The following is a 144,179-nucleotide window of genomic DNA, read 5'->3' on the forward strand; positions in this document are numbered from 1 at the left end:
CTGGTATCCTGGTAAATATCTATCTCTCAATCAGCATCACAAAAACAGACTATCTGGTTATTTTCAGTGCTATTTGTGAGAGCTTGCTGTGTGCAAATAGGCTGCCACATTTCCTACATTACAATAATGACTGCACTTTAAAAGTACCTCATTGACTGTAAAGTGCTTTGGGACATCTGGTGCTCTTGAAAAGCACTTTCTTTTTTTTAAAGTAGGCAAAAGTGCAATTTGAAGGCAGGAGGAACTTTACACAGAGGCTGTGGAATTGATGGAAACAGAAGCAATATTAACATCAGAAATGGGAATAAAGGGATATGGGAAAAGGCAAGCACATGGGATTTGCATCACTGACGGCATGGGGGATAAACATTAACAGAACTAGTCGGGCTGAATGGCAAGTTTTCATGTAATTAATATGTCATTCTATTTACTGAAGAGTGATGTGAACGCTTAAGACATCAGGTTTGTTTTCCAGGAATACCTGCCCTCTATGAGTTTTGATTTTTGACATTTTATTCGCAATTATTCCAACCAAAAATATTTTCTCATGATCCAGCTACATTTCAATGTGAAGATAAAGGCAGTGGTGCCAATTTTAATCCAATTTCACATTGGTGGTTAAAATAAAGGGGTTAACTGTGAATTTACCAACAACGGACCCTCGGGGACATTTGGATTGGATGAAATGATGCAGCGGAGAAGAACGGCGCATCGCAGCATCCTCGCAACCTTTCGCTGAAGCCATCTCTGGAAGGCTGGCAGAGGAGCGGCGGAACCTTTTTTGGTGGTTCCATTTACTCCTGCGTGTCGAGGAGGATTGTAGGCGGACAGGGTTTGGATGAGCACTCTCTGGATCCTTGTGGCGATTCAACTGAAAAGAATCGGCAATTATTTGAAAGAAGCCCCGCGCGACAAGTGACGGTTCGTTCGCTCGCTCGCTCGAGTCCGCCCTCGGGAGGCGGGAGAGCAACCGCTGGTGCGCGAGCCGGGCAGAGCCACTCTCCAAACACAGCGCAGAGCCGGCCCCAGACATTCATAATGATTTCAGAATAAAGACAAGAACACGCTTTTAATTTCCCTTGTTACACTTCTTTTAGTTGGCAATACACTTAGTAGTTCCTCTTGTGGAGAAATAGGGAAAGGGCTTTGCAGCTGCTTTCTCGATCTCCTCTCCCAGCTTCCGCCTTCCTCCTTCCGTCTGCGTTTACACTAATAATTCCATCGGAGAGGAAGGGAACAAATGCAGGTAAGAAGTACATTTTTGACAGATGCAGTAAAAGTTCTTGAAAATCGGAGACCCCTATCATTTGAAACGTCCCTTCCTAATTGTAAACTATTTTGGCCGTAGTAACTTAAAAATGTGTCACTTTAAATGTTTTCAGCGGAATGATTTTTGTTCTTAAGCTTTTCAGTTGAGTTTAATATGGAAAAACCACCCCCAGCTGATGTGGGAAAGTTGTTCTTCCCACCTTCTGACTATTCCTGTTCTATACCCTTGGTGAATCTCCCTTCAGTATTGTCAGGAGCGTTAATTTATGTATCAATACTTCCATAGGCAGGCTGCTTAAAATATATATGCCATAATGTACAAATGTGCTTCATTTTTATTCATTTATGGGCTTTTCTGGCAAAGGCAGCATTTATCACCCATCCCTAATTGCTCTTGAAGGTGGTGTGCACTTCTGTGGTAACTGAGAGGCTTGCTGGCCAGTTCAGAGGGCAGTTAAAAGTCAACCACATTGCTGTGCATCCTCCGCCATTTCCGCCAACTCCAGCATGATGCCACCACCAAACACATCTTCCCTTCACCCCACCCCGACGGCATTCCGTAGGGATCATTCCCTCCGGGACACCCTGGTCCACTCCTCCATCACCCCCTACTCCTCAACCCCCACCTATGGCACCTCCCCATGCCCACGCAGAAGATGCAACACCTGCCCCTTCACTTCCTCTCTCCTCACCGTCCAAGGGCCCAAACACTCCTTTCAAGTGAAGCAGCATTTCACTTGCATTTCCCCTAACTTAGTCTACTGCATTCGTTGCTCCCAATGCGGTCTCCTCTACATTGGAGAGACCAAACGCAAACTGGGCGACCGCTTTGCAGGTCTGTCCGCAAGAAAGACCAAAACCTCCCTGTCGCTTGCCATTTTAACACTCCACCCTGTTCTCTTGCCCACATGTCTGTCCTTGGCTTGCTGCATTGTTCCAGTGAAGCCCAACGCAAATTGGAGGAACAGCACCTCATCTTCCGACTAGGCACTTTACAGCCTTCCGGGCTGAATATTGAATTCAACAACTTTAGATCTTAAACTCCCCCTCCCCCCATCCCCACCCCGTTTCTCCCCCCTCCCTTTTTTTTCAATAATTTATATAGATTCTTCTTTTCCCACCTATTTCCATTATTTTTAAATCTAAAACTAAAACTTTGTTAGTCTTTCCACCCCACCCCCACTAGAGCTGTACCTTGCTGTACCTTGAGTGTCCTGTCTTCTATTCTTAATTAGCACTTTTCTTAGACAATATCACCACCTTCAACACCTCTTTGATCCTTTTGTCTGTGACATCTTTTGATTATCTGCTCCTATCACTGCTTGCTTATCTCCACAATCACCACACCCTCAACTTCTCTCTCCCCCCCGCCCCCCCACCTTAAACCAGCTTATATTTCACCTTTCTCCTAACTATGCTTCAGTTCTGCCGAAGGGTCATGAAGACTCGAAACGTTAGCTGATTTCTTCTCCACCGATGCTGCCAGACCTGCTGAGTTTTTCCAGGTAATTCTGTTTTTGTTTTGGATCTCCAGCATCCGCAGTAGCTTTTAGCTTTTTGTTTTTAACATTGCTGTGCGTCTGGAGTAACATGTAGGCAAGACTGGGTAAGCATGGAAGATTTCCTTCTCTAAAACAGTGTTGCCCAATAGGATTTTTATTCTTGACAAACTGGTGGAAATCAGGCTGCCATAGACATAGAAGCAAAAGTGGGCCATTCGGCCCATTGAGTTTGCTCCGCCATTGAATGAGATCATGGCTGATCTGATAATCCTCAACTCCACTTTCCTGCCTTTTCCCCATAACCCTTGATTCCCTTAGTGATTAAAAATCTGTCTGTCTTGGTCTTGAATACACTTAACGACCGAGACTCTACAGCCCTCTGCGGTAAACAATTCCACAGATTCACTACCCCCTGAGAGAAGAAATTCCTCCTCATCTCTGTCTTAAATGGGCAATCCCTTACTCTGAGACTATGCCCTCTGGTCTTAGATCCTTCCACAAGGGGAAACAACCTCTCAGCATCTACCCTGTCAAGCCCCCTAAGAATTTTATATGTTTCAATAAGGTCGCCTCTTATTCTTCTCAACTCCAATGAGTACAGGCCCAACCTACTCAACCTCTCCTCATAAGAAAATCCCTCCACACCAGGGATCAACCTAGTGAATCTTCTCTGGACTGCCTCCAATGCCAGTATATCTTTCCTTAGATAAGGGGACCAAACTGTGCACAGTATTCTAGGTGCAGTCCAACATGTGCCTTGTATTCCCTTTGAAATAAAGGCCAACATTCCATTTGCCTTCCCTATTACCTGCTGAACCTGTATGCTAGTTTTTTGTGATTCGTGCATGAGGACCCCCAAATCCCTCTGTGCTGCAGCTTTCTGCAGTCTTTCTCCGTTTAAATAATAATCAGCTTCTCTATTCTTCCTGCCAAAGTGCATAACCTCACATTTTCCCACATTATCCATCTGCCAAGTTTTTTCCCACTCACTTAACCTATGTCCATGTCCCTCTGACTCTTTGTGTCATCCTCAGCTCTTGCCTTCCCACCTATTGTTGTGTCATCTACAAACTTGGCAATAGTACATTCACTTCCCTCACCCAAGTCATTAATATATGTTGTAAATAATTGTGGCCCCAGCACTGATCCCTGTGGCACTCCACTAGTTACAGGTTGCCATCCCCCTTTTTGCTCATTGATTATTTAGTATTTTTGGAATGCTTTTAGTGTCTTTTACTGTGAAAACTGATGCAAAGTGTTTATTCAACTCCTCTGCCATTTCCTGATTCCCCATTATTATTTCCACAGCCTCATTCTCTAAGGAGCCTATGTTCACTTTGGCTTCTCTCTTCCTTTTTATATATTTAAAGAAGCTCTTGCTGTTCATTTTTATATTACTTGCTAGTGTACCCTCAAAGTTTATTTTCTCCTTTTTTTTGGTAATCTTTTGTTGTTTATTAAAACTTTCCCAATCCTCTGGTTTGCCACTAATCTTTGCCACGTTGTATGTTTTTTCTTTCAATTTGATACTTAACTTCCTCAGTTAACCAGGGTTGGTTTATCCCCTTCTTAGAATCCTTCTTCCTCTCTGGGATATATCTTTGTTGTGAGTCATGAACTATTTTCTTAAACGCCTGCCATTGTTCATCAACTATCTTTCGTGCTAAACTCTTTTCCTAGTCCACTCCAGCCAACTCTGCCCTCATTCCTTTCTCATTACCCTTAATTAAGTTTAGCACAGTTGGTTCCGCCCCAAGTTTCTCACACATGTTTACCACATGATACAAAATGTGTGCAATATTAATAAAACAAGTGTACTCCTTTGGAAATGGATTGAGGTTTTAAACCGTCATCAATTAAAACTGATACATTCACTTAGAACCAGGAGAACATGTTCAAAAGAATTTTGCAATACAAACATACATACAAACATACGAATTAGGAGCTGGAGTAGGCCATTTTGTGCCTCGAGCCTACTTCACCATTCAACAAGATCAGGGCTGATCTGATTGTGGCCTCAACTCCACATTCTGCCTACCGTAGATAAATCTCGACTCCCTTGTCAGTCAAGAATCTATCTACCTCTGCCTTAAAAATTTTCAATGACCCTGCCTCTGCTGCTCTCAGGGAAGAGAGTTCCAAAGACTCATGGCCCTCTGAGAGAAAAAATTTCTTCAGCAATCCAACTGTTCTGCAAAGCAAGCCTGCTGTATACACTTCCCAAAGGATGGTGGCAATTTATTAACTGAAGTGTTCTGTTCCTGACTGTAACAGTTTAATTAAAAAAGAAATTCTTCAAGTGTAAACTGCCTCTATTTTATCAGAATTGATATATTAGGAGACTAGGGGAGGGGAAAAAAAACCAACCAATCTCCACCTACTGGCTTCTGCGCTCTGACTCTTGCCTTGACTACGCTCTGTCATCTGCTATTTCTGAACAGTGTGTCTGAACATTTAATAGACCTTCAGCTCATGGGCCAATCTCCTGTAATCTTTCCTTTCACGCCATCAGTGCTCTATTCCTTTCAATTGCTTATTTCAACAGATCAATTAAGCTGAAGGCTGAACAAATTTGGATGTTGCTGCACCACCCCAGCTTGTCAAAATTGAACCTTTCAACCCTCATTGGCTGCCAGACATATCAACCGTTTTGTGAAAGTTGCTAGCTACCAGCTAAAGCTATTCTTCAGTTATCATTCCCTGTGTCACTAGATTCCCCAAGAAAATTTTGAGCAATCGGACTGCTGTCCTTCTGAAGGCCAGCCCTGCTTTCACAGTTCTTCACGGAGTGGTCAGACAGATCTGAATGTATCATCAGTTAGAGGCAGCCAGAGAGAACAGGAACAGAGAAGGTAACAATCGGCAGACTACTTTTCTTGATTTGTTGAGCAAGAGGCCCTTTAGATTCCAGGTCACTTGAAACCTAACAACTGAACTGTACTTTGATAAACATAGTCACTGGCTGACCAAGATGAGATTCCTATCTAATAGCAATGTGATTGATTCTTCCTTACTCAATTCAGGCAGACTGCTCTAAAAATGACCAGTGTCAATTCACCACATCTTTGTGGCCGATTCGCCACATGTTGCGAGCATATTGAACAAGTAGGGGGACGGGATGGCAAGGAGGTGAATTTGGACTTGTTCCTGGATTGCTATTCCCATTACATAAGTACCCTGCTACCGTTCTCATGTGTAATGATTTATGATCTAAGATTCATGTTTCCCTTCCTTCAGTAGTGACAATCCTGTAATAGTTCACTGTAGCTTAAATATTCTTTCCAGATACAATCCAAATTTGTAAGGATGTAGAAATTTTAATACAATGATAATTGTTTCAGTGAGTATTACAGAGAAATGTCGTGCACAATATTTTAGAGGGAAGTTATTTTACAGGCTACCACCCCCCCACTTCATATTTCTGTATGTAATAGTGTAAGACGGCTTCACGTTTTTGCAACAACCCCTCAAATGGTCTAGTTGTAATAAGTTGCCAAGCAAAATTTTTTTTATTGCCACCTGAGCCCCAAAGTATGTGGCAGTTTTATAATAGGGTGGGGTTGGAGGAGGTGGGGGAGAGTTGTTTGCCTTTTAATGTTTAGTAACAATAAAATTTGATTTGAAATCACTTGGCACAGTATTGTTCACTGCCACTTTCAGTCCCCCCCACCCCCCGCCCCCAATGTGGCTGATATTAGCTGTATTGCTGGAGAAAGAGAGGAAAATTTCGATTGTGCTGCTTGATTGTATTGATATGGATTTCCACACTCAGCTGCTTGTTGTGTTCCTTATTGAAGAAGCTCTGAGGCAAGGCCAAGTCAGAGGGGCAATCACCTTGACAGATATTTTGAATTTCAGGCGTTTGGATTTAAATTTCAAGTGTCATTGTGGGCGTGGCTTCAATGCCACTGCACACAGCTGGAGCTGAAATTGGAAAAAAATGTTTTTTGTGCAAAGTTAAATTTGTTGATGATATTTTACCTATTATTCATTTTGGCATTAGCATGATGATTGAGGAAAGTGGATATAACGTTTAGCACACCACCCAATGCTCAACCCATGACATCAGAACCTGAGATCTCTGGAAGGAGATATTGAATCAGTGACAGGAGTTTGGGATAGCCTGGTGACTATCCCAATGGCAAGCTCTGCCAGTGCAGAGGACTGATTTTTGTTACTGGAAATGAGGCACATTATAGAACCTGTTCTAGAAACCTTCACTGCTGTGGTGAGTGGGTAATGACAATGGAGCATAGTTTCCAAGTGACAACATATGACAATGCCAGTGTATAAAGAAAGATGGGAATGACTGATATTTGGGTAACTTGCCAAATCTCTTGCTGTTTGAAGGAGAACCATGTTAGCAGTGCACACTTTGCCAAGGGAATATTTTTCCAGTTATGAAAAGGTGACCTTATCCTACAAGAAATGCCACAGAAAAAGCATTAGCCTAAGACCTCACTGCCCATGTTGTGTACTCCATGGTAGGAAGCACAGTAGCTTCTTGTACCCTTGTAAATCTCTAATTTACCAAGAAATACCAAATTGCACTGGGATCTTTAGATAAAATATGCAATATTTTTCAAGCACTGTGCGTAGCAGATGTGGATTGCTGTGCATGGGAATATGCTAAGGAATGTCAGTAACGCTGATAAGGAACTGTGAGCTGAAATGTTTTGGCTATGGTGTATTCAGCTTTATAATGTGTGCTTGCCCGTTGCAATATGTTTTTCTCCATTCTTTTGTTTAGTGCCAAACAGCAGAGGCATCACATTTTCCCCCTACATTTGCATCTAGCAGATCATGCTCTGGATTGTTTCTGTTATTTGTTTTCAGGATGTTGTGATGACTGCATTTATTGCCCATCCCTAGTTCCCCTGAGAGCTGCTGCAGACCTTGTGACAATGGTGCTGCCATTGATGATTGTGTTAAATAATGAATTTCAGGATTTTTGCCCCAGTGATGATGAAAGAATAGCAAAATTATGTTTAAGTCAGAATGGCGTATGACTTGGAAGGGAATTTGAGAGTGATGGAGCTGCATTTTCTCTTGAGGGCACAGGTCACGGCGCCATTTCTGTTTGGTTGTTAATTGGCTGACCACGTGCAATCTCGTGGTAGCCAGCCAGTTAAGGACCATGAAGCATGGAGGCTATCCAATTAAGGAGGGAGATGCGCATCAAGTTCCTGGCCCAAAGCTGCAACACTGGCAGTGAGTTTAGTGTCAGCTGACACACTGGCAGGTGCCACATTTAAAGGGCTGCCAGCTCTGCATTCATTGCTGGCTGAATAAAGGACTCTGTCCTGCTCCTGTTGGCTTGAGTGGCTTTGCTCCTGGTTCCCCCTTCACTGAATACTCAAACTAACCAAGGAGCACAGTGGAAGGCCACAGCAACACTGGCAGAAGGAAGACCTGGGATGGCCCCTGAGTGCAACAATGCCTCCCTGCAGCTTCTCCTCCAGGCTGCAAGGCTGGAGGTCCTCTTCATAAGGGATGGGAGGAGGGGAGGGCGTGTTGAAGCAAACCTGAATGAAGATTGCAGAGGAGATGTGGGGATTCATTCTAAACCCTGGGAATGGATAAAATGCTAGTTCAAGGGTAGGATAGAACAAGTATTCATCAGAAAAGTTGTGCCTGTATGAGGGAGTTGGAGGGGCGAAGTACTGAATGGGACATCTAAATGGAAATCTAAACCGCTACGGTTTCTAATTTACGTGAATGAGCTGGATTCAGAAACTCAATAAATGGTTCAAATTAAAGAAGCATACCTTTAATATTAGGAAATTCTTCACAAAATAAAAGTGATCAACATTTGGAATAAATTGCCCAATGGAATAGAGAAGTCAAATACTCAAATCATTTGCAAGAAGTTGAATTGCATGATGTTGGAGGCTCTGGATAGATGAATCAAGCTGAGATGAATGACCTTCCTCATCCATGGTTATTCTTTTTAATTTCACACAGGGAGAGAGAAGTGAATAGAGCCCAACGAAGACCAACAAATGTCCGACGACAAAGTGAGTTTTGTGTTTATTACTGTCAAGAATGGTCTTTTTTTAACAAGCAAATAGCATGTGAAGGTGGGCTAACAAATCTTTTGACCAACCATTTTCTCGAGAACTTAAGGATTTTTCTATGTATGTTCTTTCCTGGATTCATGTCAATGTGGAGATGTGAGTACAGGCAGGTTCAGTATGGAGCATTATGTTGCTCCAGCTGACACGATGCATCAAAATAGCTGACTGAAAAGTTAATTTGAGGTGGGGGGCGGGGTGTGGTGGGAAGGTAAAGTGACTAATTGAGCAGAATTTAAACTTGAGTTATTAGGAGTCCTTAGAAGTCAAAATATACATGTGTACAAAAATAACAAGAAGGGCAATAATTTGCAGATGACCTCATGGATGTTATTTGTGTAGAAGTAAAGAATGCCTGTACAGGTTTTGGAAAAGAGACAAATGCTAAAAAGAAGAAAATAAACTGGAGGAATTACTACCTAAAAAATGAAATGCTTGCAGCAGGAATAACAGGAAAATAAAACAAAATTGAATTTATAGAACTCCAGGAAGCCAAGTTTTTCCCTTCCACGTTAAGTGCTTTGTGACATTTCACAGCATGTGATGAATGCTGTAGAAATGTAAGGTTTTGTTGAGAGGAATTTTGCTACTTCTGTATAAATGCAGGAGGTTTTGAATGCCCACAAAGTAAGTGGCACACTGGTGGTAACTTTTTTGAGTGCAGCAAGACAGAGTGCTTAACTCTGGGAATTTGGTAAGTGAGGGAATTTGGTGCATTCAGGGATGAGGCACTGTTCTGGTCTTATACGAAAAATGATTGGGCCAGAGATGGAGAGATCTGAGAGCTGAAGCCTGGAGACATTAATTAGGTGAGCAGGTAGTTGACTGGTTGGTAAGTTTTAAGATTTTCTGCTCTCTAAACTGGAGCAGTAGTTTTAATGAGTACTGGGGATGTAAATATTGTATTAAATTTGTAGTGTAACTAGTTAATCTCAATATAGCTAAATATAAATAATCATTGAGTAATATTTCTAAACTTGAAATCTAATTCGTGGAATAAAACATAATAAAGATGGCAGGGCAGGTGATATGTTACCGTTGGAGTGTGTGTGAGCTGGTGGACATCTGTGTGATCTGTGGCAACTACATCTTCAGTACACATCTGCAGCTCTAGGAACTTTGGCTCTGCATTGATGAGCTGGAGTCCAAGCTTTGGATATTGCGATGCATCAGGAGGGGAAAGTTACCTGGACACTTTGTTTCAGGAGGCAGTCATCCCTTGTTAGGGACAGGAGGGTGTGACTGTAAGACAGGTATTGGTATCCAGAAGATGACAATGTAGGAGCCTCAGCTCTTGCAATTGTCCAACAGGTTTGATGTTCTTGCAGCTTATTGGGCGAGAGCAGGGACTGCAGGGAAGATGACCAAACTGACCACAGCACCATAGTGCAGGGGGGCACTAATGAACCAATGACTGTGAGGGGAAGGATCCAGTTGTTGTGGCCCCTGTGGGTACCAACCATGTTTGTAGGACTAAGAAAGAGGTTTTGCTGAGGGAGTCTGAGCAGTTGGGGCTAAATTAACAAGCAGAACCATAAAAGTAATAATTTCTGGATTACTACCTGAGCTACAGGCAAATTGATATAAGCTTAATTAAATCCGAGAGTTGAATTCATGGCTCAAAGATTGGTTTGGGAGAAATGGGTTTCAATTCATGGGGCATTGGCACCAGTACTAGGGAAAGAAGGAGCTGTACCTTTGAGATGGTTTTCACCTGAACCATGCTGAGACCAGTGCCCTGGGGAATTTTATAACTAGGGCTTTAGATAGCTAGAGGGCTTTAAATTAAATAGTTGGTGGCGGAGGAGGGGTGAGGGGAGGGTTCACGTGAGAGGAGATTTGGAAAGTTTAAGAGAAAGGACAAGACAATAATGCAGGGTAGCAATGTGGGGAATGACAACCAGAGCATGACTGGAAGGTGTAGAGTGTAAAAACATGAGTGCACCAGCAAATAGGCCCAGAGCAGGGTAAAATGGTAAGAAGACATAATTAAAGACTCTTTATTTGAATGCACACAGCATTTGTAACAAGATGGATGAATTGAAAGCACAAATAGAAATAAATGAGGATGATCTGATAGATGTTACAGAGACACATTTGCAAAGTGACCTAGCTGGCACTTGAATATTCAAGGGTACCTGACATTTTTAAGGACAGGAAGAAAGGAAAAGGAGGTGGGGTAGCTCTGATAATAAAGGATATGATCAGTTCAGTAGTGAGAAATGATTTTAGTTCTTGAGTATTGTTGAAAATAAAAGACATTTTGTCGAAGTTTTTTGTCTTACATTCATCAGGACAATGTATTCTTGTAAAATGTAAGGGAAAACAACAAATTTAAACTATATGAGAAGAGAGTGCTGATTGGTTGGCAAGTAGACCCTGGCAGAGATGTTGCCATGGAAAATGCACCAGTTTATGGTGACTGACAGTTAACTGCCAAGCATTGTTTGAAATTTAAACCAGGCAGCCTGACTCTGGTCAAGGCATTGCCTTGAGGAATGAACCAATGAATGTCATGGATTTTGCTTAGCTGAAACAGGCCCAATATGTATACATGTTCTTTCTGTCTGCAAAGAACAGGGTCCTGTGTATTAATATATGTAGTTTCCAGTACACGCAAATGCGCCACACTGCAAGCCCGACTGACTGTCTTAAATTGGTTGTCAGCATAATTCTTAGCACGCTGAGGATCATTTAGCAAATGTTGCCCATTTGCAGAATCTCATCTTGGATAATGTGTTTTGAGCTTTGCAAGCACGGGCTGGTTTGGTATGGTGTGTGCCTTGCCTGTTGCAAACAATGGAGGGGATGTGCTGTTTAATACAATCCGCCAGTCTTTGGGATGTGTGGTCTACATATGTAGCATCACACATCACACTGGTCTTCTGCAAGCCTATCTTCACTGGTCAATATATGTGTTGGCATTCTTATGGTTCCATGCGCTATAAGATTGGCTTTACAATCAGCCTTGTAAGTAGGACCATGTAAGCTTGATGCTGAAATAAGGTGCATCAAAGACATCCTGCGGGATAATGGCTACTCTGATCAGATCATTTTGCATTGTATAAAGATCCAGGGTTTTTGTATTGTAATGCAGACATTTCAGTTAATGGCCATCTCAAACTTTAAATTGCACACAGGAGCCAGTGTTACAGTCCTATTGGACAAAGAACTGTGGTGAGACACCTCTGGCTTCGATTAACACACAACTCTATGTGCCTGGAGGAATCTGACTTCTGGTCATGGGCATGATTCTGAGACCATCAAGGTTTGGCGGCAAAAAAATCTTTGAGCTGATGTATGTCATCCATAACCAGTTTAGCCCTGAATCGTTTCAAAATGGCAGATGAGGTCAAGACAACCACTGTCGTAAATTATACAGAACTGCAAATTCCTGAGAGCTCAAACAAGAAAGAGTATTCTGACTGAGACATCAGCTTTGAACTGTCTTCTCTCTTTGTAGAGCAGGTTTGTCCATTTTAATTACAGGTGCCGGAAAACCCTCATTGGTCAGACCAGTCAACCACTGAGATGGTTACCATGACGCCTCCAGTGGTGGAGAGACAAAAGAGCAACCAATATCTGGAAGAGCTACAGTCTTCAGCTTCCATGACTGTTTTTGAGGTCAACATTGCGACCACAGAGCAAAAGCTACAACTCCCAGCCAGCATGACTGTGCCATAGATGATGCTGAAGCTAAGTAGCAGACGTACTTTGTTGACAGCACACCACACGCCAAATGCCAAGGTGAACTGAGCTTAGCCCACATCCTCATAACAGGAATGGCCATCTTCCATGACAGAGAACATCACAACTACCCACACGAGGAAGGAAGAAGAAGGAAAAAATGACATGGAGACAAGCACAACGTTCATCATCCAAAAGAAACGGATGAAACAACAACCACCTATCAGCACAACAGCTGAATTGACAAAGAGCAGTTCAATACCAAGGAGTGGAAAACTAAAAAGATACCCACATGCCAGAACAACCTCCAAATCAACTGAGTTTACCTGCAACAACAGAACCTACCACTCCTTCAAAAGTAGTGTGAACGAGATATGGATGGGTCATAAGGCCTCCAGACTGCCTGAACCTATGAACTCATAGACTTGAAGGGGGGAGATGGAGTAGTAATAAATCATTATAAATACAAGGGTTAAGCTAAAATAACTTGAAATACATTTGATAAAGACTTGGGGGGAGGTGTAGTACAAGGGTCTGGCACAAATAGGGTTATCGTGGGACTGAGAACAGTACCGTCCACACAGTGATGTAAAAGAACACATGACCCGCACCTAGGAGTCAGCCTAGTGTTAGACAGAGCCGTGTGGGCAAGCAAGCACAGAGATAGCTTCCAGCTTGAACCCTTTACTGTATATATGTGCATAGTTCTTGTAGCTAATAAATACAGTTAACCAATTTAAGACTGAAGATCTCATTAAGGCCTATCAAATGATATCCAACAGCCTACAACAGAGGTAATTTATAACCTTCTCACAGTAGCTATAGTGTAGGACAGTATACACCAAGAAATAATGGGGGCTTGTAAGAGAAGTACTGCAATAATTGTGGACGATTTTATTTTTTGTGTAGATTGGATGAGTCAAATTGGCAAAGAAAGCCTGATGGATGAGTTCATAGAGTATATTTGGTACAGTTTCTTTGAATAATACATCCTGGATTCAACCAGGCAGCTGGCAAATTTGGACCTGGTAATGTGTAATAAGACAGGATTAATTAATGACCTCTTAGTAACGGATCCTCAAGATAAGAGGTTGAGAAATGTGGTTATGAAACCAGTGTCTTAAACTTAAAGACAATTACTCAGGTATGAAGACTGAGTTGGCTGCTGTGGACTGGAAAAATAGGTTAAAAGGCAAGGTGGTAGAGAAGTAGTAACAGACATTTAAGGAGATTTTTCCTAACTCTCAACAAATGTATATTTCATTGAGGAAGAAAGACTCGACCAGAAGGATGCAATGTCCATGGCTAACTAAAGTTAAGGACGGTATCAAATTGAAGGAAAAGACATGCAATGCTGAGAAGATTAATTGTAGGAAGAAGATTGGGAAAATTCTAGAAATCAGCCAAGGATGACCTAAGAAAAAAGAGGGAGAAATTGGAGTATGAGAGAAAACTAGCAAGAAATATAAAACAGTCAGTAAAAGCTTCTTCATGTATATGAAAAGAAAGAGTAGCTAAAATGAGTTTTGGTTCCTTAGAGGGTGAGACTGATGTATTAGTAATGGAAACAAGGAAATGGCAGGGACTTTGAACAAATATTTTGTATGTCTTCATAGTAGAAGACACAAAATGCATTCCAAGAACAGCAAGAAATCAAAGGGCAAAAGGAAGGGAGGAACAAAACAATCACGATCACTGGCAAAAAAGTACTGGGAAAACTAATGGAACTAAAAGCTGACAAGTCCCATGGACCTGATGGCCTGCCGCCTAAGATCTTAAAAGAAGTGGCTGCAGTGATAGTGGACGCATTGGTTGTAATCTTCCAAAGTTCTCTGGATTCTGGAAAAGTCCCAGTTGAGTGCAAATGCCCTATTCAAGAAAGGAGGGAGACAGAAAGCAAGAAACTATAGGCCACTTAGTCTAACATCTGTCATTGGGAGAATGCTGGAATCCATTCTTAAGGAAGTAGCGGCTCTGCGTTTAGTAAATCATATTAAAATCAGACAGAGTGAACATGATTTTGTGAAAGGTAAGACATGTTTGACATATTCATTAGAGTTCTTTAAGGATGTAACAAGCAAGGTGGATAAAGGGGTACTAGTAGATGTCCTGTATTTGGATTTCCAAAAGGCATTTGGTGCCACGTAAAAGGATACTCCACAAGATAAAAGTTCCTGGTGTTGGGGGTAATATATGAGCATGGATAGAGGATTGGCTAACAGGAAACAATGTCAGGAAAAATGGGTCAGTTTCAGGTTTGCAAACTGTAACTAGTATGGAGTATCTCGTGGATCATTGCTGGATCCTCAACTATTTACGATCTATATTAAAGACTTGGATGAAGGACCAAACTGTACTTCAGCCAAATTTGTTGTTGATAGAAAGATTGGAAAGCAGATTGTGAGAAGGGTACAAAGAACCTGCAAAGAGATAATAATTGGTTAAGTGAGTGAGCATACATTTGGCAGATGGAGTATAATGTGGGAAAATGTGAACATGTCCTCGGAAGAATAGAAAAGCAGAATGTTATTTAAGTGGAAGGAGACTGCAGAATGCTGCAGTACAAAGGAATTTGGGTGTCCTTGCACATGAATCACAAAATGTTAGCATGCAGGTACAGCGAGTAACTTTGAAGGCAAAGGAAATGTTGCCATTTATTGAAAAGGGTGGAATATAAAATTAGGGAAATCCTGCTATAATTACAGGTGCAGTCTCATCAATGCCCTGTAAAGTTCTGTTTTGGTATCCTTGTTTAAGTAGGTATGTCCTTGCATTGCATGCTGTTCAGAGAAGGTTCACTAGGTTGATTCCTGGGATGAAGGGATTGTCTTGATGAGGAGGTTGAGCAGGTTGGGTCTATACTCATTGGGGTTTAGAAGAATGAGATCTTATTGAAACATGTAAAATTCTGAGGGCAGCTTCACAGAGTAGATGCTGAGAATTCTCGATTCCCCGAAGGAGGGAATTCTAAGGGGCACTGTTTAAAGTTAAGGGATTTCCCATTTAAGACAGCGATGAGGAGGTGTTTTTCTTCTCCCAAAGGGTTGGTAGTCTTTGGAATTCTCTTCACCAGAGAGCAGTGGAGGTTGGCTCATTGAATATATTCAAATCTGAGCTCGACAGATTTTTGATTGAAATGGGAGTCAAGGGTTTTAGGGGCAGGCAGGAAAGTGGAGTTAAGGCCAGAATCAGATCACCCATGATGTTATTGAAAGGCAGAACTGGCTCAATGGGCCAAATGGCCTACTCCTACTACTCTTTTTATGATCTTATGATCCCCAGTATGCAATATTAGCCTTTTCTTTTGTGTGTGGCAAGTTAATCTTTCTAACTGATCTGTCTTGCTAGATGAATAGACCAAGGAGTATAAAGGCAGGACCGTAGTTTATAGAGTGTCTGCTCCCAACATTGGAACTATTAAGCTATGAATTGTAAGGGCAAAACACCTAATGTACTTGTAGAAGAACAGCATTGACAGTAATTCTACCTTATGAATATGTATTGGCTTTATTTCATTTTTTAGAAACAATGAAGAACTTGTTTCCTTTGTACCGGTATGTATTTCTGCATTTCTCTCTCTCCACAGAGGCTGCCTGATCTGTTGAGTATCTCCAGCGTTTCTGTTTTTCTTTCAGATTTCTAGCAGCTGCAGTATTTAGCTTTCGTAAGACTGATGGTGGGCCGTCTTGGCATTGATTTGTGAACAAGAACATGTTTCTGTTTTTTAGGTGCACATGGATTTAGTTAATCCTTCTCGAAACCTTGAACAGAAGTCCAGGTAAATACCGGAAATAAATATGATCGATGGTGTAAGGACTGATGTGACTGATCCAAGAGTGGAGATTTTTAAAATTAATACGATTAGATGAATGCATGGCATTACTAAAGTTTAAAAGATAAAAAAAAAACCAAGGATATAATGATTGGACGGTGCCAAATTTAGATTTTCGAGTTGCATTGTTTCAGGTGCTGGAAATAATAAGGTGAATTAGGAAACTGCTAAATAAGCCTAAATTTTGTTATGGACTGGAGGGGAATTAATTTAAACAGCCCTGATTTCTCCTCTCACTACCCATTCATAAACAGAAAGGTACTTTGATTTCTGATTTTCCCCCCTTTATAAGTGGTGGAGTGTTTTCCTCAACCCTTCAGTTTGGAGTGATCCAATCCTCTATTAATAACTGCTCAGTAAACTCGAGATAAGTTAAAATAATAGGATTGGTTTATGTTACACACACGCAATGCAGGAGAGGGGTTTTGCAACGCCTGCCTCTTTTTGCACTCATACAATAAAACAGGGATAAGAGAAAGAAAGGGGATAGGGCAAGACCACGATTAAAAATAAAAGTAATGGTTTCATGTGAGTTCAGAGTCCAGAATCGAAAGTCCAGTTGCGCATTCCTTCAGAGGTTAGCAGGTTGAAACTATGGCAGTTGATCTGACTTTCCAGAAGCGAGAACTTCCATGATGGGAGAAGACATGTAGAGATGAATTAGTCTTCAATGTACAGATACAGAAGTTCCAATGTTCCAGTTGTTCACAGTGGAGATGGGGGCTAGGCATTTCACCTGGACGGAGTTCTTTGTGCTTCTATTGAATTACTTGGATACAGTGTCCAAGAGATGTGGGAGATTTAGTGATTTTTCTATCAGTTGACCATTTGACAAAATTTCCCTTGTTTATTATTATGGGCATGAAGTGGAAATTTGAAATCTTGATGCATAAGTTTTGGCTCATTAAGGTAGATTTACAATTTTCTTTAAATATGCCACATTGCCATTGAAGCAAGCAAAATAAGTTTTGTGTACACCCAAAACTAATTATTGGAAATGACCGTGAGGTGATGTCAACAGACTTTCAAGAATTTTTGTCAAATTACTGAGAGAGTTTGGAGCCTAGAGCCTGCATTTTATTCCTGCCTTTTAGTGTGAGGGAATGGAATAATGCGGATGTGAATATACTTTGTATATGGATAATTTACATGCTTCCTCCCACCCCTGCTGATATTTGATATGCACTGCCCATAATTTTTCAGACTATTCACTTCAAATTATAAAAATTTATGTGCAGTACATAAGATTTGTGATTAATGAGGCTGCTTATCGGTGTCATGGCTTTGGAAAATTTTTCCTAATCTCCAGCAGCAAATCAGAGAAATTGTTAAAATTATCTTGTGTGCTGATTTACTCTAAGCTTTTACATAAGATGCCCCTAAGTAGATAGTTTGGTTTGAATGCTCATGGGGAGGAGAGCACAATCTTCCACACCTTTGTTATTTCTACAATTAGGTGCAGGGTTATTGGAAATCAATTTAAAGCAATGGCATTGATTGTGTTAAGTAGCTTACAAACCTATTTCTTGCCATTTTGAGGTTGCCAGTTAAAATGTACAGGTCAGATGAGATCCAATCATTTAAATTAAGCACGATAGATAACATAGAAATTTAGTGCTAAAAATATGAATTATCAGCCATGGCTCATGCGGTAGCGCTCACAACCCTGAGTCATCCAACACACTCTTGGTCAGCTTCCCATTTTTAACCTTCTGTAAACTTCAGACCATTTCAAACCCCTGCCGCTCATGTCCTAACTCGCACTAAGTCCAGTTCATCCATGACCCATGTGCTTGCTGACCTACATTAATTTCTGCTAAGGCAATGCCTAGATTTTAAAATTCTCATCCCTTTTTCAAATTCCTCCATGGCCTCACCCCACCTCATCTCTGTAACTTCCTCTAGTCCTGCAAGCCTTCCATTCTTGCCTCTTGAGCATCTTAAATTTTAATCACTCCACTATTGGCAGCTTTGCCTTCAGCTGGTCAGGCCCTAAGCTCTGAAATATCTTCCCTAAATTTCTCTGTCACTCTATCTCTCCTTCCTCCTTTAAGATTCTCCTTAAAACCTTTCTCTTTGACCAAGCTTTTGATCACCTGCCCGAATATGTATCTCCTTGGTGGCTTGGTGTCAAGTTTTCTTTGATAATGATCCGGTGAAGCATTAGGATGTTTTACTACTTTAAAGTTGCTAGTTGTGGGTTCAAAACCCATTACAGAGACTTGAGCACATAATCATGGCTGGCACTTCAGTGCAGTACAGGGGGAGTGCTGTAATGTCGGAGGTGCTGTCTTTCAGATGAGATGTTAGACTGAGGCTCCAACCATTCCTTTCAGATGAACACAGATGATCCCATGGCACTATTTTCAGGGGAGTTCCCCCCTAGTGTCTTGACCAGGTATATCTTTCAACCAATATTCCTAAAACAGGTGATTTACTTGTCACATTTCTGCTTGTGGAACCTTCTTTTGTTCGAATAGGCATTCCCTATGTTACAACAGCTCAAAAGCACTTAATTGGCTGTAAAGTGTTTTGGGATGCCCTGAGATCTTGAGAAAACACTGCATATTTCAAGTGATTTTGAAGTAAGAGGACTAAGGATCGATGAACTAACTTGAGTTGAATGCCTTTCTCATCCATAATTATCTTGTGATTTTGATGATAAAGATCTTAAGTTTAATATTGTGGGGGACAGGGAGCTAATATAGGCCATCATTGACAGGAGTGATGGGACAGCAAACAGTGCTGGAATGCCCTTGGATGGTTGAATTTGGACAAGGTTGAACCGACAGGTGGCAAAGCTTAGATAAAAATTCCTGCAACAAAGGGGTAGTGGCAGAGGCAGGTAAAACTCTAGAGATGGAAAAATGTGGCTTTGGTAATGGAGTTTGAACCTCAGTTTTGGTCAGCCTGAGCAGGTGTCTCAAGAAGGGGTCAGAGTTGATGTCAAGAGAATCGTGTTTATAGCAAGGGCTGAAAATTATGACTTTGCCAGATGGCAGGGCAGGGACACAAATCAGTGGCAAAGGAACAGAGTTTATATGGGAGCTGAAAGTGGTGGCTTAAGGTTTTGCAAAGTCAGATCGACAATTGGGCATGAAATAAGTAAGCATTGCCTGAAGGACATGTGCTCAACAAGTTAGTCACATTTTCTGCTTGAGATACAGGCACCCGACAAAAACACTTTGTATTTTTTCTCCTGTTATATAAAACTCAACCACTCATGTTTTGTCATTCAGTCTCAAATCATCCTTACTAGCTTCCATGAGCTCATTGTCCTTTAAGGTATCCAATTGAATATCCTCAACCTGGTCCATAAACTTCTTCATTGCCATGTTCCAATCAATCCTTGTAAATTCCTACATTTCTATCACCCCTCCCAAATGCTTTGCTCCCCTGATTGTGATTTTTTGTTAATTCCTTTTTCCTGTTTGCCCCACCATTTGTAGTCTCTTACTTCTCGACCTCTTTTACAAAAATGTTTTCAAAACCCAACATTTTATCGATCGTTCGCTAAAAAATGAAATCCTGCTGAATATGTTAGAAACATATTAATTTCCTTATTTCTCTGCTCCTGGCTGAGTAATACTTCCAGTCATTATTAATGAAGCATATTTGGATGCTTTCAATGTCTAAGCTACTGCATAATTGTTGCCATGAACACAGCATCTGGATTTATAAAAGTAAAATTGACACTGTGGAATGTGTGTTTTTTCTTGACTTTCAAATTATTACATTGAAGTAGCTTTAAGATATGTCAAGCGTGGTCAAATGACCAGCATTTTTTTGCACCGTGACCCTTATAAACCTTAAACGTTAGTTGCTTCAATTTTCTCAAACAAAATCCAAGTTTCAAGATAATGGTAACACATAAATAAGACCTCCATTTGAAGTGCCTACTGTTAAACATCTAGAAATGAGGATTAATACACCAACATAACATAATTTAATTATGTTCCTCTAATTTAAGGTGACCTTCAGTGTCAAATTAGTAAATATTTAAGCTCTTCAACAAGAAGAAAAAATGAATCCCTGTCGAAAATTAAACTGGATCAATACCAAAGCTATTGATTTCAAAATGTATCGTCTAGACTGGGGTTTCCATCAAGTCTCAAACAAAATTGGAGGCTTATCGATAGATAAACTGGGCAGAATAATGCACAAGAGGTTTCCATTTATAATTTATGCTAACAAAAAACTGAAGCAACAGTCAGATTGTGGTTGTTATTTTCAGCTGATAAAATTTTTAAAGTAATAATGGACCAAATTGTTACAGCACAGCCGATGGTAAATGCTGAGTTGTTCAAATCCCAGAGAGAAATGTGAAACAACTGCCACATCTTGTTTTTCAATTTGCATAAATTTCGAGATGCGTGCCTTGAATTCAGTAGTAGCAAGACCACCAAGTCTTAAGTTTCTACAAAACTAGATGAAACATTTATTAATGAGAGATGATTTTTAAGCACATACGCATGTCTACAAATTACTACTATAATCATTTCTAAATCCCTTACTTAATGTGACTCCCAGTTGCACCATCGTTAAGGCAACAGTAAGGCACATAGATTTTAAAAGACCCAGGCAAAGAAACATGATACCCTGACAATCCAATTCAAAGTGAGTCATCTTAACTTCAGTACTTTGTAGACAGCAGCTTAAGGTGTAGATGTTGAAGACTTTTCACACTTGTTAAATTCTAAAATGCCTAACCCTTACACATAGCCTTCGCTCCTGTATACATATTTTCCCCTTTGAATGCAAATTCCCATTGTTTCGCTATGTCTTTGGACTTTACCTTCCTGATAATAACAATCTCTCAAAGTACTAAGTTTTACCAGTAATCTTTGGAAGAAATAAACACATTGTGTCTGAACTTCACTTGGTTAAGTGACACATTTCACACCTTCTTTTGAAATCAATCTAGCCTGGTTTATTTAAAAATGCAAATGTCCTTTTACACCTTACATTTTAAACTTCCCCCATGTTCACATCAAAGCCTTCAGGCCAGTTGCCTTTATTCCAATTTAGTCACACACACACCACTATTTTACAATAAATTAAATATAATACATTATTTTATTTCCTGACATAAGTAGTTTTATGCAGTGGGTGACAGAATATTTATTTCTGTATATTGAGCTTCAGAGAATGAGGAACACAATGGAAATTGTTTCGAGTTTAACTTTCTTTGTTGCCTACACTCTGAAGGAAATTCCTGAAAAGTCTGACCCGAAAGGAGCCTTGTGAGTTGCTGTTGGTGATTGGAACAGGAGTGAGTGCTGCTGTTGCTCCACATGTACCTGCGCTGTGCTCATGGCGAAGTTGTATCGAAGCGGTAATCAATGCAGCTGAAGATCTGGAGGTGCTTCATCCTTCTGATATTATGGAGTTCCGTCATAAAGTAACAGAAGATCGTGACCTTCTTGTGCTTGCCCATGATCTAATCCGGAAAATGTCACCGGTAAAACTCAATATTGTTTTGAGCTACAAAGTAAAATGTTCCCATGTTTCAGACAAATGCCTGCAAGCTTAGATGTACAACTGATATTTACATATTTGGTGTTTGAGCAAAAGAATAAACCAAAGAGTTGCAATTTGCAGGTGCTTCAAACATTTCGAAAAACAGGTCAGTTTTTTTTTTGGATTTCAGAACTTTTTGAAACTATTTGAGAACAGCTAACCCAAAATTACTAGATGAATTTAAATTTCATTTTGTGTGAATTATGTGTTGATCAAGGGCTGTTGGGGAGCAAAATAGTTCAGATGGTTTTGATATCCTGTGTCAGGATTATACATTTTGGTGTAGTACAGCTTCACATTGTGAGCTTTTGTCATAAAATTAGAACCGCACCTCTTAGCCACTCCATTCATCATACAGTCTCTTTTTTGATGCTCAGTGCTGGTTACTATTCTAGAAATATCCTGGAATGCAAAAATAAGCCTTGACTTTTCTTCCCCCACAACAGACCCTGTTCTTAAACTATCCTTCCCTGCCACCTCCACCCCCACCTCCAGCAACAAGTGTGAGGTGCTCATAGACTACTTTGTCACTAAGATTGAGACCGTCCATTCAGTTGCTGCTGCAACTTCCTTCCTTTCTCTCAGCCAACCAAGCCAGAATTCCCTTAAGGTCCTCTACAACCCAAGCCCAGAACTGACATTTTTGCAGACCTTCCGATATTTCCTCCTACTTAACCTCACAACCGAACATCAAACTATCATTGGGGTCTGTCAATGATCTCATCTGCTCTGTAGATCTCACTTCCATGATCTCTAGCCTCGTCATTCCATAACTTTGAAGAGCCTGTTTCTACCTCCTTCCCAAGATCCACAAACAAGACTGCTCTGGTAGACCTACCGTTTCAGCCTTTTCCCATTCTACTGAACTGCTTGCTTCCTATCCTGACTTTATCTTTTGTCTCCCCTTGTACAATCTCTTCCCGCCTACATCTGTGACTCTTTCAGTGCTCTCTGTTTAGAACCAGCAGTTGCTGGTCAAAGTACACCCGTGACTCTTCCAACCATGGACGTCCAATCTCTCCATCTCCCACCAGGACAATCTGTGGGCTCTATGCTTCTTCCTTGAATGGAAAGCCAACCTGTCTCCATCCACCACCACCTCCCTTCACCTGGCTAAACTTGTTCCCCTATTGAATAACTTCTACTTTAATTCCACTCAGTTCCTCCAAATTAAAGTGTTGCAATGGGTATCCGCATGGGTCCTAGTTAGCCCTGCCTTTTGTAGAATATGTTGGAATTTTTTTGTTCTGGTCCTATTCAGTATCCTCCCTTTTTTTCACGGTACTATATCAGTGCCACTTCCTGTTCTTGTCCTGAACCAGAAAACTTCTTCAACTAGACTTCCAATTTCCACCCTTCTCTCACCCTTAAATGGTCAATGTCCGATTCTTCCCTTCCTTTCCCGGACGTCATCTGTCTCCATTTCTAGGCATAGGCTATCGACCAATATTTATTATAAAGCCCATTGACTCCCACAGCTATCTTGACTCATTTCCTCACATTGTGCTTTCTGTAAGGACTCTTTCATTCTCCCTTTCTCCATCTCTGTCACATCTGTTCTGAAGGTGCAACCTTCCACACCAATGCTTCTGATACATCTTTCTTTTCATCAACTGAGGTTTGCCGTCAACCGCATGCGTCCCATTTCCCGCACTTTTTTGCTCTCACCTTTTCTGCTCCCTCCCAGAAAGATGTTAGGGTTTCCCTTGTCCTCATCTTCTACCCCACCAGCCTCTATATTCCATCACCAAATACGTCTTCTCCCTTCCCTCTCCTTTCAGAATTTTGAATGGACCAGTGTCTCTGTGACATCCTGGTCTAATCTTCATCACCCCAACACCCCTCTTTGCTTCCCAGGGCACTATCCATGCAAGCGTGGGAGTTGTACCAACTGTCCTTTTATCTCCTTTCTCCTCACTATCCAAAGCTCCAAACATTCCTTCTGGGTGAAACAGAAATTTATGTGTACTTCATTCAATTCGGTATATGGAATTTGATGCTCACAGTGTAGCCTGCTCTATAATGGGAGGATGGAACGCAGATTGTGTTACTGCTTTGCAGAGCACCTCCTTTCACTCAGCAGGCATGACCCCAAACTTCCAGCCGTCTGGCATTTTAATTCTGCACTTTGACACTGACCCACTGTTCTTTGTCTCTTGCAACGTTCCAATGAAGCTCAACATAAGTTTAAGGAACAGCAGCTCAAATTTCAATTAGGCATTCTTTAGCCTTCTGGACTCAACATATGAGTTCAACAACTTCAGACTGTAATCTGTGCCCCTATTTTGTTTCCTTTTTCTTTGCAGGTTTTGGTTTTGCTCTCATTTTCTCCTAGTTTTTGCTTTCAGACAGGAGTTGTTCATCATTCTGCCCTTTACACCACCTCTAAAGACATCTTTTATTTCTTTACTTGTCCTATTACCATTCCCTTTGCCCTTGCACTACCAACTCTTTTGACATTTAATGTATCCTGTCTTTCACCCTATCACAGACCTTCCCTTTTGTTTTATTTTCACCCTTCCTCCTTTCACTTGCTTAAGACCTATTACATTTCTGATATTTCCCAGTTCTGATAGAAGGTCATCAGTTCTGACAGAAGGTTGAAATGTTAACTCTGTTTCTCCAAATTTTTTACCTGACTTGCTGTCTATTTCCAGCATTTACTGTTTTTATTTGCATCTTTGCCTAGTTTTTCTCCTATCTCTCCTCTGGGCTTATCTAGTGCATGGCTCTTCCTGTCTGCTCCTTTCACCCTCCTCCCACCAAACTCCTGCCTAGTTTCCTTCCTACCCCCACGTTAGTTGATATTGTTACTCTACTTAGTTACTGTCTATTTTCTCTGATATCTGATAACCCCATCCTCAAAAATCTCTTTCTCTTTGCCCTCCCTCGCACCCTATAATCTTACTGCTCTGGTATGCTCCCTTGGCTTCCCATACCCTCCCTAATCCTGCAGTGCACTGCCCTCTAGGCTCCCCACCTCTTCCACTCTGGCACGTGCTCTTGCCCTTTTTCCCCTGCTCTGACGTGCACTCTTGACTCCCCACCCCCCCCCACTCTGGCGCATGTAGTTGGCCCTAACTCCACTGCTCTGGTGCCCTCCCTTGGCTCTCTACCCCTTTCCCAGTCTGACTCTGTTGATTATTCTCTGCTGTCTCACCGCTGCTCTGTTGTACTCTCATCCCAGCTCCCACTTCTGCCTTGTGTTCTAGGTCTCTTTCCCTGAGAGGATATTGGGGAAAAAGTCTTCAAAGAAGTGTTGCAAAAATTTACGGGAAGTAGGCAAAAAATGCATGCAAATCTAAGATTTTTCCTGAGCTACCGGTCAATGTCCCATGACATTGTGCTTTAGAAAAGTGTAAAATACTTTTTTTTGTATTATATGGACACAATATATAGAACAGATTTTTGTTTCTTCATTAATCTTTATAGCAAAATGTTAAATTAAAACTTCTGGATACCATGTTGAATGATATTCTGAGCATTAGATAAAATATGAAAGGCAGTAATGAGTTGGATGAATGTAGGTGATTGGCAGATACTGTTTAACACTGAAGAAGTGTGGCAATGCACATTGGTGCTAAAAACTATCAATTGTTGATAAATGAGTATTACTGCAGAATGTGGATCAGTGGTGGTGATCCAAGCTGTATGTAGTAGTTAATCAAAAGTTATCTGGATTATCACTATGTATGGCACTGAAACCAATGGCGAGTACTTGGTTTAAAAAAATGTAGATAAGTAAAACAAATTATCACTGAAAGTTTGGAAACACTTCACATGCTATGTTAAAGTTTTGAAAACTGTAGTTCAGAAAAGCTTTCATTATTGGAAAAAAAATGAAAGGTGAGTTGAGTCCTTAAATGTGTAATTGCCTCCCAAATCTGTTCCCATCTTTCCTAGAACTCCATGTTTGAATCGCTCCCATCAGGTTTCTGCTGCTACCACAAATGACATCCTATGTAACTGTGACAAAGATAAACTTTCCATCCTTGTCCTTCTCGACCTGCCTCTGACACAATTGACCACGCCAGCCTCCTCCAATGCCTCTTCACTACTGTCCAGCTAGGGGGGGGACTGTTCTCACCTGGTTCCATTCTTGCTTATCTAATTGGAGCAAGAGAATTAGTTGCAGTGACTTTTCTTCCTGCTCCTGCATTGTTACCTCTAATGTGCCCTGAGGATTTATCCTTGCCGCTGCCCACTCCTATTTCTTATCTATATGCTGCCCCTCAATGACATCAAACAGAACATTAGTTTTCACGTATACTCTGACACCATCCAGCTCTCCCTCACCACTACAACTCACAACTCCTCCACTGTTGCTCAATTATCGGACTGCTTATCCGACATCCTGTTTTGGAAGTGCAGAAATTTCCTCCAATTAAGTAGTGGGAAGACAAACCATTGTTTTCGAGCTCGCTCTCTAAACTCGTCCATAGCTACAACTCCATCTCTCTCCCTGCCAACAGTCTGAAATTAAGCCTGTCTGTTCACAACTTTGGTGTCGTATTTGATCCCAAGATAAGCTTCCAACTACATATTTCCACCTCCATAACATTGCTTGACTTTGTCCCTGTCCCAACTCATCTACTGCTGAAACCCTCATTCATACTTTTGCTATCTGTAGAGTCAACTATTCCAATGCATTCCTGGCTGAACTCCCACATCCTACACCCTGAAAACTTGACGTTATCCAAACTCAGCTGCCCATGTCTTAACTTGTGGCAAGTCTCATTCCTCTATCACCCCTGTGCTTGCTGACCCACGTTGGCTCTTGGTCAAGCAATGTCTCAATTTTAACATTTCAAATCCCTCCATGGCCTCACCCCTCCATATATCTGAAATCTCCTCCAGCCCAATAACCCTTTTGAGATATGTGCACTCTTCCAATCCTGGCCTCTTGTGCAACCCTGCTTTTAATTGCTCTACCTTTTGTGGCCGTGCCTTCAGTTGCCTAGGCCCCTAGACTCTGGAATACCTCTCTACCTCTCTACCTTTCTTTTCTCCTTTAAGATGCTCCTTAAAACTTAGCTCTGACCAAGTTTGTAGTCTGACCTAATTCTCCTTATGTGGCTCAGTATCATACTTTATCTTATAATGCTCCTGTGAAGTGCCTTGGGACATTTCATTACATTAAAGGTGCTATGTAAATATAAATTCCTGTAAAGGTGATTTTTGTTTTTTGAGCCCCTAAGACAAAATTAAGTGTTTTATATCTTATCTCATAAGGGACTGCATGAGGTGTTGGGGATAAGTGATTGATTTTCAGTATCTAAAAAAAAATGAAGTATTTTGATATGTACAAGCTGCAGGAAAAAATATAAGGAAAAGTAGTTAATGATCATGATAAAGAATGCTGCTAATAGGATGCATGGCAAATCAAGGACAGTGAGTAGAGATTTTAGAGGCAATTCGTGTTTGATAAATTTAAGTTGTTTGAAGAGGTGGCTGATGTGGAGAATACATTAGATGTAATATGTATGGATATTGAAAAGATGTACTTTCAGGATATGGCACCACAAAGAAGCTTTTTAGTAAGATTCAAGCACATACTGGAAAAGGAAATGTTATACTTGGATGGAATGTTGTTGACAGACAGAAAATAGAGTAGAGATTCACACTGGCAATGGGTTGGAAGTGCTGCATCCCTCAAATCGGTGCTGGATTTGGTTTTGTTCTTCATATATGTATAGACTATTTGGACTTGAGTATAGGGAACATAATCTTGAAATTTGGTGATGACACAAATTTAACGATCAGACAAAGCAAACAGTTAAATTAATGTTAATTGACTTTTTATACTTACTGGCTCTTTAGTTGCACTACGATGTATTCTGTACATTACTGTATAAAATTAGATGGCCAAGTTCCTGTGAATTTTAAAAGCAAAGACTTGAAGATGATTCTTGGAACTTAGTTCTTACTCTTGTCTGCCCCATACGAAATAAGCAACTATCTGTCATTTGTGAGCATTGATGTGGTGTACTTTGGCTCAGTTTCCTGCAGTGTTAATTTTTTTCTATTTTCTTTATAGCGCACTGGAGATACAAAGCCAAATTTCTTCCAGGATTGTCTGATGGAAGTGTTTGATAATCTTAACTGTCACATTCAGAATCCCATGCTCTTGGATGCTATTCTCCAACTTATGGATCGGGGAACAATGGTTCTCACCACAAACTATGATAACCTGCTTGAGATCTTTGGCCAACAACAAGGCAAACCGATGGAATCTGTAGATTTGAAGTGCAAGGACAAGGTTTGTAAAATGAAAATTATGGGATTGTCTTTACTAGCCACAAAATCACCTCTTTAAATGTATCTTGCAGTGAGAGCTACAGGAAGTGACCAAAAATATACATATATACAAATTAGGAGCAGGAGTAGGCCACTCAGCCCCTTGAGCCTGCTCCACCATTCAATAAGATCATGGCTGATCTGAATATAACCTCAACCCCATATTCCTGCCAACGCCCAATAACCTTTCACCCCCTTGTTAATCAAGAATCTATCTGGCTGTGCCTTGACAATATTCAAAGACTCTACTTCCACTGTTTTTTGAGGAAGAGAATTCCAAAGACTCTCAACCCTCTAAGAGAAAAAAATTCTGCTCATCTCTGCCTTAAATGAACGGCCCCTTATTTTTAAAACAGAGATCCCGAGTTCTATCAGAGAGGAACACAGTTAACGTTTCGAGTCCGTATGAATCTTCAACAGAACTAAGTAAAAATAGAGAGAGGTGAAATATAAGCTGGTTTAAGGGGGGTGGTGGGACAAGTAGAGCTGGATAGAGGGCCAGTGATAGGTGGAGATAACCAAAAGATGTCACAGACAAAAGAACAAAGAGGTGTTGAAGGTGGTGATATTATCTAAGGAATGTGCTAATTAAGGGTAGAAAGCAGGACAAGCAAGGTACAGATAGCCCTAGTGGGGGTGGGGTGAAGGAATCGAAATAGGCTAAAAGGCAGAGATAAAACAATGGATGGAAATACATTTAAAAATAATGGAAATAGGTGGGAAAAGAAAAATCTATATGAATTAGTAGGAAAAAAAAGGGGGGATCGGAAAGTGGGTGGGGATGGAGGATAGAGTTCATGATCTAAAATTGTTGAACTCAATATTCAGTCCGGAAGGCTGTAAAGTGCCTAATTGGAAGATGAGGTGCTGTTCCTCCAGTTTGCGTTGAGCTTCACTGGAACAATGCAGCAGACCAAGGACGGACATGTGGGCATGAGAGCCCCAGTTATGCCTGTCTCTTTATGGGGTATGTGGAACATTCCTTGTTCCAGTCCTACTCCGGCCCCCTCCCACATCTCTTTCTCCGGTACATCAATGATTGCTTTGGTGCTGCTTCATGCTCTCGTCTGGACCTGGAAAAATTTATTAATTTTGCTTCCAATTTCCACCCCTCCATCATTTTCACATGGTCCATCTCTGACACTTCCCTTCCCTTCCTTGAGCTCTCTGTCTCAATTTCTGGTGATAGACTGTCCACCAATATCCATTACAAGCCTACCGACTCCCACAGCTACCTCGACTACAGCTCCTCACACCCCGCTTCCTGTAAGGACTCCATCCCATACTCTCAGTTCCTTCGCCTCCATCGCATCTGTTCTGATGATGCCACTTTCAAAAGCAGTTCCTCTGGCATGTCTTCCTTCTTCCTTAACCGAGGTTTTCCACCCACGGTGGTTGACAGGGCCCTCAACCGTGTCCGGCCCATCTCCCGCGCATCCGCCCTCACACCTTCCCCTCCCTCCCAGAAACGTGATAGGGTCCCCCTTGTCCTCATTTATCACCCCACCAGCCTCCGCATTCAAAGGATCATCCTCCGCCATTTCCGCCAACTCCAGCATGATGCCACCATCAAACACATCTTCCCTTCACCCCGCCTGGCGGCATTCCGCAGGGATCGTTCCCTCCAGGACACCCTGGTCCACTCCTCTATCACCCCCTACTCCTCAACCCCCTCCCACGGCACCTTCCCATGCAACCGCAGAAGGTGCAACACCTGCCCCTTTACTTCCCCTCTACTCACGATCCAAGGGCCCAAACACTGAAAAGCTTGCATTCAATGTCAAGAAGCTTGGAGGAGTCCAGCACCAACTTGGCACAGGCCTTTGTACAGACCTTGGAGTCCATTCTTTCCAACGTGGAAGTGGTGGTTAGTAAGTCTATCAGGCAGTGGTTCTCCCAAGCTTCTCTACAGTGCTGAAGCTTGGATAACTTCTGGATTCCATATCAAGATCCTAGAACAGCAGCATCAACACTGCCTTATAAGGATCTTGCAAATCAAGTGGGAAGACAAAAGAACAAACATGAGCGTCCTCAAGGTTACAGACGTGCCAAGTATAGATGCCTGCTCCATTAACATCAGCTCATTGGAAGTGGATGCCCACTCAAGACCTGAATGGCAACTCACCATCAAAAATGATGTCAAGACCTTCCAATCAACAAGAGCAGCTGCGGAGAGATATTGCCAGCAACCAATATCCTCAATGTGGGAGAACCCGCAGGGCTAAGATAGAGCTCATAAGCCACCTGTGAACCAACAGTCAACACCGATATCTCATTTCCACCCAGCCCCATATGCAAGGAAGAATCATCCTCAACATGATGGATTGCCAAAATGATGACGATGGTGGCCAACTTTCTTTGCACACTGTGGACCCAACTATGAAGCAGTGTCTGATAGCTTCGTTTGCAACTTCCATTGCACAAACAGCAGCCACCCAATGTCTGATTGCTGCGTGGAACCTTAGCTTACTGTCATGCAAGGTCAGCTTGTTGCCAATGAAGCAATGGATTGCAGCATTCATAGAGGTTTGCGGGGTGTCAGTGCAGTCCAGCAATCAGCACTCTAATTACTAGGATGACTGAAATGTTGCCCAGAGAGAGTGGCAGTGGCTTCATGGAATACAAATCTACTGCCCTCCCTCGGGAAGGGAGCTTTGGTCCTCCCACCCTGCCACTGCCCTTGCTGGTGCCTGTCACCAGCCAACTCAAACTGCTGCTGCATAAACTGAGGTGGTGCAGTGTGCAACTGGGCTGCTTGAGGTCGACCTCCAAGGCCATCTGCAGCCTTCCACCAGCCATGAGGGTTACACTGTGTGGAAGCATTAGGATAGGCAAAAGCACACTGAAGATGAGAACAAAGGGAATATGTAAAGGTGATTAGTTTATGTTTCAATGCAGTATGGCACGATTTAATTGATACATTTGGTTTGAAAACTGTGTTTTGGCGTTCTAGCAAGTGGTTGCTGTAATAGCCAATGACAGAGGGAAGTTAATGCTCAGGACTATTGGAGAATGGGGAATTAGGACTGTGGTTACTGGTATCTCACTCAAGTTAGCTCTTCGCAGATAGGCTGGCATTTTGTAGGTTGCCTGCTCCTTTCCTCTTGCTCCTACTCCAGATCCTCAGCTGATTACTGTGTATTTGGTGGCGAGGGCTGCCCCCTCTTGATGGCAAGGTTGTGCTGCATGTTGCAGAAGATCATATATTTTGACACCCACTCTGCCGAGTACTGAAGGAGTGCTCCCGAGCAATCCAGGCTGTGAAGTTGATGTTTCAGCATCTAGTCGCCTGCTCCATCACATTATGTAAGGCAACATGGTTTTCATTGTATGCATGCTGCGCACATGTGTTGGTTGCACACTGGAATTATGAGCCATGTTGTCAGCAGATAGCCCTTATCGCCCAGTAGCCACCCATTGGTTGCCATGGTGGTCAAATGTATATGGCACAATGGACTAACACAGAATGAAGTCGTGACTGCAGTCAGGGCACCAGGCATTGACTTGCATCAGTTGTTCATACACCAGCTGAATGTTGAGGGAGTGGAATTCCTTTTGGTTCTGATGTACAGCACAGTTGATATGTGGCATTTGCAAAGTGACATGCTTGCAATCAATAACAACCCTGCACTTTAGTGAAGCCTGCGGTCCCAGCAAATCCATGTGCTTGCTCTGCCTTAGTGACCTTCCTTATGCAGTAGCAAATGAAGAGATGTTGCAAATATCTCTAATTCCAACCTGTAAGGAAAACTCACAGAAAGGTTCATCACCACAGTCAAATTTGCAGCCATCAGCTTTGCCCTCTTCTGAGGTTGAGGTTGTGGCTGTGGGTGCAGTAGGTGGCAAATTTCAGTGAGAGCATCCTATTGATGTGCAGATGTTTTCCACACTGTTCCTCGCTGAGGTTCCGGGTGGGTAATTGCTTGCTGAGCACCCTTGGGCGTGGCTTCCTGCTGTGAGTCCTTCTGCCCTCCTATTCTTTATTCTTCTAGTGGCTTATCCTGCTTTGTGTGGCCTTTGCTTATTCTTCCAGTCATGCTGTATTCCAAGGGGAGAGGAAGCAGTTGGTTTGGGGAAACCTTGAAGTCAGGAAAAAGTTCTTCAGCAGTTAGGAAAAGGTCCTTCAGTACCTGCCATATCACTCTGTGTAGACTTTTACAACTTTGAACAACTGTGGAAATGAAACATTTATACCATTGTAGCAACAACCAGAAGAAATCAACCAGCAACTGACCTAAGTAGTTGATCCAGCATTAGTGTGGAGTCCTTTCTGCTGCGTAAGGTATGTTCAGCTGTTAAACTTTGTGAGGGCATTAGCTGGAGCGCCGAGCTCCAAAGTGGCACGGTTTGGGTCAAATCAATATCACAAACTACTTGAAATCATGTTTTGCTTGCTCTGCATGCATTCAGCAGACGTTAGCTGCACATGTGCTAATGTCTTCACTAAGACGGTGTCTGGCATGATTTGAGGCAGAAATGTGTGTTGCTATCAGATACCATTTTGCTCCCTCAATGACATGCTTAGTGCTCAAACAGTGGGCATGACTGGTCCCAATTTTGCACTGTGTTTATATAGCACCCTTGTATCCTCAGGATTTTCTCAATAGCTTTACAACTATTAAAATTGTCAGTTATGAAGGAAAATGTAGTCAGTGATCCTGCGTTATTTTCTCACTGATTTAATTTGCAGACTCTTTGTGCTTTTGTAGGTGGTTCAGTGGGCCAGAGGTCTACAAAAATACAGTGTCCTTCATATACATGGACTATTCACAGATCCCTGTGGCCTGGTATTGGACCCATCAGGATACAAGGATGTAATGCATGATCAAGATTTGATGGTAGGCATTGATTTAACTTCTAAATTAACATTTTACTGAAAATGTTTTCAAAGGAATATAAATGAATAATGAAACATTTATAAACAAGTGTTAATAATTATGTGAAAGTAACAGCAAGCAATTGCCAGGCATTCCTCCAGAAATGGGTAAGGAATTCTTGGTGACAGTATGGCAGATAGCCTCAGTATTATTACCTTGATAAATACAAATGGGAAGGGTATATATGCAATGTGTCTCATTCACAATTAACTTATAAATTATCAATTAGTGGTCCTTGTTACATGTTAAATTTTTTCAACATATTTTTGCTGATAGTTTCCTTAATACCAACATCATAACAGAAGCCAATTTAATTTTTTAAAATCCTTTGCCATATTTGGATTAGCAGAGCCCAGAACTAATAACTAACCTGATGGCAGTAATTTATTTGTAGGAATATGTAGGATGCCCAGTCCATCTTCTGTCAACCCGGATGACAGATAATTTCCCATCTTAGACCACTTTTATAGGCTAAACTGATGCTTCAGGAATGATTCACACAATTAAAAATATGGACAAAATACACCTTTTTAGTAGTGTCTTACAATAGCCCATCAGTTCAGACTACTCTTCCTTGGTGCCTAGCTTGGATTCAGCATGTTTTTAATAATATTTGTCCAGGGGATGTGAATGTTTCTGACAAGCATTTATTGTCCCGCCACTAATTGCTCTCTGAAGGTTGTGGTGAGCCGCCTACTTGAACTGCTGTGGTTCATGGGTGTAGGTACACGCATAGTGCTATTAGAGGGGAGTTCCAGAATTTTGATCCAGCAATTGAAGGAACAGTGATATAGTTCCATGTCAGGATGGTGCGTGACCTACAGGAGAACTAAAGGTGGTGGTATTTCCATGAACATGCAGACCTTATTCTTTGAGGTGGTAGGGGTCATGGGTTTGAAAGGTGCTGTTGGATGAGCCTTACTCAGTAGCTGCAGCGTATCCTGTAGATGGTCCATACAGTTGCCACTGTGTGCTTGTGGTGGAAGGAGTGAATGTTGAAGGTGGTGGATGGAGTGCCAAGCAGGCTGCTTTTTCCCAGATGGTGTCAAACTTCCTGAGTGCTGTTGGAGCTATATTCATCCAGGCAAGTGGAGAGTGTTTTATCACATTCCTGACTTGTGTCTTGGAGATGGTGGACAGGTTTCAGGGAGTCAGGAGGTGAGATACTCACTGCAGAATTCCTAACCTTTGACCTCCTCTTGTAGCTAATCCAATTAAGTTTCTGATCAATGGTGATCCCCAAGATACTGATAGTGTGGGATTCAACGATGGTAATGCTGTTAAATGTCAAGGGGAGATGGCTATACCCTCTCTTACTGGAGGTGGTCATTGCCTGGCACTCGTGTGGTGCGAATGCTACTTGCCACTTATCAGCCCAAGCCTGAATGTTGTCCAGGCCTTGCTGCATATGGACACAGACTACTTCAGTACCGGAGGAATTGTGAATGGTATTGAACACTGTGCAATCATCAGCAAACCCCACTTCTGACTTTACATTGGAGGCAAGGTCATTGAAGCAGCTGAGGAACTTCTTCAGTGATGTATTGGGACTGAGATGATTGACCTCCAACAACCACAACCACCTTCCTTTGTGCTCCAACCTGGTATGGCTCCAGCCTGTGGAGAGATTTCCCTGATTTCCATTGCCTTAAATTTTGCTAGGACTCCTTGATGCCACACTTGGTCAAATGCTGTCTTGATTGTCAATCTCATTTCACTTCTAGAATTTAACTCTTTTGTCCATTGGACCAAGACTATGTAGAGGTCAGGAGCTGTGGCCCAGACTGAGCATCGGTGAACAGGTTATTGCTGAGTAAGTGCTGCTTGATAGCACTGTTGTCGACGCCCTCCATCACTTTGCTGATGATCAAGGGTAGACTGGTGGGGCAGAAATTGGCCAGATTGGATTTGTCCTGCTTTTTGTGGGCAGGACATAGCTGGGTAATTTTCCACGTTGTTGGGCACTTGCTAATGTTGTAGCTGTACTAGAACAGCTTGGCCAAGGGCATGGCTTGTTCTGAAACAAGTCTTCAGTACTACAGCCGAGATTTTGTCATGGGCCATCGCTTTTGCTGTATCCAGTGTGCATAGCGTTTCCTGATATCATGTGGAGTGAATTGAATTGGCTGGCGACTGGGATCTGTGATGGTGGAGACCTCGAGAGGAAGCTAAGATGGATCATCCACGCGGCACTTCTGGTTGAAGATCACAGAATCACAGAATTTTAACGGCACAGAAGGAGGCCATTCAACCCATCGTGCCTGCACTGGCTCTCCAAATGAGCATTATGACCTAGTGCCATTGTCTTACCTTTTCCCCATACCCTTGCACATTGTTTCGATTCAAATAATCATCCAATGCCTGCTTGAATGCCTCGATTGAACTTGCCTCCACCACACTTCCAGGCAGTGCATTCCAGACCCGAACCACTCATTGTTTGAATAAGTTTTTTCTCAAGCCACACTTGCTTCTTTTGCAAATCACTTTAAATCTGTGCCCTCTTGTTCTTGATCCTTTTATGAGCGGGAACAGTTCCCCTCTACCTACTCTGTCCAACCCCCTCATAATATTGAACATCTCTATCAAATCTCCTCTTAGCCCTCTTCTCCCCAAGGAGAACAATCCCAACTCTCCAATCTATCCTCACAGCTTAAGTTGCTCACCCCTAGACCCATTCTTGTAAACCTCTTCTGCACTCTCTCAAATGTGTTCACATCCTTCCAATAATATGGTGCCCAGAACTGTACACAGTACTCCAGCTGAGGTCTAACGAGTGTCTTACATAAATTCAGTGTAATCTCCTTGCTCTTGTACCCTATGCCCCATTAATAAAGCCCAGGATACTTTCTGCTTTATTAACTGCTCTTTCCACCTGTCTTGCCACCTTCTGTGATCTATGCACATATACACCCAGGTCTTTCCACTCCTGCACCCCTTTCAAAATTTCATTCCTTATTTTATATTGTCTGCCCATGTTTTTCCTACCAAAATGCATCACCTCACACTTCTCCGCATTGAACTTCATCTACCACCTACCTGCCCACTCCACCTTGTCTATGTCCTTTTGAAGTTCTACACTGTCTTCTCACAGTTTACAACACTCCCAAGCTTTGTATCAGCTGCAAACTTTGAAATTGTCCCCTGAACACCAAGGTCTAGATCATTAATATATATCAGGAAAAGTAAGGGTCCCAAAACCGAGCCCTGGGGAACTCCACTACAAACCTTCCTCCAGCCTGAAAAATATCCATTGACCATTACTCTCTGCTTCCTATTTTTCGGCCAATTTTGTATCCACGTTGCTACTAACCCTTTTATTCCATAAGCAATGACTTTTCTCACAAGTCTATTGTGTGGCACTGTATCAAATGCCTTTTGAAAGTCCATGTACATCACATCAACAGCATTACCCTCATCGACCTTTTCTGTTACCTCTTCAAAAAACTCCAGCAAGTCAGTTAAACACGATTTCCCCTTTAGAAATCCATGCTGGCTCTTCCTTATCAACCCTATTTTTTCCATGTGACTATTAATTCTGTCCCAAATAATTGTTTCAAGAAGCTTCCCCACCACTGAAGTTAAACTGACTGATCTGTCGTTGCTGGGCTTACCCTTACAACCTTTTTTTGAACAAGGCTGTAATGTTTGCAATTCTCCAGTCCTCTGGCACCTCCCCTGAGTCTAGGGAAGGCTGAAAAATTATAGCCAGCGCTCCTGCAATTTCTAATCTCACTTCCTTCAATATCCTTGGATGCATCTCGTCCAGTCCCGGTGCCTTGTTAACTTTAAATACCGACAGGCTATTCAACATTTCCTCCTTATCAATTTTGAACCCTTCTAGTGACAGTGTTTCCTCGTCTGTCACCATGGCCTGTGTAACAGTATAAAAGATAGCTGCAGATGTGTTAGCCCTGTGTTTTGCACTGATGTTCTGGGATCCATCATCGTTGAGACTGGGGATGTTTGTGGAGTTCCTTCCCAGTTAGTGGTTTAGTTGTCCCTTACCATTCATGACTGAATTTGTCAAGACTGCAGAGCTTTGATTTGATCCATTGTTATGGGATCAGAGCTGTATTCATTCACTATGCTGCCTTCACGCAATACAACTTGATCTTAACTGATTCTTGGTTCAAAAGAACAGCCTCTATTTTAAATGCTGTTTTGAATACTTGAAAATATATATCACTAAAGAAGGAATGGGTGTTCTTGTAACTTGCTGTAACTCATCAAACTGCTTTCAGCTGTACCAAGTACCATATTGCTTCTGACTACCTGAGAGAAGATGAACTTGTAGCATTTCCAGATCATATTTATCTGGCTTGATGGGAACAGAGAAACAGTTAATGTTTCAGTTTGATGACCATTCATCAGAAAATCTGACGAGCGGTCATTAACCTGAGATGTTGTCTCTTTTACATTCTCCACAGATGCTTCCTGATCTGCTGAGTACTTCCAGCATTTTCTGTTCATATTTCTGTTTCCAGCATCTGCAGTATTTTGCTTTTGTATTGATTGGGGACAGTGATAATGTTAGACTTTCCAGCAGTATAGCTACTTTAGGATTAAATGAATGCATTAGATGAGGATGATTTTTTCACCTTGGAGATTCTGTGTGATCACTGAGTTGATTGGAACTATTCCGTTCATTGATTTTTTTTGGCTCTGTAACCTGATCAATCTTTGAAAAAACAGATTTTTTCTCTAACCACCTAGGTGGGAATCTGGCATGGTGAATTGCACTTCCTTCATAAAACTGATCTGATTTTCAAAACGCAACAAAAGCTTGCGAGAAGCAACATACAATCATACACAAGGACTGGTTCTCTGCAAACAAAAGGAGTATCTTCAAGTGTTGTGTCTTTTTGAATTATCCGGGAGCTTGGGGAGCCTTTGGTTCCTCGTTGCTTTCTCTACGGCAATACCTCGGTCAATCAAAGTCAACTTGCCAACCTTTCAACACCCTTTTCTCCTGCAGTATAAATTGTTGTGATTTTTTGAAATTTGGCATCCCATGAAATTTGTCTGATGCATGCAAGACATGAAGCTTCGGCAACATGTCTCTCTTTTCAGCAATATTCTATTTCTTTCTATTAAAACTGCTACTTAACATGCAGAGAAATGAGATGGCAAAGTGGTGGTGACCTGCATTGTTTAGCATGTGGATAGGGCAGGCTTTGCACCTTGTTCTTCATTTTTGCTGATGATTGAGTTTCATTTTTCCTGAATAGTTGGGGCCAAAAATTGGATTGCTCAAGACAGATAGCATACAAACCTGGTGCTGCCTTCTCATTTTCCATGGTTGAAGCATTGAATGCTCAACAGGGGCCCAGCAACCTGTATGACTAGAATATGTTTCAAGCAGCCTGCCCCTCTTAAAAGGGAACTGGTGCTCATTATACGGAAGCTGTTGCTGACTGTTCTGTTAGTATCATTATGGGCCTTAGATGAGCTTGTCCATGGCTGGTATTTACAGGTATTGCTGGAGACAAGGCTGTTGATAAACTTCACCTTTCATTAAACATTGTACTAAACACGTACAGTGCAAGGCTTAGCACTAGGCTCTATATAGAACTATCTCTCAGCACTTACATCTTCCCCCCCCCTCCAAAGTTTTGTGTTGATCTCTGATTCACAGAGCTAAGTGTTGTGGTGGTTTCACTAATCTCCCCAAACTTACTCTCAGCCCTCCAGGAGGTCTCATAGGATTCAAGTTCTCTATGTTCTCTGTTGAACTCTGTAGAGTAGTATGTGAATCATCAGAGACTATTGGTTCTCGGTTCAGGCTGTCTTCCTGATCATATGGATGGTTAGTCCATTTCGTAGATGGTCCTCGTTTTGTAGACGTGAGTGAACTTCAATTTCACCTCAGTATTCCATTTTCATTCTCTACAAGGTAAGATCATGGATTTAGTGGTTTTTCCAGTATTTGGCCTTCTTGATTCTGGTCATGAATCCAGATTGATTCACCTGGTTGGAGTTCTAGTAAATCATGCACTTTGTGGCATTGATTATAGTTTTCAGTTTGATTTACATGATACTCATCTTCCTTCTCTCTGATTCGCCCTATGTCTGCTGCTTTGAGACACGCATAATTGTACGTGGTAGAACAGGAAGTTGAATCCGTAGCTGCCTTCCCATCAGAATTCTGACGGAGCCAAACCATTCTGAAGTGGTATGGGATGGTAGCTCAATGGTGCTAAGTTGATATTGTCAGTTTTCTTCAACAAAGCTTTTACCGTTCTTGCTCGTCTTTTGGCCTTTCCATGAGATTATGGGTACCTGGATGAACTAGTCGTGTGGACAAATCCATAGTCTTCTGTGAACTTCTTAAAACATTAATTTGCAAACTGTGGGCTATTGTCTGAAATGACTAGATCTGGAATGTCATGTCTGGCAAAAATTTATTTTAGTGATTTGGTGACTGCTTTTGAGGTCAGACCATGAAGACATTTGCCCTCAATCCATCAGGAGTAATAGTCAACAGCAATGAGGAATGTCTTCCCCTTCAGCTGGGAAAGATCAGTTCCAAGACATTCCCACACACTGTAAGGAAATGAGGACACCATTTGTGGTTTGCTTTGTTCCTGGTTGATGCAGCTCAAAACTATTTTTTCAAATGATTTTGAGATCCCAGGCCACCAAATGTAATTTTGTGCTCCTGCACAATGCTTTGTAATGCCCAGGTGTCCCTGGTGTATTCTCTGAAGGATCTCGAGTCTGAAGACTGTTGGTATGACCAACCTCTCATAAATCAGCAAGTCATCCACAGCACTGAGATGTCTTTGTTGCTCAAAGTATTATTTCAGGGTAAGATTCTTTGGAACATGTTCTGGTCATCCATTTTTGCAATATTCCCTAGTGTTAGCATATTCTTCATCTACTTTTTGTGCCTTTCAGATTTCATTCAACCTCTGTGTTGCTGGTAGGAATTTTGTAGTCAATGAGTTATGTGACTCTACATCCTCTGTGAAATTTGTATCCTCCTGTTCAGGCTTTTCAACAGGAATGTGTGATCATGTGTCTGCTGTTGTTTGTTGTTTTCCTTGGACATATTTGGTTGTTGCATTGAATCTCATGAGTCTCAACTGAAATCTCTGGACTCTTGGTGACATCTTTGCTAGTTCTTTGGCATTTAATAAGGTAACCAATGGCTTGTGGACTGTTTCAATGGTAAACTGTAGGCCTAAGATGCATTCTGCAAACTTCTCACAGACGCATGTGGGTGCCCTCTTTTTCACTTACAGCATATCTTTGTTCCATTTCAGTCAATGGTTGAGATGCATAATATGCTGGTTTGTGTGTTCCATATTTCTGGATTTGAAAGAGTACTGCACCTAGTCCAGTCATTGATACATCCGCAGCGATTATTGAAGGCAGTTCTGGGTCATAATGTGCCAGTATATCTGATGAAATGAGCATCTCTTTACCACCTCAAATAAATATCTGATTTTACTTTCTCACTTCTGCCTGCCTTGTTAACCGCACAACCTTCTATAGGGTCAAATCTTCTCTTGACTGCAGAAATTCCGATAGAGTCTCCTCTAAAAATCCTACAACAATCCCATCCCGAATTAATTTATCTTTCAGGGCTCCATATTCGCAATTCTCAGCTAGTTGATATAAGGGAGTAATGAAGGAATCTACACTCCCGGTCTTTGGGTGCATCTATTGAATTTTGCCCTTTATGTAATGGTGTTCCTCTTGAGGTTAAAATAGGTGTTAAAGGCTTTGATAACCTCATCGTTTGGCGCCGTTTCTTTGTTTATGTCCTGTCTGACTATTACTTCATCTGCTGTACTGCCCATGGCGTAGAGTAAGGTATTAACCTGTTCCTTGCTCATCTTCTCTGCCAGTCCTGAAACCTGCATTGTCAGTTCTGCGGCTTGTTCTATACCTTGCACGTGATCAAAGCATTCTGGTAAAGTTAGGATTCGCTACATGGCTTTTCTTAACTGTAGCGTTTCTTGGAATTATGTTGGCAATTTTCTTGCGCTGGCCTTTTCCCACAGTTGTTTGTCTTGCTGTTGCTTCAAGTCACTGGACTCTTTATTTGGTGCTTTTTTTGTTGTGTTTTCCACTGGCACTTTTTGTTGTCATCGTCGTGGTTCTTGGGTGAGGTTGTCCATGGTTAGGATTTACAGACATTGCTGGAGGCAAGGCTGCTGATAACTTTACCTTTTAGTGAACATTATACAAACTATGTACAGTACGAGGCTTAACACGAGGCTCTTCATAGAATTATCTCTCAGCAAACTCTGTCAAATGATCTTACTTCACTGATGATGTAGACTATCTATTTAGATATTTAACATTAACACTTTACACAACAACTGCTTGTATTGCAAGTGGCTGTAAAAAGGAGGGCGCCAAATGGAGGCATGAGAAAGGAATCGTAGAATCTCTAATGTGGTGCTGGAGGCCTTAGTTCTGGAGGTTGACAGGAGGAGAGAGGCCATTTTCCAGAGAGGACCAGGAGGCCCTCAAAGAATACTCGTGAGGTGAGGTGGCCTGGCTACCAATGAGGTCAATTCCTGGAGTTTGGCCCAGAGGACCTTGCAGCAGTACCACAAGCAGTTCAATGACCACACTCTAATGGTCTAGATCTGTGATCTTTCCACACTCATGCAGTACAAGGAGGTCCATAACCACAGGGATCAGAACTGGAGCAGAGTGTTTGCATCACCTCTGCCTGCTGGAGGAGACTGCCCCACATCATGAGGCAGCTGTGGCAAGGGCTGTTTGATCATGTCAGCAATGGTTACTTCAAAATAACAGATTGCTTTTGATTGATGGCTGTTCCCAAATCCCACTGCTATCTTGCATGAAGTGCAAGCTGCAGATGGTGTGATCATCTTGCTTTCCCTCCAACCCATTCCTCACCCCAACCCTCCCTTTCTGCACGTATGCTTTCAAACACAAAAGAGCTGCTGTTTGGCCAGCCACTGCAGCCTCATGAGGAAGGGTGACAGATGTAACACACCTCTGAGGACAGTCACAACCACCAGTTCAGATGCTGGCACTGCATATTTTTGAGGATAGCATAGAGTTGAGATCAACATGTAGTGAGTCACTGGGCACAAGTGGGCTGCAGCCAAGCGAGGGGTGTAGGGCAGTTTGTTTGCCACTTCCCTAGAGGGTGAGGTCGCAGAAGAGTTTTGCTACAGGGGATTTCAATGAGGACTTTGATGGGGCAACCTACAAGGGAATACTGATGAGCATGCATGCCAAGATGCTAAGTGTATTGGCTAGCCTGTCAGACAGCCTGTTGTCACTGTTAAGGAACATGGTGGACTCTGGCTCCAACTTGGCACATGGCTTCATGCAGACCTTGCCAGTGTAGAAGTGGTGGCCAACTCCATGACAGCACTTAGCAGGGTGACCAACTCTTAGGGGGAAAAAAGTAAGGGACACTTTGGCGATGGGGATGGTAGTGTCCACCAGGAGGAGAGTGCAATGCACAGGAGTGGCAAGGAACTTCAGAAGCCAGGAAGTGGAGAGTCAGGTGCCATACCCGAAGGGATGATTAGAAAATATGGGACCAATAGCGTCCCGGCACCAAACAACTTGGGACCACCACCTCAATCACGGGACAGTCCCGAAAAATCTGGGTTGGTCGCCCAGGCACTTGGGGCCCCACCTATGTTGCAGTGCCTGGTGGCCGAGGGCTCAACCTCCGTTGTAGCACAGGCAAGAAGCCACCCAATGTCTCTTAGTGCTGCAGTGGAAGCTCAGCATGAGGTTATCTCCTGCTGTCTTGCAAGTTCAGACTGCTACCATCATGATTTTGAATCAGTGCTCAAAGGAACATCCAGACTCACCCAGCAGTCTGTCATCCTGACAGATTACTAGGAATGCTGAGACTCTACCCTGGGGGAGTGCCAGAGGCTCCATGGTGCAGAGCAGGATGACTGTATTCATGCTCCTACTGCTGCCACTCCACCAGCCTCCTTGCTGCTGCATCTCTGTCAGCCAGCCCAGACTGATGCCACCCTATGATATGGAGCAGACTCTCCTCCAGCAGATTTAAATGATACAGGTCCTCCGTGGATCTGCCGTGCTCTGCTATGTTCCCTGCAATTATACACTGCCTGATCCTCCAGGAAATGGTGCAAGTCCAAAGCTGGACCTCCAAAGCCCACAGCTGCTTGAGGGCTGCAAGGACATTGCAGTCTTCCCCAGTGAAAGTAAAGAAGCCTCCCACTGGCCATGCTGCAGTCACATGGCCAGCACTGTGTCGGAGTACCAAGCCAGTTAAAGGCACCTAAGGGAATGCAAAGGGATGCATAGTTTATTTTTGTATGTATTATTGGATGTGTTGTTGAATTAAGCTATGTTTTTCTTTGGTGGCTTTTATTGTAGGATTTTGACCAAGAGAATGATGTGATGGACATATCAGATGGCTGGAAAGGTGGAGAATTGTGGAGTAGTGGTGGTGGAAGGATGACATCTTAAGCGAGCCAGAGTCTCTGCAGATGCTCATGGGTCATCCATCCGGAGTGAAAGGGTTCAAGATGCCTTCTCCCTGCTCCTCCTGCTTTTACCTTGCCGCCTCCTTCCCTCCTGAGGTGGTCTTCGTATTGCTGCTGCTTATATTAGTGAGATTGTGGCGGACACAACAGATCACCATGAACTTTGGAGATATGCTTTGGGAGTATTATAGGGCTCCGTCCCAGAGTGGTCCAGGCATTGGAACCATTGTTAGAGATTGCTGATGATCTATTCCACCACATTCCTGATGGCAACATGGCTCCAGTAGCCCGCTGTCCTTGTGTAGTCAGGTGGCAGAGGGGAGCCATATGCATGGTTAGTACCCCTCGTCTCCAAATAGACAGCCTCAGGTTCTTCACGGTGACCCGAGGACAGTGGGAGCAGTCGACTGCCTCAGAATGAAGGTGCCGTGGCTGCTAGCAAATAGCAGGCATTCATCAACATGGTTATAAAAACAAAAAACTGCAGATGCTGGAAATCCAAAACAAAAACAGAATTACCTGGAAAAACTCAGCAGGTCTGGCAGCATCAGCGGAGAAGAATAAAGTTGACGTTTCGAGTCCGCATGACCCTTCAACAGAACTGAGTAAAATTAGGAGAGGGGTGAAATATAAGCTGGTTTAAGGTGGGATGGAGTGGGGGGGAGAGAAATGGGGGTGCGGGGTGGTTGTAGTGACAAGCAAGCAGTGATAGGAGCAGATAATCGCTGCATTGTTCCAGTGAAGCTCAACGCAAACTGGAGGAACAGCACCTCATCTTCCGACTAGGCACTTTACAGCCTTCCAGACTGAATATTAAATTCAACAACTTTAGATCTTGAACTCCCTCCTCCATCCCCACCCCCTTTCCGTTTCTTCCCCCTCCCTTTTGTTTTTTCCAATAATTTATAGAGATTTTTCTTTTCCCACCTATTTCCATTATTTTTAAATTTATACCTTTTATGCCCTGTTAGTCTTATTTCACCCCACCCCCTACTAGAGCTGTACCTTGTGTGACCTGCCATCCATTCTTAATTAGCAAATTCTCTTAGATAATATCTCAACCTTCAACACCTCTTTGTTCTTTTGTCTGTGACATCTTTTGATTATCTGCTCCTATCACTGCTTGCTTGTCCACCCCCCCCAACTTCTCTCTCTTCCTCTCTTCCCCCCCCCACTACCTTAAACCAGCTTATATTTCACCCCTCTCCTAATTTTACTCAGTTCTGTTGAAGGGTCATGAGGACTCGAAACGTCAACTTTATTCTTCTCTGCCGATGCTGCCAGACCTGCTGAGTTTTTCCAGGTAATTCTGTTTTTGTGTTCATCAACATAGACTGGGCATAGTCACACACCATTTGCACATTGATGGAGTGGAATCCCTTGCGTTTCTAGTACATATCCCAATTTACGTATGAGGCACATACAGACACATGCATGCATCCGCTGGCTCTTTGAAAGATTGGGAGTCCTGCTACCCTGGCAAAGCCATGTGCCTGCTCCTCTTGACACTCTTTGGTTAGAGAGAAGACCTTGACAGCCACTGACAGGAGTTTTCTCACCCCGCTGTGAGGCTGCATGTTGAAGGAGATGGCACAGTTTTGTGACCACCTCTTTGGTGAATTGCAGATGCCTTCAGCATTGTTCCTGGCTTAGGCGGAGGTAGGATAACTGCTCCCTGAAGACTTTTGTTGGGTATGGGCTTCCAGAAAGAGCCTCCTCCTCCTTCCTTTACGCATAGCTTCCATGCAGCCTCTGCTCTGTTCCCCTGTTGCGTTGCAGATCTGAAGGGACTGCAACTACAGTTCCCATAAATGTAGCAGCCTTTCTGTGGATGGGTCACTAAACACCTCTAATCTCTTTGTCAGAATGCAGCAGCACTTCATTCCAAATCCAGCAAGTTATAGAAACTCCAAGAACATTCTACAGTACTTCCAAAGATAAAAGGAAGTCAGAAGCACTCATCTGCTGGTTGACTGTTTAAATCGTGCTCGTTGGAGTTGGGGAAGGTGGGATGGGTGCTGGAGACAGTTGTGAGTGATTAGGAGAGGTCTTTAATTGAGCCTGAGCACGTCAGGTTTGCAGAACTCTGGTGAGATCAGTCGGAGAGGCTGTCTGACATGACGATCAGCCCATTCTGTATGCTTCTGGCACATACATGGCATATCCACACTAGCACTCTTCCAAGCATGGGGCCAGACTCCCTGCACCTGCCAGTTTGAGGGCCTCCTGCTTCTGCATTGCCAGCTCCAGTGATGCTATGGAGCTGAATTTTTTTGACCTTAATGTCTTAAGTTTTCCTCTTGACTTCCAGAGTTCTTGTGTGAAAATGAATCTGTTGTTGTAGTGCACAGGTGATTAATATAATACTTACAGAAAATGAAATAATTTAATTTGTTCTTGTTGCTTCTTTGGGAAATAGGATTTGCAAATTGCTTTCTCACTTTTCAATACCTTGATACCTAAACACGAGGTAGAGATCAGCAGGGTGAAGTATAGTTCATGCAATACCTCTTGTGATTAGGGCTTTGTAAAGGGACAGCATCTTCAAAGCAGTCTTCTGAGAGATTTTCTGATAGGGGCAGGCTGGTTGCTAATTTGTGAATGGAGGCTCAACTTCATTTAAGAGAACCACTACTGATGACAAGCCAATTTAGTCAAAATGTTAAAATTTGCTCTGGAGTTTTTTTTCCACAGTTTTTTATTTTTAATGCTATGAAATACAGCATGTGACTTTATTGGATTGGATTTTTGCTTGTGACCTGAGTTGAATTTTTAACTTAGAATAGTATTGTTCAGCTCAGCATGTAAGGTATTAAATGTCACCCAATGTTTTTTGGAGGAATGTCATAGAAGCTTAACCTTAGACATTATGGCAAAATTGCTGCCTACTTACACAAGCTGCTGTAGCTGTGAACAATGAGAACATACGACAAATGAATTAGGAGCAGGAGTAGGCCACTCAGCCCCTCGAGCCTGCTCCGCCATTCAATAAGATCATGGTTGATCTAATTTTAACCTCAACTTCACATTCCTAAGATGCTAGGGATATTTAACTTAAACGGCCATATTGTTTGATAAGCTTCTTGGGTCATTAATGAAGATGTGTCCATTCAGTATTAGTGAAATAGCCAATTGTGTGTTCATAAGATGATGAAAGGTACATTGTCTATGCCGTTGTAAGGGCAGACAGTCTTTCTTTCTCTCCCTCTTTCACAATTTCTAACTCCATCTAACTCTATATGCTCCACCCAGTCACAGTGGCCTCATTTGGATTCAGCAGACAGAAGTAAAAAGCTGTTGGTATTTTAAAATTCTCTAAAGGCTTGGCTTGGACAAATGGTGAGCTTCCATTTAAAGGGAAAAGGTTGCATCCTTGTAAATTTCGGAACCTGAAGAAGTGAAGTAAATATATTCATTCGTGTTTTTTAATGTAAATAAACTAATTGACGGGCTGAAGCTGGGGTTCATCTCAAAGTACTGTTTTTCAGTATACATTCTGTAAAGAGGATAATTACCTGGTGGCACTTGTGAAATTTCAATAGTCTGTGAAATTTTAGTAGTCTACATAAGGATAAGGAAGGGATTTTTGGTCTATTGTTTAACCAGATTGTGAGCAAATTCCAAATCATAAAGGATGGAAGGCCCGTTCGGGAATGACCAGTGACATCACATCTGAGAGAATACCCAGTCTGAAAAGAAAACTTTAAATAGTGATGATGGCTTATACTGAACCTGAATTTGTTCCTATCAGTTCCCCTTCTGGGAAATGGTTACGGGTTAGACTCCATTTATTACAGTAAACTTCTAATCTATACTGCCTGAATTAGCTGCTTGTCCTGAAAACCACAGAATCCTGAGAAGCAAATGTCTTTTGGAGATTCCCAGGGTTCCAGAGTGACTGCCTGGTAGGTCTGAAATAACTTCTCATTAGTGTAGTCATCCAAATGACCTAGGCGAGAGGAAGACAAGATTACGTGCTGGCAATCAAATTGACCATTGTGGGAATCTGATTTTCATAGCTTATTTAATAAAATTGAATAGTTTGAAAGGTACTCCCAAAAAACTTTTTTTCTTACTAATTTTAGAGTTGTGCTAAAACAAGACTCCGTTACTGGAGTTTTTGGGTATCCTGCAACATTCAGTTGGTTTGCCTCCTAAAGTATATTTTTGAAGCAATTTTTTCTGAAGCAAAAGTCATGTCAGCTCATCTCTGGTTGAAAGCCAGGCATTGATAATGATAACTGATAAATTTGCTACAGAATCAAGAAAGCAAAATGGCATAAGAATAATAATGAAAATGGCCTGCGATGCTTCCAATGTAGTTTGAAGGTCAGCATTTTAAAACATCCAAAAATTGACTTTGCCACTACATTTATGCATTGTGTTTATAGTTTTATTCTAGTCTTGAACAATCTGATCACGCGTTACATTATCAAGGATATTTATGTTTTACATACTTAAGGGGAACCATACTCTTAAGCAGGGCCCTGTAGCAATAATTAATATGTTTAGGATTTTTTTTCCTGATAGGAAGAATTTCAGGACCTGTACCGTACCAAGTCGTTTGTATTTTTGGGCTGTGGAGAAACTCTGCGTGATCAGATCTTCCAGGCACTATTTCTGTATTCTGTTCAGGACAAAGTGGACCTGGAACACTTCATGCTGGTGCGAAAGGATAGCCATGATCAATTCTTTAAGTTGCAGGCAGAGATGCTGCTGCATGGGATTAAAATTGTATCCTATGGAGACCGATTTGAATGTATGCCTCAGTATTTCCATGATTTGGTGGCACAAATTTGCAGGCACAGAAGCCCAGGTAAGTCATCTGTTACTTGTATTGGGTTCCCATATAGTGGGAATTCTGTTTCATATTGAGTATTGCTTTAAGCTGTAAATCTTTTGAGGCTCTAAATGGCTGCTACAATTTTTGTGGAACATGATTTTTCAAGTCTGCTGAAATCAATCTTAAGGTATAGGAAGACAGTGAAATAGGCAGATATAATTCAATGGAACATCTGTTATTTGGTTCATGTCTTGGGCAGTGACACAGACACAAGAATGATGGGTTTTGAGAGCAAATTCTACAGCACTTCTAACGCCCAAATATGGATGAGCTCTTGTAAGTCTGAAAAGTGTGTCTTGACGATTTACCAATGGCACGCATACTGTAAAATCACTTTATTGTTTTCTTAATCTTATGTATAAACTTTGGAGAACAGAGATCTTGAAATTGTTTGCATTAATACCAAAAATCCCACATCTAATGTTTGTAGGCTAGATAAGAGAGTAGGGAGAAATCTCAAGAATACAGATGATTGGCCTCCAAAGGTTTGAGATCTGATTCTTTCAAGAGTTGCCACTTTCACCATTCCGTAAAACAATGACATTCACTGAAAGAAGAGACAGATTGTGGACTCGAGACAAACTTGAACTGTGATATTTGGAACAGAAGGAAGAAACTACTCTCCTAGATTATATGTCAAAGTTCCAAAAAAGGCTGTCAAAAACTTCCGCGGTGGCTGGAGACCATCTTGAGGCTTCTGAGCAGGTGATAATAGCACAAATGGACAGCATAGCTAAGACACATAGTTTTGAACCAGGAAATAATATTATGATCCCAGTAGAGACCAATAATGCTTTTTTTGGAAAATCCAAAAAATCCAGGTATTTACTAAAAAAAAAGAGCATTTACTAAAGGTTCAAGGTTTAAAGCAAAATAATTTTACTACACAGAAATCAAAGAACATGAACACTGACAGCTACACTCTATCTTCAATCGTCAGTCACATTAAAAATGTTAAAAGAATGAGCACAGTTACTTATAGTCTAAATCAAACTTCTTAACACAACTTTGCTTCACCCATTTGACTTACACTCCCAATAAACTCAAGTCGGATAATAATCAGAAACTGAAAGATTAATCTCTTGGTCTGAGTACTGTTTCAAAGATTCGTAGAAGGGCTGAGATTTCTTGGGCCATCTGCTTGCTTCCCTCACTCCTCGCCCGCCCCCTCTCACCGTGCCCGCTCCCGCACCCCCAGTTGTTAGCTTGGCTATCTCCAAAGTTCAACTCACTGAAAGGACTCCTTCAGTTAACCAGAGATTTAAACTCTTTTAGCCAGCATGCAGAATTTCACCTGAATTCTGCTTGAACAAAATGTTTCCTACAGCAAGCTTGTTCTAAAATCTGAAAACTAAAACCCTGCTTGAGACTAGAGCCACAAACACACCTATAGTTAACTTCTTGGCCTTTTTTTCTATTGTTTATCTCCCAGGCACCTTGGTCACATGGACCATTACAAGAAGGTGTCATCTGTGTTGCCTTTGCCTGGTGGACCATTGAAAGCCAAGTTTAGTGGACCCTCTTATTCCAAAAGGAAGCTCAGTGAGGCGAACTATGTGGTTAGTATCCCAGACAGAAGGAAGAGTCAATTAATGTATGTCATGTGAATATGCTGAAGAGGTGCTATGTCTATGAGCATAGTCAGCCAACAGGTGGTAGAGAATGTAGATGTACATGCTGAATCAGATGATGAGTCCGAGATTGCGGTTTCTCAGATTGAGGAATCTGTTGTGAAACTGTCAAACGCAGAGATGTTGGAGGGTTTGTATGAGTTGCTGCACCATCTACCTGAGCAACAAGAGTAAGACATAGCTGGTCTATTGAGGGATTATAAGCCTGAATGCGTGGATAGGCCAGGTCTTCCCTCTCTGGCTGTTCATGAAGTTGATGTAGGGGAAGCTAAACCAATTAAACAAAACCTGTATAGACTTGATCCCAACAAATTGGCTGAAGTCAGGGAGAAGGTTCAGTTAGAGTAAGAAAATTATATAATTGAACCCAGTCAAAGTAGTTGAGTTTCTCCTGTCGTACTGACATCAAAACTAAAAGTCAGAAACTGAACTGGGCTAGCCACATTAATACTGTGGCTACAAAAGCAGGTCATAGACTAGGAATCCTGCGACGAGTAACTCACCTCCTGACGCCCCAGAGCCTGTCCACCATCTACAAGGCACAAGTCAGGAGTGTGATGGAATATTTCCCACTTGCCTGGATGAGTGCAGCTCCCACAACACTCAAGAAGCTTGACACCATCCAGGACAAAGCAGCCCGCTTGATTGGCATCCCATCCACAAACATTCACTCCCTCTACCACCGACGCATGGTAGCAGCGGTGTGTACCATCTATGAGATGCACTGCAGGAATTCACCAAGATTCTTCCAACAGCACCTTCCAAACCCATGACCACAACCATCTAGAAGGACAAGGGCAGTAGATAGATGGGAACACCGCCCCCTGGAAGTTCCCCTCCAAGTCACTCACCACTCTGACTTGGAAATATATTGCCGTTCCTTCACTGTTGCTGGGTCAAAATCCTGGAACTCCCTTCTTAACAGCACATGGGTGTACCTACACCACATGGACCGCAGCGGTTCAAGAAGGCAACTCACCACTACCTTCTCAAGGGCAACTAGGGATGGGCAATAAATGCTGGCCCAGCCAGCAAAGCCAACACCCCGTGAATGAATAAACATAAATAGATGGTTGTCCAAGAGTTTGCATTTATTACTGAAAGGTTAATGTGATAACTGAGACCAATTCATATCCGATTCCAAAACATGAGGATTGTATTGATAGATAGGGGAACCTGGCCTTAGTTAGTAAGACTGATTTGCTTAAAGGATATTGGCAAGCCAAATAAATTTCTGCCTTCTATGACCCCAGATGGCTTGTTCCAATGTGAAGACATGCCTTTTGGTATGAAAAAGGTACTGGCTATATTTTCAAAGATTAGCTAATCAGCTGATTGCCAGGTTAAGTAATTGCCTTGTCTCGGGTTTGAGATCCTGGCCCTCAAATGCTCTTTTCCTCAGTTAGCTGAATGCTGAGCTGGCCCATTGGAGACGATGATGAGCTTCGTAATCTAAGTCTGCCTTTGTCAACAAGAGGATCCCATGGTATGGAAATTGGCCCACGTTTTCCAGAATTTCACTGTTGACCTTAATCGATGAGGGGAACTGTTGTATGTTGGGAGCTGGTTGGAAGAGAATCTTAGTTTTCCATGTATTTATTGAAAGGCCCAATTTCTCATATGGTTTGGAGAAGGAGTTGACAATGACCTGCAACTCTGTTTCTGAGTGAGCGCACACACAAGCATCATCTGCAAACTGGAGCTCAATGACTGAAGTTGGACTGAATTTGGTTTTGGATTGAAAATGGTGTAGGTTGAACAGCTTAGTGCCTGTAAATTATCTCCATAGTTGTGGGTAATTTTCTGGAGATGATGGGCAGTAATGCAGCGAGGAAGATGGAGAACGGGACTGGTGCGATGCCACAGCCTTGTTTTACTCTCTTCACTGAGATGAGGTTGATGGTGGTTCTCTTGGTGAGGCTTGTATGTCACTGTATAGTAGGTGGAGTGTGGTGACAAATTTCTAATGGCAGCTAAGACTAAGGTCATGGTTTACTGCTCCTATATGCTACAGAGACTTGGACAGGCACCTCCAAAGCACTGGAGAAGGACCACCAATGGTGCCATCGCAAGATCCTCCTCATCTGGTGGCAAGAAAGTGGTCCAACAGCAGCATCCTCTTCCAAGCCAACTTATCCAGCATCGAGTGAGCTGCTAAGCACTTAATACCAACTCTGGTGGTAGGACATGTCATTCCAAAGTGACTACTCTACTTTGAACTCTGTTATGCCAGGAGACTCCCAGTTGGATAACAGAAATGCTTGAAGGATGTTCTCAGAGGTCGAACACCCTTGCCAGCTTAAAGGAGTCCTTGACTTGTGATCAGTCAAAATGGGGAAGGTTCATTCGGCAAAGCACCAAACACATTGATTAACTTAGTTGGGAACAGGGAGAGGTGAAGTCAAGGTGTCATAGGGAGTGCAAAGTCTTCCCAACAACTCATCTACCTGACCCTCCATGCACCACCTGCCCCCACATGTGCAGCCTCCAGTTTGCGCATTGGACTTATCAGCCATTTCAGAACCCATTGAAACAGAGTGGAGGCATGTCTTCCTCGATCACATGAGATGGCCTAAGAAAAGACTTGTGTCATGTACATTGATGACCTTTAGGTGTACAGTGATACTTTGGAGTTATGATGTCAGGCACTTGAGAGCTCTGTTTGACAGGCTGACCAAAGCTAACCTTGTCATAAACCAGGCAAAGAATGAGCTTGTCAAGGTCACTTATCTAGGACATATAGTGGGGTCATGGTCAGGTGTTGCTGTGAGAGGATCAAGTTCAGGTAATAATGGACTTTCCGGTACCCAAGACAAAGAAGTGCTCTAATTTCTGGGTGTGGGTTCTACAAGAAATTTGTCTAATTTCAGTGCAGTAGTCACCCCATTGACAAATATTTTGAAGCGAAACATGAAGTTAGAATGGTCAGGGGCATGCTAGACAGCTTTTGAAAAGTTAAAGGCTGTCTTGATAAATGAGAGAGTTCTTGCAGCCCCAGATTTTAGTAAGCCATTCAGGTAGCTATTGGCTATCGTGATGTAGGGATAGGAGCAGTGCTGCTCCAAGATGATAATGCTAAAATGACCAGTTAGCTGCTTCTCTAGGAAGCTCAATAAGCATCAAAGAAAGTACTTGAAATTTGCGAAAGGCTTTAAATCTTGTCCTGGCTTATCAACACTTTGAGGTGCATACAACCAACAGTCAGGGGGAAGTACTAGTCTGTGCAGCACACAACTCAATTGTGTTCCTGGAAAAGTTGAGAATAAAGAACCACAAGCTGTTTTGTGGGAGTGTGATGTTATAACTATTTACATGCACATGCACAGTGTAATTGCTGATGCTCAATCAAGAGTTTAAAGGAGGATTGTAGGAGAGAAGGAAGGCCCTTGAGTTGTAATAATTCTATGATGTGTGAATCCTGCTAACCTTAATCGGCACATTTACTTGGTTTTGTTATTGGTAAAGTGCTTATGATTCTATAAATTGGATATATATAATTGTAGAATATGACAAAAAAAGTTACCTGGACAGTATGTAAAAAGCTTTTTGTTAAAATGTCTATGATGTTAGTAACTTGCTGTATTTTGAAACTATTGCAAAACAAACTTTAATATGGTAAAGCTTTCTTTTTCCAAAGTGGGATGGAGAGTAAGTGTGGTTTCAAAGCTTGTTTTTCTTTTGCATGTAAAAGAAAGATAAATTTTTCCTAATATTACTGTGGGATACTTTAAAGCAGGCTTGTGGGGGCTGTGTTGTGTGTGTATGTATGTTTGTGTGTGCATGTGTCTCGTTTAATTAAACTGCAGACAGTCAGACTGCAGTGTTGGAATCATGTAAAGGGGTTAGGTATAAAATAGGCATTTGAAATGGAGATGGGTAAGCTAGGATTAAGTTGCAGCAGATACAGTGTGAATGGAATTTTCACTTTTAGATAAGTTTGATTTGCAAAGGGACACTATAAGATGATTACAACTGGCAAGATAAATAAGGAAAAGTTATTAAGTTTATTTTTCCTGAAAGTTGGCCATAATGACAACATGAAATATTTTTATTTTCTTAGAAAAGTAACTTCCAAAGCAAGTTGGAAACAATGGGATTTACAGATCAAAAGGGAGAAAATATGTTTAAAGAAAGATGGAAAGCTGTTATGAGGAGTGGCCATGTGAAATCTTGAAAGGTGCACTGTATAAAACAGACCTGTGGGGAAAAAGCCTCCAGCTACCCTGGAGAAGTTTGCTGTTCCAGTAACCAAGGTTTTGTTAAAAACCTTTGCAGTTCCCTTGTCGAGTGAGAGGGAGAAAGAAGCTGTGAAATACCTCCTTTATAGCAACAGTGGGTGCTTGTGGTAATATTGCTGGATGTTTTATAGATTAAGAATCTACTTGGACTGTTGTCTGAAAGGGGTGTGTAGTTGGGAGTCTATTAAGTAGAAATATTTTGGAAGCTGTTATAAGACTAAATAACTGTGTAACTGTAATCTTGTGTATGTTTAATGTTTTCTTTTTCCGAAACCTCAGTGACAATCCTGTTCCTGTAACCAAAGTTTTGTTAAGAACCTTTGCAGTTCCCTTGGCAAGTGAGAGGGAGAAAGAAGCTGTGAAATACCTCCCTTAAAGCAACAGTGGGTGCTTGTGGTAATATTGCTGGATGTTTTATAGACTAAGAATCTATTTGGACTGTTGTCTGAAAAAGGTGTGTTTAAAATCTCTAAAGGAGGTAGTGAACTTGTTACTTTGGACTTCAGTGCACAAACCTTCTCGTAGTAAATACAAATTGCAAAAGTGTTGTGATCGCGTGGCCAAGTTTCCCTCTGGGATTTGGTCAGCATGACAGATACACTTGCCATATCATAACATGAGTCATACCCTGACTGAAGGTGAAATTCAATCTTCAGATTTCTAGGGAAACTGGAACTGGTTGAAACCAGATAAAAGACAGCTATCCTAACTCAGATTCCCCAATAGTGCAGTATAGGCAAGCCGAAGAAGACAAAAAGGCTGAATCTAGGAGCTGGCAATAGATAAGTCCCTGGGTTGCTGCAGCTATTTCTGTTACTTAAAGTCATTGGCTGCCCAGATATGGCTGTACAGTGCATAGGGTTGTCACTAAGGGTTCGGAAAAAGATAGTGTTGGTGAATCCATGCTATCAAGACTATCTTGTGCAGAGCTAAGGAGGTTCTGGGAAGTGTATCATTTTGGTGAAGGCCATGCCCATGGAAATCTGGTTTATTAGAAGCTGCTGTCAGATGAGAATCGGTGTTTACATTTTTGAATAAAAAGGCCTGGAATTCTTTCTGAGGAAGTTCAGAGCTTTGAAGGACTTTGGGTGCCATACATGCTGAGCGGGCATACTGTCCAGTAAATCTGTAAAATCTATCTTTGTTGTATCTGCTACTTACTGTGTAAATTGTAATATATATTGGCTGTGATTTGTCTCTTAATTCATGTTTACTTTATGTTGATTTTTGATAGATAATGTGAAAGTGATAACAAGTGAAATCTTGTCTATTTGTTTTTTCTTTGGGGCCATTCAATAAATTTGGTTCTTTTGGTTTGTTGGTATCCCTGGGGATCACAGTAACTATTAAGTGGTCCTACAGATACTGTCATGGATAGATGTACCTGCAACAGGTAGATGGGTGAGGATAAGGTCAAGTAGGTTGTTGCCTCATGTTGGTGTTCTCACCATTTGCTGCAAGCCCAGTCTGGCAATATGTCCTTCAAAATTCGGTCAGCTTGATCAGTGGTGGTGCTACTGAGCCACTCTTGAATAACAGATATTGAAGCCTCCTTCCCAGAATACATCCTCAATGACTCTTTCAAGTGGTGTTCAAGATAGAGGGGTACTGACTCAGCTGAAGGAGAACAGTTGGTAGTAATTGCCATGCGGTTTCTTTGCCCATGTTTGGCCTGATGCCACACACTGCTGACTCTATACCCACCATAATTGGCAGCATAGTGGGACAGGACAGAACTCCATCATGGTGATGATGGAGTTTGGACATTAGCTGAAAGGTGTAATCCTGTGACATTGATCATGTTGGGCTGTTACTTGCCTAATCTGTGGGACAGTTCTCTCAATGTTGGCACATGTTCTAAAATGTTAGTGAGGACTCTGCAGGATCGACTGTGCTGGGTGTGCTTTTGTGGATTCCGGTGCCGAGATTGGTGCTGGGTGGTCCGTCAGGTTTCACTCTTATTGGGCTTATTTGTAAGGCTTCTACACAGGCTTGTTGGGCCATTTCAGAGGGCAGGTAAGAGTCAACTGCATTGGTGTGGGTCTGGAGTCACATGTAGACTAGATCAAGCAACGATGGCAGATTTCCAGCTCTAAAGGATATTAGTGAACTTGATGGGTTTTTAGGACAATCTAGCTGTTTGTTGGTTTTAAAGTTGTTTAAGCTCAATGGCTGGATTTTATGTACTGGCTGCCCAATTAATGACTCTATAATGGGCAGTTTGCAAGAGAAAATCAAGCCTATTGTATTTAAACAACCCTTAACCACTTTTTATTCATTCGTTCATGGGACGCAAGCGTTGCTGGCAAGGCCAGCATTGACTGCCTATCCTTAATTGCTCTCGAAGGTGACAGTGAGCTGCCTTCTTGAAAACAAGTAAATGGCTTGCTTGGCAATTTCAGAGGGAAGTTTAGAGGACAGCAGGTTCACTTCCCTAAAGAAATTAATGAGCTAGGTGTGTTTTTATAACAAGCTGATATTAGTAATGGTGACCATGAAACTATTTTGACTCCAGATTCATTTAATTGATTCAGCTACAATGTGGGATTTTGACTCTCATCTCTGGGCCATTCATCAAGGCCACTTTAGGAACACAACCACTATCCTACTACACCCCTTAGTGGAAAAGCCAGGTGTTTTCCAAGTATTCATGTTGACCTGATGCTAAAAGTATTGGAATTATGCAGCAGCCTTCTCATATTACATTTTATGTTGTTACTTGAGATTCAGTAAAATGTGCATCTTGCATTAAACAAATGCTTTGCTCTCAAGAGCTGTCTTAAAGGGTGGAACAAATTTGTAGTTTTGGATCTGGTCAAACACAAGAACCCAAGCATTGGTAGCTGTATGGTTAAGAGAACTGAATCATTATGATCGGAGAATGTGTATCTATATAGTTATCATTCAAGAAGAACTGTTTCCCAAATTGGAAGAAGGACCCATCCTGCAGCATTGATCAACCTGTTCTCCAGATTGACCTGTGCATTTCCAGGAATTTTCTATTTGTATTGTATGTTTCCAGCATTTACTTAATTTCAAAGTTGGAATGTTAGCTTGCCTACTTAATGTGATTACGGGTGCAATTCATCAATAAATAGAAGTATCATTTTTTGACAAACTAGTTTATCTTCAAATTTGAAAATTTTGTTTTTGGTCTTTCAGAAATTTCTTAATGAAAAATTGTGAAAGGAAAATATGCAGTTTATTCTTGCTTTGTGATGCCATGAAAACTGACCAAAGAAAAATTTGTGACATTAAGAATTAACTTAACCAATACTGACTGACTGATTAAGGATGTAGAATTGAGTATCTGCTCTCTTCCAATGCATGTGGTAAATCAATCTTCTAAGTGAATGATCTGATGCACTGTTCCCATAGTTACAATAAAACATAATATTTCCTCTGCCCTGCAGTTAGTTGAATGTTGTACGGAATGCTTGATATGCCTGCATCAAAAACTGGTTTATTTATTCATTAACACTGCTTTATTTTTTAGATGGCTCTTCTGCAGATAGTACAAGTCTATTACTAGGTAAGATAATATGTAATAGGACGACTGCACTTGTCTCTGCCACCCTTGTAATCTTAAGATAACCGTCTTTGATATACTGAGGTAATTGGATATCTTCATAAAACTACGAACATAGGAATTAGGAGCAGGAGTAGGCTACTCAGCCCCTTGAACCTGCTCCCCCCTTCAGTAAGATCATGGCTGATCTGATTGTAACCTCAACCCCACATTCCTGCCTACCCCCGATAACCTTTCACCCCCTTGTTAATCAAGAATCTATCTAGCTCTAAAAATATTCAAAGACTCTGCTTCCACTGCCTTTTGAGGAAGAGAGTTCCAAAGACACCCAACCCTCAGCGAAAAAAATTCTCCTCATCTCTGTCTTAAATATGATGAACTCCAAAGTTATTAAAATAATACTAGATTTACAGGTCAGCTATGCATTTAAAATGGAATTGAGGGACGACAGGTCCTCTCAGTGAAATGTGGAACTTGGTGTGGAGGAGATTATAAATGGAAAATATTTAATTATTCCAAGATGAATATAATTTGTATTCATATATATAAAAGCAAAAAACTGCGGATGCTGGAAATCCAAAACAAAAACAAAAATACCTGGAAAAACTCAGCAGGTCTGGCAGCATCTGTGGAGAGGAACACAGTTAATGTTTCGAGTCCGAATGACCCTTCTGTCTTAGTTCTGTTGAAGGGTCATTCGGACTCGAAATGTTAACTGTGTTCCTCTCCGCAGATGCTGCCAGACCTGCTGAGTTTTTTCAGGTATTTTTATAATTTGTATTCATTCTTGTTGAACACACACTGCGTGCAGTGAAAGTTGAAAACTTTTCATTACAATTGTTATTTGCCATGTGTTTGTTTCCTCCTTGTCAAAGTAAGGAAGAAATTTTAACATAGTTTTATCATAAACCAGTACTGTTGCTGTTCCCACAACACAGGACGTGGCCAATGCTGAAAAAAATAGATCGAAAAGTAATGATGGGATTGTTTGTTGTTTTATCATTTGTGTTCTAAATCATTGAAGATAGAAAAAAGAAGTGTGGAGTTTTCTTTATTGAGGTTCTGGTAAAGTGTGAGTTTAATAGCAGATTATGCGAGATAAATTCCCAACGCTGGGTTTGTAGTGGGGGGTGGGCAGACAGGATCTATGTGGAAATATATTTGCATTTGGAAGGAACGAGAGACAAGTTCAGAGGAGCCCCCTGTAGCAATATTGATCAAATAAAGACAAATGTTATTTTGTATGCAGTGCAAGACTTTGGATTGAAAGTGGGGGAACACAAAAGGTGGTGGGATTGCTGAAAATGGATAGGAAATTGAGATGCAAGATGTCATCTGAAATGACTAATTTTCCATATAACCCAGTTGATTATTTACATTTGGATGTCCCATACACATGTAACAAAATCAGGAAATTCCTATATTTTCAGTCATGAAACAGCTAGTTAAAATTGAAGCTGGCTTTTCTTAAATAACTTAAAATGAAGAACCAGAAATAAGTTGCTTTTGGGACCAAATGCAGATTTGTTTGATCTGGCAATTTATTTTAAATCTGACTAAATAATTAGAGAGTGCATTGGTCTATAATATTTTTGCGGGGGGTCGCAGAGAGAAAAAGTCAGGAAAACGTTACGGGCATTCAATGTGATTTCCAGTGAATGATATCCTACTCTTAGGGAGGTAATTATTGTTGCTTGCATTTTTTGCATTCTATAGTGGTTGCATGATAAAATCCTTATTGTATCAACACAGCAAACTTTAGGTAGGAATTAAGAGTACTCACCTTGGGGGAAGGGAGTGAGGAGGAAAGAAATTGTCCTCTTAAGTTTAGTGTTATTCTTTTTAAATGCATGCTATTTATTTAAGTCACTGACTTTCGAGCCTTTTTTCCTGTGATTTTTGCCATAGCCTTTGGATTAATTATAGATGTGCGTGTAATGCATGGGATCATATGGAGAGAGGAGAAACTTCAGCTTTATTCTCGCATTTTTAAAATTTCAGCATAGTCATCAATAGCCTAGAACTCATATATTGTAACTTTTCCTTGGAGATAATTGTGCAATAGTTGCTTAGCGTTTATACCTTGATTTGTTGCAGGAACTTCTTGTTCAGATTGTGCAAAGCGGAAACAAGAAGAAAATGGTGATGTAACTCAAAAAAGGATCCGAAAAGCAAATGGTACATTTATAACAAAGATACCTTAGAACCTTTTCGTTATTTGAGCCCCGCTATCCTTTGGACCCAACTGCTGCAGGCTATATTTGAAACTAGACACAGAGCAAAACCTGCTCTAAACAAGTGTTCCAAGAGACATGGAAGAATGGCACAGTATATTTTTTTCCTTGTTTAAAAAAATGATCTCTATTTGCTTCCCCACTGTCAGCCCCCCCAACCCCCACCTCCACCAACTTCTGTCCGTCTGACTGATGGAGAAGGGCAGGTTGGAATTAATATCTGAGCTGCGCTTGAAATGGAGAACTCAGCAGCACTGAAAATCATGGAAATAAATTTCCCTTACTACTTTTGTGGTAGAGATGCTTGTTAATGCTTCACTGATCATCGTTAAATTGATACATCCCACATCAAAGTAAAACAAATTTTTCACCTCTGATATTGTATTATATGCCCCTATATATTGCATCAAATTTACAGCCAGAATTTATGCAGTTGGAACAAATGTTTTGTTTACTTCTCTAACAGCCAGCTTGAAGGAGGAAACTAAGATGTCATGACTAACAGGCACTTTGGAAACCCATTTCAATTATTTGCTTGTCCCCGTTAAATTTGTCTATATTTTTAGTTCACTTAATTTTTGAATTTTTTTTTAATCAATGTTGTGAATAAGGAAAATTTAAATTTCCAACAAGACTGAAGCAAGGGCAAATTTTGATTTATTTGACCAAATGCACAGCGATCATTCAGGGTTAACATGGTGAAGCCAGGTCCAGAAACAACAGCATACAACAACAACAAATTGAAATTAAATACACCTTTAAATGTATTAATAAGTCTCGAAACACTTCACAGGTGTGTTGCAAAACAAAAAAATTAACATAGCCATTTAGATATTTGGGTAGATAACCAAACATTTGATCAAGGAGTTAAGTTTTAAGGAGCATTTTAAAGTTGGATAGAGAGGCAAGGAGCTTTAGGAAAGGAATCACAGAGTTTAGGCAGTTGAAAGCTTGGCCACCAGTGGTGGAACAATTACAATTGGGGATGCTCAAGAGGCCAGGGTTAGAATGGCATAGTTATTTCTGAGAGCTGTGAGACTGGAACAGACTACAGAGATAGGGAGGGCCATGGAGAGAGTTGCAAACAAAGATGAAAATTTTAAAGTTGTACGTTGCTCAACCCAGAACCAGTGCAGATCATGAACATGGGTTGATGGGTGAATGGGACTTGGTGTGAGTTCGGACATTGGCAGCAGAGTTTTGGATGACCTTGTTTATGGAGAGTAGAATGTGGGAGGCCAGTCAGGATTGCATTGGAATAGCCAAGTTTAGGAATAACAGAAGCATGGATGAGGATTACAGCAGCAGATGAGCTGAGATAGGGTGGTGTTTGGCAATGTTACGTTGGTGGAAGCGGGCAATCTTGCTGATGCTGTGGATGTGTGGTCAGAAGCTCATCACGGGGGAAAATATGACACGAAGGTTGCGAAAAGTCTGGTTCAGTCTTGGACAGTTTCCAGGAAGAATGTCAGTTGCTAGGGATTAGAATTTGTCACAAGGACTGGAAATAATGACTTTAGTCTTCATGATATTTAATTGGAGGCAAATTCTGCTCATTCAGTACTGGGTTTCGGACAAGCAGCCTACAAATGAGAGAAAATGGAGGGGTTGAAAGAGGTGGTGGTGAGCTAGAGCTGGATGCTGTCAGTGTATGTGGTGCTGTGGGCCATCAACAGCAGAAGAATTGCATTTCACCACAATTTGTAACCAAGCGGCCTACATATCCCTCAATTGACCTTTATCATCAAGTCAGGGGATCAACCCTGGTTCAATGAGGAGTGCAGGGCACATTCCAGGAGCAGCACCAAGTATACTTGAAAATGAGATGTTAACCTGCTAACGCTGTAACACAGGACTACATGCATGCTAAACAGTGGAAGCAGCAAGTTATATACAAAGCAAAGCTATCCCATGATCAGTGGATCAGATCAAAGCTCAGCAGTCCTGTGACATTTGGTTGTGAATAGTGGTGGACAATTGAACAAATAATGGGAAGCGAAGGCTGCACAATCATCCCCACCTCAGTGAAAGGCTGAAGCATTTGTAGCTATCTTCAGCCAGAAGTGCCGAGTGGATGATCTAACTGGGCTTACCCTGAGATCTCCAGCATCACTAAAGCCAATTTGATTCACTCCATGTGATAAACCAAATTTGCAATAATGCTGTGGCGGATGAATTCCTGGAGTGTGTATGAGATGGTTTTTTTTTTAGGCCAGTACTTCGAGGAACCAACTAGGGAACAGGCTATCCTAGATTTCGTTTTGTGCAATGAAAAGGGATTAATTAATAATCTTGTTCTGCGGGGCCCATTAGGGAACAGTGACCAGAACATGATAGAATTCATCCTTAGCTTGGAAAGTGAAGCAGTCCAATCTGAAACTAGAGTCCTAAATCTACACAAAGGAAACTACGAAGGTATGAGGCGTGAGTTGGCTAAGATAGATTGAGAAACTTCATTAAAAGGCATGATGGTGGATAGGCAATGGCTAATATTTAAAGAACGAATGTATCCATTGCAACAATTACATATTCCTTTCTGGCGCAAAAACACAATTGGAAAAGTGGCCCAACCATGACTAACAAAAACAATTGAAGATAGTATTAGATCCAAAGAGGAGTCATGTAAAGTTGCTGGAAAAAGTAGCAAGCCTGAGGATTGGGAGCAATTTAGAATTCAGCAAAGGAGAACCAAGAAATTAACTAAGAGGGGAAAAATAGAGTATAAGAGTAAATTTGCAAGCAATAAAAGCAGACTTTAAAAGCTTCTATGAGTATATAAGAAGAAAAAGATTTGTGAATACAAATGTATGTCTATTACAGTCCGAGATGGAAGAATTTATAATAGAGAACAAGGAAATGGCAGAGCAGTTCAACAACTACTTTAGTTTTGTCTTCACATAGGACACAAATAGTTTCCCAAAAATACTAGGGAATTGAGGGTCTAGTGAGAGGAGGAATTGAAGGAAATTAGTAATACTAAAAAAACAGTGCTGGAGAAATTAATGGGACTTAAAGCCGATAAACTCCCAGGGCCTGATAACCTACATCCGAGGGTACTAAAGGAGATAGCCATGGAAATAGTGGATGCATTGGTTGTCATCTTTCAAAAGTCTGTAGATTCTGGAACAGTCCCGGCAGATTGGAGGGTGGCAAATGTTACCCCATTATTTAAAAAAGGAGGGAAAAAACAGCGAATTACGGACTGGTTAGCCTAATCTCATTCGTAGGGAAAATGCTAGCGTCGATTGTGAAGGATGTGATAACAGTACACTTAGAAAATATCAATGGGATTAGACAAAGTCAACATGGATGTATGAAAGGGAAATCATGTTTGACAAACCTACTGGAGTTTTTTCAGGATGTAACTAGCAGAATAGATAAAGGCGAACCAGTGGGAGTAGTGTATTTGGATTTTCAGAAAGTTTTTGATAAAGTCCCGCATAAGAGATTAGTATGTAAAATTAAAGCAAATGGGATTGGGGGTAACATTGGCATGGATTAAGAATTGGTTAGCAGACAGGAAACAAGAGAGTAGGAATAAATGGGTCTTTTCTGGAATGGCAGGTGGTGACTGGTGGGGTACTGCAGGGATCAGTGCTTGGGCCCCAAGATTCACAATATATATATCAATGATTTGGGTGAGGGGACCAAATGTAATATTTCCAAGTTTGCCGATGACACAAAACGAAGTGGGAATGTGAGTGGTGAGGAGGATGTTAAGAGGCTTTAAGGCGATTTAGACAAGTTGAGTGAGTGGGCAAAAATGTGACATGCAGTATAATGTGGATAAGTGTGAAGCTATCCACTTTGGTAGGAGAAATAGAATGGCAGAGTATTATTTTAATGGTGATAAATTGGGAAATGTTGATGTGCAAAGGGACCTAGGTGTCCTTGTACGCCAATCACTGAAAGCAGGCATGCAGGTGCAGCAGCCAGTTAAGAAGGCAAATGGTATGTTGGCCTTCATTGCAAGAGGACTTGAGTACAGGAGCAAGGATGTCTTACTGAAGCTATACAGGACCTTGGTGAGACTACACCTGGAAAACTGTGCGCAGTTTTCGTCTCCTTACCTAAGAAAGGATATGCTTGCCATAGAGGGAGTACAGCAAAGGTTCACCAGACTGATTCCTGGGATGGCAGGATTGTCATTTGAGGAGAGATTGGGCCGACTAGGCCTGTATTCACTGGAGTTTAGAAGAATGAGAGGCAATCTCATTGAAATGTATAACATTCTGACAGGGCTGGACAAGATTGGATGCAGGGATGATGTTTCTTCTGGCTGGGGGTCCAGAACCAGGGGTCACAATCTCAGGATACGGGGTAGGCCATTTAGGACTGAGAAGAGGAGAAACTTCTTCACTCAGAGGATGGTGAACCTGTGGAATTCCCTACCACAGAGGGCTGTGGAGGCCAAGTTACTGAATATATTTGAGAAGGAAATTTAGATTTCTAAACTCTAAAGGCATCAAGGGGTACAGGGAGAGAGCGGGAGAATGGCGTTGAGATAGAGGATCAGCCATGATCATATATAATGGCTGAGGAGGCTCTAAGGGCTCAATGATCTACCCCTGCTTCTATTTTCTATGTTTCTATATCAAAGAGATAGCTGACCACATAGGATATAGCAAGGGTTATGAGTCCTGAAAACATTCCAGCTTGTAGTACTGAAGACTTGTGTACTAGAGCTGGCCATGCACTTTAGCCAAGTTGTTCCAGTACAGCTACAACACTGGCATCTACCCAACAAAGTGGAACATTACCCAGGTTTTGTCTTGTGCACAAAAGACAAAACTAGTCTAATCTGGCCAATTATCACCATATCAGTCTTACGAGGTAAGAATGATCGTAACATGATAGAACTTCACATTCAGTTTGAGGATGAGAACTGTGGGTCTAAAGTTAGTGTCTTAAACTTAAATAAAGGCAATTACATGGATATGAAGACAAAGTTGGCTAAAATGGATTGGGGAAATGGGTTAAAAGACAATGCGGTAGAGAAACAGTGGAGGACATTTAAGGAGATAATTTGTAACTCCCAATAAAGATATATTCCATTAAGAAAGAGCAAGAGAATAACTAAGGAAAAGGTAGGGCCTATCAGAGATGTACATGGTAACTTGTGGGTTGATGCAGAAGATGCAGGGTTCTCAATAAATACTTTGTCTCTGTCTTCACTAAGGAGGGGTATGATGCAGACATTCTAGTTGAAGAGGAGGAGTGTGAAATATTAGCTACAATAAGCATAGTGAGAGAAGTAGTACTGGAGGGACTGCCATCTTTAAAGGTGGATAAATCACCAGGGCCAGATGGATTGTACCTCAGGCTGTTGAAGGAAGCCGGGGAGGAAATAGCAGATACTCTGAGGATCATTTTCCAGTCCTCACTTGATACAGGCGAGGCCCCAGAGGATTGGAGGTCTGTGAACGTTGTACCATTATTTAAATTGGGTGCGAGGGCTAGGCCAGAAAATTATAGGCAAGTCAGTCTGACTTCGGTGGTGGGCAAATTATTGGAAACAATTCTGAGTGATAGGGTAAACTGTCACTTAGAAAGGCATGGATTAATCAGGGGGATATTCAGCATGGTCTTGCTGGAATTTTGTGTACAGCTTTGGTCACCATATTACATATTTGCTCTGGAGAGAGTGCAGAGGAGATTTATGGGAATATTGCCAGGGCTTGAAAATTGCAGCTATGAGGAGAGATGGGATAGGCCTGGGTTGTTTTCCTTAGGAGGAGGCTAAGGGGTGACCTAATTGTGGTTTACAAAATTATGAGGGGCCTAGATAGGGTAGACAGGAAAGACTTGTTTCCCCTAGCTGAGGGGTGAATTACCGGGGGCATAGATTTAAGATAATTGGTAGAAGGATTGGCGGGGACATGAGGAAAATCCTTTTTTCACCCAGAGGGTGCCGGGCATCTGGAATTCACTGCCTAAGTTGGCCTTTGAGGCTGAAAAACTCAACTCATTTAAAAGGCACCTGGATCTACATCTGAAGTGCTGTAACCTGCAAGGCTATGGACAAGCTGCTAGAAAGTGAGATTACAATGAGTGGCTAGTTTCTTTTTTTTCTTTTTAACTGGTGCAGACATGATGGGCTGAATGGCCTCTTTCTGCACTAACTTTCCTATGGTTCTAAAGACTTTATGAGAAGGATGCATCATCTGTGGCCAACTAAAGAAGTTAAGGGCAGTGTGAAATTGAAAGAAAAGATATACCACGCTGCAAAGATTAGTGGTAACCCAGAAGGTTGGGAAAATTTTAGAAACCAGCAAAGGAGGACTAAAAAAAATAATCAAGAGGGAGAAACTGGAGTATGAACAAACACTCGCAACAAATATAAAAACAGACAGTAAAAGCTTCTCCAAGGGGGATGCAGTATTAAAGTAGGTAAGCCTTGCTATAACTATCAGGCATTGGTAAGACCACACCGACAGTATTGTGTACAGTTTTGGTCTCCTTATTTAAGGAGGGATATGTTTGCACTGGAAGCATTCAGAGAATGTTGTTTCCTGGAATGAAGTGGTTGTCTTATAAGGAAAGGTTGAGCAGGTTGGGCCTATACTCATTGGAGTTTGGAAGAATGAGAGGTGATCTTATTGAAACGTAAGATCCTGACAGGACTTGACAAGGTGGATGCTGAGAGGGTGATTCCTTTTGTAGGGGAATCTAGAACTAGGGGACGCAGTTTCAGATTTAGGGTCTCCCATTTAAGACTGAGATGTGGAGAAATTTCTTCAAGGGTTGTTTGTCTCTTGAATTTCCTTCCCTAGAGAGCAGTGGAGGCTAGCTCATTGAATATATTCAAGGCTGAGTTAGACAGATTTTCGATCAACAATTGTCAAGGGTTATAGGGGAGAAAGCAGGAAAATGGAGTTAAGGCCACTATCAGATCGGCCATGATCATATTGAATGACTGAGAGTTCTAGGATTTTTACCCCGTGTCAGTGAAGCAAAAGCGTTAGAGCTCTAAGTCAGGATGGTATGTGGCTTGGAGTTGAACTTACAGTGGTGATGTCCCCACATCCCTGTTGTCCTGTTCTTCTAAATGATAGAGGTCACAGGTTTGGTAGATGCTGTCAAAGGGGCTTGGCGCATTGCTGCAGTGCATCTTGTACACACTGTTGCCACTGTGTTCCGGTGATGGAGGGAGAGAACATTTTAAGGTGGTGCATGGGGTGCCGATCAAGAGGGCTTATTTGTGCTGCATTGTGTCAACCTTCTTGAGTGTTGCCAGAGCTGCGTTCATCCAGGCAAGTGTAGAGAATTCCATTGCACTGTTGACACGTGCTTTGTCGACAGAGTCAAGAGGTGAGTTACTTGCTGCAGAATTCCCAGCCTCTGACCTGCTTTTGTAGGCACAGCGTTTGTATGGCTGGTCCAGTTCAGTTTCTGGTCAATGGAAGCCCCCAGGATGTTGACAGAGGGGGATTCAGCGACTATAACGTTGAATGTCAAAAGGAGGTGGTTGGATTCTTCTCTGTTTGGGGATAGTCATTGTCTGGCACTTGTATGGTGTGAATGTTATTTGCCACTCATCTGTGGAGTCAGGAATGGTGCTGAACATTGTGCAATCATCAGTGAACATCCCTACTTCTGACGTTATGATGGAAGGAAAGTCATTGATGAAGCATCTGAAAATGGTTGAGCCTAGGGCACAATCATGAGGTGCTCTTGCAGCAATGTCATGGGACTGATATGATTGGCCTGCAACAACCACAATCATATTCCTATGTGTTAGGTATGACTCCAACCAGTGGAGAGTTTTCCATCTGATTCCCATTAACTTCAGTTTTGCTGGGGCTCCTTGATACCACACTTGGTCAAATTCTGCCTTGATATCAAGGGCAGTCATTCTCAGCTCACCTTTTGAATTCAGTTCTTTTGTCCCTGTTTCGGGCTGTAAAAGGTCTGGAACTGTGTGGCAGTGATGGAACCCAAACTGAGTATTGGTGAGGAGATTATTGCTGAGTAAGCATCGATGCATGTTAGCACATGATGATCATGAAATTATAGGATTGTCGTTACTGAACCAGATGGGCTTCAGGGAAGCAAATCTGCTGTACTGGTCTGGCCTCCATGTGACTCCAGATCCAGAGCAATGTGGTTGACTCTTAACAACTATCTGAAATGGCCTAGAAAGCCACTCAGTTACACCCAAATCATTACTGAAATGTTGAATAAGACTAAAACCAGACTGACAACCTGGCATCGACCTAGGCACCAGAAATGACAAAAGCAGACTCTGCCCAGTTGACTCTGCAAAGTCCTCCTCACCACCATCTGGGGACTTATGCCAAAATAGGGAGAGCTGTCCCACAGACTAGTCAAGTGCCGCAGCCAGACAACCTTTCTCACTGGATCATGCCTTTCAGCCAACCTCCCAGATTTCTCCATCACAATCCCACCAGAGCTGGTGGCACAGTGGTATACTCAGCATTAACTCCAGATCCCATGAAGTCTCAGCATCAGAACAGACATGGGCAAGGAAACCTACCACAGGTGACCACTGCTGCCCTCCTACAGCTTTTGGAAGAAGCACCATGGGTAGCAAGGGTACAGAATGTATTCTGGGCAGGGGATTTCAATATCCTTCACCGCACTAACATACATATGAACATGCAAATTAGAAGCAGGAGTAGGCCACTCAGCCCCTCGAGCCTGCTCCACCATTCAATAAGATCATGGCAGATCTGATTGCAACCTCAATTCCACATTCCCATCTGCCCCGATAACCTTTCACCTTGCTTATGAGAATCTATTTAGCTCGCCCTTAAAAATGTTCAAAGACTCTGCTTCCACTGCCTTTTGAGGAAAAGTTCCAAAGACTCACCACCCCCAGAAAAGATTTCTCCTCATCTCTGTCCTAAGTAGATAATGCCTTATTTTTAAAAGTGACCCCTAGTTCTAGATTCTCCCACAAGAGGAAACATCCTTTCCACATCTACCCCGTCAAGACCCCTCAGGATTTTATGTTTCAATTAAGTCGCCTAGTACTCTTCTAAACTCCAGTGGATACAAGCCTAGCTTGTCCAACATTTCCTCATAAGACAACCCTCCCATTCTAAGTGTTAGCCTAGTAAACCTTCTCTGAACTGCTTCCAATGCATTTATATCCTTCCTTAAATAAGGAGACCAATATTGTACACAGTACTCCAGATGTGGTCTCACAAATGCCCTGTATAACTGAAACTCTTTCAAGTTATCAACAGTCACAGATTGCAACTCTTTCAAGTACAATCACAGTTCTTGGTTTCCAGGAGTGGGACATGAACCCACAACCCTCTGATTCAAAGGCAAGGGTGCTATGAACTGAGCCACAGCTGACACCTCTCCTGTGTAACTGAAGCATAACCACTCTACTTTGTACTTAATTCCCCTCTTAACAAGCGTTAACATTCTATTAGCTTTCCTAATTACTTGCTGTGCCTGGAAGGTGGTCTCCTCAATGTTGGTGCTTGCTCTCATCCTGGCAGACAATCTTGTGAAAATTCTTTCCCTATCTATGGCTTTAACTATCCCAATGTTGAAACAAATTTCAAATGTGACTTATAATTACAAGAGCAAACTTGGCTTAGTTAAATCATTTAGTGTGATAGCTGGGATGACTGTCACTAGTCACAGAATCACAGAATTGTTACAGCGCAGAAGGTGGCCATTGAGCTGGGTTGTTTCTGTGGCCAATGTGGGCTGCACCACAACTGCTCCATCTCCCTCTCTTTCCAAGTCTGACTGTAGCTGTACCTCTAGATCTTCTGGTGCGACATGATAGTCGTGTTCCTTGCCCACGGGAGGCTTCTGTTTGCATTTTCCCCAGCTGCAATTAAACAGCAGCAGAGGCAGCACCATAAGTAACAGCCAGTAAACACTCCGCAGAAAATGAACAAAACCTTTGCCCACCAGCTAGGATGGACGATGTATGCATTTACATTGTTACATTTAAATACCAGGAGCACCACTATTAGTCAAACTGGTCAAATCCTGAAGGACATATCTGCCAAACTGGGCCTGCAGCAGGTGGTGAGAGAACCAACGCAAGCCTACTTGACCTAGCCCTCACTAATCTACCTGTCGCAGATGCATCTGTCTACGACAGTATTTTTAGGAGTGAACATAGCACAGTTCTTCTGGCGACAAAGTTCAGTCTTCACACTGAGGACAACTTCCAATATGTTTAGTGGCACTATCACTATGCTACATCGGATGGATTCAGAAGAGATCTAGCAGATTAAAATTGGGTATCCAGGAGACACAGCTATCAGTAGCAGAATTGTATTCAGCCACATTTTGTCACCTCATAGCCTGGCATATCATTATCATCAAGCCAAGGAACTACACCTGGTTCAATAAGTGCAGGAGAGCACCTGACATACCAAAAATTGGTATAACAAACTTCTAGCCCAGTAACATTACCTCTATGCTGCTGTTCCTGTTTTACCTTTCAGGCTTGATGGAAGAAAGTTTTATGATATTTGTCGTGCCAACCATTGGTTGGTTTATCTGCAAAGTCTGTGGAGGTGATTTTCTGGGATTCGGTGTAAACCCTTCTGATTTTCTAGAATTCTATGATATGTGCATTGCACTACAGCTTCAAGTGGCGGAAATGAGGTTTCTCCGCAGGGTTTCTGGGTGTACTCTCCAGGACAGGGTGACGAATTCGGCAACCTGGGAGAGCCTTGGAGTAGAACGCTGCTCCACTGGATCGAGAGGGGCTAGTTGAGGTGGTTCGGACATATGATAATGATGCCCTCTGGTAGGCTCTTGCTGGAGCTGTACCAGACATGGCCTACTGAATAGATACCTCAAGGCCGACCCAGGACAAGTTGGAGGGATTACACCTCTCGGCTGGCCTGGGAACGCCTGGGAATTCCCCATGAGGAGCTAGAATCTGTGGCTAAGGACAGGGAAGTCTGGTCGGCCCTGCTCAGCTTTCTGCCAGAAGAAGCAGTGTGAAAATGGATGGACTACAGATTCCCAGAATTCAAGAGTATGATTTGGGAAATAACTGCATACATTTGATCATCAGGAACATAGGCCCAGATCTTGCAGTCTCCAGATAGTCAGAGACCATATATACCCCCCAAGATGTGCTGTGGGACCCCTCTGAGGTCCCAGTGCAGTGACTCCATGGGAATTGCCTGAGAGGTTTGAACTTTTGACGGGCGATTACCCTGCTACCTAAGACCCTCTGATTAAGTTTCCAACTCTGAGTCAGAGTTGGAGACTTTGGATAGTTCCGACTTACTTAACTGGGTAACTACCCAGGAAACGTTAGACAGATTAAAACCTAGTCTGATATCTGGATAAGTAAAGAACTGAACCCCCCCTCCCCCACCCCTCCACAATGACACGCTGATCCCCTCTGACTCCCCGCCTACCCCCTGCCTGCACCCCCTCCCACTGATCCTCCAACTCACACTGACTCCCTGGACTCTCCAACCCCTGCCGGACCCTTCAACCACTCCCCCTTGACCCCCCCAACTCCCTCTGACATGACAAGTCGCCACCATCTGACACCGAACTACAGCCCCCCCGCTGGACTCGACCTGACTAGCCCCCAACACCCAATGCCTGGCCCCACCACTGACTCCCGACCTGACCTCGCCAGTATTATGAGTCATTCCTGGAACATGGACACATACCCTAACAAAGGCGATTCGTCCCTCTGTCCTAAAAACTTTTCTTCGATTAATTTCAGAGGGCTTCCTAGCTCATGTCCATAAATTAATTCAAAAGGCCTAAAACCAGGAGATTCAGTTGGTGAATCTCGGGTAGCAAATAAAAGAAAATCCAGTCTTTTGTCCCAATCATGGAGATATTCATGACAACGTGCTTTAATTGTTGTTTTGAGAGTTTAATGGGTACCTCTCTAAAGTGCCCTGTGTTGTGGATGATATCCTGTGGGTTTTAACTGTTTTATACCCAAACTATTCACTATGTTTTGAAAAATTGTAAATATAAAATTGGAACTTTGACCTGACTGGATCGCCACTTGTAATTCATATCGAGTAAAAAATTGGGTTAACTTCTGTACCACTACTTGAGCTATATTTGTTCTTAAAGGGATGGCCTCTGGAAATTGAGTTGTCATATCCATAACATTAAGGATATACTGGTGTCCTGCTTTCATTGCCCACACAGTCTACTAACACCAAACTAAATGTTGCCTCAAAAACTGGTATAGGAATTAAGGGTGCTGGTTTGATTGCATTTTATGCTACAACTTGATCTGTGTATTTTCTGTCAGGGCTCTTTCTGCTGAATCACCCTTATGTATCCCAATAAGTCCCATGGATTTCCTATGGAACTTCCAGCAATCTGCACAAATGTGTCCCACCTTGTTACAGTGGAAACACTTGGTCCTTCAAATGTCACTTACACCTTCAACACCTTCTTTTCTGGTATGAGAAAGAGTTTCTGACGAATTCCAAGCTATCCCTTTTCTTCTCTGGCTACTTGCCTTCTTTTCACTTTTCTATCTTCTATCTTTCTTGGGTTTATAGGGGTAACGGAAGAAGGGTTTAGATTTATGGACCAGTTCATAATCGTCAGCCATCTCCGCTGCCTCTGGTCATCAACATGGGTTCTAACTACATGAGGGAGTGAATTTTTAAATTATCCCTGGAGAATTATTTCCCCAAGAGCTTCATACGTTGTCTTTACCTTTAGCACCTGCTATCCAACAGTCAAAATTACTTTGCTTTACCCAATCATTCAATATAGGTCTGGCCAGGCTCTTTCCTTATGTTTTGGAATTTCTGCCTGCATACCTAGGGGACCAACTCATGCGCACCAACAATAGCCATATTTACTGCATCATAATCCATAGAAACCTCTTCTGAAAGTGAAGCATAAACCTGATGAGCTGCATCCACCAACCTACTCTGTAGAAGCAATGTCCAGATTTCTTTTGGCCACTTCATTTGCTTAGCTACCTTCTCAAATGAAATAAAGAATGTCTCTACATCCCTTTCTTTGGAAGGGCTTGCACAAATTTAAACATCTCCCCACTGGGGGTTAGGTTGGGGCTAGTTTTTTCGAAATCATAACTTTCCTCATCATCTGAGGCCTCTTCTTTTAATGTCACCCTTTTAAGCTCTCATTCCCTTTCTCTCTCCTTTGCCTCTCTTTCTTTATCCCTCTTCCTTGCCTGAGATTCCAGTTCCAGCTTCTTAAACGCTCTTTATTTATCTTTTTCCTCTCTCTCAAGCCTTTTCAATTCCAATTCTGTTTCCTGTTCAAGATGCTTAATTCGCTACTGGGTCCTAGCTAACTCAACTGACTCACTCCCTGGAGAATGTGGTCTCTCTGGTATCCCTTCCAATTTCAAATGCTGCGCTATTACCACAATTATGTCTGCTTTCTACGGTTAATTCTAACTTCAACTTTTCCGCCAATTCCATTAGCTGAGCCTTGGTTTCTTTTTGTAAACCAGTCAGGGATAAATCTTCCATCTTTAGAAAAGTCTTAGCAAATTCCAAAGCCATTTTGGTTTACCTTTTACCTGTCCTTTTATTCTTTACCAATGATTAGTATTCAGTGTCCAATCATCTCTCTGCGTTTCAAGTCCCACAAGAGCCCTCAGTCTATGTTACAACTGGGATGGGAGGAGTGCACAGTTTGACTAGCCCCACTCCTCTACAGCGTGCACTGTTAGTTTAAAAGTTTGATTCACTCAGCAAACTGTTTACCTTTGTTACTGTTACCCAGGATGAAAGAGACTTTAACCAGGTTTCTTTCAATCAACAACAAACTTATTGATTTATTATAACACCAGTCTTGTCAAATAGAAAGACAAAGCCTATCAACATACAGTATGAAATATGAGAGAGTACTGAATACTCTTTTGCGATACCAAAAGTCTCTCTCTCTCCCTCTCACACGCATGCATGCATGCATGCACACACACATATGCACACACACACAAAAAAAATAAAAATAGAGGAATTCTCCAAAGATTCATGTCAGTGGTTCAGGGGAAAAGCAAAGACGATGGAGTCCTTGAAATAGCATTTAGGTTATACAGTCGTTCTTTCAGCGCTGATCTGCAAAACAATTGATGACTCTTGCGCTGTTTTTCAGGCAGGCTCAAGGAACACTTGCAGGTACTCAACCCCAGCATGTAGAGCAACTTAGGAGCAGTTTATATTCACTTCTGGCTCTGGACTGCAGAAAAAGCTGCTGTCTCCTTTTCACAAGCAGCTGCTCCTTCTCCTTATCGCAAAACCAAAACCAACTTTTAACCACAGTTTTCCAGGCATGTTTTTTTTTCAGAGCCATAAACTACCAAAACTACCAAACTACCTTTGTACCCAATTCACCAGGGTCAAGAGGTTTCCAGCTTCTTTAAAACTGCTTAATTACCTTTTCAAGTAAAAGGATGTCTTTCCAGGAATAGCAATGAGTCCTGCATTAGCCCTTTTAAGGAACAATGTATTTTAAAAACACAAATTCTTCCAGAATGTTTTCAGTCCATGAAGATTAACCATTTTCTGTGACTAAAGTGTTCATGACACTAGCCCCAACCACCCGACTCTTCTCTCCTGTCCCTCCCCCCTCCAACTCTCTGACTACTCTTCCTGAATGGACCTGATTAGCCCCCACTGCTTGGCTATTCCCCCCGACCGACTGCACCACTCTACCCCTTTACCCACATGCCTCACCTTACCCACTCTATACCTTTAACCACTTACCTCACCCACCCGATCCACTCACCCATCCTACCCTCCCTTACACACTTACCTTCTCGCCGTAGTTTTTCAAGGAAACTTTGGGACATTTAAACCCTTAGCAGAGTGTGGCAGCTAGTGCCATAAAAAGGGCGTGTGGCTTCTGCGCAGATTCCCTCTGCTGCTCTTTCGAAGTTTCCTGCACTGACTGAGCTCTGCAGGATCCTCCATCAGAAAATTGCCCTGAAAAATCAGAAGAAGGTAAGTGTGTATTTTGTCTGATCGAGGTCAGAAATAGGGGTTCTGACCCTGAACACAAGGTTTGGGCCATTACCTCAATAACACTTTGACACCATGGATTAATATGAGCCTTATTGGTATCCACAGTTTATTAGCAAGCCAGTTGATGAATTTACCTACTGAGATCTTGAGGAAGCTTGAAAAAAGATGCTATAACTAAAAAAAAAACAGTAAAATGGCAATGACAAATGAAAGGGAACTGAACTGCAGGAACAATAAAATGTAGAAATGAGAATCTTGAATGAAAAGGAGAAAAAGATATGAAAGAACAGGAAGACTCAACAAAAATTTCAGAATGAAGAAATAAATGTTCGAAATTAAATTTCATTACAGATACAGATTTTGGAGGACCATAAATTGTCCAAGTAAAGCACCTTCACCAAAGTGCCATATCCCACTTCATGATGTTGGATGCATCGAAAAGGGACTGAAAACTTTTATTCGTATCAGCACAAGTTGATTTGGTAACTCCGTAGAACTGTACATTGTAACTGTTGAGCAGTTGTTACACCATTAAATGCAAATCAGTGGTTCTCCTGCCTTCATGGACTTAACTATTTATTGTGATGCTTCAGGAAACAAAGTCTGGACATTGCTGCTCTTTTACCAAGAGGGACTTGGTGAGAAAACATTCAGATACAGCACATGTTCGTTTTGATTTTCATGTTTTTACTAAAATAACAATTTTAGATGTATAAATGTTGGCTGCTTTGTTCTTCACTGAAAATCATTTGTTTAACGTAATATGGAATAATTGAGGGAAGCTTGGCATTTCCATGTTAGAGCTATGGTTACAATCATTAGGTGAGAGGGAGGCAGCTTGCCCTATTTGAATTGTATATTCTGGTTGAAAGCAGAAAGGAGCGAATGTGAAGAAATCTGGCATACTATTCTGTTCTGCTCATCAGAGTTTAAAGTGTAAACTTGTAAAATGGGAAGCAGCTTGTAAATTGTGCATAAAAGTTTGAAAAATACCTGGCCTTTAATATGGTCTTGCTTATTCTTTGAATGCAGAACTTTTTTTTAAGTGCACATAAATGTAATTCATGTATATATTTTTTAGGGAGAGGAAATCAGACTATTGCTTTTCTTTACTGTATGTACCCAGTTCAAGTCCCACTCCAGGGCTTGAGTACAAAAATCAAAGCTGACACGCCAGTGCAGTACTGAGGGAGTGCTGCATTGTCGGCAGTGCTGTCTTTAGGATGAGATGTTAAACCAAGGTCCCATTTTGGCTCAGGTGGATGTAAAGGATCTGATGGGACTATTTTGAAGAAGACAAAGCAAACTGCTTGTTTGGCACCCCTTCCACAAACATCCTCTCCCTCCACCACTGACGAACAGTGGGAGCAGCGTGCGTGCCATCTACAAAATGCACTGCAGAAACTCACCAAGGCTTCTTAGGCAGCACCTTCCAAACCCACAACCACCACCATCTAGAAGGACAAGGGCAGCAGATACATGGGAACAACACCACTTGGAAGTTACCCTCCAAGCTATTGACCATCCTGACTTGGAACTATATCGCTGTTCCATCACTGTCACTGGGTCAAAATCCTGGAACTCCCTTCCTTACAGCATTGTGGGTGCATTATGGACTGCAGCGGTTCAAGAAGGCAGCTCACCACCACCTTTTCAAAGGCAATTAGGGATGGACAATAAATGCTGGCCTAGCCAGTGATGCCCAAATCCCATGAATGAATAAAAAGAAATTGACTTTTGGGTAGGATAGTGGAGGCAAAAGCTTCAGAATAATTTAACAAACAGTTAACAGAGGTTAATGTGATGGGAGACAGTATGTTCTTTCTGCGTGAGGGAGATAAATTAACCTTTTTCATCCACCTTGATCATTTTAACTATAGTGAAGAATCATGTTGGGTGAAGTGGAGAGGGTCAGACAATTTTTTGGTATTGACGTGCTGAGGATAAACTGACCAAAGGTGTGTCTCATCATTTAAATTTTAGTTCCACAGTGTGCTGGGAGGATAAAACTGGAAGGTGAGAATTTGAGTTAATCACATTGTTTTGATATATTTGTCAAAAGAGATTTACTTTGGCACTTCAGAGGTATTATCTGCATATCCTCCATTCTCCTGAAACTTACTATCAAGAAGTGTATGTAATACAGTATTTTGGTGTTTATATGTACTTGCTTTGAGTAGGACATGTCTTCAAGAGACCAGCAATATTGATGAAACTGTCACCTGCTAAAAGATAAAGGCTCAGATTTTGTGGTCAGCTGTGAAGCAACAGCGCTCTCTGCTGACCTTGAAGAAGCTTCCCCCAAATATTTAGTGACCTCTGTGGCGCAGACTTTCCTGATGGTTGTTTAAATCTGACATCAAGTTAAGGAGATTTCCAGGCATGCAGATTTGTGATATCAGCGAGCAGGGTAAGTAATTGAAGTATTCTTACAGGCAGCAAACCAGAAAAATTAAAAACACTTTTTCTTCCTTTTTAATTTAAATTTTAAGATTGTAAAATAAATTATGATTGGTACTTTAGCTTCTAACTAAATCCAATGTAAATGTTCTCAAAAAGTCACATTATTTAAAAGAAGAGTGGATTTTTTAATCATAGTGGAGAAATTTGACATTCTGTAGGTATAAAATTAGCTATTTAGAGCCAGTGAGAGTGTTTAGCAGGAATTATGAAGTTAATATGTTTTTAAAAATGTAGTTGCACCTCATTCAGCAAGCTCAAGTCTTTCAATGTTTTTTTACAATAAGACTGAGTGTAAGGGCGGAAGTTCTTGTAAATTCATAGATATTCCATTGATTGCAGTCAACTGCACATCCCCTCTGGGGAAGCCTAGAATCACTGACAGCAAATTCTGTGTTTCTACATTATTTTCTGTGTGCTGACTCTTAAAGTTGCTGTAGGTTTCAGTGGTGTAATGACAGCAAGCACTGACAAGTTTGCCTCCATAATCTCCACAAAATATGACCTATTATAAACAGAAGATTGTGTTAGATGATGATCTGCCTTTAGCAAGTTAGAAATTGATGGTCTGCACTGGTGAAATAGTGTACATGCATGATGCCTATTGATTGCTGTTGTTAAGTTAAAACCTTTCAGAAGCAGGTGTTTCTTGTTTGAAACTTAAGAACCTTTAAAGTCAGTTTTTATTGGTGTTTTTTGAAGTTTTTATTTTTAACATCAAACCAGGAAGAAAATGGAACTCGAAAAACTGTGTATATATATTTTATGAGTTTTTATTTTGAACATCTCTAGAGCTCAAGCAAATGAGCAGAGTCAACGGGCTAACTTCACATAATTAAGCTAAATGACTACCCACAATTATTTGCACAATTAATGCCTGTAAAAGAGTCAGTTGAATCTGGATTTATGTGCAATGGAAATACTTCAAGAATGCATTCATCTGGACAATTGTATATGGAAACCTGAATAGCAAGAAACAAGTCATAGAATTTACTAATTCCCTGCACATTATAGGTTCAAAACCAGAAAAATCAGCAACACACTTCTTGTCCTGCAAGTCCATTCAAAGCTGATGGTAGCATGAGGTTTTCAGTCCCTTTTTTTGTTATCAGGATATGGATGATGCTGGCAAGGCCAAGTTTATTACCAGTTACAATGTGTTAGTGGGTACTCCCCTTGAACCACTACAGTCCTTGTAGAATGGTGCCCCTACAATAGTGCCAAGTGGGAAATTTCATGATTTTAACTGAGTGATTATGAAGCAATGGTGATACACGTGTGACGTGAAGGGAAATTGAGGTAGTCTGATGACATAATTGCTTTTGCTCATCCCTGAAGTAGAGGTTACCAGGCTGGGAGAGATGGCTGTTGAAGTAAGCTTGAAGAGTTGCTGTAGTGTATTCTACATATAGTACTTAGTGCAGTCATTTTGTACCTGTGGCGGAGGGGTGAATATTGTTTCCTTATAGAGTTACAACAAATAGGTGAAAATTGCTCATCCTTCCTACTGCTATTTTGCAGCTACTGAACATGATTGTAGAAATCAACAGAGTTAATTAGCAGCTGCTGAACTTAAAAAGAGATCCAAAGTTGCAGGTGGAGACATGATTCTTGTCATGACTCCAGTATTTCCCCTCAGAATATTCTGCAAAGTTGCAGAGAGGAGATAAAAATTCCACCTTAAAGAAGGAATTGCCTTTGCCAACTAATGTAATACTGAACTGTGTCCTTCTGCTTTTAATTGGGAACAATATTTGAGTTTGTCACAGCAACTTGATAAACAGTGGCTTACTGCCATGAGAACTGTTGATAAATGAATTGTTAATCTTGCATGATACCAAAGCCAATGTAGATATTTCAGCAATGTTCCTCAGATGCCTGCACCTGGACAAGATTTTGTAGTCAGTGGTGAAGTAATGGCGTTCTCCCATGACCTTGAAGCAAGCTGCCCACAAAGATATAGCAATCTCTGGTTTGGATTTCACCTTTTCCAGAATTACTTTGATTCTAGCACCAAGTCAAGGGGATCCCCAAGCACACTGTAGCAAATATGAAGTGATCAAACAGAGTAAGCAGGAAATCACATTGAAGAATTTTCACAGCTAACCAAGAAGTAAAATGCAGTGATTATCCTTCACTTCCATAAATTTTACGGAGTGAAATAAAGATTGGGATGTACACATTGGAAGCTGAAATATCATAAACTTAAAAAAAAATGTACTAAACTACAACACTTTTATAAGAGAAGAAAATTGACATCACACAAAAATAAAATTAGTGCCTAGGGTCAGTACATCATTAAAAAAACCCAGTTACATTTCATTAACAAGGCCTAACTTGTTTTGAGGTTTTTTTTAAACACTGGTATCACAGCCTAAAGGGGAAGTTCTCATCAGTTCAGTGATTTCTAATTGATTTCCATCTGTGCACCCTTTGGACGAGCAGGGAATCAGTTACTGCAGTTTCTAGATTTCCATGTTTAACTGCATATGTGCAGATGCCAGAAATTGCTGTCAGTTTCACCGTCCTAATGATGGTGAATACTGACACTTTCGCTGTCATTGGTTCAGATTTTGCAGTAATACTGTATTTTGGATGCTTGACTGCTTGAAACAATGAATGATTGTGCAAGGCAAAAGGATTTTAGCTTGTAAAGGTCTGCTACTGGATGCTAAACAACCCTGAAGGATCTACTTTCCTCAAAACCTGACATTTCATCCTGTGTAAATATCTGTAGAAGTGATCTGTGTCATACTTGTATTTTGCAGATAGGTTGAATGGTGGTTAAAATCATTTGCTATATTATGACTAGTTAGCTTTGTGGAATGCTTTCTATTTTAATATTACACAAATAATGTTTCATAACCACTGAAAATAGTGTTTGATTGGCTATTTTCAGATTCCTCCAAATTTGCTGCTGCCTTTTGAGCTGATCCACATCTTTACTTAAGATGCATTTTAAAAGAACATGATATACATGTTTGATTTGATAGGAAAACATTTCAAACATGGAAAATGATCTGTAACAGCACAAATAATTCTAAACATAGATTCCTTTTTTTTTGCTTTCATTGTTAACCCTGCCTGAATCACTTTTTATAATCTAAATTCCTTTACTAGGCTTAGAACTTATACAAAAAAGGATCCTGTCAATTCCTCTTCTATTTCCTTTTTAAAATTATTTTAATGGATTTACAATTTATCTTAATCACAAGTTAGCCTTTGCAAGTATAACATCATCCTAGAACTGCACAAGTGTTTGGAGGATCAAATGACCATTTTAGAATGACATTTATGGATGAAATTTCAGTTTCAGCGCTTGATTTCAGTAAAGCATAATGCTGGATGTTATGACTTTTTTTCATAATAGATCTGTATAAGCAGTAGGGAGAAAAAGCAGTCACCTGTCCAATTAGATTTATAAATTTTGCCCATGGCTTGGTCTGGAGAGTGTATTTTGAGCCTAGTTCGGATGGTGATGGCAGTGAGCGTAATTTGACCTGATGAATTAATGTGGTTTGTTTGTTGTTGTTTTTCCTCAGTGAGTAGTTAGCAAGAGGCTAAACAAATTTTTGTAATAATATCGACAATTCAAAATTATTCAATTTAGTGAGCTGTTACAAAATCTACTGTTCAGTTCCAGATCTGTTCTGAGAAAGCATTTGATGTCACCTGCAAAACTGAATCCCAGTCTTCATGTTTAAGTTACCCAAACCTGCTTAGGACTGATTGCTTTCTTCAATTTCCTTTTGGGAAGTTGCCCACTGGGACAAAACTCGATTTCTTTTGGGCTGCAAGCAAGTGACGGTCACCTTGTGCCATCGCAAAACCACTTGAGTTTGTTATAGATTAATTTAATGGTCAATACTGTACAACTGCTTCTGGAAGAGTGTTGACTGCATTGCATGCTGCAGTGGAAATTGCCCTGTTGACAGTGAGAATGCACAGAACTCGGCTCACCATGACTAAAAACAAGCCCCAAATTTTGATATTCTTTTTACCTTGGAGGTTCAGCAACCTCTTCAATGTTATGTACCATGTTGATACAAATTCTTTTAATGCCAAGTATGGAGCAAAAAATAACCAAAATCCCTACTTGTTGCTGTGCCAGTAACTTTGTAAAGTAATTGTTAATGTATAATTAAAACAGTATTAGAATTCACAGCTCAAGAATGAAGTCAAGGTTCTTGTTGCATGTTTACTAACTTATCTTCCACTCTGACCCCTTTCAAAAGCTGAAAACAGTTAGGATAAATGGACTTAAAAAATGGAATGCTACTTGTCTTAAAATTATGCATTTTGTGTTTCAATATATCTATTATAAATCATATTAATGGCATTTTGTATAGTATACCGATATTTGACCATGATTTCTGAAGGGAATTGCATATTTTTCACCCGAGATGTGCTGCTTCATGTCTGTTTAAAAATATATATTTTTTTATAAAATGGCTTTTTGTGTTTGCTTTGTAGAGTTAGCAATATTGTCAAAATTACCAGGTGTGGTACTATGACTAAAGATCAGTGTTTTTCACTAAACAGAAGTTTAGACTTTGCAGTAATTTTATGTGAGGTAATGAGTATTAGTTTAATTATATTCAAGATCATCTAGAAGGACAAGGGCAGTAGACAAAAGCCAACCACCACCAGCAGGATGTTCCCCTCCAAGCCTCTCACCATCCTGACTTGGAAATATATCGCCATTCCTTCACTGTCACTGGGTCAAAATCCTGGAACTCCCTCCCTAACAGCACTGTGGGTGTACCTACACCACATGGACTGCAACGGTTCAAGAAGGCAGCTCACTACCACCTTCTCAAGGGCAATTAGGGATGGGCAATAAATGCTGGCCTAGTCAGTGACACCCAATCCTATGAATGAATTTTAAAAATGTTAAATGGGTGTGGGGTTAGGATTAAAAGTACTTGAAATAATTTGCCTGATTTTTCTACAAGCTTTTAAATTAACCGTAAGTGATCTTGCATTTATTTAAATGAAGAATTATTATTTTGAGAGAATTAAAACATGGAAAGATATTGCCTGATTCAAGGTTTGGGTGCAGTGACATGAAAGGGTGATCTCATGTCATATATCCTGAGGAAGAATACTGTGAAGATGAATGCAGTTGAAATGTGAAGCCATTGACTTTAGGCCAGAATTTATGCCTTTAAATCTATCTAACCAATTCTGTATCTTTATAATTGTGGACATAGTTCCATGGAATGTTTTGTTTATAATGATGCAGTCAGGTCAACTACACTGCAGGGAGAACAAATGGACACAAGAAATAGGAGCAGGAGTAGGTCATTGGACCCCTTGAACCTGCTCTGCCGTTTAATAAGATTATGGCTGATCTGATGGTGGGCTTAACTCCACTTTCCTGCCTAACCCCCATAACTCTTGACTTGTGAGGTAAGAGTTGGAAAATCCACTGAACATAGATGGTGATGTTCTCAAAGAAAACAAGTATACAGCAAGTGATAACTAGACACTTAGAAAATAATATGATATGACTGGGCACAGTCAGCATGGATTTATGAAAGGGAAATCATGTTTGACAAACCTGTTGGAGTTTTTTGAGGAAGTTACTTGAAGCGTAAATAAAGGAGAACCAGTATATGTTGTGTATTTGGATTTTCAGAAGGCTTTTGATTAGGTCCACACAGGAGGCTAGGAAATAAAATTAGAGCACATGGGATTGGGGGTAATATACTGCTCTGGATTAGGAATTGGTTAACAGACAGAAAACAGAGTAGAAACAAATGGGTCATCCTCACGATGGCAGACTGTTACTACTGGGTCTGTATTCTCTAGAGTTTTGAAGAATGAGAGGTGATCTCTTTGAAACTTACAAAATTCTTATAGGATGTGACAGGGCAGGTGTAGATAGGATGTTTCCCCTGGCTGGCGAGTCTAGAGGAATAAGGGGCAGGCCATTTAAGACTGGGATGAGGAGGAATTTCTTCACTCAGAGGTGAATCCTTGAAATTCTCTACCCCAAAGGACTGTGGAAGCTCAATAATTCAGCATGTTCAAGACAGAAATTGATAGATTTTTGGATACTAATTGAATGGTGGAGCAGGCTTTGCTGAATGTCCTGTTTTTATGTTCCTAAGTGGTTTAGCAGTAACATGAAATCAAATAGAAGCTACGTTAGTGGGCCAAAATGTCACGTACTACACCAAATCACAGATTTTATTTTATAAATGTGATACTATTACTGTGTTTTTGCTTTTTCCCATTTGTATAAATGAAGTAACTAAAAGAAGTATTAAGTTTCAATTTTTATTTTGAGAAAAGTAAAATATCAAGTACAAAAGATTAAGAAAAATTACATTCAATATGCTCATAACTTTATATGATCTCAGACGATGAAACATTGCATTAGTAAAACCAACTCTATCCCACAGCTGCTTAATCACGATTTAAACTCAAATGTTAACACTTCTTGCAATCATTTTTTATTAGCATATTTTTATTATATCACACTTTTACCTGCCACCTTCCGCTATGAATGGTGCTAATGTTTTGCTGCCTTGACTACTTTAGTGTTCCCAATTCATACTTCTGCCTGCTACCTCTTTCCACTTTTTATTGTTGTCCTTGCTGTGTTTTTAACTGCTTTTCTTGCCCAATTGGTGCTGTCACCCTTTTGCATAACAACCTGCTTCACTTGCCCGCCTTTATCAGTCCCTTAGTGTCCTAACAACGATTTTATTAGCACCCTCTAATATTCATTTCTCTTTGCTGGTTTCTACAGCCTCCACAGCCCATTTCTCTTTTATGCTTCTCGCAGGCTCTTCCCTAGTCTATATCTCAGCTGCTTCTCATCTATTCACTGAAATAGCTTGCTGGCCTTCTGCTCACTCTTGTTCATTGTGCTTCCCTCCCCCACGCTTTCTTCTAACATCTTCAACCTCTGTCACACCCTCTACTGATTTCCACCCAATCTTCTGGTCCCTGGTTTATCTGTATTGTTGGGTACTACCCCTGCCAACCATCCCGCCCCCCCCACCGCCTGTACAATGTGATAAACAAAATGAAGCCTATACTTTTCAGCTAGTTTTCTTTTACTCCTACCATATTTCAAAATTTTTAGAAAAACAACAAAAAATCAATTAGCTTTAACAAATAAGTAATTTGTAACAATTAAATGATCAACAGTTGGGCAAACAATTAGCCTTCTGCAAGTATTTAATTTGCAATCCAAATAAAAACAAACATTCAGTTATGAAAGCTTTAAGAAACAAAGAGAAAAACACTTGGGAAAATTCAAAATAAAGAAAGACAACGGAAACTGCTTTCTTTAGTTCAACCTCTTCTGCAAAATGTGTGCAATCAATGCCACAGATGATGCATGTGTTGACTTGTGTTGATCTGTCAATTTGGACCTGCTTTTGTACCATGCCATTGTTCTGATGACAACTTTTAATACCTTGGGACTCCATTGGGACATCTGGATGTTGACTGAGATGCCTAATATTGTAAAATATTGGTAGTTGGATTGTGATGTGTACTTGGCAGGTATTGCATCTGAACATTGTACAGATTTGTAAGAGCTTGTATCCCAGTTAACTAAGCGGTTTCCTAGTGCACGGAGAATACACAAATGGCAATCTTTTAAAAGGAATGAAAATCCACAGGAAAACTAGGTAGGAATGTGTTTTTTTACACTTAAGTAAATCTGTCCTCCATGCATCTTTTATCTTTATCCGTTATCTTGAACTACATTATTAAGTACTTAACATTTTATATATCTTGAAAACCTTTATTATAGTCCCCATTATGTTTTTAGTTGCACTAAATTCAATTACACCAACTTAAATTTTCAAAGACAAATGTGATTGCTGAGCATCCAGTATGATGCACAATTTTGCTACCTACGCAATGTCGTAGTGTGACTGAGTCAGCCAGCAGTGTAACAAGAATTTTATGTGTTCTCAAAGCAATTGCAAATGATGTCATTTTGTGTAAATAACCCCCAAGAAGGTGCATCTAATAAAGATTTGAATATGAGTCTGCTCTGAAAATGGCTGACCATTTGCAGTTTCCTTACAGTTTTATGATTTTATATACTCAATTAAAACAGTGGGGGAAAAAGGAGCTTTAATAAGTAGCAACTGTGGGCTTGATGAAAAGGTGTAATTGATAAATGGCACCTTGTTTCTTGTATTCCTACTTAAAATGTGTTTGACCAACCAAAACATAGTGTGACTTTATGAATGAGAGTACAACAATTAATTTTATATTCAACAAAATGGAAACTGTTTTTAGAATACACGTTAGATTTGCTAACAAAGAAACAACTACAGTGCTCCTAGATAACAGGCAAAACAAAACTGGTTAGCTTAACAATTCAGACAACATATGTGATTTGAAATGTTTACACTGAACCAAATTGAATGTTAGTTTTCCTGCTGTGGCTGCAGTGTCTCTTCCCTTCTGGTATTTTCTGGGTAACTGGTAAGATCGAAGGTCAATAGTTGACTGGACATGCATTCTCCTTGCTATAACAAAAACGAAAATCGTTAAGCAAATATGAAAGTTGAAAAATGTTGACATTTATTTTGTATCTTCACTGCTTTGCCACATGAGAAAAGACTGCTACTGAGGAAAGTCTAATTTAAACTTCTGAATACTTACATTGAAGCTGTCCAACAGCAATATATTGTATTTTTAGGTATTGATATGAATAGTGGATAGCAATCCCCATTAGACCATTTTCCATGAACCATTTCATGTTTCACAACCTTAGTAGAAAACTTAACCAGATGAAGGGATATTTTGTTTTCTAATTGCACCACCAAAAAGTTCATGGGACATAGATGCAAGCACAATTTGTGCAAATGCAGATTAAATTTACTTTTCACCAATTTTATGGCACAAATAACAATATACTCTTTCCATCTGAATCCTCTGAAATAAGACAGGTAACCAAAAGGTTGGAACTATTCAGGTTGGAGATAGCTGATATTTAAGGCAATGCCTGTAGACAGTCAGAGCTTGTGAACACAACACAAGCCTGATTTGACAAGCCATGCAGGGACCCCTTTTCTACAAACTTACATCAAGTCAGATACAACTCTGGTATAAATGTGAGAATAAGTTTTGTCTTCAACCTGTCGTTTGAGTGCATGCACCACTTGGGAATGGTTTGTCTTCTGCCAGAACACCAGTTTTGCTGAAATTTAATGCATATTTTAGAAGCAGCCTAGGCATTCTGACTTAACATGTTTCATCCCTCAAATAAGCACTTTGGGCCAGGAAAAATAATCAGACTCCTTTTGTTCTAAACAAAATACTGGTCATCAATGGAAGGAAAGGCCCAAACTGTCAACCTTTCCTCAATACAGAGAATGGAAAGTTATCTCCAATTCATAATCCTACAAAGATAGGTGACACATATCATCTATGCACAAAACTCACAATCTCCCAATGCACAAAAAGGGAAACTGTGAGACCCCCAACCCTGAAACTTTGTTTGCTCTCCTTTCTTTCTTATTCTTTTCACTGAACTTGTGCATCTATCTGTTCTCTTGTTCTCCCTTTGTACTATTGTAACTGTCTCCATTTAGACCTCAATATCTCCCTGCCCTTCTGCTACTTTTCTCAATGCCCTTTTGCTCTCTTGTTTTTCTCTCCTCTGGAGGGTTTCTTTTTCTCCTTCTGCTTCTGTCCCTCCTTTGTTAGTGAAGATGTATTCTTATCTAATGTGTTGTGGCATTTTTCTTTCGTTTTTGGTCCATTTTGTAGAGAGGAAAGTTCAAGCTAATTTTGGACTTTAAACATTCGTGGGCTGATATGAAATCGCATTCCTGATCGGCAGCCTATCCTGTTAAGAATGGATTTTTGAGAAATTGAAGGGCGGACAGAGTACCACAATTTTTCTAAACTGCAGTGCAGGTAGACAAAGCTCTGTGCCAGACATGTTGTAAAATTAGCCATCAGGTTTCGAGTGGGATATGACTGCTATCACCCAAGCTTCTTCTGTTAAGTAGATTTACGTGGATCTGTGATTCTTCGCTCCTCTGGTAATTTTTGCTTCAAATTTGAATTTATTCTCTCCTCAGCCTTGCCATAATTCAATGTTTCCTTTTTAAACCCATCGCAGGGTCTCATATTGTTCCTTCATCTTGCTAACTCTTGTCCAGGCAGCCTTGAAACCCCACCTCTAATTTTAAGAACTCTACCAGGCATCAAATATTAATAATGTATCATATCCGTGCAAGAGAGGTAGGTTGGGATTGCACAACACAAGTTGGAAAGAAGTCTTGCCATAACCACAATCAAATCTTCCATACCCATACGTAGTGAGGTTAGATTCTAACCATCAGGCAGCTGACTGATGCAATGTGCTGTCTGGCACCTAGCTTTGTTACCATTGCTGTTGGCAGTCTGTGGGTGCCACACACAAGCAATATCGGGCTGCCTGGGGGCCCTATGTTGTCTCGGAGGGCCCTCAGGTCAGTTGTCTCTTAAAATGGCAATAGGATCCTAATTTGTATACTAAAATATTACTACCACCTGAAACATGCCTTCCAGTAGTAGGCCATTTTTCAAGATGGTACTGGCTGGATTGCGTGACTAGATGTTTGCCCATAAGATTTTTGAAGCACAGTTGCCCCAGTTTTGCCTAGCGAAACCCATGAAAATCTCTGCCTGCAGTTGCAACCCCCAAGTACAAGCTGATAAATCATTTAAGCTCAGAAAATTGGCAGCTTTAAATTAGAACACAAAAAAATACACTGCAAAGTCATCGTTGGAAAGTCAAAACTGTAATGTAATTGGGTAGAACAGTACCTCTGGATATACTCCAATTAGTGCATCGGCTTTTGAATAGAATTCTTCTTTCAGTGAGATTACAATCACTTGGAAGTTCTTCCTAGATTGATCTCTGATGTAATTTGTAACCTGAGCACAAGAATATATGAACATTTAAAAGAAAAAGCTAGGTGAGACTGTCAGGCCCAAAAATGGTCAGTGTATAAGAGTGTGCAATAGCCCAACTGCTAGTAATGTTAATTTTTTTTAAATGTCAAAGGCCAGTGACCATTTTAAAGGAAATTACTACAAAATTCTTCTGGACTTTATAAGCGAATCGAACAAGCATCAGGCAGCCATGAATTTCATATCCTCACTGCTCTTATACCCTAGGCCTTGGCCAATAAAGAAAAGTGACCTGTCTGCCTTCATACTGATCTTATCTACATGTTCTGGTACCTTCAGGCATCTGTAGAGACATACACTCCTTGGTCCCTCTGTTCCACTAAGATTGAAGTAATGCAGTTGGAGAGGGCCAACAAGGCTGGGAGTACAAGTAGCAGGAAGATACCATTCATGGTCCCTTTAAATAGTGTTGGCAGGAGCGTCTCATTATGCCATTTAATATTGTGCTCTGCTGTGTGAAATTAAGAGAGGATGTAGGCTGCAGTGTGGAGCTCAAATAGCAGTGCTGGAGTCAAATCAACACTGATTTGGCACCAGCACTGCTATATGAGCTCCACACTGCTGGCATGCCCCAGTCACATTGGTTTTCCACATGCATGATTGTCCCCCCAGCACCCCCATCTCTGCCCCACACAGAATCACTGGCCGCCATTTACTTATATGATACCAGAACTGAGAGATTATACCTATCAGGAAAGATTGACCATGATGATGCTGCTTTCTCTATAGAGGAGGAGCTAGATAAAAATAGGAGGGAGAACATGATGGAAAAATTGTTGATGGGGTGCAATGAAGAAGGATGGGAATAGGTCCCTGTGGAGCATAAATACTATACAGACCTGGGTGGAATGGCCTGCTTTTGAGCTATAATACTTTATAATCCCACTGCGCCCCCCCCCCCCCCCCCCCCCCCCACCAACCACCCACCCAAACCCATCTCTCTCTAACCCTGTGATCACCCAACCCTCCAAACCATGCAGCACCGACCCACAACAGTAGGAAATGTTACTCGGTTGCAGCCTTTACTGGGACGTTTGCCACCTGGCAGGAAAACAAGCCTGTCAGTCTTAGCTGGTTTCCGGGTGAAATGGTATTCTACTACTTGTACTCCCTTGTCTTGTTGGCCTCCAACTGCAATTTTAGAGGAACAGAGTTGTATGTCTCTACAGGTGCCTGAAGGCACCAGTATATGTATATAAGATAGGTATGAAGGCAGACGGGACACTTTCTTTTATTGGCTGAGGCCTAGAGTATGAGCAGTGAGGTTATGCTAGAACTGAAACACTAGCTAGGCTGCAGCTAGAGCACTGTGTACACTTTTGGTCACAGCATTAAAGGAAGGATGTGATCACAATAGAAAGAGTACCGAAGAGATTTACAAGGATGTTGCCAAGATTGGAGAACTTCAGCTATGAGGAATGATTAGATAGAGTGGGTTTCTGAAGAGCAGGGATGAGAAATTTCCACCTTTCGGTACATTTTCAACTTTTGGATCTCAGAATTCCATTTAATTTCTTTCCCCCGACTTCCATCTGGCCCAGGACAGCCATCACTCTTTAATCCAATGCAAATCTGACCGGGTTTTAACTCATTTTGTGTGATTGGGAGATGCGGGGACCATGCTCATTATAACTGCTGATCCCATGTACAATCTGCAGAGAGCCTTCCTGAGCTGGGCCAGGACTATTTTGTCTGGCTATTGTTGTAATTCCATAGTGACAGAAATCTGTCAACTGTTGGAACAATAAGTCCAACCTCAGCAGGGCAAGGACTGCATTGACTTGTGGCTGTCAAGGTGATTGTGGCTCTGAACTTTTATGGGTCTGGCCCCTTCCAGGCTGCTGCTGGAGATACAAGCAACATCTTGCAATTTGCAGTACACTGCTGTACTGAGACTCTCCATGAAGAGAGAGTGCTTCATCTCATTTCCTTTCGTCAGATACGAGCAGGTGGAGTTTGCTCAGAGTACAGCCTTCTCCTTGGCGCAGGGTGCCATTTGCTGCATAGACACACTGCTTTGTATGCACTTTGTACCAATGCTGCCATGTAGCAGAACCCAAAAGGTTTCAACCCTTTCTGTGTGTAACTTGTGTGTGAAACACAAGCAGTGCATCATCCAGGTCAATGCTCATTACCCTGGCAATAGTCACAATTTGTTTATTCTGCAGCAGTTCTCTTTGCAAACTCTGACATACTGGCAAATCTCTGACAACTCAAAGGGCAGCCAATGGGGAGAATTCACTCATGGTTTATGTTTCCAGTCAGGAACGCACTCACATCTGCACAGTAGGCATACAATGAGATTCAAAAGGAATATTATACAGCATACTATAAGTGTCCTCAAGCAAAGTTTCTACTATGTGGACCATTCTGAAAGAGCCTTACAGTACTCAGTGGAGTGGGTCTCAAGATTTGTGGTAGTATGCTCCTAGTTGCTCAACCTTACCATCTATTAGGTGGGAAGCTGTGGATCAGGGGCCTGAGGTGGTGGAAGAGGGAAAGCTGGAACACAGACTGAATTCTTTGTGATCAAATAATTCATGAGCGACACCAGTATTAACTTGGAGGATATGGCAGTGTTGTGGTTAGTCACTAGACTAATGATACAGACACATTCAAATTCTAGCACAGCAGTTGAGAAATTTAAATTCATTATTTCATTAGACAAATTTGTAATAAAAAGTTAGCATCAGTAATTATGATCATGCAACTACCAGCATATTGTTAAAAGCCCATCTAATTCACTACTGTCTTTTAGGAAGGGAAATCTGCCAACATTACCCAGCCATGCGACTTCAAACCACAGGAATGTGTGTGGCCCAGCAAGCCACTCAAATGTATTAAAACCATTACAATAAAGACAGATGGGCCACTTGGCATCGACCTCTACACCGGGTTTGAACACAACAAAGGTACACCCTGTGCGTTTGGCCCTGCAGAGTCCTCCTCACAAACATCTGGAGACTTGTGCCAAAATTGGAACAGCTGTCTCACAGACTACACAAGCAACCGTCCGACAGAGTCAAACTCTCAGAATCATATCTTTCTTCTATCGTCTCAGACTCCTCCATCACCATCCCTGAGATGTTTCCTGTCCCACCAGCAGGATAGACCCAACAAACATTTGGGTGCAGAACCTTCCTCTATTCTATGCTCTAAAATGTGCACAGTATTAGGATCTTTTTTAATTCATTCGTGGCATGTGGGCATTGCTGGCTAGGCCAGCATTTATCGCCCATCCTTAATTGCCCTTGAGAAGGTAGTGGTGAGCTGCTGCCTTGAACTGCTGCAGTCCATGTGGCGTAGGTACACCCACAGTGCTGTTAGGGAGGGAATTCCAGGATTTTGACCCAGCGACAGTGATATTTCGACAGCCATATTTCTAAGTCAGGATGGTGAATGGCTTGGAGGGGAATGTCCAGGTGGTGGTGTCCTCATGTATCTACTGCCCTTCTCCTTCTAGATGGTAATGCTCGTGGGTTTGTAAGGTGCATGTCACCCTTGGTGAGTTCCTGAAGTGCATCTTGCGGATGGTGCACGCTGCTATTGTGCGTCGGTAGTGGAGGGAGTGAATGTTTGTGGATGGGTTGCCAATCAGGCGGGCTGCTTTGTCTTGGGTGGTATCAAGCTTATTGAGTGGAGTTGCACTCATCCAGGGAAGTGGAGAGTATTCCATTACACTTCTGACTTGTGCCTTGTAGATGGTTAACAGGCTTTGGGGTGTCAGGAGGTGAGTTACTCGCCACAGGATTCCTAGCCTCTGACCTGCTTGTGTAGCCACAGTATTTATATGGCTAGTCCAGTTCAGGATCTAGTCATTTGTAACCCCCAGGAAGTTGATAGCTGGGGATTCAGTGATGGTAAAGCCATTGAATGTCAAGAGACAATGGTTAGATTCTCTCTTGTTGGAGATGGTCATTACCTGGCATTTGTGTGGCGTGAATGTTACTTGCCACTTGTCAGCCCAAGCCTGGATATTGTCCAGGCCTTGCTGCACATGGGTACAAACAGCTTTAGTATCTGAAGAGTTATGAATGGTGCTGAACATTGTGCAATCATCAGCGAACATCCCCTTCTGACGTGATGGAAGGAAAGTCATTTGTGAGGCAGCTGAAGATAGTCAGGCCTAGGACACTATCTTGAGGAACTCCTGCAGTGATGTCCTGGAACTGAGATGACTGACCTCCAACATACACAACATATTCCTTTGTGCTAGGTATCACTCCAACCAGCGGAGAGTTCTACCCCTGATTCTCATTGATTCCAGTTTTACTAGGGCTCCTTGATGCCACACTCGGTCAAATGTTGCCTTAATGTCAAGTGCAGTCATTCTCACCTCACCTCTGGAGTTCAGCTCTTCTGTCCATGTTTGAACCAAGGGTGTAATGAGGTCAGGAGCTGAGTGGCCCTGGCAGGACCCAAACTGAGTGTCAGTGAGCAGGTTATTGCTAAGCAAGTGTCGCTTAATAGCACTGTTGATGACTCCTTCCATTAATTTACTGATGATGGAGAGTAGACTGATGGGGCGGTAATTGGCCGGGTTGGATTTGTCCTGCTTTTTGTGTACAGGACATACCTGGGCAATTTTCCACATAGCTGGGTAGATACCAGTGTTGTAACTGCACTGTAACAGCTTGGCTAGGGGTGCGGCAAGTTCTGGAGCACAAATCTTCAGTCCAATGCCGGAATATTGTCAGGGTCTGTAGCCTTTTGCAGTATCCAGTGTCTTAAGCCACTTCTTGATATCGAGTGGAGCGAATTGAATTGGCTGAAGACTGGCATTTGTGATGCTGGCGATCTCTGGAGGGGGCTGAGATGGATCATCCACTTGGCACTTCTGGCTGAAGATTGTTGCAAATGCTTCAGCCTTATATTTTGCACTGATGTGCAGGGCTCCCCCATCATTGAGGATGGGAATATTTATGGAGCCTCCTCCTCCAGTGAGTTGTTTAATTGTCCACTACCACCGTGACTGGATGTGGCAGGACTGAAGAGCTTAGATCTGATCTCTTAGGTCGCTTAGCCCTGTCTATTACTTAGTGCTTATGCTGTTTGGCACGCAAGTGGTCCTGTGTTATAGCATCACCAGGTTGACACCTCATTTTTACTATGCCTGGTGCTGCCCCTGGTATACCCTCCTGCACTCTACATTGAACCAGGGTCGAACCCCTGGCTTGATCGTAATGGTGGAGTGGGGGATATGCCAGGCCATGAGTTTACAGATTGTGTTTGAGTACAATGCTGCTGCTGATGGCCTACAGTGCCTCATGGATGCCCAGTCTGAGTTGCTAGATCTGTTCGAAATCTATCCCATTTAGCACAGTGGCAGTGCCACACAACACGTATCCTCAATGTGAAGGCAGGACTTTGCCTCCACAACAACTGTGTGGTGGTCACTCCTATAGATACTGTCATGGACATCTGCGGCAGATAGGTTGGTGAAATGAGGTCAAGTATGTTTTTCCCTCTTGTTGGATCCCTCACCACCTGCCGCAGACCCAGTCTAGCAGCTATGTCCTTTAGGACCTGGCCAGCTCGGTCAGTAGAGGTACTACTGAGCTACTCTTGGTGGTGGACATTGAAGTCCCCCATCCAGAGTACGTTCCGCACCCTTGCCACCCTCAGTGCTTCCTCCAAGTGGTGTTTAACATTCATCAGCTGAGGGAGGGCGGTATGTGGTAATCAGCAGGAGGTTTCCTTACCCATGTTTGACCTGATGCCATAAGACTTCATGGGGGCTGGAGTCAATGTTGAGGACTCCCAGGACAACTACTTCCCGACTGCATACAACTGTGCCTCCACCTCTGCTAGGTTTGTCCTGCCGGTTGGACAGGACATACTCAGAGATGGTGATGGTAGTGTCTGGGACATTATCTGTGAGGTATGATTCCGTGAGGATGACTATGTCAGGCTGTTGCTTGACTAGTCTGTGAGACAGCTCTCCCAATTTAGGCACTCACCCCCAGATGTTAGTAAAGGGGACTTTGCAGGGTCGACAGGGCTGAGAGTGCTGTTGTCATTTCTAGTGCCTAGGTCGATGTCGGGTGGTCCGTCCGGTTTCATTCCTTTTTTGTGACTTTGTCGTGGTTTGTTACAACTGAGTGACTTGCTCGGCCATTTCAGAGGGCGTTTAAGAGCCAACCACATTGCTGCGGATCTGGAGCCACATGGACGATAGATTTCCTTCCCGAAAGGATATTAGTGAACCAGATGGGTTTTTACAGCAATCGACAATAGTTCCATGGGCATCATTAGATTCATAATTCTAGATTTTTATTGAATTCGAATTCCATCTGCCGGGGCAGGATTTGAACCCGGCTCCCTCACCATTACCCTGGGTCTCTGGATTATTACCACTACAGTAATATCACTACGCCATAGCCTCTCCCAGACATCTCTGACATCATCTATCAGATTTTTATCAGATTTGAAGTAGAATTAAAATTCAATTGTTAAAAGTTTAAATATGACACTGCTCTGCAATCCCTTGCCCAATAACTTACTGGAACTGAACAATGCTTCAACTGGTACAAAGGCTACATTTTTAAATAGGAATATACACCACAGTGATAGGCCATTCAGCCCAACCAGTTCAGTTTTGCTCCACTCAAGCCTCCCCCCGTCGTTCCTCATCTAACCTTCTATTTCCTCGTCCATAATGCTTATCTAGCCTCCACTTGAATACATCTATATAATTCACCTCAACCACTCCCTGTGGTTGCAAGTTCCACATTCACACCATTCTCTGTGCAAAGATGTTTCTTCCAAATTTCCTGTTTGATTTCTTGATGACTACTTTTACATTAATGGCCTCTAGTTTTGCTCTTCCCAGCAAGTGGAAACACACACTTTTGTCTACTCTATTAAAACCTCTCATTTTAAAACCTTTAATAATTTACCCTATAGCTTTCTCTTTTCAAGAGAAAAGAGACCAGATCGTTCACCATGACCTGTTAGGTATATCTTCCAATTTCTGGTATTACCCATTTTTTGAACCCTCTTTCACACCAAGAACTTTTCAATTCTATACCTCTAGAAATAAACTTTGTTTGATTAGAAAGCTTGGAATTTTTTGACAAATTGATATCAGTAATTGGTGGGGCATGCACACTGACCACACAATACTTACTTTTCCAACAAATACAACAATTGCTAGAAAAACTCAGCAGGCCTGAGAGCATCTGTGGAGTGAAAGACAGAGTTAACGTTTTGAGTCTGTATGGCTGCTCTTCAGAACTAAAGAGGAGAAATGTGGTGAAATATATACTGTTTTAGGCAGGTGGGACAGGTGAAGCTGGATGGAAGGCCAGTGATAGGTGGAGGCAAAGGAGAGATTGCAAGATGTCATAAAAAGGTGTTCAGCAAAGCGGTCACCCAGTCTGCATTTGGTTCCTCCAATGTAGAGGAGACCGCATTGAGAGCAGCGAATGCAGTCGACCAAATTCAGTGAAGTGCTCCCCGCTCCTCACTGTTTTAGGGCCCAAACATTCTTTTCAAGTGAAGCAGCGCTTCCCTTGTATTTCCCTCAATTTGGTCTACTGCACCGCTCCCAACGCGGTCTCCTCTGGGTAACCGCTTTGCTAAATATCTTCAGTCTGTCGGCAAGCATGACCCAGATCTTCCTGTCGCTTGCCATTTCAACACACCACCCTGCTCTCATGCCCACATGTCCGTCCTTGGCTTGATGCAATGTTCCAGTGAAGATCAACGCAAACCATATCTTCCGATTATGCACTTTACAGCCTTCTGGACTTAACATTAACAACTGCAGATCATGAACTCTCTCCTCCATCCTCACCCCTTTTTTAAATATTTATTATATATATGTATATATATATATATACCTATTTCTATTATTATTTTTTTCCATTCATTGTTTTATCTCCACCTTTTGGCCTATTTCGATCTTTTTTCCCACACCGTCCCCATCCCCCACCCCAACCCCCACTGAGGCCATCTGTCACTTGCTCATCCTGCTTTCTACTCTTAATGTCACCATTAGCACCTCCTTTAGCCAGTATCACTGCCATCAACACCCCTTCAACCTTTTGTTTATGACATCTTTTGCAATCTCTCCTTTGCCTCCACCTATCACTGGCCCTCTATCCAGCTTCGCCTGTCCCACCCATCTTAAACAGTATATATTTCACCACATTTCTACTTCTCTTTAGTTTTGAAGAGTCATACGGTCTCGAATTCTGTCTTTCTCTCCACAGATGCTGTCAGACCTGCTGAGTTTTTCCAGCAATTTTTGTTTTTGTTTCAGATTCCCAGCATCCGCAGTATTTTGTTTTTAACTTACTTTTCCAATATTTGTGTTATCCAAAGCAGCATCAACTTCATCTAGTACAAAGAAAGGGGCAGGCCGGTAGCTAAAATAAACAAACATTTTTTAAAAATACTGTATTCTTGAAAATTACTGATTTATCTTCTTTGGTGAACATGAAACATATTTCTGTTGTAACATTAGAAACTGGCAAAGTAATCGAGAGTTTCACTCTCAGAATGGAGTTGTGAAATTAAGTGAACTATCTAAACTGACTTTTCAGAATGGAGTGAGGGAAAGTACAAGGATGGAACTTCACTGTAAAAATACTTGCTTCATGGAAATAATAAAGAACAAAAAATGTAAACTGCATTTCTATAAAGCAATTTCCTCATTAACCATTATTTTTCTTTATGCAATGATCTGTTTAACTGTATTAAAATCAATCTGGCAAGGCAGCAGCCATTTTTGTTAGTTGCTGAGCCAAAATGTATATTTAGCGATCGAGTTGTGGACAGAGAAGTTAAACAGTGCTCTAGTGTATAATCTTGCATGTGAACCATGAATGTTGTTAATAATGCAGTTTTGTCATTTGTTCCTTTAATTTTTATTTTGAAAATACAAATCCTACAATTATTTTTTTCATTTGTTTTGATTAAAAGTGGTAGTGCATCAACAACAGCAAACACCAATGGATCAGATCTAAGCTCTGCAGTCCTGCCACATCCAGTGTGTGGTGGTGGACAATTAGACAACTAACAGGAGGAGTCGTCTCCACAAATATCCCCCTCCTCAACAATGGGGGAACTCAGCATGGCAGTGCAAAAAACAAGGCTGAAGCATTTGCAACAATCTTCAGCCATAAGTGCCGAGTAGATGATCCATCTCAGCCTCATTCTGAAGTCCCCAGCATGCCAGTCTTCAACCAATTTGATTCACTCCACGTGATATCTAGAAACAGCTGAAAGCAGTGGATACTGCAAAGGCTATGGCCCCTGACAACATTCCAGCAATAGTAATGAAGACTTGTGTCCTTCAGCTACAACACTGGCACCTACCTGGCAATGTGGAAAAATGCCCATGCATGTCCTGTCCACAAAAGCAGGATAAATCCAACTCTGCCATTTATCGCCCCATCAGTCTACTCTTGATCATCAGCAAAGTGATGGAAAGTGTTGTCGACAATACTATCAAGTGGCACTTACTCAGCAATAACCTGCTCACTGATGTTCAGTTTAGGTTCCGCCACTGCCACTCAGCTCCTGACCTCATTACAACCTTAGTCCAAACGTGGACCAAAAGAGCTGAACTCCAGAGGTGAGGTGAGAGTGGCTGTCCTTGACATCATCATGGCAGCATTTCACCGAGTGCAGCATCAAGGAGCAAAACTGGAGTCTGTGGGAATCAAGGGTAGAAGTCTCCACTAGTTGCACTCATACCTCGTACAAGGAAGATGGTTGTGGTTGTTGGAGGTCAATCATCTCAGTCCCAGGACATCACTGCAGGAGTTCCTCAGGGTAGTGTACTAGGCACAACCATCTTCAGCTGTTACATCCATGACCTTCCCTCCATCATGTCAGAAGTGGGGATGTAATTGGGGATGTTCGCTGATGATTGCACAATGTTCAGCACCATTCGTGACTCCTCAAATGCTGAAGCTGTCCGTGCCCAAATGAAGCAAGTCCTGGACAACATTCAGGCTTGGGCTGATAAGTGGCAAGGAACATTCGTGCCACACAACTGCCAAGCAATGACCATTCCCAACAAGAGAGAATCCAACCATGTCCGTTTGACACTCAATGGCATTACCATCGCTGAATCCCCCACTATCAACATCTTGGCAGTTACCAGTGACTAGAAACTGAACTGAATGAGCCATATAATTACTGTGGCTACAAGAGCAGGTCAGAGGCTGGGAATTCTGCAGAGTAACTTACCTCCTGACTTTCCAAAGTCTGTCCACCATCAACAAGGCACAAGTCAGGATCGAATGCTCTCCACTTACCTGGATGAATGCAGCTCCAACAACACTCAAGAAGCTCGACACCATCCAGGACAAAGCAGCCCACTTTACTGGCATCCCACCCACCATCCACTCCCTCCACCACCAATGCACAGTGGCAGCAGTGTGTACTATCAACAAGATGCATTGCACCAACTCCCAAGGCTCCTTCAACAGCACCTTCCAAACTCTCAAGCTCTACCACCTAAAAGGACAAGGGCAGCAGATGCATGGCAACACCGCCATCTGCAAATTCCCCTCCATGCCACACACCATCCTGATTTGGAATTATATCACTGTTCCTTCACTGTTGATGGGTCAAAATCCTGGAACTCCCTCCCTAACAGCACTGTGGGTGTACCTATACCACATGGACTGCAGCATTTCAAGAAGGCAGCTTGCCACCACCTTCTCAAGGGCAACTGGGGATGGGCAATAAATGCTGGTCTAGCCAGCGATGCCCACATACTGCGAAAGAATGAAAAAAATGTCATTCAATGCTATCCACTTGGACATATGCAAGTGATTTTAAAGTGAGTGTCCACTATATCAAATTGGTGATTTTGATGAGGGACCTAATTTCAGGGCGCTCTGTTACCATTATTCATGCTTCCAATAGTTAGTTTTCCCTTTGGGGGACAGAAAATCTGGCTGAGCTGTTGTTATTTAAAAACAATTTATGCCTCTTAAAGGGTTGGTGCACATTTGTACCGTGAACATTAGAGTCATTATTTAAAATTATGTGGAAAGATAAAGACCAGGGCCTCCAGATTTGTGGATGGTGCAAAAAGGAAAAATGAAAGATGCTGAATACCTAGGCAAAAAACAGAATAGCAGTGAAAAGAGGTGGCTGACCATAATGATACCAAAATCACTGTTCCCCAGACCTGGCATTTGCTACTGCTTACCTTTGCTGCTGCACTGCTAATCGTTCACATCCTTTCCTTTTGCAAGGTCTATCAGAAGCACCAGGCCAAGCATCAGCGGATGCTGAGAAGCACCCCTAAAAAATGCTTTAAAAAATACTTTCGAGTAAGAGTCAGCTGCTATCTCCACTCCAACCAACTCCTCATGAAAGCTGCTGCAACACTAGCAACAGCCAGATCTTCATTCCTGGAGACTTACATCTCCAAGGTGCTCATTGCTCTTGGTAGCCCAATGTAAATAAGGCTTGAAGCCTAGTATTGGAGGATGGGTTGTGCCTCAGTCTGCAGACGCAGGGATTGAACCTTCTCTTACTCACCCAAATATGGTCGCAACCGAATTTCTAGGCTAACGGTAGACTTGGAAAAATATAGCAGATTCAACATTAAGGTCAGCACATGTGGAGTCAGGGAATAAGTAGCAGAATGGATAGCAAGGTCATAGAAAACTTAAATCAGAAAGTAGGGATTGAAGGTAGTGACTGAGATCAATTGTTGCGAAGTGTGTTCCACGAGGACCGGTGCTAAGACTGTTGTGCACCACATATATTAATGGTTTGGACTTTTAAAAAAATTATTCATAGAATGTGGGTGTCACTGGCAAGAGAGGCATTAGCTGCCCTTGAGGTGGTGGTGGTGAGTCATCTTCTTGAACCGCTGCAATCTATAGAGTGCTCACAGTGCTGTATAGGAGAGAGATCCAGGACTTTGACCCAGTGATGAAGAAGAAACAGCGATATATTTCCAAGTCAGGATATTGTGTGACTTTGATGGGAATTTGCAGTTTGTGTTGTTCCGACATGCCTTCTGCCCTTGTTCTTCTAGGTAGTGGAGTCAAAAATTTGGAAAGTGCTTTCGAAGCAGCCTTGGTGAGTTGCTTCACTGCATTTTGTAGGTAGTACATACTTAATGCCACAGTGCACTGGTGGTGAAGGGAGCCGATGTTTTCGGGAGGTGCCAATTAAGTGGGCTGCTTTGGCCTGGATTGTGTTGGGTTTCTTGAATGCTGTTGGAGCTGCACTTCAGGCAAGTGAGAAGTATTCCATATGACTCCTGACTTGTGCCTTGTAGAGGGTGGACAGGCTTTGGGGAGTTCCTCTCCAAAGAATAGCCTGCCTCTCTGACTTGCTCTTGTAGCCATAGTATTTATGTAGCTAGGCTAGTTAAATTTTTGGTCTATGGTGAATTTTAGGATATTGATGGTGGGAGTTCAGTGATGGCATTGCCAATGACTGTCAAGGGGAGGTGGTTAGATTATCCCTTGTTGGAGATGGTCATTGCCTGGCACTGTATGACCAAATGTTACTTGCCACTTATTAGCCCAAGCCTATATGTTTCCCAAGTCTTGCTACATGCAGACATGGATTGCTTCACTAGCTCAGGAATTGCATAAGGAACTCAACATGCAATCATCAGCAAACATGCTCAGCTTTAACCTTATGATGGATGGAAGGTCATTGATGAAGCAGTTGAAGATAGTTGGGCCTAGAACACTGCTCTGAGTCACTCCTTCAAGAATGTCCTGGACCTGAGATGATTGGCTCCAATAACCATAACCATCTTCCTTTGTGCTAGGTATGACTCCAGCCAGTGGAGAGTCTTCTCCCAATTCCCACTCATTTTAATTTTACTGCAGCTCCTCAATACGACATTTGGTCAAATGCTACCTTGATGTTGAGAGCGGTCACTCTCACGTCACCTCTGGAATTCAACTTTTTTGTCCATGTTTGGACCAAGGCTACAATGAAGTCTGGAGCTCAGTGGGCCTGGTGGAACTCGGTGAGTAAGAGTGAGCAGATTATGGTAAGTCCCAATTGCTAGCACTATCAACAACCTGTTCATCACTTAACTGATGAATGAGAGTAGACTAATGGTGTGGTAGTTGGCTGGATTGGATTTGTCCTGCTTTTTGTTGTCAAGACATACCTGGGCAATTTTATACTTTGCTGGGTGGATGCCAATGTTGTAGCTATACAGGAATAGCTTGGCTCAGCAGGGCAGCTAGCTCTGGAGCACAAGTCTTCAACACTATAGCGATATGTTATTATGGCTCAATGCCTTTGCTGCATCTAGTGCATTCATTTCTTGATATCATATGCAGTGAATCAAATTGGTTGAAGACAGGCATCTGTATTGGAGACCTCAGGAGGAGGTCACAATAGAACATCCAGACAACATTTCAGGTTGCAGGTGGTTGCAAATGCTTCAGCCTTGTCTTTTATACTGAGCTGGGCTCTGGACTCAGAAATCAGATGTACAATTTACAAAATTTGCAGATGATGCCAAATCAGGCATTACAGTTGACACAAAGGAGGACTGCACTAAATGCAGGAAAACTTTTATAAAGATGCAGAAAGGTGTGCAATTAGCAAATGAACTTCAATATAGATAAATGGGAGGCAGTACGTTTTGGCAGGAGGAATAAGAAGGCCACATGCTCCTTTGAAAATAAGTGTCTAAATGGGTCAGAGGAACAGAGCGACTTGGAGGTACAGACGTTCTGATACACATAATAAAAGTAGTGATGCAGTTTAGTAGATAGAGGGTAGAAGTTAAAAAGCAGGGAAGCTATGTTAAGCTTGTATAGAACCTGAGTTAACAGAACCTTAGATCACAGTTTGAATACTGTGAACAATTCTGGTCTCCAAATTATGAAACAGATATAGAGATACGATTTTTTACAGGAATGATACCAGCACTGAGAGGCTCTTTTCTCCAGAAAAAACTAAAGGATTACCTGATGGAGGTCTTCCAGTTTACAAACAAGGGTTTGTTAGGTTAGACATAAAGAACATGGACAGAATCTTGTTGAGGCATCAGGGGCCTCTCCTGCTGGCTGGAGTGCCGGCACGAGACTTGTACTGCCTCTTTTCGGAAGGCCCGCCAAACCACAAGCCAATTGGGCAGTGGTGAGGCCAGCAGTGGGTATTCCCCTGAAATCAAGACATTGGGGCGGAACTCTCACCTACCAAGAGCTGCTGGCAGATCAGAGGTCAACAGCTCGTGCTCAGCATTGCCACAGGGGAGCCATGGCTGCTGCTGGAACGACAGGCAGTGGAGTCCCAGGATCCTAAGTGACCCAGGCCACAGTTAAGTAACGTTGTGGGGGGGAGCGGGGGAACGGATGTGTGGGGTGTGGGGGGGTGGTTAGTGGAATGGGATTTGAGGAGAGGGTTGCATGGGGATTGGCAGCAAGTGCAGGGGGGTGGCTCTCAGCAGGCCCCCTCGCCTCTCCGATGTCCAGTCCCTTGATCAGGCACTAAGTGCCTTTGATCAAGGGACCCTCAGAGGTGACAAGCTGGCCACACAGTTTTAGCTGCCATGCATGCCGCATGGCGACAGGCCCACCTGCAGCTGTGTATCAGCAGGATGAGGCCCTCAAATTGTTAATAATTGGCCACGTAAGGGCCTCAATTGGTGTCAGGGTGGCCATGTTTGGCCAAAGTTGACCATGGACCTTCCACCCAGAACTTAATTCTGGTAGAGACGGGAAGGCGACAGGGTTCAGGTATGCCACCATCCCACCTAATTAAATGACCTTCCCGCCACCAGAGAACACAGGAGATTCCGCCCCGTTTCTTCTTGCAAGTGAGACCAGAGCCAGGGGCCATAAATATCATCAATAAATCCAATTGGGAATTCAGGAGAACCTCTTTACCCAGAATGTGGAATTTGCCACAAAAGGGAATAGTTGAATGAATAGCAAAGATACATTCAAGGGGAAGTTAGATAACCACATGAGGAAGAAAAGAATAGAAGGTTAATGCTCATGGGGTTAGATGGAAAGCGATGTGTGCAGCAAAACATCGGTAGGAACCTTTGGGTCAAAAGGTTTATTTCTGTGCTGAGTATACTTTGTAAATTCATTGACCTAACTACAAATGATGACGAGACCATGTTTTAAATTATAAATAAATTAGAGAATTATCACTCTACCTGTGAATAGCAAAAAGCAATGCCAATGCTGCCACTGACTTTTCTCCTCCTGACAAGTTATCCATAGGCATGAATCGTTTCCCTGGAGCCACACAGTTGTAACCAATACCATCCAAGTAAGGCTCTTCTGAGTTCTCTGGACTGAGGAATGCCTAGTAAGTAAAATAATTTCTTTTTAACAGTTTTCTGCAATTAAGCGCTTAAAGGAAAACTTCTGAATTGAAAGTAAAAATAATGAACACCCAAGATTGTTGGCAAATGGTTGTATGGCACTGACAGCAAAACTTGTGATTCAGATGTAGGAACATAGGAGCAGTAGGCCTCAAGCCTGCTCCATCATTCAACTGGATCATGGCTGATCGTCAACCTCATTGCCATTTTCGTGTGCTATCCCCATATCCCTTGATATCATTAGTATCTAGAAATCTGTCGATCTCTGTCTTGAACATACCCAATGACTGAGCTTCCACAGCCCTCTGGGGAAGAGAATTCCAAAGATTCACTACCATTTAAGTGAAAAGATTCCTCCTCATCCTAGTCCTAAATGGTTTACCACTCATTCTGAGACTCTGTCTCCTGGTTCTAGACAACCCAGCCAGGGAAAACATCCTTTCTGGATCTACCCTGTCTAGCCCCTTAAGAATTTTGTAAGTTTCAATGAGATCACCTCTCATTCTTCTAAGCTCTAAAGAATGTTGGTGAAACTAGATGAAGACAGAGCATTGGCTTTGAAATTACTCCCAATTATTTTTTATTTAAAAAAAATATTTTCTTCAAGAAGAAAGTTTCAATTTTTGTTGTGTATTTGGTGTTCAATTAGCATATTTTAGTAAATATGGAAAACAGAATTGTACTTAACATCAGGCAATATGATTCACTGACTTTCTCCTGGTCCTATTTAGCAGTTTTGACATTTTTCTTCTCTATTTCTTTGGATTATTTACAATGATTAATTTTCTTTTATTAAAATGTAGGACCTCAAAGGTAGTCATCTCTGGATTACTCCCACTGCTGTGGGCTAGCAGGAGCTAGAAGATAGGGAGAATCAGTGTGGCTTGAAACATGGTACAGGAAGGAGGGTTTCAAATTCTTGGGGCATTGGGACCAATTCTGGGGCAGGAAGCACCTATTCAAAAACAGTTGGGTTGCACCTCAACAAGATTGGGATCAATATTCTCAGGGGGTGTTTCACTGGTGTGGTTGGGGACAGTTTAAATTAGCAGGGGTATAGTCACCAGAATATTTAAGTAGAAAAGAGAAAAAGAGAATCAAATGAGTGTTGGACAGTAGTACCATGTTAGCTACAAGTGTATAAAGAAGGATTATGAGGAATATAAAGACAGGTTTACAACGTATGCATGTAAATGCCCGAAGTGTGGTGAATAAGGTTGATGAGCTATGAGCACAAATAGCCATATAGGAATATGATGTCGTGGCAATAACAAGAACATGGCTTAAAAATGGTGAGGACTGGGCACTTATGGTAATAGCCAAGGATATAAAGTGGTCAGAAAAGATAGGGGAAATAAAAAGGAAGTAGGGTGGCAGTACTGATTGGTGAAGACATTGTGTCGAGAGGATGGCCTGGAAGGAGGCAAGGATAGAATCCAGTTGCTTAAAGTTGAGAAGCAAAAAGGGATCATGCTACTGGGGATATTCTATAGGCCTCCAAATAGTGAAAGAGATATAGGGGAGCAAATCTGCAGGGAAATCACAGTTGTGCAACAACTATACAGTGGTGATATTGGGGACTTTAATTCCCAAATATCAATTGGAATAATGTTAGAGTAAAGATTAAGGGGGAGGGGGGGTGGTTGGGGGGGAATTTCAGAAATTTGTTCAGGAGAACTTCCTTGACCAGAATGTTCCCTTGACCAGAATGTTTGCAGACCAATTAGAAAGGAGGCACTGCTGGATCTGGAGCTGAGAAACGAGATGGGCCAAGTGTCTTTGGGGGAACATTTGGGTAAGAGTGATCATCATATCATAAGGTTTAGACTCGTCGTAATCACAGAATTGTTACAGTGCAGAAGGAGGCCATTCGGCAAAAAAGCAAGGAACAATCCAAAGTAGAACATATAAATTGGAAGAGGGTTAACTTCAGTGGGACGAAAAGGGATGTAGTCACGGTAAAATAGAACCAAAGACTGATAGGGAAAACGATAACAGAACAATGAGTAACCTTTAAGGATGAGATGTTTAAGGTACATTCTAACAAGGGCGAAAGCTAGGGGAACCAAAGCTCCTAGGATGACAAGGAAGATAGAGAATATAGTGAAACAAAAGAGAGAGTGTTGATGTATGTCAGATGAATTCTTCAGGTGAGAACCAGGTCAAATACGACAAATTGAGGGGAACTGAAGAGAAAAATAAGACTAGTACAGAGGATAAAACTGCAGTCAACATAGAAAGGAACCAAAAAAATCATCATCTAGCATGTAAATAGAAATCAGGCAGGAAGAAGTGGAGTGGGTCCTATTGGGGACAAAGAGGGTAACATACACTTAAAGGTGTGAGGCAAGGCTGGAATATTCAATAAGTATTTTGAATTGGTGTTTACGAAGGAAAAAGATGCTGACAAAATATCGGCACAAGTACAGATGGTAGAGGTAATGGATGCAGTGAAAATTGAGAGGTAGACAGTACTGGAAATGGTTATGCTTAGAGTGGATAAGTCACCTGGTCTGGATGGTCTGTATTCCAATTTGCTAAAGAGGCAGGAGATAGTAGAAAGGCTTGCCATATTCTTCTAATCTTCTGCAAATATGGAGGCCGGGGGGGGGGGGGGGATAGCGGTGCTAGAGGATTGGAGAAATGTGACACCCAAATTCAAGAAAAGGATGTCAGGACAGTCTTTGTACTATAGGCCAGTTAGTTTAACATTAGTTTTAGAAACAATAATCAGGGAAAGAATCAATAGGCACAAGGAGAAGTTTGAGTTAATTAAGGATAGTCAGCATGGATTTATAAAAGACAGGTTATGCTTGACTAATTTAATTACATTTTTTGATGAAGGAACAGAGAAGGGTTATGAAAACAGAAAATGCTGGAAAAATTCAGGTCCGGCAGCATCTGTGACGAGAGAAACAGAGTTAATGTTTTGAGTCCGTATGACTTCTTCAGAGCTAAACAGAGGTAGAAGTGTGATGGATTTTATACTGTTTAAGAGGGGTTGGAGTGGACCAGGGTGCCACAGAGGGAATTACCTGGAAAAACTCAGCAGGTCTGGCAGCATCGGTGGAGAAGAAAAGAGTCGACGTTTCGGGTTCACACGACCCTTCAACAGAACTGAAGTATAGTTAGGAGAGGGGTGAAATATAAGCTGGTTTAAGGTGGGGGGCGGGGGGCAGAGAAGTTCAGGGTGGGGTGGTTGTAGGGACAAGCAAGCAGTGATAGGAGCAGATAATCAAAAGATGTCACAGACAAAAGGATCAAAGAGGTGTTGAAGGTCGTGATATTATCTAAGAAAAGTGCTAATTAAGAATGGATGGGAGGACACTCAAGGTACAGCTCTAGTGGGGGTGGGGTGGAAAGATTGACAAGGTATTAGTTGTAGATTTAAAAATAATGGAAATAGGTGGGAAAGAAAAATCTATATAAATTATTGAAAACAAAAAAAAAACAAAAGGGAGGGGGAGGAAACGGGGTGGGGATGGGGAGTTTAAGATCTAAAGTTGTTGAATTCAATATTCAGCCCGGAAGGCTGTAAAGTGCCTAGTCGGAAGATGAGGTGCTGTTCCTCCAGTTTGCGTTGGGCTTCACTGGAACAATGCAGCAAGCCAAGGACAGACATGTGGGCAAGAGAGCAGGGTGGAGTGTTAAAATGGCAAGCGACAGGGAAGTTTGGGTCTTTCTTGCAGACAGACCGCAGGTGTTCTGCAAAGCGGTCGCCCAGTTTGCATTTGGTCTCTCCAATGTAGAGGAGACCACATTGGGAGCAACGAATGCAGTAGACTTAAGTTAGGGGAAGTGCAAGTGAAATGCTGCTTCACTTGAAAGGAGTGTTTGGGCCCTTGGACGGTGAGGAGAGAGGAAGTGAAGGGGCAGGTGTTGCATCTTCTGCGTGGGCATGGGGAGGTGCCATAGGTGGGGGTTGAGGAGTAGGGGGTGATGGAGGAGTGGACCAGGGTGTCCCGGAGGGAACGATCCCTAAGGAATGCCGCCGGGGCGGTGAAGGGAAGGTGTGTTTGGTGGTGGCATCATGCTGGAGTTGGCGGAAATGGCGGAGGATGATCCTTTGAATGCGGAGGCTGGTGGGGTGATAAGTGAGGACAAGGGGGACCCTATCATGTTTCTGGGAGGGAGGAGAAGGCGTGAGGGCGGATGCGCGGGAGATGGGCCGGACACGGTTGAGGGCCCTGTCAACGACCGTGGGTGGAAAACCTCAGTTAAGGAAGAAGGAAGACATATCAGAGGAACTGTTTTTGAAGGTAGCATCATCAGAACAGATGCGACGGAGGCGAAGGAACGGAGAGAATGGGATGGAGTCCTTACAGGAAGTGGGGTGTGAGGAGCTGTAGTCGAGGTAGCTGTGGGAGTCGGTAGGCTTGTAATGGATATTGGTAGACAGTCTATCATCAGAAATTGAGACAGAGAGGTCAAGGAAGGGAAGTGTCAGAGACGGACCATGTGAAAATGATGGAGGGGTGGAGATTGGGAGCAAAATTAATAAATTTTTCCAGGTCCAGACGAGAGCATGAAGCAGCACCGAAGTAATCATCGATGTACCGGAGAAAGAGTTGTGGGAGGGGGCCGGAGTAGGACTGGAACAAGGAATGTTCCACATACCCCATAAAGAGACAGGCATAGCTGGGGCCCATGCGGGTACCCATAGCCACATCTTTTATTTGGAGGAAGTGAGAGGAGTTAAAGGAGAAATTGTTCAGTGTGAGAACAAGTTCAGCCAGACGGAGGAGAGTAGTGGTGGATGGGGATTGTTGGGGCCTCTGTTCAAGGAAGAAGCTAAGGGCCCTCAGACCATCCTGGTGGGGGATGGAGGTGTAGAGGGATTGGACATCCATGGTGAAGAGGAAGCGGTTGGGGCCAGGGAACTGGAAATTGTTGATGTGACGTAAGGTGTCAGAGGAATCACGGATGTAGGTGGGAAGGGACTGGACAAGGGGAGAGAGAAGGGAGTCAAGATAACGAGAAATGAGTTCCGTGGGGCAGGAACAGGCTGACACGATCGGTCTGCCAGGACAGTTCCGTTTGTGGATTTTGGGTAGGAGGTAGAAGCGGGCCGTCCGAGGTTGGGCGACTATCAGGTTGGAAGCTGTGGGAAAATCCTTTTCCCCCACACCTCCACCCCCCCAACAGGGCCATCTGTCACTTGTTTTTACATTTTGCTTTTACAGAGTACTGACCCTTGTCCTGAAATTAACACCTTCTGCTATCTTACCTTTACGCCGCTATCAGCACTTCTTTACTCTTTACCATTAACACTCCCTTTGTCTTGTGTCCATGACATCTTTGTCAATCCCTGCTTAGCTGTCACTTATCCCTGACCTTTTATCTTGTTCCACCTGCTCCACCCACTGCGTCCAGTTCTGACCGCCATACTTTAGGGAAGATATGTCTCTTAATGGGGTATGTGGAACATTCCTTGTTCCAGTCCTACTCCGGCCCCCTCCCACAACTCTTTCTCCGGTACATCGATGATTACTTTGGTGCTGCTTCATGCTCTTGTCGGGACCTGGAAAAATTTGTTAATTTTGCTTCCAATCTCCACCCCTCCATCATTTTCACATGGTCCATCTCTGACACTTCCCTTCCCTTCCTTGACCTCTCTGTCTCAATTTCTGGTGATAGACTGTTCACCAATATCCATTACAAGCCTACCGACTCCCACAGCTACCTCGACTATAGCTCCTCACACCCCGCTTCCTGTAAGGACTCCATCCCATTCTCTCCGTTCCTTCGCCTCCGTTGCATCTGTTCTGATGATGCTACCTTCAAAAACAGTTCCTCTGACATGTCCTCCTTCTTCCTTAACTGAGGTTTTCCACCCACGTTCGTTGACAGGGCCCTCAACCGTGTCCGGCCCATCTCCCGCGCATCCGCCCTCTCGCCTTCTCCTCCCTCCCAGAAACATGATAGGGTCCCCCTTGTCCTCACTTATCACCCCACCAGCCTCCGCATTCAAAGGATCATCCTCCGCCATTTCCAACATGATGCCACCACCAAACACATCTTCCCTTCACCCCCCACTGGCGGCATTCCGTAGGGATCGTTCCCTCCGGGACACCCTGGTCCACTCCTCCATCACCCCCTACTCCTCAACCCCCACCTATGGCACCTCCCCATGCCCACGCAAAAGATGCAACACCTGCCCCTTCACTTCCTCTCTCCTCACCGTCCAAGGGCCCAAACACTCCTTTCAAGTGAAGCAGCATTTCACTTGCATTTCCCCTAACTTAGTCTACTGCATTCGTTGCTCCCAATGCAGTCTCCTCTACATTGGAGAGACCAAACGCAAACTGGGCGACCGCTTTGCAGAACACCTGCGGTCTGTCTGCAAGAAAGACCCAAACCTCCCTGTCGGTTGACATTTTAACACTCCACCCTGCTCTCTTGCCCACATGTCTGTCCTTGGCTTGCTGCATTGTTCCAGTGAAGCCCAACGCAAACTGGAGGAACAGCACCTCATCTTCCGACTAGGCACTTTACAGCCTTCCGGACTGAATATTGAATTCAACAACTTTAGATCTTGAACTCCCTCCTCCATCCCCACCCACTTTCCGTTTCTTCCCCCTTCCATTTATTTTTTCCAATAATTTATATAGATTTTTCTTTTCCCACCTATTTCCATTATTTTTAAATCTATACCTTTTATGCCCTGTCAGTTTTTCCCCCCCACCCCCCACTAGAGCTGTACCTTGAGTGTCCTGCCATCCATTCTTAATTAGCACATTCGTTTAGATAATCTCACCATCTTCAACACCTCTTTGTTCCTTTTGACTGTGACATCTTTTGATTATCTGCTCCTATCACTGCTTGCTTGTCCCTACAACCACACCACCCCGCCCCCCCCACTTCTCTCCCCCCAACGCCCCCCCCCCCACCTTAAACCAGCTTATATTTCACCCCTCTCATAATATTACTCAGTTCTGTTGAAGTGTCATGAGGACTCGAAACGTCAACTCTTTTCTTCTTCGCCGATGCTGCCAGACTGAGTTTTTCCAGGTAATTCTGTTTTTGTTTTGGATTTCCAGCATCCGCAGTTTTTTGTTTTTAAGACATGAAGGTCCTTGAGAGGGTGCAGAGGAGATTAATCAGAATGGTTCCAGGGATGGAGGAGTTTAGCTACGAGGTTAGGTCGGAGAGGCTGGGGCCGTTGTCCTTGGAGCAAAGGAGATTGAGGGGAGATTTGAAAGAGGTGTACAAGATTATGACAGGCTTGGATAAAGTAGAAAAAAAAGCTGTTTCCATTTGCTGATGGTACAAAGGTTATGTCACACAAATTTAAGGTCCTGGGCAAGGGATGCAGGGGGGAAGTGAGGAAGAACTTCTTTTATGCACCGAGTGGCAATAATTTGGAACTCGCTTCCTCATGAGAGTGGTGGAAGCAAAGATGACAATTGATTTCAAAAGAAGATTGATGGGCACTTGTATGAGGGAAACAAACTTGCAGGGCTACAGTGATAGAAAAGGAAAATGGGACTGACTGGAATCTATGGACAGCCAGCATAGACTCATTGGGCCATGGCCTCCTTGTGTGCTGCAAATGACTCTGTGACTTTAAATGCCTTTTCTTTTTATTTTATTCCACCGGTAGAAAGTTCAGCAAAATCCAACAAGGCAATTGTTACACTGGTGATTCTTATCTGAGGTACTGCAAGTCAGATATGAACTATGTAGGTTGCATGGTTTGATCAAAATCCTGGATTTTTTCTCAATTACGTTTTGGGGAAAAAAACTGCATAGTCTTCTCTCTGGGGACTAAGTCAATGAGCAGAATTTACAAGAGGACTAAATGGATAGGTTTGGTCGGCTGAATGGCTTTTTCCTTGCGTTCTGCAACCTCTTACTTGAATTGTAAAATTTCAAAATGTTATGTTCTTATTGAGAAATGGCTTGCATCAAGTGACTGAAACCACAAAGTACATGGCAAAGCACTGTCAATGAAATTGAATTTCTCCCTTTAACATGAACACGATCTGTAATTCTTTGAGAAACTTAATACAACTGTCATTTGCGTGAGCTTAGTGCAAATGGATGCTAATGCTCCAACCAAACTTATCTAGTCATTTCCTACCTGCTAATATGTATTGGTTGATGTTTTATGCTCATCTTGACACATTGATCCTATCCCATTGTTAATTGCACAAAAGTAAAACAACGGGGTTGCTCACTGTTCAGATGAAAAATTCTCATCTATTATTTCACAAGTGTACTGCTGTGTTCCCATATGAATAGCTAGATAACTCTTCTCTTATATCTCAGTTCCCCTAAATATACAAATTAAGCCTTTTCTTTGTTGTTCAGGTAGATTTATACTCTTATTTATGTTGCATTTGTGAGCTTCCATGAACCTAGAAGAACATGACACACTCATTCTGATTTTAGAGATGCATGGATTTCAATACTGTAATTTGCTTCTTTGCTCCAAAAAATTTATGGGTAATAAGTTGTCCTGGGGATCTGATATGTAACCTAATGTGGAAACACCCTACTACTTGTGCTTGCAGTTTCAGGCTGCCCTACTTCAAGCTTTTTGTATTTTACTTTATTTACTTGTGGTGAAAATAATTATTAACAGTTCAAACACATTGGATCTTCATTATTACAAAAACTACATTTAAGGAGTCAGGTTCTGTTTCTGATAACAAAACAGCAGCAATGTTATAATTAATATGCTACTTTGTCATATTCCATTTGCTTTTCACAAAAAATGAAATTTCTGACATTTCCACTCACTAGACCTAATCTATGATTAGGCCATGATCTAATTGACTGGTGGAATAGGCTTGAGCAGCTGAATCTATTATACAATTGCTGATGAGAAAGCCTGGTACACCCCCATTGGATTTGAATGTCTAGAACATCAAATTGGCTAGCATGATGCAAACTGCTCCAGCAGATCCTTCTATAATGCTGAAGCAGGTGCCCATCATTAACTGACATAACTCTTAAGACTTGAGTGACAGTTCCAGAGGGTGTCACCTGGTTGCCAGGTATTAGAATCTCACATTCTTAATTGTTGGTCCAGCATGACTTAATTACAGAAAAGTAAGTGATAATTTTGAAGATCCAACTAGTGAGAAACAGTTCAATGGGATATGGTGTATGTACGTGCTCTGACAATGGTGCTGCCTACCCTGATTTCTAAGGAGCTCCTGCTGATTGCTGTCCACACAGCAATGGATCAAATCCGCATTTTCTGATGGTATAATGACTATTCATCATTCAGGGAAGAAGTGGAGGAAGTGAGATCTCTTTGAGGTTGAGGTCGCTCCAAGGCACACACTTGCCAATTGTTGCGAATATCAAGTTGATAATTCATATGTTTTAGACTATAACTTTTAGTTTCAGGAAATGTAAATAAAAGGGGGCATCTGATTGAGAAACTGTTAAGCAACCTTGAAGTAAATGTAATTCAAACATGCTGGAGTTAACTATAGTTAAAAGCTATCTTTTGTTAATCTTACAAGGTCAGAGGTAGAAGTGTAAAACTTGAACAATGAATGATCCATCTCTAAGCTTGTAATGGAACCAAGGAGTCTGGAGAGAGGGCAACTGCAAGTATTAGAAAAAAAATATTCATCAGTTACCGAATCGAAGAGTTTTGTTGAAGCTAGTCCCTTTGTTTAGAACATATAAATTCAGACATTCTCAGTGCGACTGGCACTGAGTGTGCGACCTCAACTGAGTGTCAGACTTTGGTGAGCTGAGGGAGTTCGGTGAGGAGGGGAGGGAGGTGCTCCTTTGCTTCTTTTAACTTTTTCACCCTGTAGGAACTGGTTCTTGCTCTACTACAGGGGAAGAAGCCAGAGAATTGGGTGAGTATCTGGTAAGTGGTCAAGGTCTATTCTATTCCTAAAGTTTAAAATACTGCAGGAATTTGTGATAAAATTACTCAATAAATAAAAGAAAATAAATGACTGAATAAAATAATTAAAGCACATAATCAAGGCAGGACAGGTGATGTGTCAAGGCTGCAACATGTGGGAGCTCTTGGGTACCAGTATTATTCTGGGGAAGCACGTCTGCTGTAAGCGTCTAGGGCTTGAGGAGCTTCGGCTCTGAGTCACTGAGCCTGAGGCTAAGCTGCGGACACTGCGACACATCAGGGAGGGGATAAGTTACCTGGATGCTTTGTACCAGGAGGCGGTCACACCTGTTAAGAGAGGATCTTCTGTTCTGGAAGGTAGTCAGGAACAGGAGGGTGTGACTGTCGTTGAGGCAGGTAAGGGGACCCAGAGGACAGGAGTGCAAGAGTGTCAGCCTCTGCAATTGTCCAACGGGTTTGAGATGCTCTCAGCTTGCTTGGATGAAGGTGGGAGCTGCAGGGTGGATGAGCTGACTGACCAAAGCACTGAGGTATAGGAAGCCATTCAAGTCGGGGGAGCACAAAGGAAGGTAGTGGTAGTAGGGGACAGTATAGTTAGGGGGATTGACACTGTTCTCGATAGCAAGGAGCGAGAGTTCAGACGGCTATGTTGCCTGCCTGGCAACAGGGTTCTGGACATTTGCTCAGTGCTGGAGAGAACTTGCAGTGGGAGGGGAAGGATCCAGTGGTCATGGTCCATGCAGGTATCAACGACATAGGCACGAAGAGGAAGGAGGTTCTGCATAGTCAGTATGAGGAGCCAGGCACCAAATTAAGAAGCAAAACCTCAAAGGTAGTAATTTCTGGTTTATTATCTGAGCCATGTGCAAATTGGCATAGGACAAATAAGATTAGAGAAATTAATGCATAGCTCAAGTTCGTGGGGCACTGGTCTACACCTGAACGCTGCTGGGGCTGGTGTCCTAGTGAGCCACATAACCAGCGAAGTAGAAAGGATTTTAAACTGAACAGTGGGGCATGGAATCAAATTTAGGAAGATGTGGTAAACCAAAGAGCAGAGACAAGGCAAGACAGAAAGGTACTAATACGGGAAATGATAAACAGACTGTGACAGGAAGGGACAGAGAGTATAAATCTAAGAGTAAATCAGCAGGTAAGGCTAGATGCTACAAAAATAATAAAACGACAAAATTAAAGGCTCTGTATCGAAACGCACATAGCATTCGAAACAAAACAGCTGAACTGATAGCGCAAAAAGAAATAAATAAGTATGATGTGATAACAGTTACAGAGACATGGCTGCAGGATGACATAGATTGGGACCTGAATATTGAAGGGCACATGACATTTAGGAAGGACAGGAAGTTAGGATAAGGTGGAGGGATAGTTCTGTTAATTGGTGAGGCTGTTAGCACATTAGAGAGGGGTGAACTAAGTTCAGGAAGCCAGGGATAAAAGCAGTTTGGGTTGAGATGAGAAATGATAAAGGTGAGAAGTCGCTTGTGGGAATGGTGTACAGGCCTGCTAATTGTAACTACATGGTAGGACAGAGCATAAAAGAAGAGATAATGGGAGCTTGTCAGAAAGGTACAGCAATAATCCTGGGGGATTTTAATCTACGTATAGACTGGAAAAATCAGATAGGCATAGGTAGCGCAGATAGAGTTCATAGAATATTTTCGAGAGTGTTTCTGAGAACATGTAGACCTGGTACTGAGCAGAGAGATGGGATTAATTGATAACCTCGTAGTGAAGGCATCCCTAGGTAGCAGCGATCATAATATTATTGAATTTTACATTCATTTTGAGGGGGAAATAAATGTGTCCAAGACTAGTATTTTAAACTTAAATAAGAGCAATTATGAGGGCATGAAAGCGAAGCTAGCTAAAGTGAACTGGCAAATGAGGTTAAGGGATAGGTCAATAGAGGTTCAGTGGCAGACATTTAAAGGTATATTTTAGAATACACGGGGTAGATAAATTCTAATGAGAAAGAAAAATTTCAAGGGGAGGGCCCACCATCTATGGTTAACTAAAAAAGTTAAAGGCAATATCAAACTTAAAGAAAAAGCATATAATTGAGCAAAGATGGGTGGCAGATCAAAAGATTGGAAAGAATATAAAGAACAGCAAAGAATGACAAAAAGATTAACAAGGAGGGAAAAATTAGAGTACGAGAGAAAACTAGCTATCGATATAAAACAGATAGTAAGAGTTTCTATCGATATTTAAATAAGAGATAACAAAGTAAGCATGGGTCCTGTAGAAGGTGCATCTGGGGAATTGATAATAGAAAGTAGGGAGACAGCGAATGAATTAAACAGGTATTTTGCTTCGGTCTTCACTACAGAGGACACAAGTAACATCCCAGAAATAGCTGTAATTCAGGAAATGGAAGGGAGGAAGGAACACAGGAAAATTACATTCATAAGGGAAGTGATATTGAGCAAATTGTTGGGGCTGCAGACTGACAAATCCCCAGGTCCGGATGGACTTCACCCTAAGGCCATGAAAGAGGTGACTAGTGAGATAGTTGATGCATTGGTTTGAATTTTCAAAATTTCTCTAGATTCAGGGAAGGTTCCATTATAATGGAAAAAAGCAAATGTAACTCCTTTATTCAAAAAGTGGGGGGAGATAGAAAACAGGAAACTAGTTTGCCTAACATCTGTTATAGGGAAAATGTTAGAAGCTATTATTAAAGATGCTATAGCAGGGCACTTAGAAAAATTTAAGGCAATCAGGCAGAGTCAAAATGGTTTTGTAAAAGGGAAATCATATTTAACCAATTTATTGGAATTCTTTCAAGGAGTCACATGTGCTATGGATAAAGGGGAGCCAGTGGATGTACTGTACTTAGATTTCCAGAAGGCATTTGATAAAGTGCCACAACAAAAGTTACTGCAGAAAATAAAAGCTCTTGGTGTAGGGAGTAACATATTGGCATGCATAGAAGATTGGCTAGTTAACAGGATGCAGAGAGTTGGCATAAATGTATCTTTTTCTGGTTGGCAGGATGTGACGAGCTGTGTGTCACAGGGATCAGTGCTGGGCCTCAACTTTTTACAATTTATATAAATGACTTGGATGAAGGGACTGAAGGAATGGTTGCTAAATTTACTGACGACACAAAGATAGGTAGGAAAGTAAATTGTGAAGAGGACATAAGGAGGCTACAAAGGGACATAGGTTAAGTGAGTTGGCAAAGATCTGGCAAATGGAGTATAATGTGGACAAATATGAAATTGTTCATTTTGGCAGGAAGAATAAAAATAAAAAGCTTATTACCTAAATGGTGAGAGATTGCAGAGCTCTGAGAATCAGAGGGATCTGGGTGTCCTAGTGCATGAATTACAAAAGGCTAGTGTGCGTACAGCAGGTAATTAGGAAAGCTAATAGAATGTCATCATTTATTGTGAGGGGAATTGATTACAAAAGTAGGGAGGTTATGCTTCAGTTGTACAGGGCACTGGTGAGACCACATTTGTGTGCTGGAATTAACAGTCTGATGATGACCATGAAACTGCTACTGATTGGTGAACCAGATGGGTTTTTATGACAATGTCCTTCAGGGAAGGAAATCTGCCGTCCTTACCTGGTTTGGCCTATATGTGACTCCAGATCCACAGCAATGTGGTTGACCCTTGCCCTTGTTCAGAGGGCACATAAATATAGATGGGCACTAAATGTTGGCCTGGTCAGTGATGCCCACATCTCATGAACGAATAAAAAAAAAGCATTGGCCTCCTTATTTAAGGAAAGATGTAAATGCATTGGAAACAATTCAGAGAAGGCTTGCTAGACTAATACCAGGAATGGGTAGGTTGTCTTATGAGGAAAGGTTGGACAGATTAGGCTTGAATCCACTGAAGTTTAGAAGAGTAAGAGGCAACTTGATTGAAAGCTCAAAGGTCCTGAGGAGTCTTAACAGGGTGGATGTGGAGAGGATGTTTTTTCTTGCAGGAGAATCTAGAACTCGGGGTCATTTTTAAAAAGTAAGTAGCTGCTCATTTAAGAAAGAAGTGAGGAGAAATATTTTCTCTGAGGGTCATGAGTCTTTGGAACTTTCTTCCTCAAAAGGTGGTGGAAGCAGAGTCTTTGAATATTTTTAAGGCCGAGCTAAATAGATTGCTGATTAACAAGGGGATGAAAGGGTTTCAGAGGTAGGCAGGAGTGTGGGGTTGAAGTCAGCCATGATCTTATTGAATGGCAGAGCAGACACGAGGGGCCGAGTGGCCTACTCCTGTTCCTAATTCGTACGTTATCTGTGTGTGTTTGCTGACAGAAGCCAGCAGTTTGGTTTGGGAACAGACAGAGGCAGTTGCAGATTTGGTCTTGTGTAGGTTGAAACTCATTGAGTGGGATGAGCCAAAGGAAATGAATATTAATAGGCCTGCATTTAAGCAGCGAAAGTATTGACTTTGTTGTTCACCATGCAGGTGGGGGCTCGAGCTCAGTTTGGAACTCGTGGGAGAAAGAAGCTGGAAGATTTGCCTAGTTTGAAGCTAGAGGAAGAAATCTACAGTGGTCCTCACGGAGCCTAGTGGCAGAAAGCAGTTAGCTTGGAAAGAGTCATACGGACTCGAAACGTTAATTCTATTTCTCTCTCCAAAGATGCTGCCAGACCTGCTGAGTTTTTCCCGTATTTTCTGTTTTTATTGCGTGTTAACCAATGCTGTATAATTTTAGCTGGTTAAACTCCCAACAGTGCCCCTGATTAGACTGTTGGGTCTCAAAACCCTCACTCAGCCTACTTTAATGGGGTAAAAATGGCAACATTCATATAGGGAGACAATGTTCATGTTGTTTTCAGCAAACAAATTTTATCTGAGTGGATTTGTCAGCCACTCTAATGGGCAACTCAAACACAGTGAAATGTTTACAAATATTTCAGGGACCCAGTTAATGCCTCACCCCAAAAATAAATCAGCATGCACTGTTTACACACAAAAAAATGAACTGAAATGAAAGAAAAGAGTAACATTTTTGGACCAATTTGAATTTTTTTGGACAAGGATCAAGGTATTCAGACTCCATTTTAAAAATAATGTTTACCTGAGCACTGGTATTTTGACACATCATCTTGTAGATCTGATCAATTTTCACTGAGACGTGCTCAAAGCATTGGTTAAATAAATCATATCTTCTTCTTTTGACATATTCAAAATCCTGTCTGCATATCCTAGCTTTCTTTCTGCTTGATTCAAATGCTAGGAAAAAAAGATACTTTTAAGTGGAAAAAAAAATCAGACTACAGTGCAGTGGAAAAAAATGCAAACTACCTGATTTCTAATATGCTTATTCACAGCTATTTCAAGGCTGAAAAGTGCGTGACACACTGGCTTCGCTTGTTGACAATGATTTCGCTGCAGATCAAATATTTCTAGCCCTATGAAATCCAGTGTCAAGTTGTCTTACAGGGGTGATTTCGTTCCCTTGGTTGGGGCTCTGCAAATGTTTCAGCTTGTGTCATTAGTGCTTTCAGACCTCAGAATTCCCATCTCAACATTAATCACCATTCACTATTACAATATTGCAGGGTTAAATTCACACTTTCTCCCACCCTACAGCCCTTATTCAATGGTTTGATATTCCCGGGCCTTTATTGCAATACTTTTAAACTCCAAGTCTGCTAAACAAAGGCATCACAATTAAGCACCAGGAACTGCCTAGTCATAAATCCAGAATACTAAAAACGACAAGAAAAATACCATTCCAGAACTCATGTAATAAAAAATGCAATTTCATTTATTCAATCACTGTAGGTCAGTGGCTTTGTTACAAAATATGCCTTTCAAGTTACCAATAAGGCAAAATTTCATTCATGCTGAAAAAAATTTAGCAATGCACCAAACTCTGAACTTACCATACACCGACTCTTGAAACTTATCCCACACGTTTTGCAGTTTTTCAATAGCTCTCAAATTTGGTGCAGCAGTTTTATGTAAAATTGTCTCCTTTTCTTCCAATAGCTTATTCAATCTATTCTCCTGTGTCTCAATCTCCTTAAGGGATGTGAGGCCCTGGAAAAAAATTCATGGAAGTTATGTAGCATTGCTTAATTGTATAATTATTGCAACATGGTTGACATCCAATCACAAGAATCATAAAGCAATTGAGAGTGTTGGAAAACCTTTGATTAGCATGTTATTTATGTATGCAATTCATGAATTATTGATTACAAGTATCAGTTCAAATGTTTAACAAGTACATGTTTCTAAGAGTGTACCTGTATAGTAACAGAAAAAGCTGTAGATATTCAGCAGATCGGACAGCATTTGCGGAGAGAGAGAAACAGAGTTAAAAATAACTCTGGTTCTCTCTACACACGTGCTGCCAGGCCTGATGAACATTTCCAGCTTTTTCTGTTTTTAATTCAGATTTCCAGTATCTGCAGTATTTTGCTTTTGTATACATGTATAGAAGTTGACAATGGCACATTTACATGGTTTCTATTGAAACAATACAAATTAATACCAATCCCCAAGTCTGCACAACCAACAGATTATCCCACTGTAAGATACCTAGTTTTTTTGTAATCATGAATGTCCCATTTGATAGAGTGGTGTAAATAAGAATCTGAGAATGGATTATTCTTTGCTTCCAGCTGGAAGTGAGATTTGTGCTGGTTTTCTCATCGTGCTCCAGTGAGCAGACATAGCAAGCACTGCATTGGGTCCTCCAGATTCTGGCCATGACCCTTATTGTCTAGTGAAATACTGGCCAAAATTGCTAAATATGAGATGATCAGAACGTGCAGAATGATCTCATTCTGGCCAAAGCTTCTGCCATTATCTGGTATGGAGGGAACGTTTATGGAACTTGTTGAGCTTGAGTTACATTTTGTTGCAGGTGCTAGTGTTAAGGGTCTGTTTCCATAACCCTTGCTCTTGCTGTTCCCAGCCCCCCATCCTTAACAGATGACTTAATTTTGTTCTTGGGATTCTTTCAAGTTTTCAATTCTATATTTGGTCATAAAGATGAGCACAATGCAATGGAAATTAGAAGGCAAGTTCCAGGATTAAGGGCTGTTTGCACTGCTGTTCTGAATCCAGCATTCCATCTGGAAATAGCAGTATTGGCATGTCGTCAGGAGTTCTATAGTAGGAAAGTGTGAGGTCTTTGATCTTAGCAATTCAACAGCAGAACTGTGCAATTTAGGAGGGGAACAGTGCACAGAAAGGAAATGTGAATCATCAGGGAAGGCAGGATTGCTGCACTATTATGAAGGGAAGGCAGTCATAGAATCATAGAAGTCTACAGCACAGAAAAAGGCCCTTTGGGCCATTGAGTCTGCACCAGTTAAACAAGTACCTAACTATTCTAATCCCATTTTCCAGCACTAGGCCCATAGCCTTGTATGCCATGGCATTGCAAGTGCACATCCAAATACTTCTTAAATGTTATGAGGGTTTCTGCCTCTACCACCCTTTCAGGCAGTGAGTTCCAGATTCCCACCACCCTCTGGGTGAAAAAATTCTTCCTCACATCCCCTCTAAATTTCCTGCCCCTTACCTTAAATCTATGCCCCCTGGTTATTGATCCCTCCACCAAGGGGAAAAGTTCCTTCCTGTCTACCCTATCTATGTCCTTCATAATTTTATACACCTCAATCATGTCCCCCCTCAATCTCCTCTGCTCCAGGGAAAATAACCCCAGTCTATCCAATCCCTCCTCATAACTAAAACTCTCCAGCCCAGGCAACATCCTGGTAAATCTCCTCTGCACTCTCTCTAGTGCAATCACATCCTTCCTATAATGCGGATTCCAGAACTGCAAGCAATACTCTAGCTGTGGCCTAACCAGCATTTTATACAGTTCCAGCATAACCTCCCTGCTCTTATATTCTATGCCTCGGCTAATAAAGGTAAGTATCCCATATGCCTTCTTAACCACCTTTTCTACTTGTTCCACTACCTTAAGGGACCAGTGGACATGTACACCAAGGTCCCTCTGATCCTCGGTACTTCCCAGGGTCTTACCATTCATCGTGTATTCCCATGCCTTGTTTGTCCTGCCCAAGTGCATCACCTCACACTTATCCAGATTAAATTCCATTTGCCACTGATCAGCCCATCTGACCAGCCTGTCTATATCCTCCGGTAACCTAAGGCTATCATCCTCACTATTTACCACCTCACCAATTTTTGTGTCATTCGCGAACTTACTGAACAACCCTCCTACATTCAAATCTAAATCGTTCATATATACCACAAACAGCAAGGGACCCAACACCGATCCCTGTGGAACCCCACTGGACACAGGCATCCAGTCACAAAAACACCCATCGACCATCACCCTCTGCTTCCTGCCACTCAGCCAATTCTGGATCCAATTTGCCAAATTGCCTTGGATCCCATGGGCTCTTACCCTCGTTATCAGTCTCCCATGCGAGACCTTATCAAAAGCTTCGCTGAAGTCCAAGTAGACTATGTCAAAGGCATCGCCCTCATCTACACACCTGGTCACCTCTTCGAAAAATTCATTCAAATTGGTCAGACATGACCTCCCCTTAACAAAACCATGCTGACTGTCCTTGATTAATCCCTGCCTCTCCAAGTGTAGATTAATTCTGTCCCTCAGAATTGCTTCCAATCGTTTCCCCACCATTGAGGTTAGACTGACTGGCCTGTAGTTCCCTGGTTTATCCCTTCCTCCCTTCTTGAATAATGGTACCACATTGGCTGTCCTCCAGTCCTCTGGCACCTCTCTTGTGGCCAGAGAGGTATTGAAAATTATTGCCAGCGCCTCTGCTATCTCCTCCTTTGCCTCACTCAACAGCCCGGGATACATTTAATCCGGGCCTGGAGATTTATCTATTTTTAAGCCTGCCAGACCACTTAGAACCTCCTCCCTTTCTATGCTAATTTCTTTAATTATATCACAGTCCTTCTGCCTGATTTCCATACCCATGTTGTCCCTCTCACTTGTGAACACCGACACAAAGTATTCATTTAGAACCCTACCTATGTCTTCTGGCTCCACACACAAATTACCACGATGGTCCTTAATGGGCCCTACTCTTTCCCTAGTTATCCACTTACTCTTAGTGTACTTGTAAAATAACTTTGGATTTTCCTTTATTTTACCTGCCAATGTTTTTTCATGTCCCCTTTTCGCTCTCCTAATTTCCTTTTTATGTTCCCCCGACACATTATATACTCCTCTAGGGTTTCTGCTGTTTAGAGCCCTCGGTATCTGCCATAAGCCTCCCTTTTTCTCTTTATCCAATCCTGTATATCCCTTGACATTCAGAGTTCCCTGGATTTGTTGGTCCCACCCATTGTCTTTACTGGAATATGTTGGCCCTGTACTCTCCATATTTCCTTCTTGTATGAGTCCCACTGCTCTGATGCAGATTTACCTAAAAGTACTCAGTCCACTCTGGCCAAATCATATCTGACCTTATTAAAATCGGCCTTCCCCCAATTTAGAACTGATTTCTGCCCCATCCTTTTCTTTTCCGTAACAACCTTGAATCTAACGGAGTTATGATCACTATCTGCAAAATGCCCCCCGACTGATACCTTTACCACTTGCCCGTCTTCATTCCCTAAAATTAAGCCCAGGACCGCCCCCTCTCTTGAAGGACCTTCTACGTACTGGCTTAAAAAACTCTCCTGGATGCATTTTAAGAATTCCGCTCCCTCTAAACCTATCACACTATGACTAACCCAGTTAATGTTGGGGAAGTTGAAGTCCCCCACTATTACTACCCTATTATTTTTACACTTCTCTATAATTTGCCTACATATCTGTTCTTCTATTTCTCTCTGACTGTTTGGGGGCCTATAGTACACTCCCAGCAATGTGATTGCTCCTTTTTTGTTTTTAAGTTCTACCTATATGGATTCATTTGAGGAGCCTTCTAAGATGTCATCCCTCCTTAGTGCTGTAATTGATTCCTTGATCAATATTGCAATACCCACTCTTCTTTTACCTCCTTCTCTGTCTCGCCCTGAAGACACCCTATATCCTGGAATATTAAGCTGCCAATCCTGTCTGTCTCTCGATCATGGCTCTGTGACAGCAATGACATCATGCTTCCATGTGTTAATTTGTGCCCTCAACTCATCTGCCTTTGTCAGACTCCTTGCAATAAAATAAATACCATCCAACCTTGCCAAACTCCCTTGTACCTTAACTGGCAGTGATTAGCTAGGGTGAGCTATCAGCAATATTTGAGCTCGCCGTTGGCTTTAGCACACTGTGTGACTCAGAGTAGGCAGGATTGCTCTAGGATGTAGTCTATATGAAGTATGTGTTGTGTGTTCAAGTAGAAGTGAATTCCTTCTCTGAGCTACAAGGCCAGTCTAATATTGACCAAGCTCAAGATCGAGTTTTGCCTTGAACGACTTTCCTTTTAAACAAACTAGAGAACAAATTTTCATTTTTTTTGTTCGTCAGGGAATATTTACACTATCTCGATCTCTCACCAGGCAGTTTGCAGGCCCTCCAACCTTCCTCAAACAGCACTGTGGATGTACATACACCACATGGACTGCAGCGGTTCAAGAAGACAGCTCACCACCATCTGGAAGGTGATTAGGGATGGGCAATAAATGCTGGCCTAGCCAGTGAAGCCCACGTCTCTTGAATGAATATAAAGAAACACCAGCCCATGCAACTAACTCCATCATTATTTGCCACCTCTGCTAACTGAACACATTGTCAAATTGCATAGTTTCCCATTGTTCTCCACTCACTATCTAGATAAAGGTAATGTTTTCAGAACTGCATAGCTGTGCTTGTCTTTTTGTGGGACACGTTGAACTCTGTTTGCTTCAGTCCTACTCAAATTTTTCTTTGTTACATTGCCCTGTCAGTGCTATGGCCAGTGACATTTATTACAAGCCCATTAACTCCCACAACTATCTGGATTATACATCTTCCCACCCCAATCCTTATAAGGGCTCAGTTCACTTCTCCCTGCCACCGTTGCATCTACTCTGATGATGCCACCTTCCACAACAATTTTCAAAATTATTTCATTTCCCATAGCAAATAATTCCCCTCCACAGTGGTGGACAAAAGCCTTGAATAAGTTTATCCTACTTCATGTGCTTCTGCCTTGACACCTCCATTCCCTCAGGACTCATAGGTTCCTGTTGTCCTCCTTATCCACCAGCCTCTACATTCAACAGCTCATGTTCTGCCGATTCTACCACCTCCGCACATGTAAATATCTTCTCAGTCAGAAGGAGGTTTTGGAAAGTGGTATGGGAGGTGTTGCATGAAAAGATGCCTGGTGAAGAAGAACATCACTAGTAAGGATGGAGGAAGAGGGAGTCACCCCTTTGGAAAGCAGAGAGGAGGGAAGAACAGTGGTAGAAATGTCAAATGAAGTAAATTATTTTTGGTTAAACTTGTGTGAAGTGTTTTGCTGCTGGGGAATACAGCAGCTCTACCATTCTATCAGCCATAATCACTGCCAGCAGTATCTGCTCCTAAACTTTCATCACTGCTGTTCTGAAACAAGTTATGGGACATAATGCCGAAATGGAATTAAAAAAGCGACTTATGAATTTTCTGTGTCTGCGGAGAAGAGACTTGCTTCCACTCAAATTTTGCAAAACAATGCAACTGAAACCACGAACTCAGAAGAACTACACCAACACCACAACAATCTTTGCCACTACATGTTAGTTATTTTGTGTGCTGTTCACGGCCTTTCCCAAAAATTGGTCAAATCCTTTATGATTCAAAATTTCATCATCGCGAGTGTTATTTTTATTTCCAAAACATCCAAACTACTTAATCATAACACTGTAGAATATCCTAAATGAATATTTCCTTAGTTCCCTTGCTGAGTAAGTCACCTCTCAATTTGTGATACAGACGTTTTAAATTTTCTTTCCATTCATTAAGGGGGGCAGAAGGATAAGATGTGGATGTTGGGCGAAGTCACCCAGTGTTAAGATTAAGCACTCCTACATCAGACTTTGGAAAACTAAATGTGGAAGCCCAAGACTTATTACGGAAGTATATGAAAAGAAGAGTAGCTAAAGTGAGCATTGGTCCCTTAGAGGGTGAGACTGGGGAATTAATGGGAAACAAGGAAATGGCAGAGACTCTGAACAAGTATTTTTAAAAATCTGTCTTCACAGTAGAAGACAAAAAGCATCCCAAGAATAGTAGAAAATAAAGGGGAAAAAGGGAGGGAGGAACTTAAAACAATCACGATCACTGGAGAAAAAGTACTGGGAAAACAAATTGGACTGAAGACTCTCAAGTCCCCTGGACCTGATGGCCTGCATCTTAGGGTCTTAGAGACAGTGGAATAATTAGTTGTAATCTTTCAAAATTCCCTAGATTCTGGAAAGTGATGTTCTTCTTGTGGATTGGAAAACCCCAAATGTAATACCTCTACTAAAGAAAGCAGGAAACTATTTAGTTAGTTAATCGAACATCTGTCATTGGGAAAATGCTAGAACCCATTATTAAGGAAGTAGTAGCAAACTGTTTAGAAAATCGTAATACAATCAGGCAGAGTCAATTTGGTTTCATGAAAGAGAAATCACGTTTGACAAATTTAGTAGGGTTCTTTGAGGATGTAGCAAGTATGGTGGATAAAGAGGAACCAGTGGATGTAATGTAAAGATTTCCAAAAGGCATTCAATAAGGTATCACCTGAAGGTTTACTGCACAAAATAAAAAATCATGATGTTGGGGGTAATATATTAGCATGGATAGAGCATTGGCTAACTAACAGGAAACAGAGTCAGGATAATAGATCATTTTCAGATTGGCAAAGTGTAACTAGTGGAGTGCCACAAGTGCTGGGGCCTCAACTATTTATGGTCCATATTAATAACTTGGATGAAGGTATTGTAGCTAAATTTGCTGATGATACAAAGATAGGCAGGAAATAAAGTTATGAGGAGGACATAAGGAGTCTCAAAACAATAATAGGCTGGGCAAAACATTGGCAGAGTATAATGTAGGAAAATGTGAGCATGTCCACTTTGGCAGGAAGAACAGAAAAGCAGAGTATTATTTAAATGGCCTTTGAAACAGCCCTGCAAATTTTAATTCTTTTATTTGTGATTGACAAATCCATACTGTAGAATGCTGCAGTACAGAGGGATCTGGCTGTCCTTGTACATGAATTACAAAAAGTTAGCATGTCATTAGGAAGGCAAATGGAATGTTGGCCTTTATTGCAAAGGATTGGAGTATGTAATGAAGGAGATCTTGCTATAACTGTACAGGACAGTTGGTGAGACTGCACCTAGAGCACTGTGTACAGTTTTGGTCTCCTTACTTAAGGGGTATATACTTGCATTGGAAGCAGTTCAGAGAACACAAGAACTTGAAGTAGGCCATTTGGCCCCTTGAACCTGCTCCACCATTCATTGAGTTCATGGCTGATCTAATTGTGGCCTTAACTCCACTTTCCTGCCTGCTCCCCCAAAACCCTTGACTCCTGAGTCAAACAAAAGATCTTCTAACTGAGCCTTGAATATATTCAATGACCCAGCCTTCACTGTTCTCTGTAGAGGAGAATTCCAAACTCTAATGATCCTCCAAGAGAAGAAATACCCCTTCAACTCTGTCTTAAATGCGAGACCTCTTATTTTGAAACAGAAGCAGGATTAGTCTGTAATTAAACATAAAATGTAATATAAATGAATTATAATTATCCAGATCAGTTGTGATATATAATAAACATATTCACTCGTGCTTGTGAAAAGTTGGTTGTAACTTTAGCCCTTACAAGTTATCCAGTCAACTTCACTTGTGAACATATTTTTCATCTTTCACCTTAACAGAGTGGAAGTTCTATATAACTACAGGATGTTTCTAAAATAAGAACCAAAACAGTTGAATATTGAAATTCCTTACTTTGAGATCCGTTGGTAAACTGCTGTAGTCTATTTCAAAAGCAGCTTCTAGTTCAAACACACCTGTTGTGTCTTGGGTACTTTCAACTTCCGTTAAAACCTGTAATAAGACTCTGATTTACTTCCTAAACATTATTAATGTCTCTGAAAAGAAACAGTTTTCTCAATTTTTTCCTATCTTCTAGTAATTTTCACTGATTCCATGGCAATAGCCTTTTCTTTTAAATAACCCTTGTACAGAATGCATTGATCATGGCTTCTGTAAGAAACTACTCAACACATTCTACCATACACCTATTAATATAACACTATTTTTTGTACACTTTCCTTATCAGGCCTATGTTGAGCGTGATGTACGTCTTCAAGAGAAACCAACCATTGTAGAAAGCACAACATGGGTATGTCAAGTTCTGATGTTTTGATCACTTTCTTCAGAGAAAGGATTTTAGGATGGCTTCAAACAAAGCAACTTCACACAGATTTTCCTTTATTAAAAAAAGACAGCAGACATTGTGCTTTGGGGTATCCAAAGGCTGCAGAATGTGCTATTTAAATACAAGTTCTTTCTTTACGGCCAAGATTTTCCAGTTGTCGGGCGGGCTTGGCGGGAGCGGTGAAGGAGCTGACCACTGCCTGCGATCGGCTCCGCACCGTGATTTCACACAGGCAGGCCAATTAAGGCCCGCTCTGCGTGGATCACGAGTGGCAAGCATTACCTATGTATGAGGGAGGAGGGAGAGCGGGCCTGGTATGCAGTTCGCGCATGTCACATGAGATGGGACGTGTTTTTAATTTCAAAAGAAAGTTTTTATTTGATTTGTAATAACTTTAGGAAACCTCATCCTGCTCGTGGTTTAAGTTTCCTAAAAAATGTAAAGCCGCTTGACCTTTTTGCCTGCCCGCCAACCGTAAGGCTGGACGAGCAGTATAAAATTCAGATTAATTAGATCCTTAATGGCCTTACAATTATCGGCGGACGTGCAGCCGAACTAAATATTGCGACAGTGCGTGGTGGCGTCGGGATGCACGCCCGACATCATTGTGCACCATTTTACGTTCCGGCGTGTCAGGCATGCGCCGGCATGCTGAATGTAAAACTCTGGCCTATATTTATAATAGATGGAAAGGTCAGCCTGTGAAATCGCATAGATACAAACAAGTGCCATGAGAGGGTCATTTGTCTCATTTCCATCTAATTAGCCAGGATGACCTCATTCATTTTTAAAACAAATGGCAATGTTTTCTTAAAGCCCACACACCAAGTTGGGGAAAGGAGGGGTGAGGGTATCTGGTTTTATTGATAGGCCTATTCTGAAATCACTGTCTGGCAGGAGGTTAATGACACAACACTCCCCATGGCTAGAACACAGAGAGGACAATGGGACTTGGATAGTTGGGTTTTAAACACAAGACTGCGGATTTGGGCCTGGAGTTGGAAGCTAAAATGCAGGAGTCAGTCTTTGCAGTTTGAAGATTTCACAATTATGACAGAAAAGGACAGAGTTGATCCAATCATGATGTTCATTATGATGGAGTTTAAATGTTAGGGGTCATGAGCTAATTGGTTCTAGACTAACAAAGGAACACAAATGGAATTATTTTTCATCTAAATTATAATAGAGATTGAAATAAACAACCAAAGGAGATTATTAAACAGTATAAATGAAGTCAAGAAACAACTAGGAGCATTTGTAGTGCATTAGGAGACTTGGACATGGTCAAAGGCTGGAAAATGGGCTCAGTTTATGAAAAAAGCATGTTGAACTCTGTAGTCAGGCATGTCATCTTGGGACCATATTAACCCCGATGAACTTCCAATTACCTCTACAAAGGAGGATTGTTACAAGTTTGTCATTAGATAATTGACATGTGTGAAGTGTGGTAACCAACTGGTTATGTTAGAGACCTTTAGTTCAACTACCATCACGGTAAGCTAAGAAACTGAATTCACTAAATAACCATGAAAGGTAGCCTAGATGTGACGCCATCCAACAACAACGTGTTTATATAGCACCATTAATGTAGTAAAACATTCCAAGGCACTTTGCAGGAGCATTATCAAACAGAATTTGACACTATGTCACATAGGCCAGATTACCAAAGGCTTGGTCATGGAGGCAGATTTTAGAGCACCCGAAGCAGAAAAGCTGGTAGCATGAAGTCCAGCTCAATGGAGTACTGCCTCAAAAGAATATTTATTTAACTTGGGGTATTTGGTGAATAAAGGAATTCGGCACAGTGAGGAAGATGTGCTGTCCTGGTCTTTTACAAAACAAGGAATGATCCAAAAAAGAGAGTGGGTGACAGTGAGACATGGGAGCTGAAGTCCAGAGGCATTAATTAGGTAAGCAGGTATGTGATTGGTTGGTGAATTTTAAGGTTTTATTTTCTCTAAACTGGGGCAATAGTTTAAACTAAGGCCAAGAAAGTATAGCATTGTATTAAATTTACAGCTTATTTGTTTAATCTACTTGATATGACTATAAATGATCATTGAATAAAGACTTTAATTAATTAAATAAATAAAATAATGCAGGTCAAAGATTTGACAGAACATGCTGTGTGTCTGCACTGCAGAATGTGGGAGTTTGTGTACAGCGAGACTGTCTTGAGCAAACATGTCTGCAGTTGTCTCCATCTTGAATCTCTCTGACTTTCAGTCATTGAGATGGGAGTGCAAGGAGGAGAGAATCCAGCACATAAGGGAGGGGAAGGAGATTATGGAAAGTTTTATCCAGAATATAGCCTCATTCCAAGGGAAATCACAATTTCAGGAAAGGGTGTGACTGACGGGAAGCTGGGTAGTGCTGATTTAGAAGGGGTTCAGAAGGAGGTCCCACAGACACTGGTCCTGTCCAACAGGTACAATGTACTCGCTGCCTGTGCGAACAAGGAGAAACACTGCAGGGAGGATAGTCACAATGCAGTTCAAGGCACGTTGGTTCGGAAGGATGTCCAGGAGGTTGAGGGGGCAGGGGGGGTAATGGAATAGAAATGTGGTAGCAATAGAGGATTCTATAAGTAGGGCGATAGATGGCATACCCTGCAGCCAAGAACGAGAATTCCGAAGGCTGTGTTGCCTAACCAGTACCAGAGTAAGGGATATCTCACAGTGCCTGGAGAGGAACTTAAAAATGGAGGGGGATAAATCCAGTTGTTGCAGTCCATGTTGGAACAAATGAAACAAGTAGGAACAAGGACGAGATCCTGCTGAAAGAGTGTTAGGAGTTAGACTCTAAATTAAAAAAGTAATACCTTAAAGATAATAACCTATGGATTATTGTCCAAACCATGTGCGAATTAACACAGGAGCAGACAGGTCAAGTGATGTGGAAAAAAAGGGATTCCTTTTCATGGGACACTGCATCAGTTCTGGGACAGGAAGGGCTGTTCCGATGGGACCCATGTCCGAAGAAAAAGGGTAAATAGGGAAGTGGCAAAGGTTTTAAAGAAGAGGGAGGGTGGGACCCCTTCCTTCCCCTGTACTCCCTTCCCCCTCTCTCAACCTCCCCGTCCGACACACATATTACCCCCCTCCCGAGTACGGGGGCTGGTGGGGCAGGGGATACAAGGGTTGGGGGGCGTGTGAGTACAGGGGCTGGAGTACAGAGGGGGATGGAATGTGCAAGGGAGGGGGTCTGTGGAATCAATGTGAGCCTCCTGGGGAGTGAACAGGGTGGGCATGGTAGGATGGAATGGTGAGTGAGAGAGGGGACAGAGGGAGCCGGTAGGGTGGGATGGTGAGGGTGCATCGGTACCGGATACCTTCATTGACCCCCTCACCAACCTCACCCCATCTTGACACCTCTTCCTCTCCCATCTCCCGGTACATCTTCCTCTCCACCCCCTTGAGCATCATCCGTTCTGAGCAGACCCTCAATGGTGACTTTCCAACTTCTGTGGACTGCTTTGCAACAGAGTCATGTCCATGAGAATCCACCCACCATGCCATGGGCATTCCTCCAGTGTGCCGTTGGTGTCTGGCTCTGGCATCTTCTGTTCCTGGGATGTCTGCGATGTGAGCAAGGCCCTGGCGGTAAGTCCTGACTTCTGCACGTCACACTTGTCAAGAAGTGTTCTGCACTGGTGTGCAATCATGCCGACATAAACAGACGATCCAGCAGGGAGGGTAGGTGAATCTGGCAGGCTGGCCTTATAATGATATGCAGATGTATTACAATGACGTCTGATGGCGGGGAATGCAGTCCGCCATCGATGGGCTGAGTGGACGATTGCAAACTGGTTTCATGACGTCGTGAAACCAATATTTGACCTTGCCATATTGTCCGCTAACGCCGCTGAGCATACCCATGCCAGCGAGTGATTCCGCCCAAGGGCTTCACAGTGCAGGATACAGAGGCTGACCTGGATGTCAGGATTCTGTTCCTTGACCTTGCTCAAGAATCCTTTGATTTTCCCCATCATGGAAGCTGCTCTGTCAGTGCAGATGCTATTGCACTTTGTCCAGTTAAGATGGTTTTCCTCTGAGCAATTCTTTGCAAAAGAAACTCTTTTTGATAGAATACCTGACAGTGGCTAAGAGCTGGCAGTGTCCATTAATATCTGTGGAATCATCAATTTGCAGGGCAAAGTTGATTTATTTGGCGGAATCAGCTCCCAACATTACTCTCTTAATACTTTTGCATGCCAGCAAAATTAGGTTTTCAGCAATGGTGTGTGGCTTCTTTGATTTCACTATGAGCTTTGTCTTCTTCCCTTACTTGGAAATTCCTTTTAGGACCCCTCCCTGTCTCTTCTCCCCTATTTGGGACCTCTCACTGTTCACCTCCCTTATCCCTCTCTCTGGGACACTTCCTGGCAATGGCGCTCTACACCCAGTCACCAGACCCGGGTTTTCACACCCTTCTTCACATTTTCTGCACAGGCACACAGGGCCTAGGCTGGGCCTGACGAATATTAAGAATCTAAGCTGCGCATGTGCAGCCAGTTCCCAGCTGGTGTATGCGCAGCCTGTTCCCAGTCGGTGCATGTGCAGGGCACCCGAGGTTCATTGCAGTTCTCGACAGCACACTTTGGTCAACCTTCATGGCACACTGCTGCTGTAAAATTTTTTAAATAATTTAATTTGTCTGTTGCATTTCTTTTATATTTAGTGATGAATTTTATTTTGCAAGTTATTTCAGCTAGGAATGCACAGTGCTGCACATATATGGTACAGTATTTCAACTTGTACATTGTTTCCTTCTGGGCAAGAAATGTCCAAAGGAACGCAACTCCAGCTTTAACACTGATTCCTATCGAAAAGTATAACTCACTCTTTTCTTTCATGGGGTGGGGGCATCGCTGGTCAACCAGCATTTGTTGCCCATCCCTAACTGTCCTTGAACAGATCTTGCTAGGTCATTTCAGAGGGCAGTTAAGAGTCAACCACAATGCTGTGGGTGTGGAGTTATGTCAGTCAGACCAGGTAAGAATGGCAGATTTCCATTCCTAAAGGGCATTAGAAAACCAGATGGGTTTTTACAACAATCAATGATAGTTTAATGGTCACCATTCCAGAGACTAACTTTATACTCCAGATTTATTTATTGAATTTACATTGTACCAGCAGCCGTGGTGGGATTTGAACCTATGTCCCCAGAGCATTAGCCTGAGTCTCTGGATTACTAGTCCAGCGACATTATCACTACGCCACCATCTCCTTAAAGTCATTTCATTTAAAGTCATAATTTTCAGGAATGCAACCACAACTTAAAATGAGGATGTACTGTACATATCAGGAAAGGATTGAAAAGCTGGGTCTTTGGACCCTCTGGACACAAGTCCTGTCATCCCGCTAAGTTATTACCCAGCAATAGGTCGACTCCATGCAGTGGTAAGCTTGGAATGACCCCAAACTAGCCTGGTAAGCAGCTTACTCTTCAGGTTAATTATTACCAAAGGAACCTCTACACATAGTCCAGTAAGTCCCTTAACCAGAACTTTGGTAACCATGCTGCTTTCAGGTGAACATGTCCATCTCCTGCCATGAGCAAAGTTTGCCAGCAACCAGTATCCCTGAGAACGCTGATCTCCTTTTCTGGCTTTTTGGAAAAGCTAGGGGTCATTTCCCCTTTAAGCAAAAAATCCTGACAAACATCTGGGTCAGTTGCTGGGACATTTGAGCACAGACCCACAATTCTCATGGCCGTTGCCAAAGATTTAACCTCAGAGCCCCCTGTTGGTTTACCCTGGTATTTCCAACACTCCATCTTCACATGAACGAGCTTACCACAATTAAACAAGTTGGAAGAGTCCGTTCCTAACTTCTTTTCGAAGTTGGAGAACAGTTTGTCTTTTCTGCCCCAATCTCCTCCTTTGAGCTTTTTCCTCCTTCCCTCTCTGCCCTTTCACTGTTGTCCCATTTCCCATTGTTCTCCCACTTTCTGTCCTTCCCAGACCTCTGGAGATTATTTAGGTAAAGTTTTGCTGCATTAAAGGGTATGTGGGTCAGCTGATCATCATCTGCCATGATAGCAGAGTCTCATACCCTTGTTGCCCTTTGCTCTTCAATATGGGATCTGATTTTAACAGGACACTGTTTATGAATTCCTTCAATAAAATTATTTCACTTGTGTTTTTGAAAGAGGGGTCGAATTTTAGGGACCTTACCCAGCAATCAAAAGCCATGTGTTTCTCTCTCTCTCAAACTCAATGTAGTTTTGGGCAGGCCATTTTTGGGAATTTATGGCAGTTTGATCCCAGAACTAACATGTAGACATTTAAAATGACAGTTTTTGTCTGATCATAATCCAGAGAGCTTTCTTCTGATAGCATGGAATAAGATTTTCATGCCCTATCAACTAATTCACCCTATAAGAATAGTGTTCAAGACTCTTTTGGCCATTTTAATCATTAAGCAATTTTCTCAAATGATTTGAAGTAGAATTCAACCTCTTCTTCACTCAACTTTGGTACCAATTCTAAACATTTCAGAAAATCAAAGCTCTGCTCTGAATTGGAATCAGACTTAGAATCAGAATTTCTTGTGGCTCCCACAATGTTCAACTTCAGTTTCTCCTTTGTCAATTCAAACTGCGGGATCTCTTTCTCCCGCTGCAATTCCATTTCTCTCTCCTCTCTCTTACGTTTCTCTTTCCCTTACTCTTTTTGCATTTTGAACTCTAATTCCACCCTTCTTATGGCAATTTCCTTCTCCATTTAGATTCTAGCTAACACTACTTTGTCATTTTCTGCTTCTAAATTTGCTGCCTCTGATCTGGTTCAAAATCAAAGTAATTACCTAGGATTTAGATTAATTTGGCTTTTTTCTCTTTAGGTCTAATGTTTACATCCACCTACTTGCCTAGTTCTTAGTTCTTTAATATTTAATGCTTTTAATGTTGTCCAAGTTGCCTCACCCTAATGTACAAAAGCTCTAGCATCAAATGTGGCCATCTTAAATACCTAGTACAGTGAAATGAGAAAGCTCGTGGATTGATTTTTCCTTTTTTTTCTAGCTCCAGTAACCAATTTTAAACCTCCCACTTCCACCTTTATTGCTGTCCAATGGTTTCAAATTCTGGATTCAAGCCCCCAATCTGTAACAGGCGGGGAGAGAGATTTTCTTCTTTCTCCTCATCTCTCAGTTGTCCAAAAAAAGATGTTTTAAAGGGACTGTTTAACCATTTTTGAGTGTCGTGATTTTCAGTATTGAACATGAAGAAGGCTTTCAGGTAAGCTTAAATTAGAAAAGATAATGTTTATTCATACAATACCCCAAAATGTAATTGCAATGAAGCACACTCACTCCCTCATGCACACAGACACATACAGAAGGAAAGATAGATTCTATAGAGAACAAAGAATGCAGCTAGATTAAATACAAGAAGCAAATCACAAGGTTAAATAGTCCTTTAAGGTGCACTCATTGTATGCCTGGATGGGTTCTCTATCGTGATCTTTGGAGATAAATGGAAGTTGGAAGTCTCTGAATTTCCAAATGAGGTTATGCCCCAGTTCTATACAGGTGTATCTTTGCAGGTGAATACGAATTAATCCCCCTCACACTGCCTGAGCTGAATGATTGTTAGGCAGGATTCTGTTCTCCTGGCTGGAGGAATGCTCCCTTTTGTCCTGATGATTTCCATACTGACCTAGTTCCTCTCTCGTGCTTGAAGAAAGTTAAGATTGGAAATCTGAAGACAGTTCAATGATCAATGCCTCCATTGTCCACATAACTGATTTGAAGTTAGAAGCCATGGCTACACAATTGGGTTTTAATGGTGGTTGTTCACATCTGCTTATGATGAACTGGTGTCTACACAACTCTCTTTAAGTTTTAAACTTGGAGACATGAAGTCTGGACTTGAGTTTTAGGTATATACCCAGTCAATAGGAGGTGTAAATTTACAATTGGTTTTGCATTGTGAATGTCTATTCAAAGGTGGGCCTTCCACCTATGGTCATTTACATTTTAAGAACTTTCCAGAAGCATGTTGAGACACGAGTTAATCCTTTGTCTGGAAATCACAAAAAGGTCACCTGACCCTCAGCAGAATTCTGACCACTTTTTAACGTTAATTTCAAAAAGTCCATATTGACTGAAGTCTGTATCTTGAAAGTTAGGAATATTGGGCTGAATTTCCATAGAGTCAGGAACCTTTTAAAAATGGTGGATGTGTCCCAATTCTGGGATTCTCGACCCATTCCTGGGCTGTCTGATTGTGGGGATTGCCTTTAACAGGTGCCGGTTAGTTCCTGTCAAAAGCTTGTACCCGACGCTCCCGATCTGGCCGGCTCCATTGCAGGGATAGGCATGTCCTGCTCCTCTGCAATTTTCATGGAGTCGGGCCAGGATTTTAAAGAGCCGTGGTTCATGGCCCCACAGAGCAGTGGTGAACCATAGTCTCCATGAGAGGACCTTTTAAAAGGCGAGTTCAAAAGGTGCTCTTCACGCCCCCATGCCAAGTTAAGCCACCCCGCACCCACACCCCATGTTACCTCATGCCCCCATGGCCCCTCATGCTCCCTATGCCAAGCTATGGCAGTTCCATGCTCATTGACCCACTGTACATTGCATAGAACCAATGAAATCTATAGTGACAGTAGGATGTCTAAAAAAGTTCTAAAAAGTAATTCATTTGTTACTTTCTGCTATGCTTAAAAAAGTAATTTCACTGCAAGTAATAAAAATGTCAATTATCCAGACCCTTTAGAGGAGGTAAAGCATGGTTCAGCAAATAGGCAGCTGCAAAAATATCATTGTGGATAAGAGCCAAAGGCTGGACAGATATAATTTTAAAAGTACAGTTGTAAGTGAATAGGGAGAGGGTTTCTTCCAGTGGTGGACATTGTTCACTATTAATGTCTTCTGAAGTGACCTCAGAACTGACTCAGTATTAAAACACTTCAAAAAGTGGGCCCACCACCACCTTCCCAGGACAACAAAGAATGGCGAGTGGAGTGGGTCTAAGACTAGTGTTTTAAACTCAAATAGGGCAATTATGAGGGTATGAGCTAGCTAAAGTGAATTGGGAAATTAGGTTCAGAGATAGGTCAGTAGAGATGCAGTGGCAGACATTTCAGCAGAGATTTCACAACACTCAGCAAAGGTACATTGCAGTGAGAAAGAAAGACTCTGGGGGAAAACGCACTATCTGTAGCTAACTAAGAAAATTAAAGAAAGTATCAAATTGAAAGAAAAAGTGTTCAATTCCATGAAGGTTAGTGGTAGGTTAGAAGATTGGACAGAATATAAAAAAGAAGCAAAAAAAAAAATGACTAAAAGAATAATAAGGAGGGAGAAATTAGAGTACCAGAGAAAGCTAGCTGGAAATATAAAAGCAGAGAGTAAGAGTTTCTACTTACATTTTTATTTTTTAAATACCTGTAAAATGAACATTGGTCCTCCAGAGGGAGAGTTGGGGAATTAATATTGGAAGATGAGGAAATGGATGAATTGAACAATTGAACATAAATTGGATAAAAATAACATCCCAGAAATAATTGTGAATTAAGAGGTGAAAGGCAGGCAGGAACTTAAAACAATTACAATCACCAGGGAAAGGCTACTAAAAACTAGAACTAAAGGCTGACAACTTCCCAGATCCTGATGGACTTCATCCCAGGGTCTTAAAAGAAGTGGCTGTTGAGATACTAGATGTACTGGTTTAAATTTTCCAAAATTTCTTAGGGCAGGATCTTCTGGTCAGCGAGCAGGCCAGAAGATCCTGCCCTAAGAAATTTTGGAAAATTTAAACCAATACATCTAGTGGGGCCCACTCACCGACTCGTAAAATGACGCAGGATGACATCGGGTGGAACTCCCGACCTCACCACGTGTCATTTCCATTTTCAGGTCGGCGGGGGCGCAGCCGAATCAGCTGCGTGCCCGCCAATCTGTCAACGGCCTATTGAGACCATTGAAAAAGTAATTAACATCATTAATAATGGGAGAGACCTGAGCTAGGGGACACAGCTTAAAAATAAGGGGTTTCCAATTTAAGATGGAGATGAGGAGAATTTTTTTTCTTTCAGAGGGTCGTGAGCCTATGGAACTCTCCTTCCCATAGAGTGGTAGAGACAGGGCCTTTGAATATTTTTAAGGCAGATTCTTGACTAACAAGGGAATCAAAGGGTACCCGGGTTAGGCAGGATAATGGCGTTGAGACCAAAATCAGATAACCATGGTCTTATTGAATGGCGCAGCAGGCTCGAGGGGCTGAATGGCCTACTCCTGCTCCTAATTATATGTTTGTACATGGCTTTACCATCATCACCCACATCCCAAGAATAAATAAGTTTGAGATGTCACTAGGTGTCACTGTGTTGAACAGTACAAAATATAAAATGTTAAGTGCATTGCCATAATCCTCCCTGGCCACTGCATGGACACTAAACATAACTCAATGAACAGCTCCAGCTGTGCAGGTTCAACAATTGCTAGGCTGTTTACAAATCAATTGTGGTTGGTACTGAACAGTGGATATATGTATTCCCATACTTAGCTCTTGGTAATGGCTTTCAACAATTATTGTCTGCATTTTCAGAGTTTCATCATTAGCTCTGCAGTGGTCCGGTGCCTTCAGCATGGCTACATATTACAACTTGTGACATATTTACTATTAAATGCAGTGTGACAAAGCACACTGATACTTATGAACTACTTAATCAAGTTCTGTGCGTGATAGGCTTTGGCAAGACCTGTCAGTTATGAGCTTTACTCCTCCTGCAAGGTACTCAGCGACAGGTTTAGGCCAGAGCTCTCCCTCCTTGCTACTATTTGGCTCCCCAGCTGAAACAACTCACAACTAAACATTCACAGATCATTCTGAAAGTAAACATGAAAAAAATTCTGGTAATGTCTACCTCACTAATTTCTTCCAGCTTGCCTTGGAGGAGTTCAATCTGTACATTTTGGACTTTGCAGACGAGTAGAAGATTGTGCCTCTCCAGCCTTTTATGCTCTATTGAAGTTTCCACAGATACATACTCCTTCTGAAGCTTTGAAAGCTCCCTGGACACAAACAACACACTGTCATTTTTTGTTTACATTCCGGCTTACAGTGTTGATTTTACAATTGTGTCAAAACACAAAGAGAAATTTACCACTCAAGTGCTATTGGTCAAACAAAAGTGTTCATGCTTATCTGAGAGACCTTGCGCTATATTTGCTCTTGTGATGGACTGATTATTGAAGGGGCAAAATCTGAAATGGGAAGTACTTTTTGTTCAAGCATGTCTCAAAATAACATACTTATTGTGATTTTAAAAAACGGAATCTAGGCTACACTGGCAGAGAAGTAACTTGCAGCTACTCTGGTGAAAGGTAACGAAGGGCCTTCTGCTTCAGGGAAGATTCTACTGGTTGGTAAGCTAAACTTACACTGTCTTTTGTCCTCTTTGTGTGTGACGATCCCAGGCAGTGGAGGCACTCAGGTCAAAGCCTCCCTGTACATGGACGATGTTGCCGTCTTCTGCTCGGATCTGCTGTCGGTGAGCAGACTGATCAACGTCTGCGACCAGTTCGAACTGGCCTCGGGAGCCAAGGTAAATCGTGGGAAGAGCGAGGCCATGTTCTTTGGGAACTGGGCTGACTGATCCTTTGTCCCCTTCACTGTCAGGTCAGGCAGCCTGAAGGTGCTGAGGATATGATTCGGAGGGACCGGGGCAAGCATTAGAAACCGGAAGGACCGAGTGTCTATGGTGGAAAGAAAACTGGGCATGTGGGAGTGATGCTTCCTCTCCATTGTGGGTAAGAACCTGGTCAGCAGGTGTGAGGCACTCTCGCTGTTGCTGTACGTGGCGCAGGTCTGGCCCATTCCTCACTCCTGCGCAATGGCGATCACCTGAGTCATCTTTTGCTTTATCTGGAGGTCGAAAATGGATCGTGTCTGCAGGGACGCGATGTACAAGCCTCTAGATAAAGGGGGAAAAAACATGCCCAAATCGCCCTCATCCTGATGGCTACCTTTGTGTGTGGCTGCATCAAGCTGTGCGTAGACCCTTGGTACGCAAACACCAAGTGTCACTATGTGCTGAGGTTCTACCTGTCCCCGATGTTGCGAAGGATGGGTCTGGCCACACTGTGGCGGAACACTCCCAAGTAGTTGGACCGTGCCGTACCACCTATCCCTCGTGGAAGAATTTATGCAGAGAAACACTTTTGACCACAAGTCCATCAGGCAGTGGTCTGCACATAATGTCCTAGAGGCCCTGCAGGAAAAGGAGATGGTGGGCCCTGTTGGATGGTTCCCTGAGCTAACTGTCAAAGTCATTTGGCAGAATGCCTCATCGCCAGAACTTTCCAACAAGCACCAAGACGTATCTTGGCTGGTGGTGAGAAGGGCCCTCCCCGTCAGATCCTTCCTACACGCCAGGAGTCTCACTCCCTCCGCACGCTGCCCATGGGGGGCTGTGGTGGGGAAAAGACCATTGTTCACCTCCCTGTTGGATGTGCCTTTGCAAAGAAATTCTGGAGAGAGATGCAGAGGTTTTTGTCAAAGGTTCATCCCGAGTAGTTCAGTGAAACAGGGCTCTGTGCTCTACAAGCTGTTCCCAGGGAGATACAAAGAGACAAACATCAACTGCAGTTGGAGGATCATCAACTCGGTGAAAGATGCTCTTTGGTATGCCCAAAACTTGTTGGTCTTCCAGTGCAAAGAGTTGTCCTCAACCGAGTATTGCAGAATGGCACATTCGAAGGTCCAGGACTACATGCTGAGGGACGAACTAAAGTTTGGGGCAGCAGCCACAAAGGTGCAGTGGGGAAAGGTCGCTGTCTAAGGCCTTGCTGCAATAGTGCACCAAGGGACTAGGAATTGTATAGACCCCTCCGGTTGTATGACTCAGAAAGAATGTATGCAGTGAAAACTACCTGTGTCACAATTGTATTTAAGCACCTCGGAGTGCAACATGATCTATGTCAATAGCTTGAATACCATTGCATTGTCTGACTGTCCGTAATGACCATGTTGAGCTGTCTGTATGTTCTTTGATTGTATTGAAGCACCTCATGATCTGGATGGAAAAGTTGAATCTGACTGCACTTTTTATGATGGCCATTTTGAAATGTTTTGTAATGTTCTTTCAGATATTTTATGAATAAAGTATATTTTTCCAAAAAAAAGCATGCTACAAAAAATCCAATAAGATCAGTTGCTGTAAATTCAGTGATTAAATTAACTTCTTGAAAATGATGCAGCCTATTCATTAACAATAGTTAACAAATATGTTAACTATTGTTAACAATATTAAAAAAAACTATATGTACAGTTTAGAATATCAGAACAAGCTGCCTATTTACAGAAGGGATAGATAGGAAGACCATTGGCCTGGGTGGCTTTGTTATAGTTCCAAACATTTAACAATGTCCCAAGCAATTTCTGTAATTCAAGGGATTATTAAATGATACAAAGCGACGGAATCAATGAGAAAGAAATCTCCATTATTATTTATTTCTGGGTAAAAGTATGGAAACTAACTTGTTGAAGATTGCTGAATGCAGGGCTTCATAATCAAAAGCAGATTCTCTTACAACCATCTTCTCAATGGCAATTAGGGATGGGCAATAAATGCTGGCTTTTGTCAATGATGCTCACATCCCATGAAGGAATAAACAAAAAAATAATTTTGGTGATGCAAGGTGTGCAGGCTCTTTCTTGTGCTTCTCTGGCTGCCATCACAAAAACTGACAGCATAGCTTTCTGACCAAAAGACAGTTAAAAGATTAAAACGCTACATCCCGGAGATTCTGCTTGGTAGTGTTTCTCTTTTTCAGTGCAATCTCCCCGAAATCAATGCAAATGATTGCGGTTTTTAAGTGCAACTCGAGTTCCTGCCATGTTTGGCCCTAACTTAAAAAATATTGTGTTAGAAGTGAGTTGCACGCACCAAACTGGCCACACGCCAGGATGACTTAATCACCATTGGAAGTTTCTAGTAATTGCAATCATTTGCAGGCCTTTGAGGAGGACCTAAAATTTTAATCGCTTCTTTTGGGTGCAAGGACACTAATAGGAACATTTTTAAAGCTTTTGAATATATATATTAAATTTATTAAGAAATTGATTGCTGTACCTCAAAATTTTAAAGTCAGTTTCAGTCATGTATATTTGAGTTATTCATAGGTGATGGATTGAATCTCATTAAAAATGTTTTTTTCTTAAATAAACCCATTTTCAGCTGCATCAATCAAATTGCACAATTATCACTCTTAAATATATCAAGGAATATTTTTAAAACCATCAACAAAATCAAAATAGAATCTATATGGGTGGAAATAAAAGATAACAAAGGATCCATTACACTAATAGGTGTAGTTTACAGATCACCTAAAATGGAAGAGAAGTAGAGAAGGCTTATGCAGGCAAATTAGGCCATTGAGTGAAAAACATAGAATAATAATCACAGGGATTTCAACTACCTTAATATTAATTGGAAAGAAAAGGTAGATAAAGGGATATGGGAATGGAGTTCCTACAATGCCCAGGACTCCTTTCTAACCCAATATGTAAAAAGACCAACAAGGGAAGATTCGCTACTGATTCTAGTAATAGGGAATGAACCAGAACAGATAAGAGACGTATAAGTAGGGAAACAGCCAAGAAATAGTGACCATAATATAATACATTTTAAGATGATGATAGAAAAGGACACAAATACGATGAAAACCAAGTTAATAAATTGGAGAAAAGCTGATTTTGAAGGGCCAAGAATAGAACTTGGGAAAATAAAATGAAAAACTATTTTGAAAAACAACAATGTAGATGAATAATGGGAAACATTTAAAATGGTGCTCTACAGAGTGCAGGAAAAATATATTCATTAAAAGGAAAGAACAAACTAAACACCAGTGGAACTTGATGGATAAATTAAGACATAACGGAACAACTGAGGGATAGGAAACAGACTTACATTTAAGTGCCTAGACAGCAGAGCAGTGCAGGATAAGAGAGAAGATGAAGAGATTAGGAAAGAAGTAAAAAAAAAACAATTGGGACGGCAAAGAGGAACTATGAAATTAAATTATCAATAAGCATGAAACAAAATAGTAAAATATTTTACAGGCATATCAATAAAAAAAGGAAGGCTGTGTTGAGAATAGGACCATTAAAGGATTAACAGGATGACACCATAGGTAACTATAAAGAAATGGCAGAAATATTAAATAATTATTTTGCTTCAGTATTTACGAGGGTGATAGAATAGGTAGACATGACATTGAATGATGAGATGAGCAATAAGATAAGAGCATTTAAAATAAAATGAGGGGGATGTATGAAATAAACAAACACAAAGAGGAAAAAATCCCTGGTCCGAATGGATTGCATCCACATATTTTTTAAAAATCTGGGGAGAGAAAGCAGAGGCAGTATTACTTGTATTTAATAATTCATCAGAATAAGGTGTTATGCCAGAGGACTGGCGGATAGCTAATGTATTCATATTTTTAAAAAGGGAGAGAGAAAAGGTCCAGGAAATTATAGACCAGTCAACTCAACGTCAGTAGTAGGAAAAGTAATGTCACCCTTACCAAGGAAGAGTCGAAGAACATCTAAAAATGAGAAATATAACAATGGGTGGAATCGTCCCAAAAGTGCGGTAGCAGGCGGGTAAAATGACATTTTACCCGCCAGCTGCAATGGCGGCTTTTCACGCCATATTGTCCCAAACCCCCGCATTAATTATGCGTTCCCGGGAAACACGCTGTTTCTATGGCTGGTGGGCTGTCATTCGCCTGCCACGCCATCACCTCATTGTTTCATCAGGCTGGGCATCATATTTAAAGCCCAACCGCATGCACGCATCTCAGTGCTTTCAGCCCATGACTACTGCAGGAAGATGTCCACGAATGGCAAAAAGACTGCAGCCCCCAAGTTTAATGATGCGTCACTGAAACGGCTTTTGGATGCCGTGGAGGCTCGCCGCGATGTCCTCTACCACCGCTTTGGCCGCAGGATGGGCAGCGATGTGACCAACCAGGCTTGGGAGTCGGTGGCAGCAGTGGTCAGTGCCAACGTCCTTTGAAAGAGGACAGCTACTCAGTGCTGCAAGAGGATGAATGATCTCCTCCGTTCCGCCAGGGTAAGTCACTCTTCTCAACACTCTCAACTCACACACTCACAAACCCATCACAAATCCACAGGGCCCTCACTCACTGCCAGTTCAAGGGACATCACCATTCACTCTCTCACACACACCTTCATTGTCCTCATCCAGTCCATGGGACCACTCACCACCCACACATGCTAGGCATACTTATCATCTGGCCTGGCAGGCGTCCTGCTTACACTCTCCATCTTTATTCAGGTAGGAAAAGCTGGCACACAAGAGGGAGAGGTCGCAGACCGGTGGAGGAATGCCTGAAATCAAGGTCTTCACAGACTTAGAAAACAG

At 42.0% G+C, this 144,179-nt stretch overlaps 2 protein-coding genes across 8 annotated transcripts in view; one reads left to right on the plus strand and one right to left on the minus strand.

The window, feature by feature from the left end:
- Window positions 1-814: 814 nt before the first annotated feature.
- Window positions 815-75,945, plus strand: LOC144696691 (protein FAM118A-like). Of its 3 annotated transcripts, XR_013580226.1 has the most exons (11): window positions 815-1,246; window positions 8,736-8,788; window positions 16,261-16,310; window positions 21,573-21,825; window positions 27,922-28,143; window positions 32,891-33,019; window positions 48,058-48,343; window positions 49,803-49,929; window positions 57,736-57,771; window positions 59,866-59,946; window positions 75,305-75,945. XR_013580226.1 is itself a non-coding variant. In XM_078568293.1 (10 exons), the coding sequence occupies exons 2-10, from the start codon at window positions 8,774-8,776 to the stop codon at window positions 75,325-75,327; spliced, it is 1,095 nt and encodes a 364-aa protein (XP_078424419.1). In that variant the 5' UTR covers window positions 815-1,246; window positions 8,736-8,773; the 3' UTR covers window positions 75,328-75,945. The 3 variants fall into 3 exon arrangements, 2 of the variants coding, with proteins under 2 accessions (XP_078424419.1, XP_078424420.1); XM_078568293.1 differs by lacking the exon at window positions 49,803-49,929; XM_078568294.1 differs by lacking the exons at window positions 815-1,246; window positions 49,803-49,929 and adding an exon at window positions 2,836-2,875.
- A 9,837-nt stretch (window positions 75,946-85,782) lies between these two features.
- LOC144696692 (structural maintenance of chromosomes protein 1B-like) overlaps window positions 85,783-144,179 on the minus strand; it is a 192,888-nt gene continuing 134,491 nt past the window's right edge. The window contains exons 18-27 of one of the 5 annotated variants that reach the window (XM_078568298.1): window positions 138,651-138,798; window positions 138,506-138,510; window positions 132,082-132,101; window positions 127,342-127,427; window positions 119,363-119,519; window positions 118,552-118,706; window positions 103,488-103,639; window positions 96,663-96,732; window positions 88,214-88,324; window positions 85,783-85,920 (exon numbers count right to left, since the gene is read on the minus strand). In XM_078568298.1, coding sequence (XP_078424424.1) covers window positions 85,819-85,920; window positions 88,214-88,324; window positions 96,663-96,732; window positions 103,488-103,639; window positions 118,552-118,706; window positions 119,363-119,519; window positions 127,342-127,427; window positions 132,082-132,101; window positions 138,506-138,510; window positions 138,651-138,798 — 1,006 coding nt within the window. In that variant the 3' untranslated portion in view covers window positions 85,783-85,818. Of the gene's footprint in view, window positions 85,921-88,213; window positions 88,325-96,662; window positions 96,733-103,487; window positions 103,640-118,551; window positions 118,707-119,362; window positions 119,520-127,341; window positions 127,452-130,808; window positions 130,837-132,081; window positions 132,102-133,628; window positions 133,681-138,505; window positions 138,511-138,650; window positions 138,799-144,179 lie in introns of all 5 variants that reach the window. The other 4 variants (XM_078568296.1, XM_078568297.1, XM_078568295.1 and 1 more) reach the window with 4 other exon arrangements.

The sequence above is a fragment of the Cetorhinus maximus genome, chromosome 22 (assembly GCF_964194155.1).
Source record: "Cetorhinus maximus chromosome 22, sCetMax3.hap1.1, whole genome shotgun sequence".
NCBI lineage: Eukaryota > Metazoa > Chordata > Chondrichthyes > Lamniformes > Cetorhinidae > Cetorhinus > Cetorhinus maximus.

Excerpts from the sequence above, each read along its gene's own strand:
- LOC144696691 (XM_078568293.1), top strand. Across the intron at positions 33,020-48,057 it reads TGCATGATCAAGATTTGATG|GAAGAATTTCAGGACCTGTA; the intron begins GTAGGCATTGAT and ends TTTTCCTGATAG. Across the intron at positions 48,344-57,735 it reads TTGCAGGCACAGAAGCCCAG|ATGGCTCTTCTGCAGATAGT; the intron begins GTAAGTCATCTG and ends TTTATTTTTTAG.